Source organism: Equus caballus, chromosome 2 (assembly GCF_041296265.1).
Source record: "Equus caballus isolate H_3958 breed thoroughbred chromosome 2, TB-T2T, whole genome shotgun sequence".
Taxonomy (NCBI): domain Eukaryota; kingdom Metazoa; phylum Chordata; class Mammalia; order Perissodactyla; family Equidae; genus Equus; species Equus caballus.
This window is the reverse complement of record NC_091685.1, coordinates 17,948,000-18,049,491: the sequence shown is the minus strand read 5'-3', so window position 1 is coordinate 18,049,491 and position 101,492 is coordinate 17,948,000. Positions and strand designations below refer to the sequence as shown.

General features: G+C 42.5%; 2 protein-coding genes, 1 long non-coding RNA gene and 1 pseudogene across 10 annotated transcripts; 1 reads left to right on the top strand and 3 right to left on the bottom strand.

Moving 5' to 3' along the window:
- Nucleotides 1-21,561: 21,561 nt before the first annotated feature.
- On the bottom strand, nt 21,562-29,462 carry LOC100068351 (microtubule-associated proteins 1A/1B light chain 3B pseudogene; annotated as a pseudogene).
- An 887-nt stretch (nt 29,463-30,349) lies between these two features.
- On the bottom strand, nt 30,350-31,815 carry LOC138920460 (uncharacterized). Its single transcript, XR_011431639.1, has 3 exons — nt 31,683-31,815; nt 31,101-31,192; nt 30,350-30,488 (listed from the first exon to the last, which is right to left on the bottom strand). It is a non-coding gene; the product is annotated as an uncharacterized lncRNA (long non-coding RNA).
- A 5,170-nt stretch (nt 31,816-36,985) lies between these two features.
- CAP1 (cyclase associated actin cytoskeleton regulatory protein 1) lies at nt 36,986-63,309 on the top strand. 8 transcript variants are annotated; one of them, XM_014737298.3, is made up of 13 exons: nt 36,986-38,061; nt 51,326-51,447; nt 52,328-52,428; nt 53,944-54,021; nt 55,792-55,935; nt 56,037-56,122; nt 57,496-57,601; nt 58,799-58,976; nt 60,346-60,530; nt 60,709-60,832; nt 60,973-61,055; nt 61,378-61,521; nt 62,135-63,309. In XM_014737298.3, exons 2-13 carry the CDS (start codon nt 51,336-51,338, stop codon nt 62,216-62,218), a joined length of 1,425 nt encoding a protein of 474 aa, XP_014592784.1. In that variant the 5' UTR covers nt 36,986-38,061; nt 51,326-51,335; the 3' UTR covers nt 62,219-63,309. The 8 variants fall into 8 exon arrangements, with proteins under 8 accessions (XP_014592784.1, XP_005607231.1, XP_001503410.2 ...); XM_005607174.4 differs by having other exon boundaries at nt 36,992-38,043; nt 52,325-52,428; XM_001503360.7 differs by having other exon boundaries at nt 37,316-38,043.
- Nucleotides 63,310-63,380: 71 nt separating this feature from the next.
- On the bottom strand, nt 63,381-87,352 carry PPT1 (palmitoyl-protein thioesterase 1). The gene is made up of 9 exons (XM_023632662.2): nt 87,019-87,352; nt 83,349-83,458; nt 83,000-83,127; nt 82,599-82,669; nt 80,703-80,805; nt 68,395-68,485; nt 67,482-67,580; nt 66,131-66,202; nt 63,381-64,860 (listed from the first exon to the last, which is right to left on the bottom strand). Exons 1-9 carry the CDS (start codon nt 87,140-87,142, stop codon nt 64,738-64,740), a joined length of 921 nt encoding a protein of 306 aa, XP_023488430.1. The 5' UTR covers nt 87,143-87,352; the 3' UTR covers nt 63,381-64,737.
- Between the last annotated feature and the right edge of the window lie 14,140 nt (nt 87,353-101,492).

The following is a 101,492-nucleotide window of genomic DNA, read 5'->3' as shown; positions in this document are numbered from 1 at the left end:
CTGGAAGAATATCTTAGTGGGAGACAGGAGAACAGGAAACTTTTGAAGCTGATTCATTCAGGGAAAGCATCCTAAGGGACTTTCTATTCATTTCTGCTACCTACATATCCAGAGCTGCCCTGCTTCCTGAATATCCTGATGCTTGGCTGTTCAGATTGTCTTTTGATTTTGTGAATTTTCATGTTTTCTTTCAACAATCCTTTATGTTCCCCCTTCAGCTAGTCAGAGTTGATTTCTGTTGCTTGTAGTGATAGGACTTTAATTAGTAGTTAATCTCTTAATATTAAGCTCAATTAGCAGGACACTAAACTCAGAAGTGTACTATAGGTAGCAAAGAAGACCCCCAAATGAGATGATATTTAGTGATTCAGCTTTTTCAACGCCTCCATAGTAATCTTCTTCCCAGACACACCTCCCTAGTGTCTGGATTGGAAAGGTTTCAGGAAGGGTACCAGTAGTTGCTGATACATCGTATTCAGAATCACTACCTAGGGTATGGCCTTACAGGTTTTAAACTGCAAAAAACTTCAAAGAGCGCCATTCGCATAGATTACGATGTGAATGGTGTCCTTAGTGTTGTGCAGTGCAGTGACCTGTTACTCCCCTCTCCTAGTGCCTGTTGCTGGATTTGGCTTTTTGTGCCAGCTACATGCAACTCTCTTCTCGAAATTTCTCTGAAGTGCATAGTTGAGCTTCTTTGCAATCAGTCAGGGCATACCAATCCATCAGCTGGTTTTGTATGTGTCTGAATCAAACAGTGGACAGAGATCAAGACTTTGTTTCTCGGGAGGTTCCTGGGAAATCAATGGATACACTGAATGTTTGCACCTTCCCAAATTCTTACATTGCAGCCCTAACCCTTGGCATGGCTGTATTGGAGACGAAGCATCTAAGGAAGCAATTAAGGTTAAATGAAGTCATGACGGTGGGTCCTTGATCCAATAGGATTAGTGTCCTTATAAAAAGAGAAGCCAGAGAACTCAATTCTCCCTCTCTCTCCACAAGCATGCACTGAGGAAAGGCTGTGTGAGGACATAGCAAGAAGGCGGCCACCTGCAAGCCAGGAAGAGAGTCCTCACCAGAAACTGAATTGGCTGGCAACTTGATCTTAGACTTTTCTGCCTCCAGAACTACGAAAAAAAAAGTCTGTGGTATTTTGTTATGGCAGCCTGGGCTAAGACAGACTTAAATAGAAATGTGGCGATGACAGATATTAATGAATTTTACTTATCAGAAGCACTGACTCCCAAACTGTATCCAATCTAGCCACTTTACTACATAAACAAGTTAAAGTGAATTGAGTGTCTTTTTTTTGAGGAAGATTAGCTCTGAGCTAACATCTGCTGCCAATCCTCCTCTTTTTGCTGAGGAAGACTGGCCCTGAGCTAACAACCGTGCCTATCTTCCTCTACTTTATATGTGGGATGCCTACCACAGCATGGCGTGCCAAGCAGTGCCATGTCCGCACCCAGGATCCTAACCAGCGAACCCCAGGCCGCCAAAGCAGAACATGCGCACTTAACAGCTGTGCCACCGGGCCAGCCCCTGAATGTCTTTTTATTTGTTGTGGAGAAGGACAGGTGAATGAAAAATGTGGGTGAGAATAGAATCAACTGTTTTTCTGTTTTCTTCAACATATAATCCATAAATATCTTGTCACTATAGCAAAGTAATTATCACACCACCACTACCAAACACACGTGCACAAATACACGTAAGCATTAAAAAAGAAATGATATTAGTCATTAGGGAAAAGCCAATTGAAGCTACAATGAAATACCACTTCTAACACCCACTCCTACCACCCACTCCTACCACCCACTAGGCCTGCTATAATCAAAAAGAGAGACAATAGCAAGTGTTAGAGAGAATGTTGAGCAATTGGAGCCCTGACACATTGCTGGTGGGAATGTAAAATGGTATAGCCACTGTGGAAAATAGGTTGGCATTTTCTCAAAAAGTTAAACATAGAGTTGCCATATGACCCGGCAGTTTTATTGCCAGGTATATACCCAAGAAAATCGAAAACATATGTTCATACAAAAACTTGCACACAAATATCCATAGTAGTACTATTCATAACAGCCAAAAAGTAGAAACAACCCAAATGTCCATCAACTGGTGAAGGAATAAACAAAATGTGGCATATCTATCAATGAAATAGTATTCTGTCATAAAAAAGAATGACGTAGTGATATTTGCTGCCACATGGATAAACCTTAAAAACATTCCACTTAGTGAAAGAAGCCAGACACAGAAGGCTACATATTGTATGTTCCATTTATATGAAATACACAGAATAGGCAAATTCATAGAGACAGAAAGTAGATAACTGGTTGTCAGATGCTGGGTTGGGGGCATGGGAAATGACTGCTAAGGGGTATAGGGCTTCTTTTTGGGTTGATAAAAACATGCTGGAATTAGATAGTGGTGATGGTTGCCAGACCTCATAAATATACTAAAAACTACTGAATTGTACACTTATAATGGTGAATTTTATAGTATGTGAATTATAGCTCAAAAAAGAAAACCAGAAAAGACGGCAAGCTAACTTCTATACTTATAGATCTTGGACAATCAGCAATTTGGCAACAACATCCAACTTTGCATTTTCTACCAAAATGTTAAGCAAGAAAGAATTACTTAAAGAGCAAGGAGAAAGAGCTGATTATAAATGATGAAACATTAATTTAAAAAAAATCTAGGGGCCAGCCATGTGGCGCAGCGGTTAAGTGCGCATGTTGTGCTTTGGCGGGCTGGGCTTCGCCGGTTCGGATCCCAGGTGCGGACATGGCACCGCTTGACATGCCATGCGGTGGTAGGCGTCCCACATAGGAAGTAGAGAAAGATGGGCACGGATGTTAGCTCAAGGCCAGTCTTCCTCAGCGAAAAGAGGAAGATTGGCAGCAGTTAGCTCAGGGCTAGTCTTCCTCAAAACAAAAAAGAACTATATTGTATACAAGCCTAATTATAAATTCAATACAAAATTGTACAAAATGTAAATAATACCTAAATGCACAGTGAAGAAAGTTAAAGTCTCCTAAATTCTATTGTATGAGTTAATGTATGTTGGCAGTTTAACAAAACCTGACATCTCAAATGCCTAATAAAACAAAAGTTTATTTTCCACTTCTGAAATCCAAACTAGGAGTTCGTTACTGATAAATAATCTGATCTCTGCCAAGCAATGATTCAAGCACCCAGGATCCTTTCATTTTGTGTCTGCATCTTGAACACAGAGCTTCCAAAGTTGCCAAAGAAGGAGAAAGAGTATGGAGAATTGTCCACAGGTCCATTGACCAGATCTCAGGCACATGGGCATACCTATCTGCAAGGGATGTTGAGAAACATAAGGTAATGAGTGCCCAGGAGCAAGAGGAAAGAGGTTTGTTGAATTGTTGACCAGTCTCTGCCATGCCTACCTCATGGATAACTGTGTCAACAGTTTAGAACGAAGTCCTCCAACTCTTTTTGTATGCATATGTTAATATATAATAGTACTTTTTTTTTTTCCTTTTTTCTCCCCAAAGCCCCCCGGTACATAGCTGTATATTCTTCGTTGTGGGTCCTTCTAGCTGTGGCATGTGGGATGCCGCCTCAGCGTGGTTTGATGAGCAGTGCCATGTCAGCGCCCAGGATTCGAACCAGCGAAACACTGGGCCGCCTGCAGCGGAGCGCGTGAACTTAACCACTCGGCCACGGGGCCAGCCCCTTTAATAGTACTTTTTATGAAAATGGAATCATACTATACATATTGGATGGATAGGCTGTGCACAGATAGGCTGGTTTGGATATAACCCACACTTATTTAGTTGTCCTCCACATACATTCAGGATTTAGAATATACTGATTCAAACCTTGGAGACTTCAAACAGACATTATGCGCTGCTATTCAGATGTTTTCCATGCTGACTCTGATGCTGCCCAGCACATTTTCTCACATGCTAGCCTGTGCCGACGGCTAATCTCAAGTAAGAAGAATTAAGTGGAGGATTCACAGCTCTGTGGAGGTTCATCTTCCTAATACAGTCACATTCTTTACTCCTTCAAAAGAAAAATTGACATTCTCTGGCTTTTAATGTTATCGGTTGGTTTTATTTTAACCTCAGATGCTGCTAATCATTCCCATTTCATGGCACATTATCATCATTGATAAATGCAATGCTCTTATATATGTACAAATATATATATAAATATATGTAATATATATAAATTTATAAATATATATATAAGTATGTATATTCCCTTTCATTCCATAACCCACTTCCTTTTCCAGCCCAGAGACAACCACTGTAATGTGCTTAACATGTATCTTTGTGTTTGTGTTGGCAAAATGTGTATTGGTTTGCGTCCATATATTTTAAATTTGCATAAGTGGTTTGTGTTTTAAAAACATCACTGTTTTTAAGTTCAAAATTCATCTTCGTCGTTAAGTGTACATCTAATGCATTGCTCCCGACTGCTGTGTAGTACTCCGTGGTGTACATTCACCATATTTTACGCATTTACTCTCCAAATGATGGGAACCCAGATTGTCTCTGCTCCTCCATACCGCAAATAATGCCTCAATTAATGTTCTAGCTCACGACCCCTTAAGGACTTGTGTGGGAATTTCATTGAGATATAGACTAGGAGCAGACTGGCTGGGTTCTCATGTATACATACACACTACTGGACTATGTGCCACCATATCGCTCTCTACAAGTTGCGCCAGTCTTTATTCCCATAATGAGGAGTTCCGATTTTCCCAACAAAGCTCACCATTCTCTCTCTAACTTTTGCTATCTGATTAGATGTAACGCAAAATCTCATTGTTAATTTATATTTTTCTGATCCTAATTTAGTTTAAATATCTTTTCATATGTTTATTACCCTTCTGAGTTTCCTCTTCTGTGTATTACCTACTCGTATCCCTAGCTAATTTGAAAATTGGAGTTGCTGTATTTTTCTTGTTGATATGCAGGAGTTCCTTGTCTTTTCTAGATCAGGGATCAGCGAACTATGGCCCACGACCAAACCTGGCAAAACTCCAGTCTTTGTAAGTAAAGTTTTATCAGAATACAGTCACACCCATTCGCTTACTGCCTACGGCTGCTTTCCTGCTCCAACAGCAGAGTTGAGTATTTGTGTCAGAGACCATCCAGACTGTAAAGCTAGCCTAAAATATTTGCTGTTTGGTCCTTTATAGAAAGAGTTTGCTAAACTCTGCTCTAGATAATAATCTCTTATTGGCATTAGACTTGGCAAATATCTTCTCATTTTGTCATCTGTCTTTTTCTTTTTTTTTTTTTAAAGATTGGCACCTGAGCTAACAACTGTTGCCAATCTTTTTTTTTGTTTTCTGCTTTATCTCCCCAACTCCCCGCCCCCCGTACATAGTTGTATATCTTAGTTGCAGGTCCTTCTAGTTGTGGCTCATGGGACACTGCCTCAACGTGGCCTGACAAGCAGTGCCATGTCCGCGCCCAGGATCGGAACACTGGGCCGCCGCAGCGGAGCGCGCGAACTTAACCCCTCGGCCACGGAGCTGGCCCTGTCATCTGTCTTTTAACTTTGCCCATACAGTCCTTCACTGAACCCCAAATTTTGATTTTAATATAATCAAATCCATTAATTTTTCACTCCAAGTTACACTTTTTTAAGTTTTAAAAAAAATTCTTCCCTGCCCCAGGTTACAAAAATATCTTCCTACTTTTTTTTCTATTAAATTAATAATTTCACGTTTTAGTTTAGTTCTTCAACCCATTTGGAGCTCACCTTTATATATGATATTAAATAGGCATCTAGTATTATTTTTCTCTGTATAATGAGCCAATTGATCAAGCACTACCTACTAAATAATCCAATTAGCCTTTGTGTTAGTTTCCAATGTATTGCCTCACGGTTCTAAATCTACCCTTCATTGTCTGCTCAGCTAAAATTAAGATTATCCCTTTAAATATTTCTCTCTTGCCGTCTTGCCTGATGTTAAACTTTGTCAGTAGAGGATGCTGGAGAGACAATGGAGAAAAAGTTTTTCCTCTTTCTGGCTCTTGCAGTACGCAGTTTCTGTGGTACTAAGCTTGCAGCACATGGCTTCTCCAGCACCTGGTTTCTACCATGTGCAGAGGTCTGCAGTACCCACTATCCAGCAGCTTCCCCTGGCATTCCCTTGGATAGATTTCCAGCAAATTCCACAGGTGCCTCAACTTAGCCACTTCTCCACCATCCAGTGAAGAGGCCACTCCCTCTTCAACCCATTCTGGGTCTAGGCTGTACAGCAAGGGAAAGTCTTCTTTGGGCATTTTATCTTGACCTAGAGGCAGTGTCTCTTTCTTATACCTGAGGTTCTTGTATTATTTACAGCTCTCTTTATTTCTTACTACCCTGTTCAAATTACTGTGTGATTTCTGTCTCTTGGTTGGACCCTAACTGATATATTCATATTCTCATTGATTTGTACTACAGTTTTATCAAATATTAAATTCTCATATTTGTACATGGGTCTATCTCTGAGATCTCTATTTTGTTCTATTGGCCTATTGGTCTAATTTAATCTTAAATGAAATATTAGGTGCAGAGTCCCTAGCCGTTACCCAACACATAGTAGGAACTCTTTAAATGGTAGCTATATTGATCATGGTAGAGACTATCCATCTTTGTCCTCACAGAGTACCTACCTGAGACCGGTAATCTGGCTTTGGTTTGATTTTATGGGCTGGAAGAAGGGAGGCAGCCCCAGTAGGGGAGAGGTGCTTGTTTCCTGGTTCAAACAACTTATAAATGAACGAAAATCCAAAAATCAATGGATTTTTCTGACTTTAAGCCACTCCTTTAGCCGTCATCCATAATTTACATTCATGCAGGCATTCATTCCTATAGCGATTCTGGTAGATCTATTCTATAATTTTTAAATTTTCTTGGACATAATTAATCATCATAAACCTGTCCGATGCAACCTCATGTAGGAACACTAGTGAATGTTCCATGTATACACAGTACTTTGTTTCTTTTACGTTCTTGTTCCAAAAGGGAAGTTTCTCTCACTGATTAAATATAACTGAGCTATAAAACCAAATCTAAACAAACAGAAAAACATCTCCCATTCTTAGAAGGGAAGACTTAAAATGCCCAGTCTAGCAAAATTAACACATTTAGTACAATTCTAACAATAAACTTAATAACGTTTTTGAAATGTACAAAATAACCTTTAAGTTAATTTTGAAGATCGTCTCTAGAGATGAACTTCCCTCCATGATGTGGAGTTATCCCTCCCCTTGAACCTGGCCTGGACTTCATGACTCACTGAATCAACAGGGTGCTGACTCACTTAATCAGTAGAATGCCGAGAAAGCATCGTTCTGGGACTTCCAAGGTTAGATCATAAGGAACATTTCGGCTTCCATCTGGATCTCTTGAAATGTTTTCTCTTAAGACACTTTCTCCAAGAACCCAGACACCATGATGTGAGAATCCCAAGCCACGTGAACAGGCCACCTGTAGCCACTCTGATTTACAGCCCCAAGTAAGCTCCCAGTAGAGAACCACCATCAATTTCCACTTATGTGAATGAGCCATCTTAGATATCCAGCCCAGTCAAGACTTCAGATGGTTCCAGCCCCAGCCAGCATCTGACAGTAATCGCATGAGAGACCCCAAACGAGGACTTCCCAGCTGAGCTCAGTCAACCCACCTGAGCATGAAAGATAACAAATTATTGTTTTAATTCACTAAGTTTTAATATGTTTTGTTATGCAACAATAGATAATTGGAGCAGAAATTGATACCAAAAGTGCTATCCCACTGTGACAAAAACCTAAAACATGTGGCAATGGCTTGGGATCAGGGAGCATTTGGAAGTTAGAAGGCCCTCAAGGAGACTATTAGTGAAGATTTGAAGGAGAGAAAGAAAATTGTTATTGGAGGCTGGAGAAAAGGCAACTTCTGTAGTGTAGTAGCAAAAAGTTCAGAAGAATGTCATCTGTGGTAAAATCCAAAATAGAAAGTATACTTAACGTAAGGGTGAATTTGGCCAAGGAGATTTTTAGCCAGCATGTTCAAAGTGCCAACTGGTCTCTTTTAGCTGTCAATGATAAGGTACAGGAAGGGAGAGAAGCTAAAAAGGCAACTGTTCAACTTTCTCGAAGAGTTTAGAGGATATATAAAGGGCTCAGCACAGTCTTTCTAGCCACCAAAAGTTTCTCAAAGGAAGACTACCCTTAAGATAAAGATGAAATCTGGGCCGGCCTGGTGGCAAAGCGGTTAAGTTCCCAGCTGCTTTGGCGGCCCAGGGTTCACCAGTTCAGATCCCAGGTGTGGACCTAGGCACTACTTGGCAAGCCACACTGTGGCAGGCATCTCACATACAAAGTGGAGGAAGGTGGACATGGATGTTAGCTCAGGGCCAGTCTTCCTCAGCAAAAAGAGAAGGATTGGTGGTGAATGTTAGCTTAGGGCCAATCTTCCTCAAAAAATTAAATAAATGAACAAATAAAGATGAAGTCAGGAGTGTAGTTGTAAGACTGTTTGTTAAGACTTTAGAAAGTTTTAAGTGCATTTTTCTTTTTTTTTTTTCAAAGATTTTATTTTTTTCCTTTTTCTCCCCAAAGCCCCCTGGTACATAGTTGTATGTTCTTCGTTGTGGGTCCTTCTAGTTGTGGCATGTGGGATGCTGCCTCAGCATGGTTTGATGAGCAGTGCCATGTCCGCGCCCAGGATTCGAACCAACGAAACACTGGGCCGCCTGCGGCGGAGCGCACAAACTTAACCACTTGGCCACGGGGCCAGGCCCTTAAGTGCATTTTTCATAGATCCTCACAAGTAATTGAAGTGGCTTCTAAGAATGCTAGAATACTTCCTTTTTTTTTTTTACTAGACAAGAGAGCTTTTAAGAATCTTCAGAAGGTTTCCTATAGCATACTGAGTCTCAGACCAAGGTGGAGAGGGGCCTATCTTGAAGACATTTGTGGGTGTAGCTTTCGAGAATCTAAATAAAATTCATAGAACACATAAAAATGTAAGAGAACTACATTTGTAGAAGAACCACCAGCTTCAAGTAAAAAGGACAGTTCAAAATGAAAAGAGCCCCGGGAAGTCGGAACTTCCTATGGGCAAGAAGCAGGCTCTGAAACTACACAGTCACGAACGTAAGCCACTTCTTATGGAAAAGAAAGGATGACTCAAGGAAAAGAACCAAGAGTCCAGAAGGCAGAGCTAAGAGCCACAGGGAATCACTCTCAGGGAGCAGGACTGGGTCCCAGTCAAGGAAATGGAAGTATGTACCTGGCTGGGATTTCAGAATTGATATGGAACGCTGACTGGTGCATCCCTCCTGTTTCCCCCTTTTTGAACAGGAGTGTTCATTGCAGTTATCTTATCCCCATCACACCATTGGATGCTGTGTTTGTGTTACAGACAACTTGATTATTTCTTTAATTGGTCTTTAGATCAAGAGGAACCACACCCAAGGAGCCAAATGTGAAGAGCCTCATGTATACCTGGACCTCATTTAGATGGTGAGACCCTGAACTTTGAGCTGATGCTGTAAGGTGAGGAGACTTTGGGAGTCCTCGGAGGGAGGTGAGTGGATTGTGCACATTCAATGGTTGTGAATTGTGTTGTCCAGAGTGTGGGCTGTGGTGGATAGTCTTTAAATGTGCACACCGTCAGTCTCTACTGTATCTGTAGCATGTCTTCTTTTTTACACTTAATTTTTTTGTGCCTTTTCTTCATTATTTCACCAGAGGTTTGTCTATTACTCTTCTCAAAGAATCAACTTTTGGCTATGTCAATCTTTTTCTATTATTATTATTGAGGTCATAATAGTTTATAACATTGTGAAATTTCAGTTGTACATTATTATCTGTCAGTCACCATATAAATGTACCCTTTTACCCCTTCTGCCCAGCCCCCAAACCCATTCCCCTCTGGTAACCACTAATCTGTTCTCTTTGTCCACATGTTTGTTTATCTTCCACATACGAGTGAAATTATGTGGTGTTTGTCTTTCTCTTTCTGGCTTATTTAGCTTAACATAGTACCCTCAAGGTCCACCCATGTTGTTGCAAATGGGATGATTTTGTCTTTTTACGGCTGAATAGCATTCCACTATATATATATGCCACATCTTCTTTATCCATTCATCAGTTGATGGGCACTTCGGTTGCTTCCACGTCTTGGCTATCGTGATTAACGCTGCAATGAACATGGAGGTGCATGGGACTTTTGGAATTGCTGATTTCAAGTTCTTTGGATAAATACCCTGTAGTGGGATAGCTGGGTTGTATGATATTTCTATTTTTAATTTTTTGAGACATCTCCATACTGCTTTCCATAGTGGCTGCACCAGTTTGCATTCCCACCAGCAGTGTATCAGGTTCCCTTTTCTCCACATCCTCTCCAACATTTGTTATTGTTTGTCTTGGTGATTATAGCCATCCTAACGAGTGTAAGATTATATCTCATTGTAGTCTTGATTTGCATTTCCCTGATGATTAGTGATGTTGAACATCTTTTCATGTGCCTATTGGCCATCTGTATCTCTTCTTTGGGAAAATGTCTGTTCAGGTCCTCGGCCATTTTTTGATCAGAGTGTTTGTTTTTCTGATGTTGAGTTGTGTGAGTTCTTTATATATTTTGGAGATTAACTCCTTGTCAGATATATGATTTGCAAATATTTTCTCCCAATTGGTGGGTTATCTTTTTGTTTTGTTCCTGGTTTCCTGCCTTACAGAAGTTCTTTAGTCTGATGAAGTTCCGTTTGTTTATTTTTTCTTTTGTTTCCCTTGCCTGAGTAGACATGGTACTTGAAAAGATCCTTCTAAGACGGATGTCAAACAGTGTATTGCCTATATTTTCTTCTAGGAGTTTTATGGTTTCACATCTTACTTTCAAGTCTTTGATCCATTTTGAGTTAATTTTCGTGTATGGCAAAAGATAATGGACTACTTTCATTCTTTTACATGTGGCTGTCCAGCTTTCCCAACACCATTTATTAAAGAGAGTTTCCTTTCTCCAGTGTATGTTCTTGCCTCCTTTGTTGAAGATTAGCTGTCCATGGATGTGTGGTTTTATTTCTGGGTTTTCAGTTCTGTTCCATTGATCTGTGTATCTGTTTTTGCGCCAGTACCTTGCTGTTTTGATTACTACAGCTTTGTAGTATATTTTGAAGTCAGGGATCGTGATGCCTCCAGCTTTGTTCTTCTTTTCTCGTGATTGCTTTAGTTATTTGAGGTATTTTGTTGCCCCATATGAATTTTAGGATTCTTTGTTCTATTTCTGTGAAGAATGTCGTTGGGATTCTGATTGGGATTGCATTGAATCTGTAGATTGTTTTAGGTAGTATGGACATTTTAACTATATTTATTCTTCCGATCCATGTGCATGGAATATCCTTCCATTGCTTTATGTCATCATCGATTTCTTTCCATAATGTCTTATACTTTTCAGTGTATAGGTCTTTCACCTCCTTGGTTAAATTTATTCCTAGATATTGTATTCTTTTTGTAGCGATTGTAAATGGGGTTGTACACTTGAGTTCTCTTTCTGTTAGTTCAATATTGGAGTATAGAAATGCAACTGATTTTTTTTTAAAGATTTTTTAATTTTTCCCTTTTTCTCCCCAAAGCCCCCCGGTACATAGTTGTATATTCTGAGTTGTGAGTCCTTCTAGTTGTGGCATGTGGGACGCCGCCTCAGCATGGCCTGATGAGCAGTACCATGTCTGCACCCAGGATCAGAACCAACGAAACACTGGGCCACCTGCAGCGAAGCACGCGAACTTAACCGCTCCGCCACAGGGCCGGCCCCGCAACTGATTTTTGTAAGTTGATTTTGTACCCGTAACTTTGCTGTAGATGTTAACTATTTCTAACAGTTTTCTGATGGATTCTTTAGGATTTTCTATATGTAAAATCAGGTCACCTGCAGACAGTGAGAGTTTCACTTCTTCCTTGCCAATTTGGATATCTTTTATTTCTTTTTCTTGCCTAATTTCTCTGGCCAAAACCTCCAGTTCTATGTTGAATAAGAGTGGCAAGAGTGGGCACCCTTGTCTTGTCCCTGTTCTCAGAGGGATGGCTTTCAGTTTTTCCCTGTTGAGTATGATATTGGTTGTGGGTTTGTCATATATGGCCCTTATTATGTTGAGGTACTTTCCTTCTATACTCATTTTATTGAGAGTTTTTATCATAAATGGATGTCGGATCTTGTCAAATGCTTTCTCTGCGTCTTTTGAGATGATCGTGTGATTTTTTGTTTTTTGAGGAAGATTAGCCCTGAGCTAACATCTGTGCCCATCTTCCTCTATTTTATATGTGGGACACCTGCTACAGCATGGCTTGATAAGTGGTGCATAGGTCCTTGGCCCAGGATCTGAACCGGCGAACCCCAGGCCTCTGAAGCAGAGTGAGCAAACTTAACCGCTACTCCACTGGGCCGGCCCCTGAGATGATCATGTGATTTTTATTCCTCATCTTGTTAATGTGGTGAATCACATTGATTGATTTGTGGATGCTGAACCATCCCTGGATCACCGGTATAAATCCGACTTGATCATGTTGTATGATCCTTTAATGTACTGCTGTATTTGATTTGCCAATATTTTGTTGAGGATTTTTTGTATCTATGTTTATCAGTGATATTGGACTGTAATTTTCCTTCTTTGTGTTGTCTTTGTCTGGTTTTGGGATCACAGTGATGTTGGCATTGTAAAATGCCTTAGGAAGTGTTCCATCTTGTTCAACTTTTTGGAATAGTTTGAGAAGCATAGGTACTAAATCTTCATTGAATGTTTGGTGGAATTCTCCAGAGAAGCCATTCGGTCCTGGACTTTTATTTTTTGTGAGGCTTTTGATTACTGTTTCAATCTATTTATTTGTGATTGGTCTATTCAGATTCTCTATTTCTTCTTGATTCAGTTTTGGGAGGTTTTATGACTTTAAGAATTTATTCACTTCTAGATTTGTCCAAATTGTTGACATAGTTTTTCATAGTATTCCCTTATACTCTATTGTATTTCTGTGGTATCCATTGTAATTTCTCCTCTTTCATTTCTAATTTTATTTATTTGAGTCTTCTCTCTTTTTTTGTTAGTGATTCATTTGTTAGCTTTGCTTATCTTCTCAAAGAACTAGCTCTTAGTTTCATTGATCCTTTCTACTGTTTTTTTTGGTTTCTATTTCATTTATTTCCGCTCTAATTTTTATTATTTCCCTCCTTCTGCTGACTTTAGGCTTTGTTTGTTCTTCTTTTTCTAATTCTGTTAGGTATAGTTTAAGATTGCTTATTTGAGATTTTTCTTGTTTGTTAAGATGGGCCTGTGTTGCTACGAATTTCCTTCTTAGGACCAAGTTTGCTGCATCCCATGTGAGTTGGTATGGTGTATTTTCATTTGTCTCCAGATATTTTTTGATTTCTCTTTTAATTCCTTCAATAATCCATTGGTTGTTTAGTAGCATGTTGTTTAGTCTCCATGTATTTGTTACTTTCCCAGCTTTTTTCTTGTAGTTGATTTCTAGTTTCATAGCATTATGGTCAGAAAAGATGCTTGATATGATTTCAATCTTCTTAAATTTATTGAGCTTGCCACATTTCCCAACATATGGTCTATGCCTGAGAATGGTCCATGCGTACTTGAGAAGAACGTGTATTCTGCTGTTTTGGGATGGAGTGTTCTACATATATCTATTGAGTCCAACTGGTTTAGTTTTTCATTTAATTCCATTATTTCCTTGTTGACTTTCTGTGTGGATGATCTATCCACTGATGTAAGTGGGGTGTTAAGGTCCCCTACTATTATTGTGTTATTGTTAATATCTTCTTTTAGGTTTGTTAATAGTTGATTTATGTGCTTTGGTGCTCCTGTGTTGGGTGCATGTATACTTATAAGTGTCATGTCCTCTTGGTGGAGTGTCCCTTTTATCATTATATACTGCCCCTATTTGTCTCTCATTGCTTTTTTTTTTTTATAGATTTTATTTTTACTTTTTCTCCCAAAGCCCCCCAATACACAGTTGTGTGTATTTTTAGTTGTGGGTCCTTCTAGTTGTGGCATGTGGGATGTCGCCTCAGCATGGCTTGACGAGCAGTGCCATGTCCACACCCAGGATTAGAACTGACGAAACCCTGTGCTGCCACAGCAGAGCATACGAGCTTAACCACTCAGCCACAGGGCCGGCCCCTCATTGCCTTTTTTATCCTGAAGTCTGCTTTGTCTGCTATAAGTATGGCAACACCTGCTTTCTTTTGTTTGCCATTAGCTTGGACTATTGTCTTCCATGCCTTCACTCTGAGCCTGTGTTTATATTTAAAGCTGAGATATGTTTCTTGGAGGTAGCATATTGTTGGATCTCATTTTTTAATCCATCCAGCCACTCTGTGTCTTTTGATTGGAGAATTCAATCCATTTACATTTAGAGTGATTATTGATATATGAGGGCTTAATGCTGCCATTTTATCATTTATTTCCTGATTGTTCTGTATTTCCCTTGTTTCTCATCCCATGTATTTGAGACTGCCAATTCAGTTTGTTAGTTCTCTATGGTTGTTTTCTCAGTTTTCTCTTTATTTATTGTTTGTGTTTCTGTTCTGATTATTTGTTTAGTGGTTACCATGAGCTTTGTATAAAAAAATCTTGCAGATGAGACAGTCTCTTTTCTGATAGCCTCTTATCTTAGTCTAAGCAGCTTCCATCCCTTCCCTCTTCCCCTTCTACGTTATTGTTGTCACAACTTATTCCATTTTGTGTTGTGAGTTTGTGATAAAAATGATGAAATTATAGTTATTTTTGATGTTTTTCTTCCCTTTATCTTTAATCTTGTAATTAAGAGTTTGCTAACCTGTTCTGATAGAGAACTGCAATTTTCTGGTTTTGTCTGCCTATTTATCTCCTTACTCAAGGCTTTATAAACCCTTTCTTTTTTTTCAGATATGAGGGCCTTCTTGATCATTTCTTGTAGGGAGGGTCATGTGGCTATGCACTCCCTCAGCTTTTGTTTATCTAGAAAAGTTTTTATTTCTCCATTATATCTGGAGGATATTTTTGATGGATAGAGTATTCTTGGCTGAAAGTTTTTGTCTTTCAGAGTTTTGAGTATATCATTCCACTTTCTCCTAGCCTATTATGAGAAATCCACTGAAAGTCTGATAGGGGTTCCTTTGTAAGTTATTTTTTTTCTGCCTTGATGCCCTTTATATTTTTTCTTTGTCATTGACTTTTGCCAGTTTACTACTATATGCCTTGGAGAAGGTCTTTTTACATTGGTGCAATTAGGAGTTCTATTAGCTTCTTTTACTTGTAACTCCAGTTCTTTTCCCAGGTTTGGGAAGTTCTCAGCCATTATTTTTTTTTTAAAGATTTTATTTTTTTCCTTTTTCTCCCCAAAGCCTCCTGGTACATAGTTGTATATTCTTAGTTGTGGGTCCTTCTAGTTGTGGCATGTGGGATGCCACCTCATCAAGGCTTGACAAGCGGTGCCATGTCTGCACCCAGGATTCGAACTGGTGAAACCCTTCCCTGCCACAGCGGAGCATGTGAACTTAACCACTTGGCAACAGGGCCAGCCCCTCAGCCATTATTTTTTTTTTTGAACAAGCTTTCTGCTCCTTTCTCTCTCTCTTCTCCCTTTTGAATGCCTATAATCCTTAAGTTGCATTTCCTAATTGAGTTAGTTAGTTTTCAGAGAATTTCTTCATTTCTTTTTAGTTCTTTCTCTTCCTCCATCTAAAGCATTTCTATATTTCTATCCTCCAGATGGTAATTCTGTCCTCTATAATATCAGCTCTGTTATTCAAAGACTCCAGATTTTTCTTTATCTCATCCATCATGTTTTTCATCTCCAACATTTCTGATCAGTTTTTCTTTATAGTTTCTATCTCTTTTGTGAAGAATTCCCTCTGTTCATTAATTTTATTCCTGATTTCATTGAACTGTCTATCTGAATTTTCTTGTAAGCTGTTGAGTATTTTTATGACAGATATTTTGAATTCTTTGTCATTTAAATTGTAAATTTCTGTGCCTTCAGGATTGATTTCTGGGTGCTTGTCATTTTCTTTCTGGTCTGGAGTATTAATATACTTCCTCATATTATTTGATGGGATGGATTTGTGCCTTTGCAAATTGGTGGTATCTGGTCGCAGATTCCACCTGCCACCACTGGGAGGTTGGGGGCAGGAGCTGTGTATTCAGCCTGCTGTGATCACTGGCATCTGTGCCTGTCTTTTGGAATCTATGCTGACAGGGACCATCTGCAATTGACCACTCACATCTGGTGCTTTTGTCACATATGCACAGATGATCTGGCGGGGGTCCCTTTCTCTGGCCAACTGGCCAAGCTGATGTGCCAGGTAGAGGGAGGGGCACTTTCTTTCACATGCGTGATCCTGGGAACATTCTCACTCTGCCCTCACTATCTGCATTCCTGGGGAGCTGGCTTGATGAAGACACCCAGCAATAGCTTAGCCTCCTCTGTGTGGAGCTTTCCCACAGCTGAGAGGCAATTTGGAGAGTGAAGGCATTCCTGTGGAGAGCTGCCTCGCCCCTCTCTCCTTTCAGAGCCTGGCACAGCCCTGAGCCCCAGGTCACTGCTGGAGAGGGAGAGGAGATCATCTTATTTCCTTCCACTTCCTCCCCAGGGGGGTCCAGCACCTCCACCTTCAGACGTATGGCTGTGTGGGTCTCTCAGATGTCTTTTGTGTTGTGTGAATGTCTTTTGTTGGTTTATGAATGTCCTTTTCATTGTATCTTAAAGGAGAGAGTCTAAGGGAAGACCTCACTCTGCCAGGATGCTGACGTCACTCTATGTCAATCTTTTTAAAATCACATGTATTTGTTTTTTGCTTATTTAGTTTCTCCTCTTATTTTTATTAACTTGTGACTTTTATTTTCTTTGGAGCAGTTCTGTTGTTCTTTGTCTAACTTCTTGACTTTAACACTTAGCTCTTTAAATTTCTGCCTATCTTCTTTTCTAATATAAGCACTCAAGTGCTTCTATATGCACCAAGTACATCCCACAAGTTTCAATACTTAGTATTTTTAAGTCATTCAGTTCTAAGTGTTTTCTGATATCCTATACGATGTCATCTTTGATCAGTTTAGCAGTATATTTTAAATTTTCCAAACACACAGGGAGTTTTAAGTTGTTGCTGTTAATGTCTTCCAATTATGATGTAGATACACAATGGGATAAGTCAAATACTGATTCTTTGGTATTTGAGACTTGTTTTTCAACAAATCTAGAACACGGTCTAGAGTACAGTCAATATTTACGAAAGCTCCTTGGAAATGCTTGATGAACATATGTACTCTCTAATATTGGGTAATGTTTTCTAGATAAAATCTACTAAATCAAACCTTTTTAAAAAACTATTTCTTAGTCTTGGATCCTCCTATCATATTTGTATGCCATCTCTCACACCTTTTGCAGTGAGTAATCCAGTTTTACCTTTCTTTGTTAATATGATAGGAAATATTTGAAAATTTTGTGGTGTAGGCAGTATGCTTGATATTCAACTATGAATTCATGGAGTTTTACACCTAAGAGTTTGTCAGTATTTTAAGATACTGGTATTTGATAGCCTCTTTATATGAATAAATTGGCTCCAAATTTTAAGCTGAAAAGTCATGGTAAAATTGTTCAGAAAATTATTACAACCATGGAACTTATAGAGATTTTCAATACTTAGATTAAGAATTATGTACACATTGTTCATAGTGTCTGTGTTCTGTTCACCAAGCAAAAATAATAAAATGCTGGTTATAAAAAAGTATATATCAGCATAGAAATAGGCTGAGTTCAGAAAAATATCCCAGTGTACATGGGAATTTTATTTTATTTTATTTTATTTTATTTTTTTAGGTTTTCAAGTGTTTATTCCCACAAAGCAACTACGTCCCACATTCATCCTCATACTTTGTGGCATATCTGTAAGTTCTCAGCGGGCTTTAGTTCTGTATAGACAAGACCAGATGGCAGGACCTTGACCAAGGTGAGGAAGGTGCCCATGACAAGGCAGAGACCTGAGTTGGGTGTCCCTCCACCAGCTCCTCCCTAAGCACAGTGAAACCAGCCTCCATGTTGTCAGGAAGGAAATGCCCCACTTGACTTTGTAGAGTACAGACAGCATACAGGAGTCAAGGTCTCCACAGGGACCCATTAAAGCAAGCTTTGATGACAGTTTTTAGTTGTGCCTTTATTCACCTTAGTTTCTTGAAAATGTACTTGTTTTAAAGATCCTATAAATAGAGTGATCACCCACTAATGTGGGATGTAAGCTCCCCCTCTCAGCATGGTATTTTTGTTTTTTAAAAAGCAGAATTTCTTACAGGAATCTTATTGACCACACAGTAGTTACAAGAATGTCCGATATAATGGCATATACAATCTAAACAAGACAGGCTGATTAAGGATTTACATAATGTAAAAACATACATATTAAAAGTTAGCCATGTGGACAGAGGCATGCAGCAGGAAGAGTAGCTGATGGGAGGTTGGGGGTTGAGGGCCCAGATGCAGTAATATTGCTTTTCCCCTCCGTTACCAAAGGTAACTTCCGCTAACAGATACACATTTCACACATCTAACTACACAAGGGTAAATCGTGACCTGCTACACGTACAGTCTAAGTGGTCTGTGAGACTCCCACAAAAATAGGAAACACGAACCCCATGAAGGCAGGAGGAAGCATTGGTCATGTATTCTAGTTGGACTTGGAAAATGTTTAACTCTTGCCATTAACATCTGGAAGAGCTCGTGTCTCCTCTTGCTGTGTTTTCTTCACAACTGACACGCACTTAGTGGGGAATTCTGATGGTGGTTCAACCTAACAGTGATGACAGAAATACTCTTAAAAATGCTGTAACTTTTCAGCCAACATCATACTCAATGGGCAAAAACTGAGTGCCATCCCCCCAAAACAGGAATGAGACAAGGATGCCCTCTATCACCACTCTTATTTAACGTAGTACTGGAGGTTTTGGCCAGAGCAATTAGGCAAGAAAAAGGAATAAAAGGAATCCAAATAGGGAGGGAAGAAGTGAAACTCTTACTGTTTGCAGATAACATGATCTTATATATAGAAAACCCCGACGAATCCGTTGGAAAACTTTTAGAAGTAATCAACAACTACAGCAAAGTTGCAGGGTATAAAATCAATTTAAATAAATCAGTAGCATTTCTATACTCTAATAATGAACTAACAGAAAAAGAACTCAAGAACACAATACCATTCACAATCGCAACAAAAAGAATAAAATACCTCAGGGTGAATTTAACTAAGGAAGTGAAAGACCTATGCAACAAAAATTACAAGGCTTTTCTGAAAGAAATGGATGACGACATAAAGAGATGGAAAGACATTCCATGTACATGGATTGGAAGAATAAACATAGTTAAAATGTCCATTCTACCTAAAGCAATCAACAGATTCAACACCATCCCAATCAGAACCCCTATGACATTCTCTACAGAAATAGAACAAAGAATCCTAAAATTCATATGGGGCAATAAAAGACCCCGAATTGCTAAAGCAATCCTGAGAAAAAAGAACACTGTTGGAGGCATCACAATCCCTGACTTCAAAACATATTACAAAGCTACAGTAATCAAAACAGCATGGTACTGGTACAAAAACAGGTGCACAGATCAATAGAACAGAATTGAAAGCCCAGAAATAAAACCACACATCTATGGGCAGCTAATCTTCGACAAAGGAGCTGAGGGCATACAATGGAGAAAAGAAAGTCTTTTCAACAAATGGTGCTGGGAAAACTGGAAAGCCACATGTAAAAGAATGAAAATTGACCATTCTTTTTCACCATTCACCAAAATAAACTCAAAATGGATCAAAGACATAAAGCTGAGACCTGAAACCATAAGGCTTCTAGAAGAAAATGTAGGCAGTACACTCTTTGACATCAGTATTAAAAGGATCTTTTCAGACACCATGTCTTCTCAGACAAGGGAAACAATAGAAAGAATAAACAAATGGGACTTCATCAGACTAAAGAGCTTCTTCAAGGCAAAGGAAAACAAGATTGAAACAAAAAAACAACCCATTAACTGGGAATAAATATTTGCAAGTCATACATCTGACAAAGGCTTAATATCCATAATATATAAAGAACTCACAGAACTTAACAACAAAAAATCAAACAACCTGATCAAAAAATGGGCAGGAGACATGAACAGACATTTCTCCAAAGAAGATATACAGATGGCCAACAGGCACATGAAAAGATGTTCATCATCACTGATCATCAGGGAAATGCAAATCAAAATTACACTAAGATATCACCTTACACCCATTAGAATGGCAAAAATAACTAAAACAAATAGTAACAAACGTTGGAGAGGTTGTGGAGAAAAAGGAACCCTCATACACTGCTGGTGGGAATGCAAACTGGTGCAGCCACTATGGGAAACAGTATGGAGATTCCTCAAAAAACTAAAAATAGAACTACCATACGATCCAGCTATCCCACTACTGGGTATCTATCCAAAGAACCTGAAATCAGCAATTCCAAAAGTCCCATGCACCTCTATGTTCATTGCAGCATTATTCACAATAGCCAAGACGTGGAAGCAACCTAAGTGCCCATCAACAGATGATTGGATAAAGAAGCTGTGGTATATATAAACAATGGAATACTACTCAGCCATAAAAAAGAACAAAATCATCCCATTTGCAACAACGTGGATGGACCTTGAGGGAATTACGTTAAGTGAAATAAGCCAGGTAGAGAAGGACAATCTCTGTATGACTCCACTCATATGAGGAATTTAAACATGTGGACAAAGAGAACAGATTAGTGGCTACCAGGGGAAAGGTGGGGTGGGGGGTGGGCACAAAGGGTGAAGGGGTGCACCTACAACACGACTGACAGACAATAATGTACAACTGAAATTTCACAAGATTGTAACCTATCAACTCAATAAAAAAAAATGCTGTAACTTTTCCATAACATATTTTAATCACACGCTTAACATAAAACATGGATCATCTACAGCTTTAAGCCAAATGGTGGAGGAAGTGCATCTGAACGGTAACACTTTTCATTTCAATATTCTATAGTTCCTAGCACTGTCCTTCAGAATGAAACTGATCCAACCGCTTGCTCATTTACCCAAGCAGGCTCTAGTATGAGCTCTTAAAAAACATCCAAAACAGAAGAAATATCACTCTTTTTCTCTGGGCTTTTTGAGAAACTAAATCAAAATGATAAATTATTCAAGGTTCCTACTGAGCAGTGGTGCTTCTCTGTGTGTAACTATCTAGGGAACAAATCAGAACTTGCACTGCAAGAGCATCAACGTAGGGTGTACTTATCAGGAATCAGGAACCTCAGACAGCAGTTCAGAGTTTTCTCATACACCCCCATTTGCCCTGCTTTTTGCCAATTATTATGGCAAAGGCGTTTGGGGGCCATGCTTGGCAACTTATGCTCGCAGATCCTCTTGAGGAGATTTCTCTAGTTGAGTAGAAACCCTTCCATAGAAAGTCGGCAGGTTCTGTGAACCTAGACGGGAGACTTAATGTCTCTAAATGCTCAAATTGCAAGTTCCTACTGGAGAAAGAGCCTTAAAATAACTTGAAGGTCTATTTTATTGGCAACACAGAATGCAAAGTATTTTATTTTTAAACTTCTAAATTTGAAAACAAGACAGCCTAGGTTAAATAATAGTTTTCCAAAGCTGAATGTGCTCATTTGCAGCTCAGTTTTTCTGCTTTAAGTACAAAAAAACAACTTCCTAAAACTCCTAGGCAGGAACACTACTGTTTTGATGATCTGTGATTAGATGAACGGATCCATCTCAGTTGGTAACATCCCTTTGTTTTTCCTTAGTAAGGGTTTAAAAAATTCTAGAACAGACACATTTTTCTATTCTTACACTGACAATTTCAGCCCAAATGTCTCCTGAGAGGCGTATACCATGGACAGGAATCCATCTTCATCCTTCTCACTTTCATACACTTCAGAAATCGGCGTGTACACGCTCACCATGCTGTATCCATTCACTAAGAGGAAGAAGGTTTGATTAGCCTTGAGCTGTAAGCGCCTTCTAATTATCTTGATGAGCTCACTCATGTTGACATGATCAGGTACAAGGAACTTGGTTTCATCCAGGACAGGAAGATGCTTCTCACCCTTGTATCGTTCTGTTATCACCGGGATTTTGGTTGGACGCTGCTCTGGGATAAGTCGGGCGTCTTCTCTTTGTTTGAAGGCGCGGCGCTGCTGAAGGTCTTCTCCGACCGACCGCCGGGGGGCGCGGGGGGGGCGGCGAGGCGGGGGTGCCGGCTGCTCCAGGCGGCGGCGGCTCCGACTGCGGCGACTGTGACTTCCCTTGCCGGGGAATTTCAGTAATGACAAAATGGTATTTTAATCCAGTGAGGAAGGTATGATTTCTGTAATAAATGGCGCCGGCACAATTAGGCATCCACCAGAGAGAAAATAAGATTGGACTCCCAAACGCGCTACATTCAGAAATAAATTCTGGATGCATTAGAGTTTAAAGGTAGCAGGTCCTCTTGAGGAGATTTCAATTAAATTTAAAATTAAATTTTAAAATAATATTTTGAAGTTAACTCCATAATTTAAGATTTAGAAAGACCTTTTAAACAAGAGAAAAACTCTTAAGATCAAGGAAAAGTTAGGTTTATTTGACCTCATAAAAATCCATGTTTTATTATAGGGGAAAAGATAACAAAGCCAAAAGATAGATTGGAAAAATGTTTGCAATGTATGACATTGAAAGGGGATTAATACCTTTATTATTGTATATTGCAGTATGCAATGAGAGTCTATAAATTAATTTAAAAAAAGAAAGACAACTCAACCATCTGCAGCAATGGGGATTCCAGTTCATCCCATTAACTTCCTTCTTCCAAGTTTCCCCTCAGGAAAAGGGGCCTGTGACAACCACAGAAGAGGAGCTGTTCTCCGAGGATGTGTGGAGGAGCGGATCCCTCAGCAGGACAAGGGATGGACTATGTCAGCAAGGGGTGGGCTGTGTGCACGACCTCTTAGATTTACCTTCAAGAAGAGAACTGCTGTGAGGAGTGTAGGTAGCTAACATCTTCCAAATGCTATACTGTTGGGATTTGCCATGGCATCCGTGTCAAGACACGCTCTCCCTGGATGAAGTCCACCCAGTAGCCTTACTAGAGCTGGGCTGATTCTGTCTCATGTGGGCTTCCTCTAAGGGGAAATCAGCCTGGCCAAGTCTTTCTCAGAGCTGCTCTGCACTCTGAGGCTCTCCTTGCCTAGTCCTCCTTTCACAAGTGTCTGTCCTGCATCATGATCTGAAGATTCTCCCTGTCTCCTTCCGCTTCCTCTCATCTTTGTCTTTGACAGGCATTTCCCCCTTGGATTGCTGATTCCATCCTTGGCTTTCTCACTTGTGACAGGACTCAAATTTATACAGCTTCTAAGTTTTGGGGTGATTCATTATGCAGCAATAGATAATGAAACCGTTTGGTATGAGTGCTGCCATAAAAAAAAAAGCCTAAAATATGTGGCACTGGCTTTGGAACTGCATGGCAGAGAGGCTGAAGGATCTTGAAGAAAAAGGGCCTCAGTGAGAGTGTTAAATGAAACCTCAAGGGCCTGGAGGAGGTAGTCGGTGGGATCACAAAGGAAAGTGAGGAAAATGTCATTGAAGGCTGAAGGAAGGGCAATCATTTCCCAGAAAGTTTGGCAACACTGTTTTCACGTGAGGTAATATGGAGAAGAAGAAATGTCCCTAATGAGCTCAATTATCCAGCCAAGGAGATTTGTGGGCAGAATACTCAGAGTGCTCCCTGCTTTCTCAGGCAGCTGCCTATGATAAATGGCATGCTGCTCATGGTAAAATGTGAGAGGAGAGAGAGAAACTAAAAATAAACTTAAATATAAAGGAGACCACATATTGTATGATTCCATTGATAAGAAACGCCCAAATAGGCAAATCGATAGAGACAGAAAGTAGATTAGTGGTTGCCTATGGCTGGGCAGTGAGGTTTGGGGGGAAATGGGGAGTGACTGCTAATGGCTACCAGGTTCCTTTTTGGGGTAATGAAAATGTTCTAACATTGATTGTGGTAATGGTCGTATAAGTCTGAGAATATACTAAAAATTATTGAGTTGTATGTTTTAAGTGGGTGAATTATATGCTACATAAATTTATTGAATATCTCAATAAATTCTACATATCTATCTAGGACCAGGACTCGCTGTACTTGAATATAAAACTGGTTTTCATCGTTACCTTCTCCAAATGGTAAATGATTCTAAAATTAAGAAATGGCTCTTGGCAAAAATAAAATCCAAGACACTGTCAAGAAAACATTATCTAAAAATGAAGTTAAGGGTTAAGACCTCAAAAAGATCAAAGGAGTTGCCTCATAAAAACTGTCAGATAGAAAAAAGTCTCCCCGAAGATCTTTTTTTCTTTTTTTGAGGAAGATTAGCCCTAAGCTAACATCTACCACCAATCCTCTTTTTGCTAAGGAAGACAGGCCGTGAGCTAACACCTATACCCATCTTCCTCTGTTTTATATGTGGAATGCCTGCCTCAGCCTGACTTGATAAGCGGTGCGTAGGTCCACACCCAGGATTCGAACTGGCAAACCCTGGGCCACTGAAGCGGTGCATGTGAACTCAACCACTGTGCCACCGGGTTGGCCCCTCTCCAAAGATCTTAAAGATGTTATTTCACAGCAGTCTCTCAGGAGCCCAAGGTAGAGAAGAGCTTATCTCAAAGAGAGTTGCTGGAGTGGCTTTTGTTAAAATGAAAAGAGTCCTTTGCGCCCCTTCCCTTTCACAGGCAGGAAACAGGCTGAGAAGGCTACTCAATTTCAAACTCAATTTTCTTATGGAAAAAAAAGGATGATTCAGAGGGAAGAACCAAGAACCCAGACCCTGGAGCCAAAAATCACAGTGAGCAATAATGACTCTCAGGCAACTGGACTAAGCTCTAACCAACATATACTGTTTGTATTTCAGAACTGGCTCTGTGGTATGCCTCTCGCTCTCCCTCTTTTTGAAGGGCAATGACTACAGAGGTTACCCTATGCTTTTCCCACCATTGTATGTATGATGTGTGTAGGGGAGAAATAACTTGCCTCTTTAGTTCACTGATCCGCTATGTAGGGAAGGGGTGTGAGGGAGAGACCAATTAGGAAATAAATTAAGAGGCTCTTAAAATAGTCCAGGCAGGAGACAGTGGTGGTTTGGAGTAGGTAGTAGTAGAGATAGTAATAAGTGGTGAGATTCAGAATATATTTTGAGGGGGCTGGCCGGTGGCGTAGTGGTTAAGTTCATGCACTCTGCTTTTGTGTCCCAGGGTTCACAGGTTCGAATCCCGGGTGTGGACCTACACACCACATGTCAAGCCATGCTGTGGTGGCATCCCACATACAAAACAGAGGAAGATTGGTACAGATGTTAGCTCAGGGCCAATCTTCCTCACCAAAAAAGAAATATATATATATTTTTTTTTTTTGAAATTATAACTGACAGGCTTTATTGACCTATTGGAAGTAGGACATGAGAGAGAGTTAAATATGACTCCACAATCTTTACCTAGAAAAACTGTGTGAATGAACGAATGAATGTCCCCTTCCAACCACTTTTGTCTGTCTCCTTTCAGAGCAGAATTTTCAAGAGCGACCTACACTGCTGTCTCCACTTTCTCACCTCTCAGTTCTCATCCCACTCCTAGCTCGTCTCTGCCTACTACCATTCTGCGAAATTGCTATTGATGATACCACCAATGGCCACCGTATGTCTAAATCCAATGGACCCTTTGGCATCTTCTTTTATTTGATCACTCTGTTGCATTTAGTGTGGGTATCTACTGCTTTTTGGAAACGTTTTCTTCCTTTGGCTTTCTTGAACCATGTATTTTTCTCATTTCCTGCTACCTCTCTGGTTGTTCCTTCTGAATCTCCTTTTCTGGCTTCTCTTCTAACTCACTATTAATGTACCTCCTCAGTAGCTCTGGTTGACCCTTTTCTTGTCTCACTCTATACTTCTTCAATCCTAGGACTCCTAAATTCATACCTCCTGGCCAGATTTTTTTTTTTGATGATGATTATAAAAATTTCGGTTTTATTGTTTTTGCTAAACAATACTAAAAAAATTTCATTTTGAGGGCAAGGCTTGAATTATTTAATTTTCATCCATTTATTTAACTTTAAAAAAAAAGGAAGGGGAAAGAGATCATGGTCAAAAAATAGTAGTTAACCTCCGCCCTACCCCCAAAGCTCTACCCAGTCACATGAGCATCACCCACGTGCCACTTGGTGCCTGATATTCAGATAGTGGCACACTCTGCCCCACTCGGCCACCCTGAAGGCACAGGGGTAACAGGTGCCAGTTTTAGCTCTCAGCAGGTTAGTCAAACCAGACAAACTGGCGGGCTAAAGTCCAGAAATTCTTTCCAGGTTTTCTGCCCATTGGCTGAGCACATACAAACTGTCATAAGCTTGTAATATTTAAGGGCGGGGCTGGGGAAGGGCATAAGAGCATGAGGTTGGCAGGAAACTATAGGTCACCAAGTTTTCTCCTGGGCTAGTGGCTCTGGATACAGACTTAAAGAGAGGTGGGATAGGTGGACTCAGGTTTCTTACGAGAGAAAGTCATCCCTCAAGGAGGAGCTGAGACGTGCCACGCAAAATACTTCTTCCCGCAGAGGGCACAGGAGAAAGGGCAGCTGCTCTCCCGTCTAGGAGACAGGAGATGGTGAGGAGGTTCTTCTAGACCATGAAGTAAGACAAAAGGAGAAGGAGAATCCTGAGGTTTTGGCCAAACGTGAGACTGGTACACACACCATTAAAGACTAAAAAGCCATCAGGAACCCTCAAAGCTGAATCTCATCTGCATACACTGGATCTATGAAATGCTGCAGGAGATTCTTGCTGTGAACTAAGTCAAGTCACTTGCCTGGCTATGGGTGGTGGGGAGGGACAATATATTTTTATTGTCAGAGGAATGAGGTGGGAAGAGTGACCTGGCCAGATTTGTCTTCTAAGCTCCAGTTCTTTTTTTGGTTTGTTTGTTTGTTTGTTTTGAGGAATATTAGCCCTGAGCTAACATCTGCCGCCAATCCTCCTCTCTTTGCTGAGGAAGACTGGCCCTGAGCTAACATCTGTGTCCATCTTCCTCTACTTTATATGTGGGGCGCCTGCCACAGCATGGCTTGACAAGTGGTGTGTAGTTCCAGGCCAGGGATCTGAACCAGCAAACCTCAGGCCACCGAAGCAGAACGTGTGAACTTAACTGCTGCGCCACTGGGCCAGCCCCTAAGCTCCAGTTCTATATGTCTACTTGCATATTCAGGAAATACCATAGACATCTCAAACTGAACATGTCCAAAACAGAACTCATCACCTTTCCCCATCAAACTTGTTCTTCCTCCAATGTTCCCAGTGTCTATAAGAAAAAACCATCTACCCAGCTGCTCAAGCCAGAAAATTAATAGTCTACTTGGCTACTCACCCAAAATCACACGCCCCCATAGACAATCACTAGCTCCTGTAATTTCCACCTCTTAAGATCACTCACTCCCCAACCTCCCCACTTCTTTTCATCTACTGCTGCCCCTGTAGTCCAAGCCATCATTATCCCTTGCCTGGATTTCCCAATCACCTCCCTGCCTCAATCTTGCTGGCCACCTTGCATCCACTTTGGCCCTCCATGCTATGACTAGCATGTTCTTGTTCAAACACAAATAGGACCATGCATTTCCTCAGTTTAAAGTCTTTCAATGATCTCTATACCCTTGGAATTTATTACAAAATCCTTAATATAGCTCATAAAACTTTGCATGATCTGGACCCTGCTGTCTCTTTCACCTCAATCCCTTTAATTTCTGTGGCTAGTCATACTGATCTTTTCTCACTCCCTTGAACCTGCCAAGATTCTCTCACCTTTGGGCCTTTACACTTTTTCACTGCTCAAAGAGTTCTTCTCCATTCTCTTTGTCTGGCTAACTCTTACTCACCCTTCAAGTCTCAGAGTAAATAACATTTCCTCAGGCCCTAATCACCCCAGATTAAGTCAGCTCACTCTGTTGTGTGTTTCCTTAACCTCTTGAACTTCTGTTTGGCAATATTTTGCTTGTGCTTCTTGTAATTATTTAGTGGAATATCTGTTTCATGTCTGTCTTCCCCACTAGACTGTTAGCTCCAGGATGACAGACTATGCCTATTTTATCCACCTTTGTATCCACAATGCCTAGTAGTGCCTGGCATGTCATTAGATGCTCATTAGGTATGTCTGTACTGGCTGACAATCAGGGAAGTCCCAAGTAGCAGTGGCCTTTGGGCAAAGGCTAGGAATTTCTGAGGTTACCACCCTCCACTCCTGTTCTTCCCTGAAGGGAAGTTGTAAGGGCCAGGGGAAATGAAAGTACTTTATGACTTCATGCACTGCCTAGTACAATATGAAAGAAAATTCATCACAATTTTACTTATTAGAGGGAAAAGTTAGAAAAAAACCCAACAGCCCCTAAATGTCCAATGATCTGGGAATGGCTTCATACATTACACCAGTGGTTTAAAAGTATTATCTATGGGGCCGTTCCCGTGGCCAAGTGCTTAAGTTCGTGAGCTCTGCTTTGGTGGCCCAGGTTTTTGCTGGTTCGAATCCTGGGCGTGGACATGGTGCCACTCATCAAGCCACACTGAGGCGGCGTCCCACATGCCACAATTAGAAGGACCCACAACTAAAAATACACAACTATGTACTGGGGGGCTTTGGGGAAAAAAAGGAAAAATAAAGTCTTAAAAGTATTGCTTAATACTTCTATCTAATCCTTATTTTTCATATAGAACCTGGCATGGGGCCCCAGTATGTTAAACACATTAAAATGGAGCTACTCTAGTTGAACGGAGGATGGGACAGAGCTTAATCTCTTGGGCCTCCCCAGCTCTCCCTTTCTCTTCCCCTCCCCCATTTTTCTGTCCCTCCTCCCCCAAGTTTTGAAGGCTCTCTGGTTCCTGGCTCTATTCTGTCTTTTAAAACCAAGGCATTGTTTCTGTTTAAATTTCCATGAGGCACTCCCAAATGCTTTGCTGTGTTGCTGTTAAGTTGGCTCAAGTTGGTTTTCAGTTACTTGTAATTAAACAAGAACAAAAAACCTTAAATAATACTGTTGCAGCTTGAGATTCACTTATGCAATGGAAAGAGAATTGGGTTTGGAGTCAGAAAACTGGTTTCAAATCTAGGTCCTGACTTTTGGCAATTTAACCATTTGAACTTGGTTTTCTCATCTGCAAAGGGGATTACACTTAACTTTTGGGAATAGTTTTTAAAAATACTAACATATTAAAAGATCCGATATTGAGCAGCCTCTCAACAAATGTTAAATAAATAAGATTAAAATCTTATTATAAGTCATTCCTACCCCTCCACCAACTTGGACCCAGTAACTGGATTCAATGCGGCCAAAATTGGCAAGACTGCCATCTTGTGGCGATTTGCTGACACTGTCCAATGTCATTTAGCACAGTCGAAGCAAGATGTTCAAGAACCTAAAGTTACATAAAAGGATGGCAGACACACCAGAGAGACACTGGAATGAAGATAAAAACTAAAGACATGAGACAAACGTAATTCATCACTGGAAAGAGCAAGGAATAAAGAACCTAAGGCTGAACTTTTAGGAACTGTCACATGCAGCAGAGAAGACTGGGAAAGGGACAGAAAGATAAGACTGATGAAGGAGAAGGAGAAGTGAACCAGTATAATAATTCAGTATGACACTCAAATCAAGGTTGACATATATCTTTGTGTTGGCAGTTAACCTGATCCTATATTTTTTTTCAAGACTTCAAAAGTCATTAACAAAAGCCAGGTAGTACCATAATCCTTATGATACCATTGCTCCAGGCCATTCAAATGCCACCTCTGCCTCTTAAGTTGATGCTTCACCTTCCTTCTACACCTTATTACAATATACCACTGGTAAGAATTTTACTAATAATGGGGCTACTGCATGTCAAGGGTTATCACCACTCCACTTACCAGCAGGAATGGGGTGCGCATTAGGTTCAGATCCAGTTCTAGAATCCCATCCTGAGAACCTGCTTTCTAGGGTCACTTCTACTAGCAAATCTTTTAGACTTAATTTCTCCCAGAAGCAGAGCCTGAGACAAGGACTTGCAAACAGGTAGTTTATTTTCAAAAGTGATTCCGAGGAACAGGAGTTAGAGACTAGGAAGAGTGAAACAGGCAAACCAGGAAAACCAATTCAAGGATGAGTGATCCAGAAGGTCACTGCTTTGGGCATGTGGGGCTCAGTTCCCCCGGACATGCTCTGAGGTAGTACAGAATGTGCTTCTTAATTGTCCAATCAAGGGAAGGAAGAAGGGAGTATTTACTCACCAGCTCGTGCTCCTCATTGGTCAAGGGTTTCCCAATTGCTAGTTAACTCCCTCGCACTCTCAAGTTGGCGCTTTCAGGTTGACTCAGGAGTCAAATGGCTGTGCAAGTTCCTACAGGCATCCTGTGATCCATGAGAGAAGCCCTGGGACAGAAAGCAAGACATTTGGAGAAGGCAGTTGAAGCTTTGGACTGTCAGGTCACACCTGCATGCACCTGGTAGCCAGAACAAAGGCTGGAGTAGAAAGGTAGGCTGACAGTCACAAAAAGTGCCCATACATGGCCAACAGTGAGAAAACACCTTGCCAGATTGAAATTCTCTCTTTTTTTTTTTTTTTTAAAGATTTTATTTTTCCTTTTTCTCCCCAAAGCCTCCTGGTACATAGTTGTGTATTTTCAGTTGTGAGTCCTTCTAGTTGTGGCATGTGGAATGCTGCCTCAGCATGGCCTGATGAGCGGTGCCATGTCCGTGCCCAGGATCTGAACCGGCCAAACCCTGGGCCAGCGAAACGGAGAGTACAAACTTAACCACTTGGCAACCAGGCTGGCCCCTGAATTTCTATTTTATAGGATTCATCATAAGTTCTGAACCAGCAACCAATGTATGGTAGTCTTTCACGAATAGCCAAAATAGATGGATCCCAGAAGAAAAGGGTAAATGTGGAGTGGCAATTCTATTATACCTAATTCAATACTTTTAAATGTTTATCTTTATATCTCTGTGATTCTGAGCATGGCTATTCACAAATTTTATTACCCAAGGGAGGAATGCTTCCACCAGAGGACATGAAAATAGTTCCATTGGATTGGAAACTAAGGCCGCCATTTGCCAATTTGGGCTTGTCATGCCTGTAGGTGAGCAGGAAAGAAAAAAAAGATTAATTCACTGGTGTGCCAGAGCCAGCTCACACAGGCTTACAGGAGTCGATTGTGTGCATATATTAGTTTCCTACTGTTGCTGTAACAAATTTAGTGCTTAAAACAACACAAATTTATTATCTTACAGTTCTGCAGTTCAGAAATCTGAAATGAGTCTCACAGGGCTAAAACCAAGGTGTCAGCACAGCTGCGTTCCTTTTAGAGGCTCTAGGGGGAATCTGCTCCTTGCCTTTTCTAGCTTCTAGAGGCTGCCCGCATTCTTTGATCACATCACTAAGACTTCTGCTTTCATTGTCACGTCTTTTTCTGACTGACTCTCCTGCTTCCTTCTTTCCCTTATAAGGGTCCATGTGATTGCATTGGGCCTATCTGGATAATCCAGCATAATCTCTCAATCTCAAAATCCTTAATTTCATCACATCGACAAAATCCCTTTTGCCATCTAAGATAGCATACTCACAGGTTCCAGAGATCAGGATGTGGACATCTTTGCAGAGCCATTGTTCCACACACCACAGTGCATTTTTCTCGACTCCATGTTCATTGACATAAAATCGGTAGCTTAAAACTAGCCATAGTGGGGATATTTACACTATGGAAACTGTCAAATGCTACAGATCAGGAATTTTGCCCCTGGAGAGGCTATTGGTAAACTTTACCTGAATATCTCTGATTAGGACAGCTGGCTAGGGTGAATGAGCCTATTATCAAGGCAAAAGAGAATTGTCACAATACAATAGAGGGAGGGAGAATTATAATTCAGAGGTTACCTGGGGTACTTCCTAGTTCTGCCATGTTTAGTGCAGAAAATTATGGGATTATAGAGGCAGGACCACCAAGGTCTGCAATCCCTCAAGAAAGGTTTGGGTCATCTACAGAAAATTCACTTATAGCCTCAACTATGTGCTTAAGTTCTAGTTAATGCAGTATAAGTGGAAGTGACATATGCCACTTCTGGATCAGGGCCTTTAAGACAGTGGCATGCCTCCTTCATGCCCTCTTTCTCTTTCCCATCACCATGACTCTGATGAAGTGGAATTGGTACTGGATATGTGAAGTCAAAACCATCAACTAAGGCCCTGTGATCAGTTACAGAAAGGTTTTTTTGCCATTACAGTTCAATAATTACATAGTGTATCTACTGTTCTTCTCTTTTCCTTTCCCTTACCCCAACCAATATATACAGGGTGTGGTATGTTGTGGTGGTTGCCTAGTTCAGTCCAAAGGTTGAAGAACATTGAGGCGGGATCATTATGGAACTGGAAGAAGAAGGAACATTAGTCAGAGATGCTGGACTCGGAGCTGGAGGAAGTAACTGATGAGACTTTGGTTGATTCCTTTTTTGGGGTGAGGGGGTGAGTGTAGTGATGAAATTTAGGTTATAAAAGAGAGTGTTGTTTTAGTTAAGCATTTTGTTTCATTTCATTTTTGGAAGTGTAAATATAGAAAGAACGGTATATGTTGATGTTGGCCAGTCCCAGGGGTTCATCATCATGGACATCTATCCTTATTGAACACTCAGCATCTGCAACCCTTTCATATATTTGGGCAATAGCCCAAACAAAGAGAGAGCGCTACCTTATACCATCAAAGTAACAATGCTCACTGTCACATTCCTAGTGTCGTAGACCCAGCCAATCCCATTCTCTTTCGTTTGGGTTCCCTGAGACAAGTGAGTTGAGGAAGGGAGAAAAGCCAATAAAGGTTCATTAATGAGTGGGTTACTGCTGTGGGTAACCAGGGCTTGGTCCCTCTGGGGATCCTCAGAAAAACTGGGAAATGCGCACCTTGGAAGTATTCCTCTGAGGGACAAGGAAGCTGAAATATTTGTTGACTGCCGGTTCTGGCTATGAGAAAGAAGGCAGAGTGGGTTTTGCAGAGGTCCTTAGAAAATCTTAGCTTTCCACTTTCAGACGCTGCACCTTCCCCTTCCTCTTTCCTCTTTCCTTAAACACGATGTGTTGGCTTGGGCTACAGCAGCCACGCTGCAACATAAGGGTAAGTCAAACTGAATCGCAGAGACATCAGCTTTAACATTGCTGAGCCAGTAAAACTGTCTACCTACATCCTTCTTGTATGTGAGAAAAATATACTTTTTTTTATGTTGCCACAGTCAAGTTTTCTGTTATCTGGAGCCAAAAGCATTCATATTCCTAACTGATTTATCTAGTCTTACTTGCAGCTGTTGATGAAAATAATCCATAACCAATCTATAAATGAAAATTTGGGAGAGTTTATTCTGAGCTAAAATGTGAGGACCATGGCCCGGGGCCTTTCTTCCCAAAGAAAGAAAGGGCACCAAAGAAGTGGGGTGCGCAGAGTGGTTATATACCCCCAGAGAGGATGTTTCACATATGATTGAAATGTCCCTTTTACAATAGTCTCGAGACTGCTCTGTCGGCACAGCAATTGATGGAAACAGCAGGTAGGTCTGCTGTCTCGGTGGACACAGCAGGGTGGCAGGTCTGTTGTCTTGAGCTGGGTGGTCAAAGGTGAGCGCAGCAGTTCCTAGCCTCAGGAAAGAGGTGCTTATCCTTAAGGAAATGCCAATGTGGGGGAAGTTGCACCTTTATCTTAAGAGCATTTGTTCTTGCCATAGGAAATGTTTAAAGCAGATATACAATGCATGCCCACTGGCCACGTCAGGCCCTTTTGGAAAAACAAAGTCAGGCTAAATTAGGTTTACACCAAATGGCTTCCTCACATACTCCAATATATCCTATTGCTTGCCATTTCTCTTTGTCACAGGCAAGGGCACAGGCCCAGACTTTGAATCAAAAGTTAATGATACCAAGAAGCAGACACTGTGGGGAACCTTTCTAGTGATGGGGCAGTAGTGGCAGTGGTTCTGGTGGCATCATCCAGTGTGTTGACATTTCAGACCTTATTTTTCTTTCTGGTGGCCTTCACCAGGGACACAGACAATATGCTCTTTGTATTGAATAATAATTCTTACTATTCATTGAGTATTTACTGTGAGCCAAGTGTTTTACAAATTTTCTCTCCTAATTTTCATATCAACCATTCAAGATAGGTCTTAATGTCCTTCTCTGAGGTTCACTGACTTAACCAAGATAACACAGTCAGTAAGTGGCAGAGTTGGGATTCAGCTTCAGGTCAGAGGGACAGATCTTAACCACTACATTATATTGCCAATATTTCTTTTGCCAACTTGTAACTTTTGGACTGAGACCCTAACTCACAGCCTGGGGCCCTATCCTAGGAGGGGAAGAAAGATGGGCTCATGTGGATTGTTGAGCTCACATGATTGTTGATCTGTCATCAGAACACAGGATCTGCCCAAATGCAGACAGGCTCTGAGCCCGGCTGCACAGATGCAGGCGATCCTCTGAGCCAGGCTGGGAAACGCTCCAGATGAACCACCAGCCTTCTGTGTCTTGAGAGATAAGGAAGAATCTTGGGTGGTACCCTCAAAGACAAAGTGATTCTGCAGGTTTAGAATGTGATGAAATCCAGGCAAAATAAGAAAGTGACAAAATACACGTAGAGGGGCATGTATGAGAATTAAAATCAACTCTCTGTTGGCAATCTTGCTTGCAAAGTGAGTAACTGCTTTCCTTTCTCTCTTTCTGTTCCTAGGCTGGATTTTGAAGTCTGAGGGTCAAAACCCCGATCCAGTCTACCTCCCACCTTCCACTCACCCACGCTCTAAGTCTCAGAGCCACCTGGGCCCCTCTCATCCTTTTCATTTAGTCAAATTTTACCATAAATATCTATTGAGCAACAATTTTGAGTCAGAGAGGCAAAGACTCTAACTGCAAGGTACTTACAGAGAAAGAAAACATTAAAAGATAATTGCACAAATAATTATTTAACTAGGATTGTGATACCTACCAGGAAGGACAAGTAGTATTCAATGGGAGTGTATCCCCTGGGAACTAGATCTAGTGTGAAGGTTCATATTCAAATCATTGCTTTTCTCTGTCTTCCTTCTTGTCATCATTATCCTATCTCCTTTAAAAGAATGGTATCTTCTGAATTGCCCGCTCTGCTGCATCTCCATATCACAGTCCTAATTCAGACCCTTGCTGCATCTTTGAATCTGGTTTCTGGCAAGTCTCCCTGTCTCTTTTTCTTTGCCTACTCAAGCCTATAGCCTACACTGCAGCTAGAGTTCTCTCTCTAAAATGCAATCTGACCAGCTCCTCCTTGCTTTCACATTAAGGTTTTACCTCTCTTGCCTGGCAAAACTTGCTCAACCACTTTTGTTTTCTTTTTCAGCCTTATCTCCTATTCCTCTCCTACAGGAAGCTCTCGGCCTCTCACCTCAGCCAGTCACAGACTCCCATCTCCAGACTGTTTACTCGTGTCTGCTCTGCAATGTTCCACCCATCCATCTCAGCCTGGGAAATGACTATTCTGAATTCAAGGCACTCACTGGACACGTGCTTGATGAGAGCCCACCACGGATGAGGCACTAAGTAAGATCAGGGAGGAGGAAAAAGCTGGAAGCCAGTAGGCAGCACGTCTTCCGATGACCTCTCCAGATGGCAATACCTGTTTCCACAACAGATTGTAAGCTCTATGAGGGTTTACAGTGACAGGGTTTGACTTGTCCACTGCTATGCCCCTAGTTGTACATGGTACAAAGTAGCATGGTGCCCAGCACAGAGAAAGAACTCAATAATTTTTTTCAGTGTATCAATAAATGAATGAAATAAAAGTGACAGACACTGCTCTCAAACTGCCTCCCACTAGTGTTATAAGTACATGTTTAGACTCCTTAAAAGATCCGAAGTTCCTTAGGGACACGGATTGTGACTTATTCATGTGTGCACTTTTCACAAAGAATTGCTTTAGAGAATGGTTTCACAAAGCTTATTGCTTCTGCTTCTCATTATAACTCCATGAATTATTATCCCCATTTTATAGATGGGGAAACTTTTTTCCTTTTCTTTCTTGTTTCATCCTCTCTCTCCCGTTTCTCTAGAATGCATGTATGGTCTAGATATTTCCTGTCTCTAATCCAGAAAGAGATTTAGAAGGGCTAAATGTACAGCTGATTACAGTGAGGGCCAGGGAGGCTATTTGCCCTGGGTTTCACATACCTGAAGCACTTAAATATAACCTTTTGATGTTATATCTGAAAAAAGTTAAAGTTTGTGTGATAGTGTTTTTGTTCAACGTAAATATTTAAAACAAACTACAATTTTTGTACTATATTTTGTCATGTGGTCATTTTTCTTTTAAACATACTGGGAGTCATAAAATTGAAAAGAGCCCAGGTTCAGAGGAGTCAGGTAACTTGACCAAAGTCTAACCCCTATAAAGCACCTAAGCCAGGATGTCTCCCCATCCAGAGGCATCACTGCCTCAAGCGATTCCAGAATAGTCTATCATAGAGGTTAAGCTCACGGGATTTAGAGTGAGACAGAAGTGTTCCTTTCAAAGTTCCACCTCTTACTTTGTGACCTTGGCAAGTAATTCAGCTTCCCCTTTTGAAAACTGGAGGCCATAATGGTACCTACCACAGAGAGTTCCTATTAAGATTAAATAAAATTGCACTTGAAGCATTCAGTACAGGCCTGGCATGCAGTCAGCGCGCAGTAAATGGTAGCTGTTATTATAAGAACTGTATTTGTTGAATGAGTGACTCTGGTATATAACGCCTGCATTCAACTTGAAGCTTGAAGCTGTCCCAGTAGTTCAGCTGCAGGGGTGGGAGCTGTAGCACTCGCCAATTTTTTCTGGAAATAAATCTTTGTGGGAGGATAATTACGGGTTGGAAAGCGTGAGCCTTGTGGGAACAAAGCTCTGATCCCCAGGCCCGAGGAGCACGGAAGCGAAGTCTCCCCTGCGGGCTGCAGCCACCGTGAAGACCCTCCCTCGGACTGAGCGGCGGCCGGCCGAACACGCCCAGCTCGGGGCGAGGCTGCTTCCAAAGGCAGGTTTTAGCGGAGTGGAGCAGCATCTCCCCTAATTCTGCTCATCTTATTCTCGGGGACCACACCCTGCGCGCCCGGAAGAAGGACTCCAAGACCGTGGGGCGGCGGCTTCCGCGCGGCCCCAGACCTGACCATCTATGGTCACAAAGCGCACCGAACAAACAGGAAGTGGGTCGAGCTCCCACCTTCCCAGTGGAGCGAGCCGGGCGGCGGCGGGCACGCCCAGAAACCCCAGACTGGGCCCAGGCGGCCATACCGACCCCCTCCCCACACCCAGCCGCCGCAGGGCCTCCCAGAACACTGTCCAGACCAATGGCCTTCTCACGTCACAAATGGGGACACCGAGGGACGCACACCCAGAGGGAGGCGGTGCTTAGCCTCAATCCCCACCGACAGTTGACGGCGGCCCGGGACTCCCACCCTCAGACAATCCCGACCCCTAGCCCCTCCAAGACCCTTTCCGGACTGCTGTGAAAAGGGACCGGCCTTTGCTATTGAGACCCAACTGACAGGAGAAGTAGCCACTCATCTGTCTTCTTTCTCCGGAGGTGGAGCTTAGCCAGCAATTTCGGCTCTTCATTGGTCCGGACGATTCGGCTCCTACAGTTGAGAGAGGAGCGTGGCCTATCCTTGAGCACGCCTCCCAGTTGCTCCCGCCTTGGGGGGCGTGGCTCTTTCCTCCCATGCATCCTCCCGGCTAAAGAGGATTCTCTCTCCCGGGCGTGGCGTACAGGGGGCTGGGTCACGAGCGGGGCGGCCCGACCACCTCCCCGGCCCCTCCTCTCGCCTGGCGTTTCTGCCGGCCGTTCATTTCCGGTGGGGGTGCCGCGCCCAGTGAGGGCCCGGAAGTGGGTCGCGCGAAGATTGCTGGGCGGTTCTTGCCGGAAGTGGAGAGCGGCTGATCGCAGTCCCGAGGTGAGGCACAACTCTGAGGTGAGGGTGCGCGGCTGGGTAGGGGCTGGGGTCCTCTCCGCGGCCCACTGGCCCTTGGCGTTGTTAATGACCTTTCTGGCCTCTGTGCATGTGGGGAGTCCTGCTGAGGGGGCCGAAACGGAGGCCCTCGGGCCGCCCCGGGATCCTGGGCGCGGTCTCTTGAGGTGGGGCCGGGTTGACTAACTGAGCCGGGCTCTCCTAAGGAGGCCCCTCCGCTGGATTTCTCAGTCCTGGCCAGCAGCCTCAGCAGAGGCTTGATTCCTAAGGTGCCCAGACTGAAAGGAACTTCCGAGACCTTAGAGCCGTCCCTAGTCCCCGTCTCGCCCCCATTGCACGGATGGGTAAATTGATCCCCGGAGGCTGGTCTGAGGTCATGCAGCGAGGGAGGGGAACAGTAGGAATCAATACCTCGGCTCCTTACATTATTAGCCCCAGATCCTTCCCGCGTTCATTTCCGGGGAACCTCTCTCTTTACTTGGAATGGTCTTCCGGTCGGTGTCTTCTATCTGGCAGCTGCAGGGTAAAGACCACCCGCTGCGTGGAACATTTTTTTTTTTCATGCAACCTGTTTGTAATGCCTGGGGAGTTTTTGAGAGAGAGGCGCAGGTCCTTGTATTGCATTCAGATCGCCTACCCTTCCTCCTTGTCTGTCGCATTTACTCTGAAAAGCTAAGTTAACTTTTTTGAAGGTGTTGCCTGCTCCAGGACCTGAGATCAGATGGCTCAGGTTCGGTCTGGCCCCGCTGCTAAGTATCTGCGGCCGTAGGTGCCTTATTGAACTTCGCTGAGCCTCCTTTTGCTCATCTTTTAAGTGGAGATCTCTGCTCACCTCACAGGATTAAAATCAGTGTGGCAAATTGTGTTTATTCCGTGTCAGATGCTCTGCCGCATCTGGGGAATGCAGTTTTGAAATAAAACAAGCTAGACCCTGCCTCATGGATGCAACAGTGTTTGCAGGGACGTTTAAGAAGTAATTATAAGTGTGATGAGTGTTAGGAAAGAAGAACAGGGTGCTATGGAGCTGTGTGACAAGGAGAATGAGAACCTTTTAAGGCGGACGTGAGTATCAGAACTGTGTCAGTTGAAGCTCTTTGTAGGAATCTTTGTTCAAATGAAAAACGGGGGACAGCCCAGCACATGCATCATTCACCAATCATTTCTTGAGCCCTTAATGTGTGTGAGACACATACTAAATGAGGCGCTTGGCCTGGTGGCTAGGAATCCAGTGGTTCTCATGGAGTGGAGGAGGGGGCAGACAAGTCGGGGTGACTTGCAGTGTCATAGTGCACCGTGTGAGCACAGGGCTAAGGGAACAAGGGAATACCTGAGCCAGGTTTCCGGGCTTTGAGGAGGAAATGGGAGGCCGAGTCTTTCAGGATTTATTTAGCCATTTGGTGAAACTACAAAAGGGATTTCCAGGCAGAGTAGAAGTGCAAGGATATGGAGGTCTGGGCATGTGAAAGAGCGTAAGTAGTTCAGTGAGACTGGAATTCCAGTAATGCTTGGAGAGGTGGAGGAAGTGGGAAGTGGTGGGATCAAATATGGAGGACCTTGTAAACCACGCTAAGGAATCTGGATCTTGCCCTGAAAGCTGTGGGGAGGCTTGGAGGGGTTTTGTGTAGGAAGATGATGTGGTCAGATTTATGATTTAGAAAGTTCAGTCTGTGGGAAGGGACAGGATGGGGAAGCAGACCAGTGTTTGGAAGCTGCTGCTACAGTCATGGCTTGAACTAAGACAGTGAGACGGAGAGGGAGAGGAGTGCTCAGAGTTGAGCAATATTAAAAAGGTGGACTCCATATGGAGTTGGAGTCTGATTGTTTATGGGAGTGAAAAAATAGGAGTAGTCTAGGACAGTTGCCTGGTTTTCTGGTTTAGGGAACTGGGTGGTACCATTCACCAAGATAGGTAATGTGAGAGGAGGGGTAAGTTGGGGAGGTGACACGGAAAGAAAATGAATTTTGACATATTTAAAGTTTGAGGTGTTTGCAGCACATCCAGGCAAAGATGTCTAATAAGGTATCCCAACTAGAGGAAACAGCAAGAGCAAAGATGTGGAGGCAGGAGAGGGCTTATATTGTTCAGTGAAGTACTGGACCCTGGAGTCTGTGGCAGGAAAGATAAGACCAGAAAACAAGGTAGATGGCTGCCAGATTGTGAAGGGTTTTTGATGCCTTGTTTGGATGTTTGGATTTTATTCTGTGGTTGGCAGCTTGCTAATTGAGTTGCTGCGGTCCAACGTAAAGAAATTTCTGTATGAGTTTCCCGCCTTTTTCTTCCCCAGAAATACTTCATCAGTCATGTGGACATAATTTATGTCTCAGAGGAGTTTAAATAAAATGATAGCTGTGAGAGTACTTTGTCAAGTACAACTTGTCACGCACACCCAAAGTGGTGGTGTTATTAAGAATCAGTGAATGTCTTTTTGCCTCCAGGAGGTTAGCTGTTTAGTTTGTAAAATGTTTTGTTTCCAACCTGAGGGGTGATCTTTATTCTCACCCGTTTTCTTGTTAACATACATTTGTTTAGTTGCAGTTATTTTTTAACCAGAGACTGAGCCTTTAAAAAGTGACTTCCTCCTTTCTGTTTTCTGTGAAGCATTGTGAGTCAAAGATTCATTTTACTTAAACAAGCAAATGCAAAGTGTTGTTGGAAGTTGAGTCCTCTGGTTTGAAATTTAATCCTGAGATTTGAAATCTGAGGATCCTCAAGCCATATCCTACCCAGTCCTAGTGATTATTCCTTTGAATTGTCATTTTCAGGTTCTTTCTTTACTTTCGGCTAATCTGGCTTTCATACCTATACAGTCATGCATTGCTTGACGACTCAGAAATGCATCATTAAGTGATTTTGTTGTCGTGCCAACATTATATAGAGTGTACTGAAGAGGAACAAAATTTGCCACCCCAAATTATGTCTCTTTAACATAGACGATTATTTTAGACTGGTTATTTTTGAGAAACAAAAGATTGAGAAAGTTTTTCTTCTTATCTCCCGCTTAACTACCTAGAAGAATTCAGATAAAAAGCCTGTCTCAGGAAGCAAGCTATCGCCTTAGCATAACTTGAATTAGGTGGTAGACCGGGAGGAACCTAGAAAAGCCGGTTTGTTGGGCTCCCCTCTGTGTTCCTCTGTTCCTGTGTGGCCAGTTTCCCAAACTTTTCACCTACCTGTGAATTGCCTGCCTTCCCTTTGAGTCCTTGAGTCCCCACTCCCAACATCTTCTTTTGTCTTTAGCTGAGGATGATATTTAAGGTGAGGTCTTCAGCCATTTTGGCAAGTTACTCACTTTTCCTGGGTTTCTCCCACGTATACACGTTATTAAACTTTTGTTTGTTGTTCTCCTGTTAATCTGTCTCATGTCAATTTAATTCTTAGACCAGTCAGAAGAACCTAAAAGGGTAGAGGAAAATTTTTTCTTCCCTTACAGTACTTGCACAACCTAGATGGTATAGCCTACTGCACACCTAGGCTATATGGTACTAATCTTATGGGACCACCATCGTATATGTGGGTTGTCATTGACTGAAACATCATCTGCAGCACATGACTGTACTTCAGCTTCTCTACCACAATGAGACGGATCTTTTAAAAAGAACCTTTTTCATCTTGTTACTCTTTACTGGCTTTATATTCCCTAAGAATCAAGTCTAAACAAAATTTACAAAATTCTCCACAGTCACACCCTTCTCTTCATTTTCATTGGACGGGACAAATTCGCATTGTAATTTAGAAAGTCCTAAACTGCCACATTAGCATTTTGTTTGTACCTCTTACACTTTCCTTTTCTTCCTTATTACGGTAGAACAGGGTTTCTCCGCCTTGGCACAACTGACATTTTGGGGGGGATAATTCCTGGTTGTGGCGTTGTCCTGTGTGTTGTAGGATTTTAGTAGTATCCCTTGCCTCTACCCATTAGATGCCAGTAGCACTCCCTCAATTGTGACAACCAAAAATGTCTCCAGACATTGCCAAACATCTCCTGGAGGACGGAATTGCCCCTGATTGAGAACCAGTGCAATAGCAAGCATCATAGCTGTGATTGTGCGGCGTCTTATCTCTCCAACTGGATTCTCTGAGGGCAGGCTCCGTGGCTGTGCCTAGCCAGTATATGGCACATGATAAGCACTGGGTACCCTGCGATGAATGAATCCTGAGTTTCATTGAGGCATTAAGAATTATTGCTCATTCAGGGAATTCCTGGGTAGTCTGTGAAGACTTGCCTTTTTGTTTTTTTTCATCAGAGGATGTGATCTTAATAGGGAAAGCCCACTGGTTAGGCACTCACTAGAAGCAAGCTTTGTGTTAGTTGACAACACAAGTCAGCAGATTTGTATATCCCCATTATAGAGATATTTTGTTCGTGTTGTCTGCCTGTAGACTGCTTGGTTTAGTGGACAGGAATTATCATTTATTTTAAATTGCATATAGTTTATGATATTGGTATTTATGTTTATTTTGATTGATAAAATTGTGATAGTTTCATCTTTAAATTAATGCAGCTACAGCATTCACCATGAAACTATTTCTTCTTGATATACCATCATGTAAACCTAATAAAAAGTTTCAAAGCTTTGAAAATATTCCTCAGCTACAGTGCAGCTTTGTTTGCCTTGTATCACCAGACGTGTTGTGTCAAACTTTTCCATTCAACTGAAAAACAGTTATAGTTGAAATGTTTCATGGAAGGAGCAAGCTTGCTTTTTTGTTTGGTTTTTGGTTTTTTTCCTACAGAGGTCATTAAAATTCCTATACTTAAGTTAATTATAGACTTGCAGTCACAGGTCTTTTCATATCTCTGGTTGTAGCTGAATCATGGCTAGGGACAAATGGCATCCCTGAATCTATCTTTATGCATGAGAATGGGCAATGCTGTTCTGTTTAAAGCAACTACCCAGCTGAAATCAGCCAGTGTGGTTTTTCCTTATATAAGAGATGCCTGATGAATGCTCTTAATGCAGTTAGCCTTCATAATATTCCTTGAGTGTGAGAGAGAGGGGAATCCATGGCCACGCAAAGTTATCCGTTTACCCCAGACCATTGAAATAGCTAGTTCCCAAGTCTGACTTCAAGTTGTGTACTATCACTGGTTTTACGCGCTCCTGGAGTTTCAGATAGAGGACCACGTTTAAGGAGGGAACAGGAGACAAGTGCTGATATTGGGTTGAATTCTTTCCCTCCCTAGAAGATAGGCTTTTCTTTCTCTTTTAATCTAAACCTCAGGTGGCAGTGACTCAGGTGCTAAATGTCATTGGTTTCATCAGCGAAACCAAATGCTTAGGGGAGAACAGTGGCTCCTGATTTGGGTTAGATTTAGATCGCATCTTCACCCGGGCAAAGTGGTGTCTGTTCTTTGGTTTCTGTGTTAAACCAGCCAACTTGTAAGTAAGTATCCTATTAGTATTTCTAGGTTTTGCTCTGTAGCATCTTAGAACCTAGTGGTGAGAATTTCTATATTGTTGGGAGTAAAACTAATGCCTTATAGCTTAGTGGTAGCTTAGGAGAGATATCCAAGTGGAGCTGTTTTGTTTGTTTTGAGCAAGATTAGCCCTGACCTAACATCTGCTGCCAGTCCTCCTCTTTTTGCTGAGGAAGCCTGGCCCTGAGCTAATCTCCATGTCCATCTTCCTCTACTTTGTATGTGGGAAGCCTACCATAGCATGGCTTGCCAAGCGGTGCCATGTCCGCACCCGGGATCCGAACTGGTGAACCCCGGGCCGCCGAAGCAGAATGTGCAAACTTAACCACTGTGCCACTGGGCCGGCCCCTGTTTTTTTATTATAAAGAAATTATTTAACTATGTTTAAGTTTGGAAAATTAGGGGAAATTGTCTAAAACACCATCACTCAAATATGATAAATACTGTAAATTTTGTGTTCTCCTCAAGTTTTTCCACAGTGCATTTAGCTATTCCCCTATAATTAGAAGTCTAAGCTAACATTGCAGTGAACACATCTTCATGCCTATCGCTTTTGCTGCATTAGGATTACTTTCTTAGGATAACATCTCAGGAACAGAATTACAAAGTCAAGCCAAGAGAAGCATTTTGAAGCAGATCACTTGGGCTGCCAGAGCATACAGACTGACTTGTATATAGTTGCTTTTTTTTTTCAATTTTACTTAAGGGTGTGACTTAGAGGAACAACTACCAGACAAAGCAGAAAACATTTTAAGCATAGCAACTTTCTACTTAAGTAGAAATTCATACCACTGGCTTAGTTGCCTGGTGAGATGAGACAAAAATTGCAGGATTAATTTGGTTCCATTTACCCTTGAACAACTTCCCTGAATAGGTAGAAGGCATTGGTTGTTTGAATTGTTAGAATGATGAGAATATGAAGCAGCTTTGGCAGGAATCACTGACCATTTCTGATTTTTCTTGGTTTCAAATCACAAAAGAAATTGCCAGAGAATCAAGCTCATAGTTTCTTTTTGCTCTGCATGATATCCCTCGTAGAGCCTATCCATTCTCATGACTTCATGATATTTCTGTGCCAGTAACTTGCAAACAGTGATCTCCAGCCTTGATCCTGCCCCAAGTTTATTTCTCACTACTTACTGGACGTTTCCACTTAGAAGCTTCATCTTCTATTCAAACTCTGCATATCCAAAACTGACCTCATCTTCTTGTCCTAACTAGAACATGCCATAAACCTGTTTCTGACTATAGTATCATCATCCTCTTAGGCTTCCAGATTTGCAGCTCTGGAGTCATCTTTGACTCCCTTCTCTGAATGCTACTGGACTCAGTAGTCAGTACCACACAGTTAGTACTTGTTCTGTGTTTAATGTACTCTTGTTTTGTGTGACCTCCAAGAGCAGAACCAAGATCAGTGGGTGGAACTTGCAGGGAGACTGAATTTGCCTCCATATAAGGAAGAACTTTTAAATACTTTGAGCTGTCTGAATGGAGTGGGCCGCCTCAGATGTCTTGGGTTCTCCACACTGCAGGTGTTTGAACAGAGGCTACCTAATTGCCGAGAACGTTGAAAGGACTGTTCTGGCATCAGATGGTGTTTTTACAAGATGATTTCTAGAATCCCTCCTAATCCTGAGAGCCAGTGATTCAATGGAAGGTAGCCTTGCCTCTCCTGCTGGACTCCCTTAGGCAGAAAAACTATTTTACGGTTCTTTTATGTTCCCACAGCACTTAATTCATGTGCTGGTCACTTAGTTGCCTAAAAGTGATTATTTGTGGGTTAATTGATTGTTTTCATTTGGTTTCTATATCTGGTTATACACTAAATATTGTGGATTTTTTTCCTTTGAAATATCAAAAGTATTTTTTGCAGTAGCACTTTTATTTTACAGCTAGATGAATAACAGCTTTCAACCTAACCTAAACCCTAATATCTTCCCTTTTTTCCAAATCCCATTTTGTTTATCAGAGTACTTGTAAACATTTTGTTTTCATCATATTTCTCTGTCACTCAAAACCTTTGAATGGCTTCACATTTATCATAACATCAAATTCAAATACTGCCCAGCTTTCGGTATCTTCCAGAACCTAGCCCAGATTGCTTATCTAGCCTGTTTCCCGTGATACTCCATGCTCTGTGTGGGCTAACCTACTCACACTTTCTGTACATAACCTCCTTGGATCTCTCCTCTTTGCTTTTGATTGCTCTGGAATGTCCTTTTTTCATCAAGATGCCCAATTTTCCTTCTGAAACCAGACTACCTCCAGTCCTCATTGATTTCTTCTGAACTCTCAAAGCATATAGTCATTTATACTGTATAATTCAGAACCATACAACCTTCTGCAAAGAAAAAGCTCCAGTGTGTAGGCTGATACTTTAGCTTTCCCCCATCCAAGTGAAGTTAGATAATCTCTAGGAGAACTTTGAAAAAATATAGTTGTCAGTATTTAGTCCATTGGCATTTCATTTGTGTTGGCCTTCTGAATAAGAATGAAAGCTTCTGGAGGGTAGGGACCATGTGTCTTCCATTTTTTCAGTAGCTGCCACAGTGGTAAGCACTTTCACGTTACAAGCACCTGCTGTGCACCAGGTTCTAGGTGCTTGAGTTGGTGAAGCTGTGGGTAGAGAATGGATAAATTCCCGTCCTCCTGGAACCGATATTCTAGCATACAGTCTGCAGTGATAATAGTTAACATTTGGACTGCTTTTTAAGGCTCCCAGAGTGACTACTTATCTATAAAATTAATTCCTTTGATCCTTACATCTTTCGTTTTAATGCTTTTCTTTTTTAGTGAGGAAGGTTAGCCTCAGCTAACATCTGTTGCCAATCTTCCTCTTTTTTTTCTTCCCAAATCCCCAGTACCTAGTTGTATATCCTAGTTGTAAGTCATTCTAATTCTTCTCTGTGGGACGCTGCCACAGCAGGGCTTGATGAGCGGTGCTAGGTCTGCACCCAGGTTCCGAACCGGCAAAGCCCGGGCCATTGAAGTGGAGTGCGCAAACTTAACCACTCAGCCACGGAGCTGGCCCTGATCCTTAGATCTTGTGTGTTAGGTAAAGATCCATTAAATGATTGTCCTAAAGTTACACAGTTACTATGAGGCAGAGTTGGGACTCACCCGTTGGTCTCTTGAATCCTAGTTTTATTTAGACTTGTATAATTAGGATTGCCTCTCTTTCTGAAGCTTTCCTGATGAATGCTTAAATAGTTGGGACTCTGTACATTCATATGGAGGCTTACATATGATTCTTGGCTATCGTCAGTCAGAAATGGCAAGGAACAAGATTAAGCAGAGCTGTAGATTTCTGCTCTGGCAATTCTGTATTCTTGGGAAAAGCCTTATTTTAAATATTTGCCTTCCAAATATGTGTCATCTATCCTGAATGTGAAAAAATACTGGTCTCCATGGAGAAAATTGAGAGCAGAGAAATTGAAAGCTGCTAAGCATGTAACTAAAGACGACACCATAAAGAGGCCTTGAACCCACAGTGTTATGCTCAGCAAACAGTGGGGGCTGGATGCTGTGATGAACCACACAGTCAGTTAATTGCTTAAAAGCCATGTAGAGTGGTGGGAAGGAGTCAGAAAATTTGTGCTCAAGGCTTGGGTTCTCTACCCACTGGTGGTTTGATATCTGGCAAGCTTTCTAACGCCTGTCAGTTTCTTCATTCTAAAGATGGAGATTAATATCTTCATAACATACCTCATAGAATTATTTTAAGTCTCAAAAGAAGCAACAGATTGATGATATAAAGCACTTAGAACTGTAAAGGAGTATTGTTCTTAATTAATATTATATAAACAAGGTTTTTCTTATGGTACTTGGTTTGAAGAACTCTATGTCAATGTAATTTGTGCCCAAGAAGGCAGCATTTATTTGAAAGATGGGAATGTTATATCCTACAAACAGGCAAAAAATAAAAAAAATTTTTTAAAGATTTTATTTTTCCTTTTTCTCCCAAAGCCCCCTGGTACATAGTTCTGTAAATTCAGTTGCGGTCCTTCTAGTTGTGGCATGTGGGGCACCGCGTCAGCGTAGCCTGACGAGTGATGCCATGTCCGCGCCCAGGATTCGAACTGGTGAAACCCTGGGCCACCCGCAGTGGAGCACACGAACTTAACCACTCGGCCACAGGGCCGGGCCCCAAGAATTTTTTAAAAGAAAGGAAAAAAGTGCTTCTCAGATTTGACAGAGAGAGGAGATAGCCAAACTTATGTTGAAGGGAGAGACGGTAAAGGCCCTTATTTATTTATTTATTTTTTCAAGGACCCTTGTTAACCTACTGTATTCATAGTGCCTACCACATTTATAGTACTGGAATTACAAAGACAAGACAGGGTCCCTGCCCTGGGGTGGCTCATTGCCTGTTGACTGTTAGATACTAAATGATTTTAAACCAGTGTGTTAAATGTGTGGTAGAGACTAGTGCCCAGTATTGTGGGAACACATCCTGGAAGTGCTTCTTGGGGAGGTGATACCTTAGCTGAGACTTAATGGACAAGAGGAGTTCTGGAGAGGGGACAGATTGAGAAGGAAAAGCTTACCAAACTGGAAGAGTTTCCTAGAGAAGGTGATAACTTCACCTGAGTCTTAAAAGACAGTAGAAGTTATGAGACAGGGGACAGATTGGGAAGAGAAAGCAGCTAAGTGGAGTGGGAGTAGATAGCGTTAAGGCTCAGAAGTGAGAGAAAGTATGACTTTCTGGAAAATGTAAGTGGTCCTGGGCTGCAGTAGTGTGCTGAGGAAAGGTGTGGCAAGAGATAAAACTGGAGGAATGGTAGGAGATAAAGCAGGACCAGATTATGGAACCCCTTGTTTGGACTTTGCTCTGAATGACCTAGGGGGTATTGAGTGATATTAAATAAGAGCCTACCATAATTACATTTGCATTTGACAAAGATCACTGTGCTATTATGGAGAATGGATAAAGAAGGTGTATTACTGGAATTGGGGGAGACTAGTGAGAAGGTTATTGTGGTAATCTAGGCAGAGTCAGGAAGCCCTAGTTTTTGTCCATCAGGATGAAGGCTAGGGCATCTATTCATGAGATATGCAAGATCGAGCCTATTAATTTTGATGACTAATTAGATTTGAGGGAGTAAGGAAGAAGATAATATGGTTAACATTTATGGAATCCTTATGGTACTATTTTTCAGGACAGAGCCAAGCGCTTCTACATGTATTTCCTCCTTATTCTCACTGCAGGCCTCTGGATTTTTTTACTGTTGTTCCCATTATACAGATAAGGAAGCAGAAACTCAGAAAGTTTGATAACACCTGTAGTCACAGAGTCAGTGAGTACTGTTATTCAAACCCCCAAACTATCTAACTTATCTAAAGACCATGGTGTTAACCATTGTACTTCCTAACAGATCCCAGGTTACTAGCTTGGTCAGTGAGGTGATTGATGGTAGTGCTGGATCACTGCGACATGGGGCTGGAGGGTGGGAAGATGATGAGTTTTGTTTTGGATATTTCAGTTTGCGATGCCTTTGGGACATCCAGATAGAGATGTCTAGGTGGAAGCTGGATCTAAAATTCTGAATCCCAGAACAATGGCGTGAGCTGGATATGCTGCTCTGGGAGTCGTTAGTCTATACGGGTGGTGGTGGTACCACTTGGCAAGCAGGCTGGCTAGTACTGCAGTGATGATAGTTGAAAGCTGGGGAGTGGACATGACCGCCTAAAGAATGTGAATATGTGTGTGTAGAGAATGAGACAAGATGTGTCTTTTGGTCCTTTCAGTTCTGGACGTTCTTTCCCATAACGTCTCAAATTTCACTCCACCCCCACCAGAAACAAAAAACTAGGTACTGCTCTCCTGTATTTGGTTCATGTATAGAATGAGATGAGCTGTAAATGACAGCTGTATTGTCCCTTCTCATTCTGCTTAAGTTAGCAGAACTGTAGCTTGTTTAATAATGAAAGCTTACAAGTACAAGTGAAATATGGAAAAAAAGAACCAGAATCCCATGAAGCTATATTATTAAGCTTTTGAGATTGGTAAGTGTTCAACCCTGGCAGCCTTTAGAGACACTTGTACTGTGTTTCCATGTTAACACTGGCCTCAACCCATAGCAGCCACTGTGTATGAAGGAACATGTCTCACAACAGAATGAGTGGCACCTATTAATGGAAGATAGCTTGGGAGTTTATTGCATTTGCTGCGTTTCCCCCTGGGATTTATAGAGTGTGCTGGAGTATACGTGAGTCTGTCCCTAGACAGTGCCCAGAATGGGCAGCAGTTCGGATGCTCTGGTAATGGTGGCATTACATAGGGGAGAATATATTGGCTGCTTCGTTTGCTCTCTTTGTGAGTAGGGCAGAGACTTGGAGGCTTGTGCTGCTTCTCCAAGCCAGGGAATGGAAAAGTTTATTTAGTTCACTTTCTCATTTTTTCTTTGATTCTCTTTTAAACAACATTCTCTTGCAAGTCACTGGGCCCAGAGAGACCACAGCCTGTACACAGAAAAAAATGGACAGGGGTTATATTGTCTCCCTTACTTTATCTTGTGAGCTGCTTATCTCTTGCACAGGGAGGACAGTGTGTTAAGTTGAGATGTTCTGGCATGTCGTCATCTTTGAGGGAATTGTCACTGCTATGGTCATTTTAGGCAGCTTTGAGGGAGTTGAGTTCATTTGGCTTCAGTTACCTGAACTAGTTAATACTTTGAAATGGAATCTCTCCAAGTCAAAGCTTTGACTGAAACTTCACTGGCTTTTGTGAGATCACTGATGGTCTCAAGCATTTTATGTAGATATATATTGATAACATTTAGCACTTATGTGTATAGTATGGGCAACTTTCAGAACACTTGTCCCTCTGGACTTTTGGGATGCTATGCTTCAGGTTCATTAACTTCATAAATATTTATTGAATACCTTCTACTTGCCAGATCATGGTCTAGATGGTAGAGTATAATAGGGAACAAGCCAGAGAAGGTCCCTTCTCTGGTGGAGCTTACTTCTTTAGGATATTAGATGTTGAACAAGGCAAGTTCAGATGAATTAGTACTTGTGAAAGATGTGTAAGAAGCTCTTCTGGATGTGTCTGTTCTTCCTGCTCATCCTCATTTGCAGCCTGGCTCAAATGGCAGCTTCTCCATGCTCTCCTTATCTGATCCTTCCAGCTGATATGTTCTTCCCCTCTCTGAAATCCTGTGTTATTCTTTCTGCAACCTTCTTCTGTCACCTTAAAATTTTTTAGATGTTTGTTTTATAGTTAGTGTACATGTCAAGTCTCCACTATTAGACTCCACTATTAGTGAAGACAATAACTACACTATAAGTTATTGAGAGCAGGATAAATATCCTATTCATCTTAGTTTTGGGCATCCCGTATGCAAGCAGGAGGACATTGTAGGAAAAAACACTGAACTTAGGGCCAGAAGATTTGAATTTGAGTGCTGGCTTCCCTGTTAACCAGCTATGTGAGTGGAGGCAAATCATTTACTTCACTGAAATTGTTTCTTATCTCTAAGAGTTTAGTAATTATCCTTCCATTCCTGAATAGCCGTTGGGAGGCACAAACTGAAATGATATATGTGGCTATACTTTGTAAATTCTAAGTCCTTAGACAAATACTTGGTGGGATCATAGTGAATATTCAGTAAGTATTTGAATGAGGAAGCATTTGCTTTCAGTGAACACCTTTTCCTGGGTAGTTCTCTTGCTTAATGAGGTCTTTATGATTTTGCAAATAGGCTGTTTTCCATCTTATTTTATTATTAAATGATTCTGTTCCTCAGAATTGTCACGCTCTTCACCCCAACAGTATTCTTTCTTTTCTCCTTAGGTGCTATGTAATTTTAAGTCAACAAGTGACATTTGATCTGTTTCAGCAGGTGGTGCATTATGGCTGACATGCAAAATCTGGTAGAAAGATTAGAGAGGGCGGTGGGCCGCCTGGAGGCAGTATCTCAGTCCTCTGACATGCACTGTGGACATGGAGACAGTGCCCCAAAAGGTAAGCAGTATACAGCCCCGCAGAATACTTTGAGTAAAGACTCAGTGTCTTGCCTGAAATTTTTTTCTCTCACAGTGTCTTCTCTCCTTTTGGAGCTAACTTCCCAAAATGCTTAGTCTAGAAGGTTCATTGCCTGTAATTCGTATTGCTGTGAACAGATAAGGGAGGAGGAAGTGATTTGTGCAGGGAGGCCTGTGGTTAAGTTATTTTAACACAAGAACTTCCTGCTTGTGTGATATTTCCTGTTCTTTCTTTAGCAAAATGACTGCAGTGTAAGTCAAATGACAAGTGATACTAAAATTTCCTTTCTCCAAATGATTGGCAAATTAGCCATTTTGTACTTGTACCAACTGAATCATGGAATGTTAGAGCCAAAAGGAACCTTGGGGGGATCATTTTGTTTATTTTCATTTTATAGATAAATAAAATTAAGCTCAGAGAGGAAAAGGGACTTAGAGTCACACAGCCAGTTAGTGGTGGTATTGGAACTGGAACCCAGCTTTCCTGACTCATGTTCCAGTATTCTGTTTACTTTATTTCCTTGCCTCTCCACTTTCATATCAAAGTGCTTTTTTTTTTGAGGAAGATTAGCCCTGAGCTAACATCTGCTGCCAATCCTCCTCTTTTTGCTGAGGAAGACTGGCCCTGAGCTTACATCCCTGCCCATCTTCCTCTACTTTATATGTGGGATGCCTACCACAGCATGGCTTAACAAGTGGTGCCATGTCCACACCCAGGATCCAAACTGGCAAACCCCAGGCCACCAAAGCAGAACATGCGCACTTAACCACTGTGCCACCAGGCTGGCCCCTCGAAGTGCTTTTTAATAAATCGTCTTTCTGATGCAGGACTGATTCTTTGTGGTGTGTGTCTTCAGCAGGAACAGCTCCATATGTGCAAGTATTTGACTCACTGCTGGCTGGTCCTGTGGCAGAGTACCTGAAGATCAGTAAAGAGATTGGGGGAGATGTGCAGAAACATGTAAGGATGTTTTGCCCCTTTTCCCCTCTTTTAAGCACTGGCAGCTTTCTTCAAATCCTACTCAACTTTGGTTTAAGAGCCCCTTGAGAGGCTTCTGGCTCCTTCTACCTGCACTGAGGAGCTCAGTCCAGGCGCTGGAACAGTTCCTCAGATTTTTCCAGGCTCTTTGCTTTCATCACATATTCTGCGTAGGCTTCTTTTATACAGATAGCTTGCTTGGTGCATAAAATATGGCTCGGTTCATCTTTGTAGTGAGAATGTTCTACCAGTCTGAACCCAACGTGTTACATAACCAAGGCTAGGGTAGCTTATTCAAAGGAGCCATTATCATGACTTAGCACTTATAAAACTATGCTTGATAGTTATTAGTTATGCTAATGTGAGTTATTTTCACACTTAGCCCACAGCAAGAATATGAAGTAGGCAATGACAGGTGCCTCTCCACCCACCTCCCTTCATGTGCTGCCACCTACTTCCTCACCACCGCCCCACACTCACATACATATTCTGTCTCTCTCTTTGGGACCCAAATTCTTCCTGCTAGTCTTCTGAGTGATCCTTTGTAAGCAGTAACTATGTTTAGGATTTTCCTGGCCCTTCAGCAAAACTAGTTGCTTGATCTCTGGAAGATGCATTTGGAGCCTCTTGTAGCCCATCTGTCAGCATTGAGCTTAGCTCGAGAGTCTGGGCCTGGGGCTTAAATGGGAGCGTGGGGGCTTGCAGTTTTACTCATAGAGTGTGTGACATTTGGAAAGATTTTAAAGCATGTGTCACTTTTATATTTTAAAAATGCAAATCCAGAAAAAATAGATTACCTTGTTTGAATTTTTGCATTTTGATAGTGTTTATAGCTTCATGTTTCTTAAACTCTTGATCGTGACCCTCAGTAAGAAGTACATATTTGTAACTGAGATAAAAGTTTTACAAAACGTGCTTATGCTACTTGTACTGCACCTTTTTTTTTTTTACTTTTTATTTGGAAATGATTTCAAGCTGATATACTCATTGTTTTATTTTGTTCTATTAAGTTGATTTAATTCGTTATCTGTGAATGAGTCATGATCCAGCATTTGAAAGTAGCTTTAACCTAAAGGAATAAACACCTTGAGAACTTTAAAATAAATTTAGGCCTTTTCCTTTACTCCTACCTCTAGTTTTTGAGAAAAACACGGGTCTTTTGAGAAAAGAGCTTTTTTGGCGACGAGAGAGAGGAGGGATTTTTCAGTGTACTTCATATCACACTGCATGTGCAGTTGCTAACTTGACTTAATCTAAGGCTAGCCCTGATTATCTTCATATCCAACTCTGGATACATATCCCTGGTTAGATCCAGCAGGAGCAGGGGTATATGTAATTCTGCTGTCAGTCCCTGGAACCTGGAAGACCTGAGGAAAGCAACATGAAGTGCCTGGGTTGCTACCAGAGTACCTGGAAGTGGAGGTTTCAGGTGTTTCTTATCAGGACCTCTCCAGTTGTAAGGTGTCATCGATAGCTGATTCTTCTCCTTCCCGGCAGGCGGAGATGGTCCACACAGGTCTGAAGTTGGAGCGAGCTCTCTTGGTTACAGCCTCTCAGTGCCAGCAGCCAGCAGGCGTAAGTTTACTAATAGCTGGTTTCATTTGGTTTGATACTCAGGACAAGTTGAGAGCTTTCTGCTGAGCTATCATGACATGCTAAAATAGACCTACCAGGCTCGTGAACCTTCACGCCAAAGTCCCAGAAGTAGAGTCAGACTCAAAGCGCCACTGTGGGAATGTGCCCTTGAGTGTGGGCTCCACTGGCTTTTCGCCTGTCATTTTACTTAGGACTGTAGTTATCCCTGGGACTTGGCTGGTTCTCTCACTAGACCGCCTTTTTTAGCCTCTTGACTGAGGCCAAATTCATCCTATTGTCCCCTAAGCTCTCTGGGTCATAGACAGTGGTTCTTTTGCTCCACTGTGGGTGGGCTTCAGTAATATTGCTGTGGAGATCCTAAAACTCTTAAAATACTGCTGCTTCCCTCATTCTTCAGTGGTTGAGGATCTCCCCTTAACTTTACTCCTGCCTCAAAATTTAGGCTGCCAAAGTGTGAAAATGAATTAGAGAAAATTTAGATTTTTCTCAGAGGCATAGATTTTAGTTCCGTTTAGTTTCTTCTGCATTTGGGGGGAATGCAGAGGGGAAACAGAATAAGTCTTCCTGCTAATGCTATATTAAAACCCTTGGACCCTTGGCATGCCTGAATAATGTAAAAATAGTGCAAGATAATGTTAAATATATTAGACTCTAATTCTTAATCTATCTTGAATGGTTAAAGCATTTTGTCTAAATCTTTTCTCCAAACCCACACTTTCCACAACAAATCAGGCAGCTGAGACGCTATTATATTTCCCTTGCCTTAGACCAAGGATTGGCAAACTATAGCCTGCAGGACAAATCTGGCCTGCCACCTATTTTGTAAATGAAGCTTTTTTGGAATGCATCCATGCCCATTCTTTTAAGTATTTTCTCTTGCTGCTTTATGCACTACAGCAGCAGAGTTGAGAAATTGGAACAGAAACCATATGGCCTGCAAAGCCTGAAATATTTAGAGTGGCTCTTTACAGAAAGTTTGCCAACTCCTGCTTTAGACTGTTTTCATGCTAAGATCTGAGAATTGAGATGTTCAGGAAACTGAGCTTTGGAGGAAGGATAAAAACACAGCAACACAAGATTCATCCATTTTGCTAAGCTATCTGCTGAAATGCCCAGCCCCCTAATTGCATTCGATTCAACAGATCTCTACTCAGCAGCTGCTGTATGGCTAGCAATGTGTTAGGGCTAGATGGATTATAAAAGAAGGCTAAGACAAAGCCCTTGTCTGAAGATTTAATGAGAAAGAAAAACATATTCACATGGATCCATTAATAGTTTGTGTAAGGTGCAAAATTGGTTATGCTGACAATAAATGCAGTAGGAGGCCAGTGTGGCTGGAGTTGGAGAGCTCTTCCTCATGAAGCATGAGGGACAATTGGATAGATGGAAAAAGAAGAGACCATCATGAGTTAAGGCCCAGAAATGAACTAGTATTTCCTATTAGGAGGACAGAAAAGAGATAAGTGGTTGAAATATTAGAATTTTGAGGTATAGCTGGAGTATGAGTCCTGATCACGAACAGCCACAAAATCCAGCCTGAGGAGTTGGAACTCTATGAGGAGAATGAGATGATAAGCAGTATTTTAGCCATGTGAATCTGTGCAGGATGAATACAATGAATACAAAGTTTATTTGGGTGCTTATTATATAGTTCATGAAGAATTCTTGCCTTCAGGATCAGAGTTGACCAACATAGAAAGCTTTCGTAGAAAGACTCTAATTGGAATCTTTTCCTGCATCTTTTCCTAGAATAAGCTTTCTGATTTGTTGGCACCCATCTCAGAGCAGATCCAAGAAGTGATAACGTTTCGAGAGAAGAACCGAGGCAGCAAGTTGTTCAATCACCTGTCGGCCGTCAGCGAAAGTATCCAGGCCCTGGGCTGGGTGGCTATGGTGAGCAGCGCAGCTTCCATGGGAGGGAAGGGATGGAATGAAAGAGGTGAGGAGACATGGCTGGAGAGGCTCTCAGTCACTGACAGCTTCTTTTTCTCTAGGCTCCCAAGCCTGGTCCCTATGTGAAAGAAATGAATGATGCTGCCATGTTTTATACAAACCGAGTCCTGAAGGAGTACAAAGATGTGTAAGTCCAGCCTTTCCTCAAGGGTAAAGGACAAACCCAGCTGGTTACTTGGTGGAGTAGCACTTTTGGGGTTAAGGCTGCCCGGGGCTGCAGTGTTGGTTCTCCTCTCTCAGGGCTGCTTTCTGGAAAGTTTGATAGATATTGGCTCATAGAAGCTGCATTTGCAAGCAGGAAGTATTTCTGCTGCCACTTCTGCTTTTTCTCCAGGGTTTGTAGAGGCCCTTTTAGTCTTCTAATCCTTACCCTTCTAGGTTTAGGAGGTTTTGCTGGAGGTAAAATGGACTAATGCCTGTTAATTTGCCTATTTAGACAGAAGTTTGTCCCTTCGTTGAGAATTTCTAACTGGCCCAGTGTTAAAAGGTTCAGTAAGATTTACCGGGAAATTACTCTGACTATTCATGTAGTCAGGTAAAGTGAGAGGAAGGCTGCTTGGTCAATGTGGGTCTTAAGCAAGCGGGGGAGGTCCTTGTATGTCTTTACCATGTATCTCCACCAGTCCTGACTGACTTCTCCATTGCTGGTTTTGAGCTGGAGTGACTGCATGCAAGCCATTCCTTAGCTGCATAACTACCCAAACCATTTCTTTCGTCCATCCATCATCAGTCAACCAACATTTGTTGAGTGACTACTCTGTGAAGGAATAACCCTTCATGTGTGTGAAATATGTCCCAGAACACCAGGCATCTTCTTGATCCTTCCAGCAACCTGGAATTAAGCATCACAATGTTTTGATTATACGCTAGCATTACAGTCCATCACTTTACAGTTAAAGAAATTAGGTCTTATGCTAAATAACCATAAAGTCTTTCAACTAATATATAAGAAGAGAGGAAACTCGAACCATAGTGCAGTGCTGTTTCTATAATTTAATGCTGATTATTTCCTCCTAAAGGGAAGTTTTTATTTTTTGGAGGGGAGGGCATATTTTGATACAAGGTACTGTAGGTACTGCTACAAAAGGCAGTTGACTTTTTGGCATCCTAGCATTCCTCAGTGATGCTGGAGAGAGCGCCTCTCTACCATGCCTTCATGCTCAGAATGTTTGCTTTTATCAGTTTTATATATTAGGTTCTGCCTAAGGTCTACTTTGAAAAAAATGTTTTTGCTATTTAAAAAAAGTTTGAGAAATACTCCTATAAGAGACAGAAGGAGATATAATTTGGAGTTCCTGTCCTAATGGACTTTGGTCTAATTAGGGTAATAGAGCAGGTTAAAAAGAAAAGCAAAGCTCTGTGATGACAGAAAAGCTGCCATTGAGGAGAGCCTAAGAAACACCCCAGGCAGGAGGATGTGAGCTCACAGATAGGGGGTCTGGAATCACTATTGTAATGTACCCTGACTGCCTGTGATGAGTTCTTCTTTAATTCTCCCAGGGATAAGAAACATGTGGACTGGGTCAAAGCTTACTTGAGTATATGGACAGAGCTGCAGGCTTACATTAAAGAGTTCCATACCACCGGACTGGCCTGGAGCAAAACGGTTAGTGAGTCCTCCCTCCCTCCTTTTATCCCTCCAGGACAGAGTCCACAGGTTTCTTAGACTTTAGCACTACCTTGGTCCAAGAAGGATGCTAGTCTTTGAAGTGGAGGATAGAAAGAAAAAAGGGAGAAGGAAAGGGGGGAAAAGAAAAGAGTAAAGAAAGCAAGGGTCAGAGAAGGGATATTCACTTCTATTCAGTTTCAGTAAACACGGGTCAGGGACATTGGGCTGAAGGGGAGACAGATGAATGAGTGACATTATGCCAGCCCTCAGGAAGCTTAAAAATACAGATACAAAACGCCAATACAAATCACCAAGCTCAGTGCTATAATAAAGATACACACTACAGAGAATAAGGAAGAGAAGCGTGCGTCTCACTGGGAGAGATTGGACTTTGAAGGGTATACTCTGATCTGGGACTTTGTTCAAGTACAGGACAGTGAGAAGTGGGAGAAATGGGGATATCAGCAAACAGCAAAGCTTAAACAAAATAAATGTAGAAGTTGGTCATCTCTGCCTTCAATAAGGAGAGAGTGTCAAATTTTTAGGAGGAAAGGCTGGAACAGAAGGTAGACTATAATAGGTGATAAGTAACTATCATAGGTATTTGAGCAAGACAGTGATCAGCTGTGTCCTTAAAGAAGTCTCAGTTTATAGGTTAGGGATAAGGGCTTCTGCTCACACTTTGAAAGTACTCATGGTGCTATGGGCTGGTACGAAAGAATTTGCAGGAGATATAACCAAGATAATAGAAAGATTTAATGAGATTGAAGGAGTTGGAAGATTCAAAGAAGATTGAGCAGTCAAGCTTGGATGGTAATGTCTTTCACTGAAATAGAGACAGTGGGGTGATTGTACAGGTAGGGGAGCAGGCAGGAGATGATGAACTCAGCTTTGGACTCGTTGAGTCTGAGGACACACTAAGTAGAGTTTTTAGAACTGTGCGTTTAGAGCTGGAATTAGGTAGAGGCCAAAGGAAAAATGTGAATGTTAAAAAATGGAGCTGAGTTGAATCCTTGGGAAAGGGTGAGAAGGAATAAAGCCAAGTTGGGTGTGGGTAGGGAGTGTTAATCATTGTGTCAAAGGCTACAACAGTGGGTACCCCATGTACCCGGAACATGTGCCGGACCCTATTGGGAATGGTCCAGTAGAGGGGAAGAGACAGGATGCCTATGTTACCTACACTTACTGTTCCAGGGACCTGTGGCAAAAGAACTGAGTGGACTGCCATCTGGACCCTCTGCTGGATCCGGTCCTCCTCCCCCCCCACCAGGCCCACCTCCTCCCCCAGTCCCCACCAGTTCAGGCTCTGATGAGTCTGCTTCACGCTCAGCACTGTTTGCTCAGATTAATCAGGGGGAGAGCATCACACATGGTGAGTACTTTGGCAAGAAGAGTCAGTACAGTAAGTTGTTGGGGCCAGACCTTACTAACTAGAGATGCAGCCATCTGTAAACCAGAAACCCTGGTTTGTGTATGGGAAAATTCATTGGGTGTCACATTCCTTCAAGTTGCCCAAAGGGACAGCAAAGCTGGCTTAAATAGAAATTGAAAATGGGTGATTATAGTTGGGGGAGCCCTCTGCCCCATAGGAAAGTGATTTAATATTAAGTGGCATGTATAGATACCCTGTTGAGCCAAGGCTTGGTGCTGGCAGTTTTCCCCAGAGGTTTTTCTGTGTCACCACATGGTTTCTTTGGGAAGTCATCATGTCCGGGGTTAACTTCCTCAGAGGATGTATATTAGTCATATGGGAAATTTACATAAGAATTACCTAATGTTGGTATAGAAACCCTTATACACAGCAGGTGGAAGTCTAAATTATACAGCCTCTTCTAGGAATCCACCTATAAAAATTTCTGAAATAAAGAACAAGTTTTATACAGTGTTATTTATAGCAGCTAAAAATGGTGTAACAACCTAAGTATCAACAGTGAGAAAAATGGTTAACTGGAGATCATCCTCTTGATGGGGTATTATGCAGCCATTTAATCTCTTTAAAGGGAACCATGCTGTGTTTAAGAAAAAAAATCTAGTATTTAAACTACAACCACAAGGACTGGTGGAGCTAAAAAGGCCAGTCGGTATTGGTTATAGATTGGGCCATGTTCAAGGGCAAGGAGTATGTCAGCCTGCTGAAGGTGATTATGGAATCTTTTCCCTAAAAAAAAAAGATAATTTTAGAAACTACAGGTTAACATGAGAAAGTTTTTGTTGAGTGTTAACGGGTTAAACCAAATTTAACAGTGTATAGTTATAACCAAATAAAAAACAACTATCAATAGAAAAAATACTGAAAGGTGAGTTTGAAATGCTAACACTGATTAGGAGGTGGTAGGTTAGCTGAGGGTGAGGTTTTTTTCTTTTACCAAATTTTCTTGACTATCATATGTTACTTTGTCTTTGTTGCTTTAAAAACTACATAGATACGTTGTGACTATATCCTTGGTATGTCTTTCTAGATCTTTTTCTGTGTGTTTACATAGGCATCCCCCCTCCATATAAACACACATTACATGATTTATTTTTTAAACTGAATTACATAATTTAACCTTGGGGTAGAAGAGAAATTATAAAAGCGCTTCTCCAGAATTGCTTGTGAGAGAACATGTCATAAGCTCTGGGTTTTGGCCTTAAATTTTTTGTTAAGGATCAGTTTAACTTCTGATAGCAGAAGTTGGTTATCGACTCAGCCCAGAACCCTGGTGTGAAGGACAAGAATAAGGCAGCCACTGTTCTTACAGCCCTGAAACATGTATCTGATGACATGAAGACACACAAGAACCCTGCCCTGAAGGCTCAGAGTGGACCAGTACGAAGTGGCCCCAAACCATTCTCTGCACCTAAACCAGGAGGCAGCCCATCCCCCAAACCAGCCACAAAGAAGGAGCCACCTCTGCTTGAACTGGAGGGCAAGAAGTGGAGAGTGGTGAGTTAAAGATGCCAGGACTTGGGGATCGAGGAGTGAAGACAGGTTAAATGGAGCACAGCCAAATGAGGGCAGGGTTCTGGCTTAGGGTTGCAAGAGCGAAAGTTTGGGATAGCCTGTTTTTTGGGGTTGCATGCGCTTAGTGATTAGATTCATGAAAGAGGTATCTCTTTAACAGGAAAATCAGGAGAATGTTTCCAACCTGGTAATTGATGACACGGAGCTGAAACAGGTGGCTTACATATACAAGTGTGTCAACACAACATTGCAAATCAAGGGCAAAATTAACTCCATTACAGTAGGTGAGTTCTTGTTGTCCTAGGCAGGCTCTGTCCTAGAGCCCGAGAGGGCTGGAACCATACCTACTCTATTCCTGAAGATTCTTAAATATACTGCTTTCCTTTAAAGTTAGACTGTTGACCTACTCCCTTTCTTCTCCTAGATAACTGTAAGAAACTCGGCCTGGTGTTCGATGACGTGGTGGGCATTGTGGAGATAATCAATAGTAGGGATGTCAAAGTTCAGGTAACTTGCTATCTTGACTCCTTCCTTTGGTCCCTGAGGAATTAATTAAAAGAGACAGCTGACCCACAGATGTTGCTGTGCTGGGAATCTGATTCTACAGTCTGTAAGCTGAGCTGCTTTGGATGTGGCAGGAGAGGAGTTGGCTCTTACAGTGAGCTCTTTCCAGCACCCATCCCAGCCTGCTCGTAGTATCCGATATCTGTTGAAACCTCTGAGCTTTTCATGTCGTTTCTGAATCACGTGAAACAGTGAAAGTTTTTCCCGCGGCTTACTCTTGTTCTCCCCAGCTCCTGAGACTCAGCGTTCTTGGTTTTGTCTGCAGGTAATGGGTAAAGTGCCAACCATCTCCATCAACAAAACAGATGGCTGCCACGTTTACCTCAGCAAGAATTCCCTGGATTGTGAGATAGTCAGTGCCAAATCTTCTGAAATGAATGTCCTCATTCCTACAGAAGGCGGTGACTTTGTAAGTTTCTTGATCTCTTTAGTAGGATCATCTAAAAACAGAAGGGACTGAAGACTTCTTGCATGAGAGAAAGCTAGTGGATGGACCTTCTGCACTGAGCGGGTCAGACCCAGCAGTGCACACCGAAATGTGAGGGAGTCCCACTCCCCCGAGTGGAGCTCCCCCAGAGCTCCCAAGGAGAGTGGTTTCTGCCTTTCTTAGGCTGAGCAGGTGCTCAGGGTAGTAAAAAGGAATAGGACTGAGTCAGAGGCCCCTGTTGAGCTGGTGCCATGAAGCCCACACATTCTCATCTGTCCCTCATAGCTTTATCAGTCTGTGTAAGATCACTGATCAGTGAACAGTAGGAAACGGATTCAGACCTGCATCTGGCTGGCCTTGGAGCCTTTGTTCTCATTCCTACACACAGTGCTCCTTCGTTGGGTTAGTGGTAGGGGCGGGGGTAGTAGAAGATGGGGCGCCTCCAGTCACACAGCCGTGCTTCTTCAGGGGGTTCGGTTTCTCTCACTACATCCTACCTGCTCTCAGAGTTTAATGAAAGCATTGAGACAAGTGTAAGATTTAACCCCAGCTTTTTTTTAGCTTAGATTTAAACCTGTTGTTTCTTTATTTGCAGAATGAGTTCCCAGTCCCTGAGCAGTTCAAGACCCTATGGAATGGGCAGAAGTTGGTCACCACAGTGACAGAAATTGCCGGATAAGCGAAGTGCCACTGGGTTCTTTGCCCTCTCCCTCACACCATGGGATAAATCTTTATCGAGACGGTTCTTTTCTAGATTTCCTCTACCTTTCTGCTCTTAAACTGCTTCTCTGCTTTGAGAAGCACAGCTACCTGCCTTCACTGAAATATACCTCAGGCTGAGATTTGGGGTGGGATAGCAGGTCAGTTGATCTTCTGCAGGAAGGTGCAGCTTTCCATGTCAGCTCAACCACACCGCCAGTCCATTCTTAAGGAACTGCAGGCCAGGACTAGTGTGTTTTCGCTTTCAGCCTTTGGGAGTTATTTGGCCAACAGTCTTTTGGGAAGAATAAAGCAGTCCCCAGGAATTAACAGATCAGAATGGTCACACAAATTAATATTTTCTAACAATAAGCACGAAGGTAGCAGAAGCTAGTGTGATTCCAGTTGGGTCTTCTAACCAAACTAATTTTTCAGTGTTGACAAGTGAGGCAAGTATTGCACTGGACCAAAGGCTGAAGCTTGGCCTTCTAGCATTCCAAGCAAAATTGTTTCCTATAAGCATTCCTTTTATTCTGCATTCCATCCTGGGTCTGCCGGAACCTGAGATAGTAGGTTCTTCTGTACCAGCGGCTGTGGCAGTGCCCCTCACCCAGGCCAGTTAAAGGAGTCTTGGACCCTTTCTTTCTCTGGGATCCCTGCCCAGCACCTTCCTACAGAGATGACTTGAAAGAAAAAAAAAAAAAAGGAAAAACAACCTACCATTCCAAGGAATCTGGCATTCCTTCCTCCTTCCATGCTAGGTGCCTGTCATCCATCCTCACTGCCTCCTTGCCCTGTCATGCTCAACCGCTTTTGGCCTCTGTCCAGGCACCTGAACAGAGGACTAAAATCTCCATGCAGGCTGGTTTTAGGTCTTATGTAAAAATCTTGCACAGCATTGCTAATGTAAATTTCAGTTTTTCCCTCTAGGTCACTTACCAAAATATGCAACTTTTTTTGGTGGAAAGAGAGATTGTCCTGTGACTTCTACCCATTTCCTGAGGCCTGTGGAAATAAACCTTTATGTACTTAAAGTTATACAGAAAATAGAATAAAATTAATACCAAACTAGTTTAGTATTTACCTATGATATTTCCTGTACAGAGATGTCAGGGTATTGAAAAGAAAAATGACACCAAGGATAAGAAACTACTCTTTATTTCAGATGACCTCATAAAATTATTTTCATATCCCCCCCAATTCTTGCCCTTAATCTTCATCTGTCTTTCAGTTGAAAAATAAGGCATGGGAATGGTGAAGGAAAACCATAAAGGGTCAACTATGCAGCACTAACAAGGTGCTTCCCTCAAGTGTAGCTAATCATTTCCCCAAAATGGCATTTTGCAGAACATTCTTCCAAAAAGCATTGCTAGGTTTTCATGGGGTGGGGGTGTGGGGACTAAATGTCCATGCTCAAATGGTGTGGGAAATAGTAGGTGAAAGTTAATTTTCTTTACTGTAACAGGAATGTTCAGAGTCCTTAATATTCTAATGTGAGTTGATCTCCAAGAGGAGAAAAGGGGTATGGGATATTCCCCAAGCTTTTTGAGCAAGCCAACACATCAGAAACAGTTTGGAGTGTACTGGTAAATAGGAATTTTTGTGATGGAAGTTAGAAAGCATGATCTCTTCACATTTTTCCTCCCATTCTCTGCTAACGCCAGCAAGAGACTGTAGAATCTTGAACACTAATCATATTAAGAAAGGACAGGTTAATCAAGGATGGAATGGGAAGAACCAGCTGCCTCATTTTTCATTTCCATTGCTACATTTTTCTTCATCCCCCACCCCCCCCCCAAGCTGAGCAATATGTACACTTCCTCCCGTAAGCAATCCAGTTAGATGCTACTTTCCTCCTTTTGTGACAGAGCAACTAATTCATTTCTACCAGAGGATCCAAAAAGAGTGCTGCAAGGCACTGTGGGGCTGGGGGGATTTGTTTGACAATTGCTAAGACACCACTGGAGGCAGCATACGCAGAGGGGGAGAGCAGCCTCAAGAGACGATGCAGAAACATTCAAGTAATACTTTTCCAAGCACTAGTTGAATCTCCACCAGCAATACTGAGAAAGTATTTACATGAACACCTCAGGCCCAGGTACTGGCCTCTTCGCTTGAAATGAGCTAGATTTTCCTGAGAAAGAGATTCCTTAGAATCTCTCTTAGTTTGTTCAGTCTCTTCTGGGCCTGGGCACAGTTCCGACATGGACCTGCAGCAGACTGTCTCCTAGGACAGCTTGACCACATCACAGGGTTGTAAAACAATCTGCATGGTTATTAACTAATTAAACTTGCATTCAACACCATGTGCTGATAGGATGAGGCAAAGAATAAGATTCAGATCTTAGATCTTTCCGAGCAGGGCGTGTTAGAGGATGACTAGAGAGAAGGATTAGTTACAGGCCGGGTCTGAGCTCAGGTTTGGGCACAAAAGGAACTGTCTCCCACTGATTTGGAAGCATAGGGGCAACCTGAGCTCTGGTGCAAACTGCAAGGGTTTCACTCCAGGAAGGGTATGATGTGGGCATAAAACCATTCCTCAGACAGTTGAAGATGGTCCCCTTCTACAGCCAGGAACACTAGCTGTCCCGCCTTGTCCATTTCCTTTAGCCCCAGGCGGTCCTGCAGGGAGAGAGGCCATAATTAATCAAGGCTTAATGAAAAGTGTTATTAGAGTAAAATAGTAAAGAAATAGAATGTGAATGACATATTCTCAAAATGCAATCTTCCCTGAGTATTAAAATGTAGGTGTATTGTCAAAAATGCCAAAAAGGAAGCTTCCTTTTTTCCCGTAAGCTTTAAAAATGTATATGCAACTGAGATTATTCTACACAGTTTTATATTCTGCTTTCTGATCTTTCCCAAAGCTTCTGGAGGACCTACGGGTGGGCAAGCCTCAGACAAAACTCCCTCAAAATGTCACTGAAGTGGACTGAGCCAAAGACAGGAGAACATTAACTAGATAACTTAAAGCATAGCCAAGCCTTAGATAAGAAACCTCACACACTCAGATCCTGCAGTTGAAAACATTACTCCTAGCCGGGGCGCTGCAGAACGGGTGTGGTTGGGAAAGTAAGCAGTTACAACAGTGCCTGAAGCTTGCTTCTGCTGAGGCTACCGTCAGTTCAAGTTTCAGGATAAGGAGGTTCTTAGTTGTCATTTCCAAAACTCACTTAAAACACCGTACATTCCCTTTCCTTTTACCTCACCCCCCTGCGGCACCAATGCAGGAGAAAAGCCACAGAGGAGACGACTGACCTCTGACATTACTTGGAGGGACTCTAGTGGAAGGCGAATGGTTCAGATGTAGCACCTGTGTGCTCTGGGGAGAGTCTGTCTCCAATATAAAATCCTCATGGTGTGGAAGGCCCCAGAACCGGTGACGGCGAAATGCTGCAACCTCTGCTTGAGAAACAGGATCTACTGCTAAACCAAACTCCTAACTATTCCTGTGCTGCAGGAGGCGCTCCCCTTGCCAGTGCCTAATTTAAAAACAAGAGTTCCACATCTGTTAATGTTTTAAACTAACTCCCCTCTCTTCTGTTTTCATCACGTCCTGGGTGCTTGGATTTATAACAGACTGCAGCACAGCAAAGGAAGGCAGTTCTAAACCTTTATCAGAAGGCAGGAGTTAGAGAGGATGTGTCCCTTGAACGTGCTTGAAAACCATGAGGTATAGGTCCTTCGACCTTCAGGATGTAGATTCTGGAAACCAGGGCCTGGTGTGATAGCGCAACAATCCAGCCTAACAAGCCTTGCCCACATCAGACATGAGTCAAACGCCTCACGAGCACCTGCTGCTCTGGGGTAAACAGGACGGTCTACCACCAAAGAACCTAGTAGCTTCAGGAACCCGGGGCAGAAAGGGATGGTGCCTCTCCTCCCCAGTTACCTGGGTGTACAGCGTGGTCTCCTGTAAGGGAATGGTTTCCTTGGCTTGGCCACTTCTGTAAAATCCAAACCACTGCGGGAGAGGAGGAGGAAATAGGGTCAGCTCACACACGGCACACTAGCAAACATTTAAGACTGGCTGGTAGCTGAGACTGCCAACAAACTGAACGTCATAAAGCGGGAGCAAGGAGGAAAAACAGGATGTCTTGAGTCACTTCTTTTTAAGGGTGGGTCCTGAGGATGAGTTAATCTTTCCAAAGAGCTTTCCAACTCCCCAGAATTTCTGCTTCCTACAATTATTGAGCACCTACCCCTTGAAAATCCTTGTGCCGAACTCTGGACATTCAAAGAGGAATACATACAGTCCTTGTTTTCAAGAAGCTCTAGTCTCATGAGGCATAGAAACAACTAATTGTTTAGCACAGGGGTCAGCAAACTTCTGTAAAGGCCAGATACAAAATATTTTAGGCTTTAAGGGCCACACGGATGCAACTCTCAATGCTGCCATTGTAAGGCAAAAGCAGCCACAGAATATATTTAAAAAATGAATATGGATGTATTGCAATGAAACTTTACTGATGGACACTGAAACTTGAATTTCATATAATTTTCACATTATCAAATATTGTTTTGATTTTTTTCAACCATTTAAAAATGTAAAAACCATCTTTAGCTCATGGGCCATACCAAAGCAGGTCGCGGGCTGGATTTGGCCTGCAGGCTGTAGTTTGCTATCCCTGGTCTGACATAATGTGACGAGTGCTCTAATGGAGGTTGATGGTTCTACAAAAGAGGAAGTAAACTCTGCTTGGAATTGGGATGGCGTCCTGGATGGAGGAAGTGGAGCTTGTCAGGTAGAGAAGCTCAGGGAAGAGCATTCTAGAGACTGAAAAGCATGAACAAAGGCATGCAAGAGAAAAAGCACATGCCAAGTTGGGGGCATTTCAAGTAGTACAATATGGCCTGATCGGCGAGTGTATGAAGTGGGTAGTGAAGGGAGATTAGGTTGGAAAGACAGGTTGAAGCCAGGTCAAGGCAGACCTTGAATGCCAACGTGAGGGATTTAGAGACTGGGCTGGTGAACATTTTTTGAGTCATAGATCTCTGAAAATCTGATAAAAATTATAGACCCTTCCTCAGAGAATGCAGCTACATAATTTTGCATACAATTTCAGGTGGGGAGGGGGTTACAACCCTCAGCGTCCCATTTACAGACCTTGGGTGAAGAACCCCTGCTCCACACAAAGGCTGGTGGAAGGACTGAAGGGTTTTCCCCAGCAGGCAGCTGTATTCTAACGCCACTCCCTCCTATGGTCTCCTGGTACGTGTGGCCTGCCTAAGCAGTGTCTCACCTCAGAATCCACGGGGTCCACAATGGAATCATTGAGGAATTTCACCATCACAAACTTCTTCAGTGCCATCAGGTTTTTCTTATAGGACTCGTTGACACCCTGGAGGAAAGGCCAGCAGTACCTCAGGGACATCACCACCGGGTTCCAGCAGGGGCATTAAAGCCTTTCAGTGCGCTCGTCTCCCTGACCCTGGGCCACCCATTTCTTCCCCATGGTGGGGGCTGCTTTGCCAGCTTCCTTCCCAGAATATACCTTGTACCGCCCTTTCTGACCATCCTATCTGATTGACATGCCCCACCAACCGTGGCATACAGGTGCCACCATGAATCGGTCACCATACTCCATAGGCATCCATCACATAGGTTAAAGGCTTCTAGCCAGAGAAAGCCAAGGCAAAACAAGAAACTGCAAATTCTGGCTGGTTCTGCTATACTATTCTGTTTTTTCCCTCCATTTTTTTTTTTAAACCTCCAGATAAGCCAAACATAAATTGAGCCATCTAGTTTATCAGAATCTCCCAAACCACGCTCGTGTTCGGGACACACTCAGTCCCCTCTGAAGTCTCTCTGCTAAGTAAATTTCTTTTCTGAGAAAATCTGACCCAAAGGGGACCCACCAGGAAGGCTTCCCTCAGTAAGACAGCAGCTGGGAAGCTCCACTAAGCCAGCCAGCGACCTACTGAGCTCACCCTGCTTCCTCCAGACCAGGGAAGGGAAAGGGCCTAAGGGAAAGAAGCCAAATGAATTTCAGCCTCCTTAACAGGAAGTGAATCTCCTAAGCGCTGGCTCCCAGAAAACAGAACTGTTTCCCGGGTTCTGCCCAGGATATCCTGGGTAAACAGTCACTGCCGATCTGTTTATAATGCCCCGAATGGAAAGATGAATGCACAACTATGGTGGCCAGGGTTGCTTACTCTCTCCTGATTAATATCTGCCAAGAAGACGCTGTGGTTGCGGTAGACGTCCTCCTTTATGGGGTCATGCCAGTATTCTGCTTGCACCAGGCTGCAGGACGAAAAGGGAAGGAAGGTGACCACGCTGCATGTCAGTCAGCACGCTGGGGCCATGCCCCTGTGCATCGGCCATCAAGAGACTTCAAAAGAACAAAAGACCAGAGCCCTCAAGCCCAGGCCTTGCCCTCTAACAGGGAAGACAAGACTTCCACCTGCAAAACAGTTCACAACAAGACACCTGAGGCAAGGGTGTGCTACTTAGCACGGTACAGAAAGTCTCAAAGATGCAGGAAAAGGACTCACCAATATTGGTTCCAATATCAAGAACCAACGTGGCACTGAGCTTTATCACACTTATGGTGGGACACGCTGTCCCCTCCCACAATCCCACCTCCTTCACCCTCCTCGTTTCCTAATCATCCTGCAAGACCCAGCTCAAATACCACCACCTCTGCCTCCTCGTCATGCAACCATCTCTCTCTTCATGCGTTTTGGCATCCTCAGACTGAGATGGTCTAAGCTTTCAACCACAAAGCATGTATCATACGACTGAGTGATGATGGTAGTTTCCAGGATTCGGGTATGTTATGCAATTCTTAAGGACAAAAGGCAGGTATTTGGTGGTTATAATACTATCATTGCAGACACTATTATTTTGGACGTCTGTTCACACACTTTTTTACTTTTTCTCCAGTCTCTCTCCACTTCCCGTTCCCTCCCCTCCCAGCCTTCCCCCATCAAAACCAACAACGTTACCACAAGGCCCCCCAGCGGCTAGTTTCCACTTAGTTCCTGCATCTACACAGCAGCATTCCCACCAAAAAGATGCTGAGCATGGACCTAGTGGGAGGAGTCCTCTGGGGAAAGGGAGGCATCAGAGCATGGCTGGGGCTCTCTACCCCAGGGAGGCAGGGAAAGAAATCAAAGTTTCTACAACACGAGCTCCCCAGCCAGAGCGGAAGAGCCGGCCAGAGGCGGAGGTCCTGCCAGCTCTCCTCAGCAGAGCAGGACTGCACGAAAGCCCAGTGGACCCAGCCACGCCAGAGACGACGGCAGCTCCCGACCCCAGGAGCGGACAGGACTGAGGTGACGGGACTGTCAGCAGCCAGAGTGACACCCTAGAATCCGTTTATAAATGTATCTGAAAGCTTTTAAATGTGTCGTTGCACTGATTTTTAAAACTGTGATGAACTGTGAACATTTATAAAATACTGATATTAGTGCTGGTCTTCTCGTGTTGTCTTAGCATTGCTCTCGCTCACTGAGTGCTGGCTCCATCTCCCCTACAGACGACAAGCTCCTTCAGAAGTGACTGGCTCCTAGAGGATGCTCAGTAGTAAGGGTCTGCCAACTGAAATGGATGGATGTCGGGATATCAGAGAAGCAATGAGAGAAGTGGGCTGGGCACCGAAGGACGGGTAGGATTTAGAGCCATGAGGAGAAGGGAGGGCAGCACAGTTAAGGAACAAGGGGGACAAGCTTCAGGAGTGCGTGGTCAACAGTCAAATGCTCACAAATGATGAGCACTGAGCACACACACTTTTCACAGAGGTGGCCAATCAAAGTTTCTCTAAAAAATGTACGTGAATGACAGAAATTGAACAAAGAATCCTAAAATTCATATGGGGCAACAAAAGACCGCGAATTGCTAAAGCAATCCTGAGCAAGAAAAACAAAGTGGAATCACAATCCCCGATTTCGAAACATACTACAAAGCTACAGTGATCAAAACAGCATGGTACTGGTACAAAAACAGGTCCACAGATCAATGGAAGAGAATTGAAAGCCCAGAGATAAAACCACACATCTATGGACAGCTAATCTTCGACAAAGGAGCAGAGGGCCTACAATGGAGAAAAGAAAGTCTCTTCAACATATGGTGCTGGGAAAACTGGACAGCCACATGCAAAAGATTGAAAATTGACCATTCTTTTTCACCACACACCAAAATAAACTCAAAATGGATCAAAGACCTAAAGATTAGGCCTGAAACAATAAGTCTTCTGGAAGAGAATATAGGCAGTACACTCTTTGACATCAGTTTCAAAAGAATCTTTTCGGACACTATAACTCCTCAGTTGAGGGAAACAATAGAAAGAATAAACAAATGGGACTTCATCAGACTAAAGAGCTTCTTCAAGGCAAGGGAAAACAGGATTGAAACAAAAAAACAGCTCACTAATTGGGAAAAAATATTTACAAGCCACTTATCCGACAAAGGGTTAATCTCCATAATATACAAAGAACTCACACTGCTTAACAACAAAAAAACAAACCACCCCATCAAAAAATGGGCAGAGGACATGAACAGACATTTCTCAAAAGAAGATATGAATATGGCCAATAGACACATGAAAAGATGTTCATCATCGCTAATCATCAGGGAAATGCAAATCAAAACTACACTAAGATATCACCTTACACCCGTTAGATTGGCAAAAACATCCAAAACCAAGAGCGACAAATGCTGGAGAGGTTGTGGAGAAAAAGGAACCCTCATACACTGTTGGTGGGAATGCAAACTGGTACAGCTACTATGGAAAACAGTATGGAGATTTCTCAAAAAGTTAAAAATAGAAATACCCTATGACCCAGCCATCCCATTACTGGGTATGTATCCTAAGAACCTGAAATCAGAAATCCCAAGAGTCCCTTGCACCCCTATATTCATCGCAGCATTATTTACAATAGCCAAGACGTGGAACCAACCTACATGCCCAGAAACTGATGATTGGATAAAGAAGATGTGGTATATATACACAATGGAATACTACTCAGCCATAAAAAAAGACAAAATTGGCCCATTCACAGCAACGTGGATGGACCTCGAGGGTATTATGTTAAGCGAAATAAGCCAGTCAGAGAAAGACGAACTCTATATGACTCCACTCATAGGTGGAAGTTAGTATATTGATAAGAAGAGCTGATCGGTGGTTAGCAGGGAAAAGGGGGGGTGGGGGAGGGCACAAAGGGGGAAGTGGTGTACCCACAACATGACTAACAAAAATGTACAACTGAAATCTCACAAGGTTGTAATCTATCATAACATTAATAAAAAAAAAAAAATGTACGTGAATGAATACAAAGGTCTTTGGATCTTGCCAGGCCAGGTTCCGGCGACCCAGAATTGCAGTGGGGAGGCCTAACAACTGACAATGAAAGAAAGAAGGAAGCCAACAGTCTCAGGTCGCCTTTTTGTGTGAAAAGGAAACCGAGCTAAGAGGGGGCAACAGGAAGAGATGAAGGACATTTTGTTTCGTAAGAAGCCTGGTGCACAAGGGACAGCCAAGGGGAGGGCCCTGAGGATGGGCAGGAGCGGGAAGTGCTGCAGAAGCGGGGATGTTGGCGAGGGGACGGTTCTTCAGGAGGTGGACAGAGAAGAACACGGGTGGTACTATTACCTCCTGTTCACCACTGAAGGGCCAAATTCAGAGAGGTTAAGAAACTCTCCCCAAACTACACAGTCAGTTGTAGAAAAGGTAAGATATGAGCCTAAATCCATCTGAGTCCGCGCTCTCTCCATGCAGCACACTGAAGAGGCGGGAAAGGACAGCTCCCTGGGCAGAACTAGCCAACCCCAGGCCACCCTGGGGAGAGGACCTTTTACCCCCTGAGGCCGGCTCTAGCCACTGTGGCATAGAGACAATTAAAGTAACACTCGTACAGCACTTACCATATAGCAGGCCTATTCTAAGCACTTTACATACATCAACCTACTTAATCCTTACAAGAATTCCACAGGGTGGGTACTGTTACTATCCCTGTGTTTACAAATACACCCAGTGTGATGAAGGAGCTTGCCCAAGGTCACACTGCTAGCAAGTCATAGAGCCCGAACAGTCAGGCAGGCCGTCTAGCTCCGGAAGCCTTGCTCTAACCACTATACATACTCTCTGTTGACTATGGGATGTAGACAGTACCAGCGTTATGTCAGACAGAGCTGGGCTGGCATCACAGGTATTTTACCCCTGAGCCTGTTTCCTTACAAGGTTGCTGTGAAAATTAAATAAGATGCGTAAAGCTCTAGCACTGTGTCCACTCCTGGTGTAAATTCAAGTTAGTGATGTCAGACCTGTCGTCCTACTTTGTTCCTCCTCGCTCTCGCCCTGATCCAGCTACCGATATAGTTTTCAGGGGAAATGCTGTTCGAAGGCCTAGGCTGAGAGAACAAGAGCCTGAAGGGGAGGAAAGGGCAGCAGAGGATGTGCTGAGGCGACGCCAAAACTCTCTAAGGAATTCCAGCCTAGATCGTGGGGTGATTTTTGGTGGAATGTGACACACTAATTCTAAAATTCAGATGAAACAATAAAAGTCCAAGCACGGCCAAGACTTGAAGAAGAGCTAAGTAAAAGTTGCTATAGTAACTAAAACAGTGGGGTAATCGGGCAGAAACAGACAAATCAATGGAACAGAACGGCCCAGAAACAGACTCAAGCAGAGACAACTCCAGGTGGATGAAAAACATGAGAATGAAAAACAAAAGCTGAAAAACTGGAGGAAAATATGAGAAAGGAGAATAGCTTTATGCAACAATCATAAAGAATGGTAAATCTGACTGAATCCAAATTAAAAACTGCTATACCTGATAGTGGTTGGACAACACTGTGAGTGTAATTAATGCCACTGAAACTTACACTTAAAAATGGTTAAAGTGGCAAATCTTATGATATAGATATATAATTTATAATTTATATATAATATATATAATTTTTTTACCACAACTTTAAAAAAACTAGTAATGTAATATACCAAAAACCAATGAATTACACACTTTGAATGGGTGAACTGCATGGTATGTGAATTATATCTCAACAAAGCTGTTAAAAAAAACCCCACAAAAATCTGCTGTACCAAAAAAGACTCCATAAACAAAATTAAAAGATAAGCCACAGACTGGGAGAAGTGACGTGTAACACACCCAGCAGAGCAAGGCTTAACATTCAAAATATATATGCGGTGTATGTGCATAATACTTACAAATAAGAAAAAGACAAGCACCCAAAGAAAAAACAGGCAAAGGTGACAAACAGGCGCTTCACAGAAAGGAACCCCGAGTGGCCCAGAAACAGGAACAGATGCCCAACCCAACTAATAAGCAAGGACACGCGGTTAGAATGAGAAACTCTTCCATACACATCTGACTGGCGGAAATTTAATAGACACAGGATCAAAAGTTAGCAAGAATGAAGAGAACAGACGCTCTCACACGCTCATGGTGGGAATATAATATGGTACAACCACCTTGGCAATGCTGCACATTCTAATACTCACGATAATAACAGCAGCCGACAGCCACTGAGTGTCTTCAAGGCACTGTTCTAAGCACTCTACATCCATGAGCTCATTTAATCTTCTCTACAAACTCACTTAATCTTCTCTACAAACAGCTAGAGTCTACATGTAGATAAATTCTCATTCAAGGACATTCACTGCAAACTGTTTGTTATGATGAGAAAGTGAGGATGCTGAAATGTTTGCAACAGGGAATCAGTAAATCAATAAATAGGGAGCAGTCACATAAGATAAAACGCCACACAACTGTTACGATGGCGAACTAGATGTATATGTAACATGTTTAGATGTCATAAACATAATATTGAGTGAAAAAATAATTTGCAGAATGAAATGCACAGTAAAATATCCATTACATAAAATTTTAAATATGCAAAATGATACTATATATTGATTATGGATATGTACATATATAATACAAATTTTTTTTTTTAGGGTAGATTAGCCCTGAGCTAACTGCTGCCAATCCTTTTTGTTTGTTTTTTTTGTTGAGGAAGACTGGCCCTGAGCTACCATCCGTGCCCATCTTCCTCTACTTTATATGTGGGACGCCTGCCACAGCATGGCTTGCCAAGCGGTGCCATGTCTGCCCCTGGGATCTGAACCAGTGAACCCCAGGTCGCCGAAATGGAACTTGTGTACTTAACCGCTGTGCCACTGGGCCAGCCCCTACAATTTTTTTTTAATGGACAGAAAGAATATACCGATTTCTTTTCTTTTCTTTTGGTGAGGAAGACTGTCACTGAGCTAACATCTGTGCCAATCCTCCTCTATTTTATGTGGGATGCCGCCACAGCGTGGCTTGATGAGTGGTGCTAGGTCTGCGCCCAGGATCCAAACCCATGAACCCCGGGCGGCCAAAGCAGAGCATGTGAACTTAACCACCATGCCACTAGGCTGGCCCCACCCTGATTTCTTGACAGTGATTGTCATTGTGGAGGGAGGGCAGAGAATGGAACCTGGGAGAGAGATATAGAAGAATACAATTTTCTCTGAAATGTTCCAGTTCTAAAAACTTCTGAGGTAAATATGACAAAACATTAACCTTAGGTCCTGGGTTCAGAGTAGTTTGTTACATTCCTCTCTCTACTTTTCTGAATGGCTGAAGCGTCTGAGGCAGCTTGAGTGGACGCCTCAACATTTCCAGAAGAGGGAGTGGGGCAAGTTGAGGGCAAAGGCATTGGGGAGAGCTGGATGCCTGAGGAAAAACGCTCTGTGAGAGCCACTGGTGGGGGGGGGGGGAGGGCCACGCAGGGCCGCAAGCTGGGGACCCAGGGGAGGGCAAGCTGAGAGAGCAGAGCTGGCACAGGGGCAGACAGGCCACGGCCAGGGCAACACTGGGGTGTCCACCGTGGCAGAGTTGCGGGGAGCACTAGGGATAGCACGAAAATCAGAGGAAGGAGAAATCCAGGAGGGCTGCCAGCATCTCAAAGGGGAAGCAGAGGGGAGAGAGAACTGTGATGCTCGCCATTCCTCGTCGCCCCTGCCGAGGCCGGCCAGGCGCTAGTGCTTGCAAAATGCTTCCTCACTGTTTACTCGGGGCATCAGGAATATTGAATGTGCTTGGCTACGGTTAAACTATCTGAACAATGCAGAAGACATCTCTTGGGGTCTCTGCCTAAATCAAAACAATTCTCCCCTGTCTGGGAACCGCACTCCTCCTTCCCCAACCTAACCCGTTACAGGAGCCAGCGGCTGTGACGGGTACCACATGGTCCCACTTCTCCGGCCACAGCTGATGAGAGCAAGGTGGGAACCTGCCCTGAGCAGGGGCATGGTCCCTTCCCGAAGAATGTGAATTGGGACAGAGAGATTCTAGCCTCAGACTGAGATCATCTCCTAAATAGAGAAGATTAAAAATTTGGAAGCGGTGCAAGGCCACGTTCCACCAGGCAGGTGGCAGGAGAGGCTGACGTGCATGGAGAGAAAGGAGCAGCAGTGACACAGAGCGAGAAGCAACGACAATAGCTGGAGAGACGGTCTTGGGTCTTGATGGCTCCCATTTCTTGATTCCAGTCCCTCTGAGGCCTTGGGTACCAAAATACTATGAATTTCTTTTAAACTTTACATTGGTTTTATTTAGTTTCTTTCTTGCAACCAGAATCCTCCCTAATACAAAGGGCAACCCAGAAGAATCCTGCAAAGAGAAAACTATTTCCTTTGTTACTTTAAGCTCTCACCATCCCCCTTCCCATCACACTACTTGGACTACTGGCCTCGTTAAATCTCATATTGGCCATCTGTTAAAATGAGATTTACGCATACAAAGAAACTTTAAAAAGTAAAAGCAAACAACTCTACAAAATTAGAAACGTATCTTAAAAGTTAATCTGTAAATGAGCTGTTGAGAACTCAGAACGCATTTCCCAGAGAAACTGTGTTATAACCAGGGAGCTGTATCCTGGTTCTCAAGTCTAGTTCGGCCACAATGTTATGAAATGGATCTCAAGGCATTCCACCTCTCTCCACCTTGCTGTGGCCACCCTGGCGTCCAAGCCACTATCGCCTCTTACCTGGACCACCTCGACAGCCCCCAAGTGCTCTTCCTGCTTTCCTCCACCCCCTTTAAAATCCACTCTCCACAAAGCAGTAAAGATTTTCCAAAAACGTAAATCAGACCCTATTATTTCCTTGCTTAAAACCTTCCAGTACCACCCCACGATGTTTGGAAGAAAATCCACACTCCTCATGTGGCCTTCAAGTCTTTGCATGAGGTAGCCCCAGCTTCTCTGTCCAACTCTCCCATCGGTCACTGAACTCCAGTCACCCTGACCTTGAACAAGCCAAACTTGTCCCAGGTTTGGGGCCTTTGTGCCTGCTGTTCCCTCTGCCTGATCCCTTTTCCCTTAGCTCCTTCCTTCTCATCCTTCAGACCCCAGCTTACATATCTCTTTTTCAAAGACCATTCTGTTCAAAGCAGATACCCCTCCATCACTTACTCTCCATCACTGCATCCTGTTTACTTCCACCAAGGCCTGAGCACCATTAGAGGTTATCTAGTGCTTCTGTTCACTTGGAGACCCCCTTTCCCCACCAGCATGTGACTTGATGAAAACAGAGGCCCTAATTGTCTTGTTCTCCATTGCAATACTTATCTATAAAGGAAACAGAAAGCTCAAGTTGAATAAGTATTTTAAACCCAGCACCACCAGTAGTAACAGCCGAACGTGCGTACTTAACGTGAACTGCACACTGCACTGAATGCTTTACGTCAATTTGTCGAATCCTAACCACCCTGCAGGAAAGCACCCCTATCAACCCCATGCTGGAGGTGAGAAGGAGGCTCAGACACCCACAGCCACGCAGGTAGCCGCGTAGAACCAAGCCTCTCCAACAATGCCCTAGAAAGAGAGTACAGAAGGTCACTTTTTTCCTTTTTGCATGTCTGAAGATGTCTTTAGTTTCCCTTTACATTTGATTGCTATTTTGAGGTTCCGTATAGAATTCTAGGCTGGAAGTCACTTTCCTTCAGAACACAAAGGTAGCGCCCCATGGCCTGCTAGCTGGTGTGCTGCTGTCAGGGAGCCTGCTGCCCCCAGGACTCACTCTAAGGCCTCAATGGAATCTACTCTTTATCCCTGGTGTTCTGAAACTTCACAGGAATGGACCTTGCTGGGGTCTTTTTTCATTCCTTGCCCTGACTACGTGGTGAGCCCCTCCAACCCGGAAACTCATGTCCTGTAGTTCTGAGTTTTCTTGTACTACTTCCTTGGTAATTCCAATCCACCCTTCCTTTGTTCTCTTCTGGAAACTCCTATTAGTCAGACACTGGACTCCCTAAATGGCTTCTCTAATTTTATCTGTTCTCCCCTTTTTCTACCTCTTTGAGTTTTTGTTCTAATTCCCAGGAGATTCCTCAACTTTGTATTCCATGTCCCTAATACATTTTTCATTTTGGTTATCTTATTTTTTAATTTCCACGAGCTCTCTCTCTCACTCTCTTGCTATTTTTTAAAAAATTATTCTATTAAATCTTTCTTCTTCCTTTGAGGAAGACTAGCCCTGAGCCAACATCTGCTGCCAATCCTCCTCTTTTTCTTGAGGAAGACTGGCCCTGAGCTAACATCCGTGCCCATCTCCCTCTACTTTATATGTGGGATGCCTACCACAGCATGGCATGCCAAGTGGTGCCATGTCCGCACCCGGGATCCAAACCAGCGAAACCCGGGCCGCCAATGTGAACTTAACCACTACACCACTGGACGGCCCCTCTTAAATCTTTTGTATGGCTTACACATTCTCTTTTCTTCTTTGTTCCCCAAAGCCCCAGTGCATGGTTGTATATCCTAGTTGTAAGTCCTTCTAGTTCTTCTATGTGAGCTGCCGCCACAGCATGGCTACTGACGGATAAGTGGTGAAGTTCTCCACCTGGGAACTGAACCTGGGCTGCCAAAGCAGAGCGCACCAAACTTCAACCACTAGGCCACCAGGGTTGGCTCTCTTTTACTCTTTGATTGTCGGTTTTATTTGCATTCTTTTCCAGTGTTACGGATGTAATCTCTAATCTCTGAAGATAATTATAGGCTTTTTTAAAGGTTTTCTTCAGCTCCTTGAATTGCCATCTGTTTCTTCCAAGCTCCTTTTTACTTTTTGTTTGTTTTGGTTAGTCTTTCATGTCGGAAGCTTTCCTCAGATGTCTGACAGCAGGGCCCTGGCTCACTGCTCATGCTGACAGGAGGTGCTACAAAGCTGGCTGGACGCTCTTCACGCAAGAGCAGAGCTTATCTGCTGGTGGCTTCACTACATCATAGTCAAGAGGAATCCTGACCTGTTGGAGGATTCCAAAACATCAACCTGTAGGTCTTTTCTCTGGGGCTGGTCAGTTCTTCCGGAGAGGGGTCTGCCAAACTTCTGCCCAGAGGGTAATAAGCCTGGCTGCTATCATTCCGGGAGCCAAGTGGGAGGGATGGGTTTTCAATATGACATCTTACCACCATCCCATGCTTGTTATCTCCAAGTCTGGTACTTCTCTAGTTAAACTGCTCTAGAGAATAAATTTTGCTTCTCTTCTGAGGGTGGAGGTGGAGCAGTCACTTCAATGTGCACTTAAGGAATTGGGGGGTGTAGGGGTCCTGATCATCCTCATATAGATTTTCAACAAAAAGTCCTGTTTTTAATCCCATGCACTTACCCTTGCCTTCCTTTATGTAAGATATTTGCATAAAGTATCATGTGTCTAATTCCTGAGCCTTCTGGAGCTATAAGAAGTGACTCTGCTCCCTTCTTCTCAGTGCATCCCTCTATAGACGTAAAGCTTTCAGCTTTTTCTGCTCTGCTAACACAGTTATCACTCATTGACCTGTTCTCTGTTTTTCAAAAACATGCTGACACCTTTTATTATCTTTTATCTCTCTCCTGTTATCTTTGCTCTTGTGGGTTTATCCCTTTTTATTCTTTTGTTACCAGTTTATTAAAGCTTAAGGAGGGGGCCAGCCCAGTGGCGCAGTGGTTAAGTTCGCATGCTCTGCTTCAGCAGCCCAGGGTTTTGCTGGTTCGAATCCTGGGGGAGGAACATGGCACTGTTCATCAAGCCATGCTGAGGTGGCATCCCACATGCCACAACTAGAAGGACCCACAACTAAAAATACACAACTATGTACCGGGGGCTTTGGGGAGAAAAAGGAAAAATCAAAAATCAAAAAATCAAAAAATTCTTAAGGAGGAAGTGAGGATAAACACATAGGTTTTATTAACCTATAACCAAGGGTTGTTTGGTTCACAAATGAAAGAAGTACGAGAAAGAAAAGGATGAATTTTTCTGAGGCATCTAGGTAAGAGTTGGAAGAATAAAGAATAAAGAACAATGAAGTTTAAAGAGGCCATATACATACCCACGAGAATAGAGAATATGTAGGACATAAATAACCAAGCTGTGACTAGTAAAACCAGGTAAAGGGGTAAAGCTTAGTAAGGGCTTGAGTTGCCTGAGGGGAAGGAGGTGGAGATATAAAGTATCTTAGTTTCCTTCACTCATCAGGTGGCGACTACTTACCCAAGGCAGCTTTGTGGCCATGCTTGTACCCCAGGGCTAGGAAAGGAAAAGAGCTAGCTGCAGAATGTTTCTACACGGAAGTCACTCACAAGGCCACAGCTGGGAAAACGGCTTCAAGGAAGTGCTGTATTGAAGAGTTGTTAATAGACAAGGACAATATGCTTGGAAAAGCAGTGGATAGATAGCACGACCACAGGACAGATAGCATGACCAGATTAGTTAACCCCAAATCTCAGTTATCACCTAGAATACTCCAGACCTACTGAATCCGAATTTCTAGGCATGGAGCCCTGGAATCCATTTGTAATGAATCTCCCAAGGGTTCTGATGTATGTGTCAGTTTGAAAACAACTAAACAAGAACACACTCCCAAAGTGATTCAGTATAAATACCCAAACACATCTGAGTAGTTGGGGAACTAATGTAGGAGGCTAAGCCCTCGCTGCTGACAACATAAAGAATCTGTCCTCCAAATATTAATAGCAATTCCTTGGGCTTAGTACTTTCTAAAGGCCTTTTTGTTTGTTTTAAGATTGGCACCTGAGCTAACAACTGTTGCCAATCTTCTTTTTTTCTGTCTTTTTTTAATTGCTTTTTCTCCCGAAATCCCCCCAGTACATAGCTGTATATTTTAGTTGTGGGTCTTTCTAGTTGTGGCATGTGGACGCCGCCTCAATGTGGCCTAATGAGTGGTGCCACGTCCACACTCGGCCATGGGGCAGCCCCCTGTTTGTTTTTTAAAGACAGAGATTTATTCTGTTGTAATTACACTCTTTCTATATAGAAAAATGACCTTCCTTTTTAAAATTAGTATTAGAGCAGTTTTAGGTTTACAATAAAATTGAGCAGATCGTACAGACATACTTACAAAAAGCACCCCATCTGAATCTCACTAGTGACTACTCCTGGGATCACCATTGGCCAAAAGCCAGCATGATGTTTTCATGCGTGACAGCCTGTATCCTCGTCAGCTAGCCATACCTACCGCTCTTGAATAGCTTTGGCATAAGCCCCAGCATTCAGTGTTTTTCTGATCAAGTCACAGATGTGAGAGCTCTCTCCTGGGCAACGAGGGAGTCCAAAAATACCTACAGTAGAAGACAAAAATCATGTTTTAAATACCCTCTATGTGCAAGGTACTGTGAGAAATAAGAAGAAACAAGAGCCAGGCCCTCATCTCATTCATTTATTCCTCAAGAAAACAAGGTATTAAGAATTAATACTATATGGGGCTGGCCGAGTGGTTAAGTTCACGCGCTCTGCTGCAGGCGGCCCAGTGTTTCGTTGGTTTGAATCCTGGGTGCGGACATGGCACTGCTCATCAAACCACGCTGAGGCAGTGTCCCACCTGCCACAACTAGACAGACCCACAATGAAGAATATACAACTATGTACTGGGGGCTTTGGGGAGAAAAAGGAAAAAAAATAAAAAAATCTTTAAAAAAAAAAAAAGAATTAATACTATAACCAGCCTCCTCCTGGTGCTCCCATACTCTTTCCTGCCTCAGGACCTTTGCATCTGCTCCTCCCCAGATGATGTACTTCTTCTCTTACTGCTTCAGTGGCTGGCCTCATTCTGATCTCTCAGGTCTTAACTTAGAGAAGTCCTATCTGACTACCCTAACTCAGTCGTGTCCAAACCCATTACTTTCCCTTGCCCCAGTTATACGTTCCCCTCACCCAGTTATACTTTCATCCTCATCAATAACATTTTTAGGAGGTACCAGGCATACTTCTAAGCACATAGCGGCAATAATTAATTTAATCCTCACGAGCACCCTGTGGAGTAGAAATCATTATTTGCTCCACATTATGGATAGGAAACTTGAAAACAGAGAGGTTAAGCACCCCGTCCAAGGTTAGACAGTAAGTGACAGGGCCAGGATTTGAACACAGGCAGACTGGTTCCAGAGCCCGCATCTTTTACCAATATAACCACTGTTCTGTTCCTCAAACACCATCCTATTTTTTTTCTTTCTCATAGTTCCCACTATCTCTATTTATTTTGTTTGTTTACTTGTTTCGTGCCTATTCTCCTCCCCACACTAGAATGGAAGTTTTATGAAGGCAGGGAGCTCATCTGTCACGTTTCTAGGTTTTCAACAAATATTTATTGAAAAGAATTATACAGCTGTTTTTACCAACATGCATTTGAATAACACTTGTATGAAAAGTATTTTCCTACCTATTAGTTCACTTTACCCTCTGAAAACTTTCTACAAGATGGGCAGGACCATACTCTAGTTTCTCTCATCTGTGAAAGGGACCTAAATACCAAATACTTGCCCACAAGGGACAGTTACTTGGGCGAATCCAGGTTTCCTGACTATAAGGAGACCCCCTCTGCCCTCCACTCTACCTGCAGATAGCTATGTCACTCATTACAGAGAGAAAATTCTATTCCAAAGACACGTCCTTCCCCAAAAGTATACACTTCTGTCTAAATAGAAAACCTGTTGTTTTTCAAAGGATTTAATCGCAACAGTTCTATTTTACAAACAAAAAAGCTTAGACGCTAGTCTTTGCCTAAGCCTAAATTCAGCAGGACATCACCAATGTCAGAAAACAGAAAAGGCTGTTAGATTTCCCTAAATCCTCCACCACCACCTGCTACGTGGTGGCAACCATCTCACCCCCAGGAAATCTTGTCAATCAAAGGGGAGAAAAATAGATGGCAACCTAACAATTCACCTGTGTTCCAGGCCTCTGGAATCCTAAGTCTCTTCCTATTTCTACATCAAAGCCGGCTGGTTTGTTATAAACTGGAATAACAGGATTTTGCAAGGAAGGCTAGCTTCTTGTACAAATAGAGCCACTCGAATTGTAAAAAAACAAGGGGTCACATGGATTAGAACAAAGGAGGCAAAGAGGCCCAAGTTACCTTGATGCTGTCCCCCGAAAGTGATCAGACTGACCATGGGAGGTGATGGGCATCTCTGAGCCACTGCCCTCCTGGGGGGAAAAAAGGATTATGAGCTCCGACTGTCAGACTGAAATGCATCATCAACAATCAACTTCCCAAATTAAGCTACTTCATTCTCTGTGGTTCCCCAAAGCCACAGAGTTTCAGGATTTTCCTCTGATATGGCCAAACACTAATCTTTATTCTTCCATAGAAAATAAATAACATTCCATAAGGCTTCCTACATGGGGGCATTTCAGAATAGTTTTTCTTCCAAGAGAGGTGAAGATCCCAAAAGAACTAGAGGAGGGGATCTATCTGAATAAAAGAAAAAACATCAATTCTCTGGAAGTGGTATAACAGAACAAGAAGGGACTTACAGAAACTGGCCTCCCTGGGAGAATCCCATAGCATTGTAGCCTTGCTGCAATTTAGGATCCTTAGCGAGAATCTGACACACTGTTGTTACTTGGGAATTGACATTCAAGAAGAAGCTGTTCTCCACATCCTGAAAGAGGAGCCACACAGAAGTGAAAGGATGGGACTGGAAACCACCGGCATCTTCTCAAAGAGGGGAACCTACTTAGGTTGGTAACCTGACATAGGCCACTCAAGAGTTAAATCACTGCACGATTTGCTGCTAAAAACACAAGGGAAAGCATTTTACTAGTACCTTCTATGCAATCAGCCAGCAAACCTTTAACAGAACAGAGTTGTGAAGCGCCTTACCTCCATCACAGTCTTCCCAATCTCTAAAGACAAGACATAAATTCCAGGTATCTTCTTCTCGACCATCTTTTTAATAGCACCCATGCTTAAGGGATTACAACAGCTATCTCCTAGACAACAAAGACAATGATGGAAACTCATGAATCAAAACAATATTATTTATTTAAAAAAAACTTTTGTGCTTCTAAGGGCACTATCAAGAAGGAGAAAAGACAACACACAGCATGGGAGAAAATATTTGCAAAACATGTATCTGAAAAGGGTTTAATACCCAGAATATACAAAGAACTCTTACAACTCAACAAGACAATAACCTAATTAAAAAATGGGAGAAGGACACAAACAGACATATCTCCAAAGAAGAGACAGAGATGGCCAGCAAACACAGGAAAACATGTTCAACATCACTGGTCATTAAGGAAGCGCAAATCAAAACCACAAAGAGATCCCACTTCACACCTACTAGGATAGCTTTAATTTAAAAAAAGTAATTAAAAAATGGAAAATAAGCGTTGGCAAGGATATGGAGAAACAGGAACCTTTGTACACTGCTGGTGGGAAAGTAATATGGTGCAGCGACCGTGAAAACAGTTTAGTGGTTCCTCAAAAGTTAAAACATATGAGCACATGACCTAGCAATTTCACTTCCAGACATATACCTAGGAGAAGGGAAAGCACATGACCATGCAGAAACTTGTACACCAATGTCTACAGCAGCATTATTTGCAACAGCCAAAGGGTGAAAACGACCCAAATGTCCACCAATGGATGAATGGATAAACAAATGTGGTATATACACACAATGGAACATTACTCAGCCATAAAAATGAATGAAGTACTGACACATGCTACCATGTGGATGAACCTCAAACACATTATTATGAGTAAAATGAGCCAGACACAGAAGATAAACGTCTCGTGTAATTGCTTGATATGATCTATGCAGAATAGGCAAACCCATAGAGACAGAGAGCAGACGGGACATTTCCGGGGGGGGGGGGGGGGAGGAGGATGAGGAGTGGTTACTTAAGGGATACAGGTGTTTTCTGGGGTGATGAAAAAGTTTTGAAACTAGAGAGAAGGGGTGGTCGCACAACATGTGAATACACTAAATACCACTAAATTGTAAACTTTAATATGATTAATTGCACGTTACATGAATTTCACCTCAATTAAAAAAATAACATTTTTTGCTTAGCTCATGTCTACCAAGTAATAACAAACTTCCAAGCTTAGGCAATGTAATCAAGACACCAAATTTACAACTGAAAAATAAGCAGAGGTGCATATTCCCCTCCTTTGTCATCCTGAACATTTGGGGTTAAGAGACTCTGGTTTCTCTTCAGGGCCAGGACTGGGGTAAGACAAGGGAAGCACCTAGGAGGCAAAATTTAAGGAGGCACTCACTCTCAGGGTCGTGCAAGTGCTGACCCTGAAATTGTACAGACCAGACAGTGAGTGCCTCCTGAACTCCTGGACTCTGGCCTCCTTCCCTCCCCCTAGTCCTGGCCTGTTTTTTTTCCTGTTTCAACAAACCAGAACTAAGAACTGGAAGCAAAGTGACTGCCACTGAGTGGGAGAAGCAGACTGAGATCATTTTCCATTTTGAACACAATCTTCCCATTTTCAACCCGAGCGGAAGCTTAAGAACTAGTTTTTAAAGAAAGAAAAGCTAAGGTGTAGAGCATCTTCTATTTCTCTCACAACAACATTCATCGCACTGACCTGTATGCCTGCCTTTTGGACCAATTGTGCTCCGGGAGGGCACGGACACTCCTGTGTTCTCTTTTAACTCCACTGGAGTAGCCTCAGGGCCTGGCACAGAGCCTTGAGAGAACTGTCTACGTTTGCTGACTCCAGTTCTCTGAACATTTTTCTTTAACCCATTCCAATAAGGCTCTCACTCACCACTCCCCCCAAAACTGCCTTTGTCAAGGTCATTACTGATATTGCTAAACCCAATAACCACTTCTCAGCCCTTATCTTTCTTGACCTGTCAACAAAATTCGATACAGTTGATTGCCCTCTTCCTCTTGAAACATGGCTTCCAGGACACTGCACTCCCCCAGCTTTCCTCCCCTCTCTGGTTGTTGCATCACTGTCTCCTTTGCTACTTCCTCCTCATCTCCTCAACCTCCAAACGCTGGGAGGGCCTCCAGGCTCAATCTTTAGACTTCTTCCCTCCTCTGTGATCTCCTCCTCACTCCCCTGTGATCTCCGCCAGCCTCATGGCTTCAAATATGAGCCACACGCCAAAGGCTCCCAATTTAAATCTCCTGCCTGTATCTCTGCTCTAGACCCCACACTCAAATTGCCTCTACATCATCTCTGGATGTCTAACAAGTGTCGCAAATTTAGTAAGTCCAAAAGGAAACTCTTGATGTTCTCCTCCTCGGCACCCCCCTGCCCCCAAATTTGCTCACCCTACAGGCTTCCCCATTTTGGTAAAATTACAACTTCATCTTTCTAGCTGTCCAGACCAAAACCCATGGAATCATCCTTGACTCCTTTCTTTCTCTCTCATCCCACATCTAATCTGTTAGCAAAATCCTTGGTTCCACCTTCAAAACATATCCAAACTTTGACCACTTCTCAACACCTCCTCTATTACCACAGTATTTCAAGCCACCATCACCTCCTGTTTGAATTATTGCAACGGCTTCCTAACTGGTCTCCCTGCAAATGTCCATGACCCCCTACGACGTCTTCTCAATACATCAACTACAGTGGTCCTTTAAAAACGTGTCAGATCATGTCACTCATCTGCTCAAAACCCCAACGAGGGCTTCCCACCTCATTCTAGACGAAGTCCCTACAGTAGCCTTAGTAGGCCTAACAACAGCGGCATTCCACCCCTCCCAGACTCCTAATCTAAACCGTTGTTTTCTTCTTGCTCACTCAGTTCCGGCCACAATGACCTGAATGTTGTTCCTTGAACATACCAGACATACTTCTGCCTCAGGGCGTTTGCATTTGCTATTCCTTCTACCAGAAAGCCACCTGGCATCTGCCCTCACCCACTTGGCTCAGACGTCACTTTCTCAGTGAATCCTTTCCTGACCTTGCTCTATAAAACTGCAAGCTGCCTCTTCTGGTCTCTATCTCCCCCCTCCCCGCTTTATTTTTCTCCATCGCACTTATTACCGTTTGACATATTACATGTTTTACTTCTTTCTTTCTTTATTCAGTCTCTCCCACTGGAAAGTAAGTTCCCAAAGAGCAAAGAATTTAGTCCGTTTAGCTCACTGCTGTATCCTCAGCATCTAGCAGGTGCTCTAGAACTATGTGTTCAATGTATAAACGAACTATGGGTGCCTAACAAATACCTGTTCAAGGTGTGAAAGAATAAAAGGATGGATGCCCGGGTCAGGCAGCCACAGCCCAGCCCGCCTGACCAGGCGCCGGCTGCTGCACACTGACGCCACTGCCGTGAGGATCAGACAAAGGCAGCACGAAAACGCCCGACGCGGCGCACCGCCCGCCGCGCGCGTTCGCCCAAGGGCAGCCGCTTCTCCTTCTCCCGTCCCAGGGCAGAGCAGCCCCCAAATCCTAAAACGTCGGGCCAGCCGGGTGCTGTGTGACCACGGCCCTCGCCCTATGCAGACGCGAACCCGGGCTCGGAGCGGGAGAGGGTCGCCAAGCCCTTTTGCCCCTCTTCTCACTCACTCACCCATCCCATGCCAGATCACCAGCGGCAGCGGCGCCGGCGGGTCGAGGCGGCCCAGCGCGGTGGCAGCGCAGGACGCCTGCAGGAGAGCGACGGCCAGGAGCCGCAACCAGCTGGGCGACGCCATCTTGACTCCGTCACATGACCGCGCTGCCCGGCCCGGCGAGGAGAGGCGAGGCGCGGCCGGGGGCGGACGGCGCGCTGCCCGTCCCTCCCTCGGCCCCCCGGCGGGGTGGGCGTGGGCCCTGGCGCGGTGCCCCGGGAGACTGCCCGCCGCGACGGAGCCGAAGGAATGGCAACGTCTAGTCAGCGCTCACCGCACATCCGACTGTTAACTGATTCAACCCTCATAACTACGCTGTATATACACTTCTCCCCATTTTACAGGTCAGGACACTGAGGCAGTGAGAATTTGGGTAAGGTGCCAAGGTCACAGAGATTGCAGATTGGTGGGTCCACTGCTCTTGACCACAGCACTTTGGAAGAAAAATACTTTGTGAAAGGAAGGAAGGACTCGGCTCTCTATTAGAAGTGGAAGGAGGATGTGGTATTTGTTCTGGATCTTGAAGGAAGATGGGATTTCAACAGGGAAAGATGAAATCCGAGAGAAGGACTGGAAATAGCTAAAGTAGAGAAAAGAAAAAGTATGGTGTGTTTTCTAGAAATGGCAGGGCTTCCAGACTAACAAGAGATGCTGTTGGATGTATGCGATGGAGAAAGTCACTGCCGCTTCCCGGTGTCACCTCAGAGCTGGGTTATTGCAGGAGCCTGTCTACCATTGCCCTCGTTTCCATCCCCCTCTTTAATCCGTTTTATGTTCTGTTGCCGGATTCATTATCTCAATCCTCTTTCATCATCTCAGTTCCCTGTTCAATTTTATTTTTCAGAAAAATATCGAAATAGTTTAAATAGAGAATTGTTAGGTAAATTAGGGTGTATCCACTATACAATGAAATATTATGAGGCCAGTTTTATAAAGGATAAGGTAGATTTATATGTAGTGACAAGAAAAATGTCCTCAATAAGTGAAAAGCTGGTTACAGACACCCACGGGAAGCCCTTTTGTCTGATTCTTTGGGGACCGGTGGTTAGCTGTTAATTGAAAAAGTCGATTAAAATGAAGACTGGTGAAGTATTATACAATATACAGTTTTGTTTATTTAAAAAAAAAAGCTTATTGTTTATTATAAGCATGTTCTTTTAACTTAAGACTTATGAGACCGGCCCTGTGGCATAGTGGTTGGGTTTGGGGTTCGCCTGTTTGGATCCTGAGTGTACACCTACACCGCTGTCTGCTGTGCTGTGGGGGCAACCCACATGCAAAGTGGAGGAGGATTGGCACAGATATTAGTTCAGGGCTAATCTTCCTCAAGCAAAAAAACGAGGAAGATTGGTAACAGATGTTAGCTCAGGGTGAATCTTTCTCACCAAAAAAAAAGACTTATCAATGTAAATTCCTTCACCAATCTTTTGAGGTAGGCTCAAGCTTTTTCTCTGATTATGGGGCTCTGATTGAAGCATTTCTTGGAGTGATTTGTGCTTCTTGCCTTTGACAAATCATCTATGATTTCTTTAAATGTTTCTTTAAGGTGCAGCAATAACTGGAAAACACTGTGAAGCATTCTGAATGCAAAATTCTTCTAGATGTGTATAGTTTTCCAATCACAGATTTCTCACCCATACCTAATTTAACAATTTTTTTAGCCATTTGCCTTTAACAGGTCTTTCCAAAGCATTCGACTTAGTTTTCATAGAAACACCTCTTGCATCTTTCTACTCATATTTCATAAGTTTTCAAAAATTAAATTAAAGCAGCAAATATCACTGATAAAAATAAGTAGAATAAACCCAACTGACATTTGGTGGTCAGGTAGCTCAACTAGCAGAAACACAACTACCCAGAAGCTCTCAAAAGTAACCTCCTAGCCATGTTTAGCATGCTGTGGGCTTCTGTACACACATTTTAGAATTGGGAGAGTAGGTTAAATAGGAATTAAGAAAGTAACTATGTATTTTTGCAAAAAGCATATATGTTGTGATGGTTGCACCACTCTTTATTTACTAAAAACCATTGGATCGTACACAGGAAATGGGTGAATTTTACGGTACGTGGTATCTACCTTAATAAAGTTGTTCTTTAAACATCTATGTATTCCTGTATTTCTAGTGATTTTTACTGAAAGTCTGAAGCACTGACAAGAAAAAGGAAAGAAAATAAATGTACGAAATGATCAGGGGACTGTTAAAAGTGATATTCTCGGGGGCTGTATAATAAGGAACTTTCACTTTTTACTTTATATACTTCTGTATGGTTTTAATTTTTTACAGCAAGGAGACATAATTTATTTTATTTTTTCCCCAAGTTTTCCCCCCAGTTTTATTGAGATATAATTGACAATATTGTATTAGTTTAAGGTGTACAATATAATGATTTGACGTAAGTATAGATACATAACTTTTATAATCAGAAAAAATAAAGAGATATATACATTAAAAATTATTGTACTTCTAGGTTAGGATAGTGGAATAAAGATTTCCATAGACTCTGTTGCCACCCATACCCAAGAAAGTTTGAAAAGTTAAACTTTCATGCATAGTAAACAAAGGGTTACAACGCAGTATCTTAAATGTCAACAAGTGGCAGTCAAGGAAAGACAGGAGATTCTGGTCTAGAGCGTGTCAAGGCTTCCAGCACTGCCTCCATTCCATCAAAACTCATACTGTTAGTCCACAAAATCCTGGGAATTACTGCATACATACACACAAATATTCTAAGAGAAAAGAAACTTGAGTGGTTTCCTTATCTTTCATCTCTTCTCTCTGGAAAAGTGAAAATGACTACTGGGGAGAAGAAGGTGAAATGAGAAATGAAGAATAGACTAACTCTTTTAGGTAGCAGTGAAGACTCCAGGGAAGGGTACCAAACTGAGGGAAGTTCCAAAGACTGAGGTGTTTCCCATAGGAATGGGATACACCAACCCCTCGTAGAGCGAACTCTGGAATAGATGCTTAAAACCTCAGAAGTGATTGCAGAACTCAGTCTTCTAACAAAGGCTGCACACCACCTCCTCTGAGTTCTGCCCCCCCACCTCCTTCAGAAAGCTTATAAATCATAGGAAAAGTACATTAGGAACTCAGTCTGCAGTTCATTAGGAAAACCAAACCAGTTTCAGATAAAGTGGGAAGAAGTTCAGGAGGCAAGTAGAGAAACAGGAAAAATTTACTGCCAGTGCTTTGAGCTCTAGAATAACCTTTAAAAAAATTAGCTCAGTAGACTAAGAACTCAAAAATGAGATAATAAAACAACTGAAAGAGATGAATGGGAAAAGTACGTATCTGATAAAGCAAAGACCTAAACAATATCGTTATAGAACTAATAAATACATCAAAACAGCAAGGGAGAGATCCGTCTATTTGTCTATCATTCTCTCTGTATAAAAGCGTCGAAAGATGTTTAGAATGATGTTAACCAGACATGGCTGGTCTGTTCCGTGATAGAATGATGGAATATCAATGTGGGAAAAAGGCTTGAAATAATCATAATAAAAGCAAATGAAAAACACAAAAAAAGATTAAAATAATCAGAGAGAAGCTAATAGATATGGAAGACAGAGGTTATTGGTATCCCTGGAGTTGAGAACTCTTTAAATGGAACAGAAGAAGCATTCAAAAATATGAAAACTGAAGTTTTCTCTAAAATGGTGAATTAATCTGTAGCTTGAAAGATCAAAACGAGACATTTTGATACAAAATATTCAATTCTGAGACATCTTTTAATTAATTTATTGAAATTCAGGCATCCAGGCAGAAAAAGCAAATTTACAAGAAAAAAAAAGTCAGGCTGTCCTCAGATTTCTCAACAACAACATCCAGAGACAGAAGACAATGGAGCATTGGCTACAGAGTTCTGAAAGAACAAAAGTGTGATGTAAGAACGGTCCACCCAGCCAAGATGTCATTCGAAAAGAAAGGTGCTGAGCAGATTCCCACAAATATAAACGAACTCATAGAAAAGGGAAATCCTTGACAGTAAAATTCAGACAATTAAGAAATAGGACAAAATTAAGACCAAGATTTGAGATGTTTTGGTAAAAGGATAGGTGATGATCACTGAATTCGTTTAAATATAGAATTAATACTGAACACTTGTGTGATTGTTGTTTTAGAGCATATACATGTTACACAAATTAACAATGTCAAATAATATGACTAAGAAATAATGGGCCCTGTGGGAAGAGGTTATGGAAGATAGTGTGAGTGCGCTGGTGTCCTGATCTTCTGCAGCAACAACTGATTCTAGTTTAAAAAGTGTTTTTTGAAAAAGAACAAAACAACGTAATTTCAGTATTACTTTTCCTAACCTTAAATTGATATTTTAAGAAATAATAGCTCTTGTAGTAAATAAACCCTTATTTGATGTCCAGCTTTTCCTTTAGTTTCTTTTTAATAACACATATATTGATATCATTTTAAAAAGTAGATCCATCTATTTGTCTATCATTCTCTCTGTATAAAAGCGTCGAAAGATGTTTAGAATGATGTTAACCAAATGTTAATAACGGTTATTTGTAGATGGTGAGGTTTAGGAGTTTTAAAATGCTTTTTCTTTGTGCATTTTTTTTTTGTTTTGCATTGCTTAAATTCTTTAAAATGAAAATGTATTCTTGGGACCAGCCCCATGGTGGAGTGGTTAAGTTTGCACGCTCCGCTTCTGCAGCCCAGGGTTTTGCCAGTTCGAATCCTGGGCATGGACATGGCACCACTCATCAAGCCATGCTGAGGCGGCGTCCCACATGCTACAACTAGAAGGACCCACAACTAAAAATACACAACTGTGTACCAGGGCATTTGGGGAGAAAAAGGAAAAAATAAAATCTTTTTTTTTTAAAAAAAAAAGTAAATGTATTCTTTTTATAAGAACGATAAGCTGGTTTTTCTTAAAACAAAACAAAATGAAAAACAAACCTTCAATACTTACTTCTCCCCAGTCTTCAGGATACGATTGAAGCTTTTGTATTCAAAATAATGATATCAACCCTGATATCAGTTTCCCCACATTAAACCCAGCATATATGGGGTTAAAACCAAAACACTCATTCCCTGCTTACTCTCTGGCTTCCTGGCTCCAGAATCCACTATCCTCCATGGAGACAGACACCGTCAAGGACAAGCACCTGGACTATCTCCTCCCGCAAAGAGATACGGGCTGGTGGGAAAGCTGCTGACCAGCAAGGTCATGAGCCGCCTCCTCTCTGCAGGTGTCTCAAGGCCAAAGACAGGCTGGTGGGAAAGCTCCGACCAGCAAGGCCATGTGCTCCCCCTCCCCTACCTAAACCCCCAAATAAAAACCCTTCCTTTTAGCTTTTTGGGGGGTTGGGATTTCAGTGTTAGCTGCCCTCTCTCCTTGTTCAGCGCTGTGCAAAAATAAAATTCCTACTTTCTTCCACCACACCCGGTGTCAGAGGTTGGCTTGCTGCGCAACGGATGAGCGAACTCACTTCAGGTTCGGTAACAATAAAAACCCAAATTATTTTCCTAAACCATCTCCCTTTATACCCACTTTAACAGGGCAGATCTATAAGAGGTGGTCCCTGCTCCTGTTCCTTTTCCAAAATCATTTTTATCATCTTGAGTGGACTCACCATCCTCCTTCTACCTACGTAAATGCAGCCCATCCCACAAAGCTCAACCTCTGGTCTCTCTCCTCATCGACCCCTTCAGGGCTCACCCTCTACCCAAGCATTTTTTAATTAAATAGTTAAAAAGTATCCACATAGAGAAGTGCCAACAGAGTTCTTACTTCCTCTGGATTTTATTTTAAGGGGAAGCATTTAGAGAGAAACACACAAAGTTTTCTCAATTTAAGTCAATTCCAAGTTGTTATTTTAATAAGTAGCCTCTGAAGCTTATTAAATAGTAATGTATAGGAAGTGAGAGCTTGCAAAACCTGAATTTCAATGTAACTTCAAAGAGCACTGAAAGTTAACAAGATATATATCCATTCCCTGAATAGACAAGGAACCATGGGAATGTAGAGAAGGATCTGAATGCTCACAGGTTGCAGTTTTCTTTGCACACAAGAAACGAAAACACTTTTTATAGATTAAAATTTTGAATAAAGTTGCTTGCTATTAAAAAATGCTTATTAATAATCAAGGTCTAGTTACCAAATGACTTTTCAATAAAATGAACAGAGGTTGGGCGGGCCCCGTGGCACAGTGGTTAAGTGCGCACGTTCCGCTTTGGTGGCCCGGGGTTCGCTAGTTAGGATCTCAGGTGCGGACATGGCACAGCTTGGCAAGCCATTCTGTAGTTGGCGTCCCACATGTAAAGTAGAGAAAGATGGGCAGGGATGTTAGCTCAGGGCCAGGCTTCCTCAGCAAAACGAGGAGGATTGGCAGCAGTTAGCTCAGAGCTAATCTTCCTCAAAAAAATAATAAAAAAATGAACAGAGGTTTCACCAGGTGACCACATATAGTAAATGCTCTTGGACTGAGAATCTACCATCATCTGGGCCATGAGAAAAGACAATGATATCATAACCTGGTAGCAGAAATGGATTAAAGTAATACCAAGATTTCTTCATTTGCTAACTACTGGGGGCTACAAAAATGATATTAAATGTGAAAGACTTATATTAAACACGCCATTTACATTAAAAACTTTTGAGAAAATGCTTTCATCTTCTTCCCCAGTGGAAAAGAATATCATTCTTTTTTTGTAACATTGAGACAACTTTTAAAGCTTTTGAAATGTTTTACCATATATAGACATAAACACACAGTGTTTAAATTTTGGGAAGGGCATAAAAGGGAAGCTAAGTTCTCTCTTCCTCCCCATTTCTTACTAATCTCACTTCCTAGAGACCATTCTGTTAACAATTTCTGCTGTTTAGTTTTCCTGATGTTTATCATGATTTCTTCAATCTGTATAATTATTTATTAGTTTACCAATTTTAAACTGTATCTCTTCACTGTAAAAGATAAAGAAATTAACGAGTTTTCCCTTCTTTCCATTTCTCCTCTCCACTTCTGAATTTTGTTCATTATTGTGAATATTTATAATATTTATATTATTTTGTGACTAAATTAGATACAAAATTAATTTGGATATAGATTGACTATAAGTTAAAAACAAAACCCAACATTTACTGTCTTATAATTCTATAAATACTAACTGTAGAAGCAAGTAGTGTGGTTAGACTGTTAGTGATGGAAATATATTCCTATGTCATTGAAACTTTGTAACTCAAAAGAGAGCCTTCCATGTATCAGGATCTTGTGCATCTTTTTTTTTTCCCCAAGGTTTTTTCACTTTGTCTGGTCTTATACCTCTATTACTTAGGCCCCATATGGTCCTCTTTGTTAGATTCCATTTTATTTTGCTAATGCGTATGTTTGAGTAATTTTTTCACATAGAGCATGTGGTGTTAAACATTTCAAGTTCTTACATGTTCCTTATTTTGCCCTCACATACAGTTGGCAGTTTGGCTGGGTATAGAATTCTGGCAAAGACTGTCTCCTTGACCAAACTTTAGACAGGCTCCTCCGAGTCCCCTTTTTGACTCTGCCTCATCCTTGGGCTCTGTCCTCAGCCTGCCTTGCCCAGTTTTAGCAAGAATCCCCCCATCATTGATATCTGATCGCCCCTGATATCTGATCAGGTTGCTCATTCCCACCCTTGATGTCTGAGTCCTTGACTTGGTTTTAGCAAGAATTCTATTAGGTAAATTTATCAAGAATCTTCCTACCTTCAGTGTCTCCTCTTAATAGTTTTCTATTCACTGACCTCCTCACTCTGCTCTTTGCCTATAAATCCCCAGCTGTCTTTGATGTATCTGGAGTTGAGCTCAGTTTGAAGGAAGCCTCCCTCTCATATTGCAATAGTACTGAATAAATCTGTCTTTACTGCCTTTAACTATTGTCTGGCTCTTTTTCTCTATTCTAGGTTCAAATATTTCTTCCCTCTCAAATTTGAAGACATTCATTATTAATGATGACGTCTCATTCCTTTATAGAGAACCTAGGGGCTTTTGTTGTTTGTTTGCTTTTTTTCTCTTCAGATGCTTGGTTGCCCATTCATATACCTATAGAGAGAGCTAGCCTGAGTTTCCTCTACATGTGTGTTTTTCCATTAGGTCTGTTCCTTAACCTTGGGCTCTGTGTGAGCAGGAGGTGCATATCACATCATCAGGCAGACTTCTTTGTAGGGTGCATGGGGAGTAGGCAGGCAGTCTGGTGACCTCCATAACTGACTCCATCATGAGGGTGGACTGCATTGCATGAACTGTTCCTGAGTGAAGCTGCTGCTCCCTACTCCCCTTCCTTTTGTGTAAGTCTGATCTGCTTTCTGTCAAGTTAAATATTCTCCCTAGGACCCTTCTCCAGGAAAATCCCCACTGTCTTCAGAGAGCATCTATGTTGTTATTAGAAGATAAATCCTTAAAAGAAAGCAGTTGGGGGGGCTAGCCCCATGGTACAGTGGTTAAGTTTGGTGCACTCCAATTCAGCAGTCTGGGTTTGCAGGTTCAGATCCTGGGTGTGGACCTACACCACTCATCAGTCATGCTGTGGCAGTGACCCACATACAAAATAGAGGAAGATTGTCACAGATGTTAGCTCAGGGCTAATCTTCCTCAGGAAAAAGAAAAAGTGGTTGTGTTCTTCCTCTGGTGGATGGCCATGTCAGACTGTCTGCTAGAAATTCATACCACTTACCCTCTTCTGTGCTGTCTCATATCACAGGTACTGGACATTTGGGGTCTATATTTTCCAAACTCCCTTGCCAGTGGAGTTCAGGTTAGTGCCAGTCAGTGAAAGACATTCAGATGAGATTTGGAAAGCAAACAAGAAGCAGAAGCCATATATTATTGCCTCTTAGGCAGTAGCAGGAAGACGAGGGGTTTTTCAGTGGCCTCCAAGTACTCCCCCACCAGTCTCCCACCTTGGTGCTGTATGCAGCCGTAATCACTGCAATTCCTAACACTTCTGACCCTCTGAAAGCTAGTGGGAAGTCTGAAAGCAAAGCATGACCTTCCCTGACCTCCAGTCCTCCAGCTCTTCTAAGGGATTGGTAAAACAACTATCTCCTTGAAATAAATTCCTTCTCGCTCGAAACATCTAGAGTAGTCTGTTTCCCTGACTGATCCCCAACTGACACAGTGACAAAGACAAGAGCTGGGAAGATAAACTTGCTTTGAGATGAAATTGGATAGAGAAGGTCCCACATGGTGAAGGCAGAAGGTGGCGGCTCTGAGAAGAGAGAGGAAAGGGTTGGATCACTGGGGCTCACAGCAGAGAACAAAGGGCCCAAGAGCCCTTCAAGGAGAAGGTGCCTGGGGAGTTGCTTTTAGATGTGAGGACACAATCTTCTTCATTTACTACTGTATTCCTAGTGCACAGCACATGCTTGACACAGGTGTACAAAAAAATATGTTTAATAAATGCATAATCCAGTAGAGAACTGTGCCTTTCTTTGTGCTTCAGGTAATGTGCTTTTGGTTGCAAGTAATAGAAAATCCAACTCAAACTGGCTTAAGCAATAAAAGGAATTTATTATTGCACATAACTGAAAATTTTTCAGAGCTATGCTGAAACTTAATCTTAGAAATTCAGGCAAGGCTTGATCCAGCAGCTCACCAAGGATCTAATTTCTTTTCATCCCTTAGCTCTGTCTTCTAAAATGTTGGTTTCATTGTAAGATGACTTCTTTTGTTGTCCCAAGATTGATGCCTGTAGCTCCAGGGCAACACACTTTCTCTTTCACATCTTTTGGGAAACAGGGAATCTTTAGCCTCACATTCCTAAAAAAGATATAATTGGATTGGATTAGATCACATGCCCACCCCTGGACCTATCACTGTGACCAAGTATGCACTGCTATGCTCCACCCCTGAGTTAGAGTCAGATTCCCTGGACAAAATGAATGCTATGAGGGAGGACAAAAAAATGTTTTCTATTCTTAATATCTGGTCTATTCAACTTTATTGCCAATTCTTGAGGGGACCCACGTCTCTGTATAGCTGGGGCTTGGCACAGGAACTACTTGCCGTGGGAGTCACTGGAGAGACGTAGACTCCACAATGGATAAGACACATCCCGAATGACTCCATACAGTGAGACAGGATTCCATCTACCTCAGTGACAATCCCCAGCCATGCTCTGGGTAAAAATGTTCATTCCCTGGAACTGGTGCTGATAAGGAAGGGGATATGCCTCTGCCCCAGGACCTGACCCGCAAGAGGCAAGGGATGGGTCTCCAGAATGTCCCGTAGCTACTGAAATGAATGATCCAAAACCCTAGATCTCACTTCATCTTACCCACTCCAGGACTTAGCTCATTAATTTGTTTCCTCTTACTTGTACATCATCAGAATTTCCCTATCTAATTGATTGTCTCCATGTGCATACAAACATGCTGTAATTTCTCCTATCTTAAAAATGCACTTCCTTTGAACTTGACACCTTCCTCTGGTTATTACCCTATATCCAAGCTCCTTTTATAGAAAAAAAATCCCTTATACAGTTGTGTGTACTTGAACTCTCTATTGCCTCTCTTCTCATTTTCCCTTGAATCCATTTTAATCAAGCTCTTACACTTATGATGCCACTAAACTACTCTCATCAAGGTCATCAGTGATCACCATTTTACTAAATCCAAGGGTTATTTTTCAGTCTCATCTTTCTCAGCTTCTCAACAGCACTTGGCACAGTTTATCATTCCACCCCCCCTTTTTTTTTAAAGATTGGCATCTGAGGTAATCTTTTTTTTTCTTCTCCCCAAAGCCCCTGGTACATAGTTGTATACTCTAGTTGTGAGTGCCTCTGGTTGTGCTATGTGGGATGCTGCCTCAGCATGGCCTGATGAGCGGTTCTATGTCCACAACCAGGATCTGAACCAGCAAAACCCCAGGCCACCAATGTGGAGTGCGTGAACTTAACCACTCAGCCATGGGGCTGGCCCTATCATCCCCTTCTTGAGACACATTTTTTGCTTGGCTTCCAAGACCCCACACCCCTGACACTTTTCCTCCTATCTCACTTGCTGCTCCTTCTCAGTCCCCTCAGCTGGTTCCTCCTCCTGTTTCTAACATCTAAAGGTAGAGTGTCACAAATCAGTCCTCTGACCTCTTCTCTATATACAGTCCCTGAGTCATATCATCTGGCTCCATGACTTTAAAAACTATTACAGGAGAGTGACGTCAGCATCATGGTGGAGCGAACTGCTCCCTTAGTTTCTCCCCGCTAAGATACAACCAAAAAGACATTCATTAACCAACAAAGGATGCTCACACAGCACAAAAGGACATCTAAGAGACCCATGCAGCCATGTGTATGAAGGTGGGGGTAGCAGATCCTGGGAAGCAGTGGAAGGAGGTGAGTGGATCTCCTCCCCCTACCGAAGGGCAGCAATCTAGGTTGTGGGTCCACATGCAGCAGCTGGTGCATGTCTCTGAGAGGAGGCAGGGGAATGGGAAGGCCTCTGATGAACTCTTTACTTTCATAGTTACATCTCAGCCTGCTGGAATGCTCCACACGAGGTGGCTCAGCCACCATGAGGGTACCCCCACCAAGCCCAGCAGTCCAGGCGGCCACTGGTGAGTGAAGAGTGGGCTCACATGCACAGAGGAAAGCACCATTCTCCCATCTGGTGCACCAGTGGCAAACACAGACAAGCATGATTGGTACAACTTCCAGCAGATGCAGTGGGCTCAGAAAACACAGCTACTGCCCCCCAACCCCAGTGGTGGCAGGTGGAATCTGCAATTAGATACTATGACTATGCACTGGCAAAAGTCTACTTCATCAAACACGAAGAAGAAATACATTAACACTCTAGATCACAACAAAAATGACAAGTCTCCATGGGGCCAGCCCGGTGGCACAGCGGATAAGTTTGCACATTCTGCCTCGGCAGCCCAGGGTTCACTGGTCCATATCCTGATGCAGACCTATGCACTGCTTGTCAAGCCATGCAGTGGCAGGCATCCCACATAGAAAGTAGAGAAAGATGGGCATGGATGTTAGCTCAAGGCCAGTCTTCCTCAACAAAAAGAGGAGGATTGGCAGCAGATGTTAGCTCAGGGCTAATATTCCTCAAAAAAGCAAAAAAAGACAAGCCTCCAGAAAACAACCGTGAAGTCACAGAAATTTACAATCTAAAGGGCAGAGAATTCAAGATAGTTATCATAAAGAAATTTAACGAGTTACAAGAAAACTCAAAGATAGTTCAATGAACTCAGGAATAAAATTAATGAGCAGAAGAATTCTTCATGAAAGAGATTGAAACTCTAAAAACAAAAAACAGCCAGAAATGCTCAGGAGATGAAGAACATGATGAATGAGACAAAAAAAACAATCTAGAAACCTTAAAAAACAAAGCTGACATCATGGAGGACAGAATTAGTAATTTAGAGGACAGAAATATAGACATGCTTCAGGTGGAGGAGGAGGGAGAACTAAGACTTTAAAAAAATGAGGGGCTGGCCCCGTGGCCGAGTGGTTAAGTTTGCGCGCTCCGCTGCAGGCGGCCCAGTGTTTCGTTGGTTCGAATCCTGGGCGCAGACATGGCACTGCTCATCAAACCAGGCTGAGGCGGCGTCCCACATGCCACAACTAGAAGGACCCACAACGAAGAATATACAACTATGTACAGGGGGCTTTGGGGAGAAAAAGGAAAAAAATTTTTAAAAATCTTTAAAAAAATGAAAAATTCTCTAAGAAATATCCAACTCAATTAGGAAATTCAACATAAGGATTATAGGTATTTCAGAGGGAGACGTGAGGAAGAAAGGAGCAGAGAGCTTGTTCAAAGAAATAATAGCTGAGAACGTCTCAAACTTGGGGAAAGAACTGGAATTACAAGTAAACAAAGCCAATAGAACTCTTAATTACATCAACGTAAAAAGACCTTCTCCAAGGCATATATTATTAAAACTGGAAAAAGTCAATGACAAAGAAAAACTATAAAGCGCAGCAAGGCAGAAGAACGTAATCTACAAAGGAACCCTTATCAGGTTTTCAGTGGACTTCTCAGCAGAAACCTTATGGTCTAGGAGAGAGTGAAATGATATATCCAAAATACTGAAAGACACAAACTTTCAGCCAAGAATATTCTATCCATCAAAACTATCTTTCAGACATGATGGAGAAATAAAAACTTTCCCAGATAAACAAAAGCTGAGGGAGTTCATTGCCACAAGACCCCTCCCTTCAATAAATGATCAAGAATGCCCTTATATCTGAAACAAAAAGGAAAAGGTTTACAAAGCCTTGAGCAAGGAGATAAATAGACAAAATCAGAAAATAGCAGCTATCAGAAAAGGTTAGCAAACACTTAAGTATAACATTAAAGATAAAGAGAAGGAAAGCATCAAAAATAACTATAAACTTCAGTTTAACCACAAACTCACAACGCAAAGTGGAATAATTTGTAACAACAATAATTTAGAAGGGGAAGAGGAAAGGGATGGAACCTGCTATAGGCTAATGGAGGTAAGAGGCTATCAGAAAATGGACTATCTCATCTGCAAGATCTTTTATACAAACCTCATGGTAAGCACTAAACAAAAAGTCAGACCAGGGGCCAGCCCGGTGGCTCAACGGTTAAGTTCTCATGTTCCGCTTCGGTGGTCCAGGGCTTGCCGGTTCAGATCCGGGGTGCAGACATGGCACCGCTTGGCAAGCCGTGCTGTGGTGGGCGTCCCACATATAAACATAGAGGAAGATGGGCACGGATGTTAGCTCAGGGCCAGTCTTCCTCAGCAGAAAGAGGAGGATTGGCAGCAGATGTTAGTTCAGGGCTAATCTTCAAAAAAAAAAAAAAAATGGTCAGAACGGAAATACAAATGATAAATAAAGAGAAAATTGAGAAAACCATCATAGAAAACCACCAAACTGAAATGACAGAAATACACGAGAAGGACAAGGGAAATATAGAACAACTGGAAAACAATAGATACATGGCAGTATTAAGCCCTCATATATCAATAATCACTCTAAATGTAAATGGACTGAACTCTTCAATCAAAAGACACAGAGTGGTTGGATGGATTGAAAAACAAGACCCACCAGTACGCTGCCTCTAGGAAACACATCTCAGCTCTAAAGACAAACACAGGCTAAGAGTAAAGGGATGGAAGATGACACTCCAAGCAAATGGCAAACAAAAGAAATTAGGTCTTGCCATATTTATATCAGACAAAGCAGACTTCAAGATAAAAAAGACAGGGGCCGGCGTGGTGGCAGAGCAGTTAAGTTCACACATTCCACTTCTTGGCAGCCCGGGGTTCACCAGTTCGGATCCCAGGTGCGGACATGGCACCACTTGGCAAAAGCTATGCTGTGGTAGACATCCCACGTATAAAATACAGGACGATGGGCATGGATGTTAGCTCAGGGCCAGTCTTCCTCAGCAAAAAGAGGAGGATTGGCAGTAGTTAGCTCAGGGCTAATCTTCCTCAAAAAAAAAAAAAGATA

Coding starts and splice junctions, on each gene's coding strand:
- PPT1 (XM_023632662.2), bottom strand. CDS start 87,142: ATGGCGTCGCCCAGCTGGTTGCGGCTCCTGGCCGTCGCTCTCCTGCAG. Junction 66,203..67,481: donor TGGACCCCGTGGATTCTGAG/GTGAGACACTGC, acceptor CCTCTCCCGCAG/TGGTTTGGATTTTACAGAAG. Junction 64,861..66,130: donor AGACCACGCTGTACACCCAG/GTAACTGGGGAG, acceptor CTCTCCCTGCAG/GACCGCCTGGGGCTAAAGGA.
- CAP1 (XM_005607174.4), top strand. CDS start 51,336: ATGGCTGACATGCAAAATCTGGTAGAAAGATTAGAGAGGGCGGTGGGC. Junction 54,022..55,791: donor AGTGCCAGCAGCCAGCAGGC/GTAAGTTTACTA, acceptor ATCTTTTCCTAG/AATAAGCTTTCTGATTTGTT. Junction 58,977..60,345: donor GGGGGAGAGCATCACACATG/GTGAGTACTTTG, acceptor CTGTTCTTACAG/CCCTGAAACATGTATCTGAT.